Below are 144179 nucleotides of genomic sequence, written 5' to 3' on the forward strand. Positions count from 1 at the left end.
ACAGATGGGAATTTTGAACTCATAAGAGGGAACCAACTTAATACTGACTCCATCAATCAGTCTAGTCTATTTTTACATTGCAATACCATAAGAATTGCTATCCCAGAGAGGTTATCTATATAGCTTCTCTATCCCACATGCACCCGGGTAAGAAGTTTCTAAGCTAGTGACACAGAACAAAGAAAGTAGACATGTTATCATGGGATGAATAGAAAAGCTTGGGGCACTTTACTAAGAAAGTGAAAGTAGATTCAATTTATAACCTGCCAACAGTTATTTAAAAATACACACTCAGCTCACACAGATCAATATTCTTAAAATACAACCTGGTTAGTGTTTTCTAAAAAAAGAGGATAGATTGATGGAAAACCCATTGCTTCCGAATTTAATCACCTCAAGGCAATTAAAGCAATTTTGTGTTTTCTACTTTAGTGCTCCCCTGGAACGACAACATCTGGACAACTTTAATTACCATTTCAATTCAGTAAAATGTTCAAAAATGATAAGTAGCCATGGCTCTTTCCCCTAATGTTTTTCTGATTTATTGACTGTGGGTTTTGCCTTTTTTTTTTTTGGTTAATGCTAGGGGAAATTACTACACATCTGAGGCTGCTTGTGCTCCCAGGGAGCGTGGAGACAAGAACTGTAAAGGGAGGTCACTGTGAGGAAGCTGACATGATGGACATTTGTTTTTAATATACACAATGTTGTCTGTAGATTCTGCCTCTGATATATTCTTCACTATGTAACTTCAGCTGAGTCTCTCAATGGCCTGCTCATATTCTCTAAGAACTCCCTGTATGAAAAATGGTTCCTGCTATGCAACCTCAGTAGAGATTAAGTGCCTGACATCGGACATAAGTGCACATAACTTGTCTACAGGATGAACATGTCTTTTTAATTGCACACCTTCCTGTTGGCCTAGTGAAGTTCAGGCATGCCTCTATAATCATGATCAGGTAAGGCTGTTGCTATTTAATGTGGGTGGATAGGAATGTGAAGGAAGCCAGGCAATTCAGTGGAGGCACTTCTTGGTGCTTCTATTCCCAGTAAAAGCCACGAATGAACAGTTGCTTCATCTCAGTCTGTAGAATTGAGTTCCTATATTTCTCCAGCTCTGACCATTGCCCTGGTGAATTCCAGCCTTCTCTAGGACATGGTAAGATGCAAAAGTATGAAATATAAATTATCATTTAGTGAGTAATTGTAGTAGTAGGAACTAGAACTCACCACAATAACTCTTGTGTTGTAAATCATGCAAAACTGTTTTGTTGTTTGAAACTGTACCTACCATACTGAAGGGTCAAGAACATGGGCCACAACAGTGAACTTGAACAGTACAAGAGGTACACTGTAGTGAATGGTACTGGTACCTTGCCAATACCCTTTGCCAATGTCCTTTCAGCATTTTTATTCCCATTAAATTTTTCTTCCTAAAGCACAACATTTCCTTACTAAAATACTCTTCAGTGAAGATTATTTGACCTTTATATAAGGCAAGCCAGAATTATAGGGAGTTAATGGTCCCTGGCATATTGCTCAAGCAATGACAAAATGGAGCAAGTATATAAATGCTCTGGTGTCTTAGCTTTTGAGAAGGCCCTCTCTTGGCATATTGTACACTGTATCCCAGAAGTTTTCCTTGGGCCTTAGCTCCAGATGCTGCTAGTGGCAACCTGCTCAATAATAATTCTTGTGTTTTCTTCCTGTTTTCTTTCATATTGCCCTATTATTGTTTTGGGGGATTATCTCTCAAAAACTAACTTGCATTCAACCCTTGTCTCAAGGTGTGTTCCTAAGGAAACTCATCTTGATACAATAACCATTTACCTCTATCTGACCCAGCTTTTGATTGGCATGTACAATACTCCATATATTATATATTGGTAGGAAATGGTGATGATCCAGTCACAACTGATGAATTTGACTTATTTTTGAGTTTCTGTCTTGCCAAGCTCTCACATCTTTGATTTAAGTTTCATATGCTCCTACCTCACTAAGCTCATCTCAGGCTTTAGAACTGGGTTCCTGTCTCTTTTCAGCTCTCACCAATTGCCCATATGAAGATTCCAGCCTTTTCTAAGACTGGAGTCATTCCATCTTAGTTTGTGTTGTAGTAACAAAGTAACATAGACTGAGTGGCTTACAAACAACAGAAAGTTATTTATCATGGTTCTAGAGCCCAGAAGTCCAAGATCAGTGTGCCAGAATGGCAGAGTACTGGTGAGAACCCCCTTCTGGGTTACAGATAGCTGATTTGTATTCTCATACAGAATAAAGAGAACAAGCTAACTTTCTAGCTTCTTCTTATAAAGGCACTGAATCCACTTGTGAGGGCTCTACTCTCATGATTTAATTAACTTCCAAAGCCTCACCTCTAACTATCATCACATTGGCAAGTAGATTTCGACATATGAATTTTGGAGGAACACAAACATTCACTTCATAACACCTCTGAAGCACTGTTCACTGCAGGCTCTGATGCTCTGGGTTACTCCTGCTGATTGTCTTCCTTTTTTATCATATTCCAGTCTCATGACTCTGACACCTATGGGCATATTTTCCAGATGATATTGTTCCACGTGACTATATGTGCAAATCTCTGACCAAATACCTAGCTTTTGCCTTCTGTCCTCCTGAAGGAAGCCCATTGCTCACTTTCTCTGAGATTTTTGTGAGGGTCATTGGGTTCTCCACAGAAGGAAACTGTATTTCTCCTACCTGGGTAACCTGCACTAGGCCAAATCTCCCATCTCAGTCTCATCCTAGTACTTAGTATTCAATCCAGATACTCTCTACTATGTATTTATGTTTTCCAAAGAGAAACTGTAACTCTCCCACCACTTTAAAGTCCAATATATGAGTAAACTGAAAGATTCCTTCGTCATGAAGTCTTACCGTTTCTTTTCATGGAAGTAATATTACCTTCTTTGTATCATTTACCAAACCTTGTATTATATTCGTGAGATTTTTTCTTTATGCCTTGATTGCAGTTATTCTTATATGAATCATATTTCTTTTATTTTTTATATAGAACACATATCAATTTATTTATTTCATCAGTCAGGGAACCAGCAAGACAATAAAGCTAGTTAAGGCAAATAGGAGATATCAAGGCAGAGATCAGCAGATAGAGAAAGATGGCCTGAATAAGATAGCAAATTAGGTACAAAACTGTTTAATGTCTTAAAGGCTATGAAACCACTGGGTTTTCTTTTCTACCAGATATAAATAATTTGCAACTTATAAATCTTTTATAAGTTAAATCCAAATTTATAGAGATAAAGTTAGCTTAATAAATGTAACTAACCTAATAAATCTGACTAATTTAATAAATCTAACCAATAGTAAATAGAATATGTAAAGCCAAAGGGGGGTAGGGTGGGAGATGGGGCTGGCTGGGGTGGGTGGGAGTGGTGAGGGGGAAAGGGAGACAACTGTAATTGAACAACAACAAAAAAAGACCCCCCCCCAATAAATAAATATATAAGCCTTGAAAAAAACCCCTTGAAACCTCATCAGCACTTACAGCCAAGTGTAAATTATTAACCTTTCTTTACTTCTGAGGCTGAACTTGGGGTGTCCTGCAGGCCAACAGAGCAGGGGAGAGAAGCTCTAAGAGAGGGGTGGGAAAATGCCCAACACTTAGATGTAGGGCAAAAACAGGTTTCTAAGTAGTCATTTCAATTTATATTATATGGTAGTAACTAACAAGCCTGCCTACTTTTTATATAACTCTAGAGGATTTGTGGTGGAGGTGGTGATTTTACATATTTTTTATGCTTTATAAAAGTTTACATTTAGTCCTATGAACCATGTTGTGTTAATTTTTATATTTACTATGAGTTAAGGGTTAACATTCCTTTTCATTCTCAAAGATACCCAATAATTCCCTATAAAAATTGCTGAAAAATTTTTTCACAGTGCATTTCTCTGGAATCTTTATAGGAAATTATTTAAACCTAATAATTCATCAGTTACTTGAAGACAGAAGTTGTATCTAAATTATATTTGGGGAGAACACATAAAATTTACTTCATTTGCCCTCTCTCAGATAGTGAGCTGTGTAATGAGACTACTAAAGTCATCTAATAAGTAGTACTGAATTACACATATTAAATTTCCAGGCACAGGTATTTATAAACTTGACAAGGGTGGCAAACTAGACTTAATTAGCTTAGCAGTGGAACCCTCAATGATATTTTGCACTTTCCAAAGCAGATATTTTTAAATCTCTCATTAGGTGTTTTTCTAGATACTATTAAAATGGAATTTTCAAATTCTATCTTTTTATTGTTTGCTGTTAATATAATATATCATGATTAGTTTCTGTTTATTAACCTTGTATTCCACATCCTGCTAAATTTATTATTAGTTTCCTTAGGTGTTTCATTGATTTCTAAAGATTTTCAATACAAACATGCCATTTATAAATAAATACAGTATTATATCTTATTTTCTAATGTTTGTATTTTTTATCTTATTGTACTGCCTTGAAGTTCAGTATGATGATAAATAAAAGTGGCCATTCCTAACATGTTTCCAATCGTAGGGAGCAAATGCTTGATATTCCACATTACATATGACAGGACTAAGGATTATTGTGGATGGCCTATAGAAGATTGTCCATTTTTTAGTCCTAGTGTCCTGGGGGAAGGAAAATCCACATTTGTATGTGAATGATGATGAAATTTAGTCAGCACTTTGTATGTATGTAGATTAGCATGTTTTCTCCTTTATCCAGATTGAATACCTTATATTGATCTATGTCCAAGTTGTTCCTGGCATCTCCTTTCTCTTATTAAACACATTTAATGAACTTTTTTTTCAGCTATTGTACTGTTATGTTCTGAAACTTCCTTTGGCACTTTAAAATTTTCTTTTTATTTTTCTATATACATAATATATGTACATATATGTATATATGCATATACATATACACATGATATATATGTGCTATATAAAATTTATGTGCTATAGTGTATTTTTGTGCATAGAGCTGTGTATACTTTTTACTTCTTTGATCATAGTAATAATAGCTGCTTTACAATTTTTGTCTGCTAATTACAACATGAGTGATCTAGGGTTGGTATTAATTGGCTTTGCTTATAAAGTTGTTTTATAGTTTTTCATTATAAATTTATACTTGTATATCAAATATACAAGTTACAGATTGTATTTTTAATGTTGTAGAAATTCTGGATTTCCTCATTGCTCTAAAATTATTGATCTTTTGTTTTAGACAAAAATTAACTTAGATTCCACTGCATTCTTTCACAGCTGTGATGGGCTGCAGCTCAGTTCTCAATTTAACACTTCATGCTTTAACTGCAAGTGATTTTTAGTTTTCCCTACATATGCATGGTTTAAGAATTTTGGAGATTTGGACTGAGTTTAAAACACATTTGAGATTTATTTTTCCTCTGGTGCCCTCTGTTCAGAAGTTGCCACATAACTTTCTGGTGGACCAGGCTTCCCCTGATACCTTGACCTAATTCCTCTAGCCAGAAAGACAATGGGTTTGTATTGGGCTTTTAGGTACTATTCTACCACCATGATGACCATGGCCAAAGGGCAAAATTGCAAAAATTTGGGAATTCATGCCATGCCAATTGCTTTCACCAAATTTAAACTCCCTCCCAAAACCTACTATTATAAATCAAAGTCTACATTTCTCAGGTAGGTGCTTTTCTGTATTTTGTTTAGAAGTAAGCTGCTATTTGTTGAAAAATCAGCAAGACAGGCATATGCTCTTCCATCAGGTTAGGTTTCTGACAGCACTCATTGCTCTTTCTCAGTATTCTTTCACCAGGAGCTTGTAGTGTGGGTTTTTGGATTTGCTCTTGCCTGGAGTCTCTATCTGTCCACTGCTGCCTGCCAACCAAACACCTTGCTGCAGGGATTCAGAATGACTTGACTTTTTAAGGAAGGGCACACTAAGTCTAAAACATTGAGACATATGAAATTAAAATTTTTTGAAATTTTTATAGTTATATTTGGAGTAGTATAAATATCATAGATTGCTTAATAGACTTAACTCCTCCTTTGGCATGTTTTCCCTTCCAGCTCCCCACTTTGACACTGCCATCAGGCCCTGTTTCTCTGACTTTTACCATTCAGTTCTTTCTCTGAGCACTCTTTTCTCTAGCCTCTGAATGTTACTCCTGCCTCTTAATACTGGCTGTTTCTTTTAAATTTTTAATGGAAAATGTCCAATTTGTACAAATATAGAGAGAATACTGTAGTGTAGCAATTCCCAACCTTTTTGGCACCAGGAACTAATTTCATGGAAGACAATTTCTCCATGGACCAGGGTGAGAGGGATGGTTTCAGGATGATTCAAGCATAAGACATTCAAGCTCACCTCCTCCTGTTAGGACAGGCCCTGACCAGTTCTGCAGCCAGGAGTTTGGGGACCCCTGCTGTACTGAACCCCACAGATGCATTTCCCAATGTCATCAAATTATTATTCATGACCAGTGTTGTTTAATTTATAACCCCATTTACTTTCTGCTCACACCAGCTTATTGTGAGCTAACCAAAGACATCATGTTATCTTATTCATTAAAATTTCAGTATATTTTTAAAGAGCTCTAAAAAATATAATAACTATTATCACACTACAAAACACAGACAGCAATTTCTCACTATCACCAAATACTCATTACTTAGCATTAAAAGTCCCTTGAATGTTTCATAAATATTCCAAGTTTATTTTAATCAAGATCTAAAACAAGGTCTATAGGTTATAATTATTTAATTTGTTGCAATGTTTCTTTTCTACTTGAGAAAGTTTGAATTTTTCATTCTAATGTTTACTTTCATATTCACATTTTTATTGAAGTTATTGTTCTTTTGCACTTGTAACTTATGGGTTCCATAGTAAAACCAATGTTAGTATTAACTAGTAACCTCATTTTCTTCTTTTCTCCATCCCTTCTCTAACTTCCTTCCCTAAATTCTTTTAAACACCTTTTGGGCACTCTCTGCCTTTCCTGACAATGCCTTATTCTTAGGACCTTACTCATTGTCTAATTCCAGTCCTATTGAAATTTACAACTTCTGTATACTGCTCTTTTCTGGTCTGCATTTTAATTTCCAAACTAATGCCCAGGTAGTTTATGAAAAGACAAAGATATGATTGTAAAAACAGAGTTTAAAGACAGTGTATTAGGACAGTACTTCTCAAACTGGAGTATGGCCACTTAATGCAGATTTTTGAAGTCACAGGATAAATATATTCTACATTCATGATATAAGGCTACTTTGTAATGAGTGATTTTTTAAATGACAGATACATATTTTATAGATTTATTGTACATTTATGGTTATGTTATAGAGTTTCACATTCAATTCATATTAAATTTTAAAATGAATAATGAAACTAAAAAGGAATTTATGTTGATGTGAACATATTACATTATTTTCTGCCATTAGTTGGGCTTTTATTGAGAAGTTTATCTTATTTTATTTAATTTTATTTCAACTTTATTGAGCTATAGTTAACATATAACATTGTGCAAATTTAAGGTGTAAAATGTGACAATTTATTACATGTATATATTGCTAAATGATTACCATGATAAGGTTACTTAACACATCCATCACCTCACATAATTACTTTTTTGTGTGTGTGGTGAGAACATTTGAGATCTACTTTCTTAGCAACTTTTCATTGTTTAATACGGTATTGCTAACTATAATCACCATGCTGTACCTTAGATCCCCGGAACTTATTCATCTTATAAGTGGAAGTTTGTACCCTTTGACTAACACCTTCCTGTTTCCCTCCCTTCTTAGCCCTGGCAACCATAGTTTTACTTTCTGTTCTTTGAATTGGCTCTGAAAAAAAAGATTCCACATATAGATGAGATCATAATATACTTTTCTTTCTCTGGCTTATTTCATTAAAAAAGTTTGTCTTAAACTCAAGGATGACTCTGAACAAGAGAATTTCTTCCCTCATTTGATAGGCTAGTACAAAAACTTCAGTACACATGACTTTGTGATGACTTTCAAATACAGGGACATATTTTCTGCCTCTTTTCCGTGTTATTAAACTCAAAAGACTTGTTGGTCAACCACATCCAACACAACTGAAACATGCATTTCATGTGACAGCAAATTCAAACCTTTCAATTTCTAATAATATTTAACTGAGGAAATGTAAACAATCTGATGATATATCTCCTTATAGTCATTTTGTGACTTTATGTACAGATTCAAAACTTTTTTTATTCATTAAAAATTAATGAGATTCTGGCTAAATAGAAGCCATGTTATTATTAGCTCTTTGACATTAAGAACCTCAATTTTAAATTCAGGAAGTACTTTTACTTCCTTTGAAGGCTCATCATCTGTCAATGGCCTTCTACATTCTGTTTTTCTAGCAACATAATTACATATCATTTATTTTGTATTTCTATATGCTTCTTCTAATTTTTCTTTCTTGAACTTCCTACATGTTTTTTAAGTATATGAAAATATCAAATCTGGATAAAAAGTCACTTTCTATGTGGTATTCCTTAGTCTCCTCCGGAAAGAAATAAAACTCTAGCCCCTCTGTATTTTCTTTACAACCTGTTTATTCTGTTACAGAAGGTTTCTAAGTCTTTGCTTGCTCACCTGTGAATGGAAATATAATGGTCCCCTATTTATAGAATACTTATAAGACAGGATAATGCATACAAACTGTTTATTATAGCTTCCGGTAGTTATTATTACATTAGTAATAATGATAGTTATTATTACTACTTTTGTAATAATGGTATTTGTTGTTATTATTATTATTACAATGGGCTATTGTTTATGATATGTTCCTTCAGTACCTCCTCAGATTACAAATTCCTTTGGAGCAAAGACCATTTTTTTAAAAGATTTTATTTATTATTTTTAGAGAGGGAATTGGAGGAGAAAGAGAGAGGGAGGGAGAGAGAGAGAGGAGAGAGAGAGAGAGAGAGAGAGAGAAACATCAATGTGCGGCTGCTGGGGGTCATGGCCTGCAACCCAGGCATATACCCTGACTGGGAATCGAACCTGCGACACTTTGGTTTGTAGCCCACGCTCAATCCACTGAGCTACGCCAGACAGGGCTCAAAGACCATTTCTTATTCAACTGATCATAACCATCCAATGCATAGTCTTGCACATATTGGATAGTAAGTATTCGGCAGATTTTTTCTTTTTTTATTTTATTGTTGTTCAAGTACAGTTGTCTCCAATTTTCCACCACCACTTTCCCAGCCCCACTCCACAACCTCCCATCCTCAATCCTGCCCCCCTTTGCTATGTCCATGTGTCCTTTATACATGTTCCTTAAACTGACAGTAACCAGAGGGTAGTGGGGAGGGGGATAATGGGAGAAAGAAGAAGAAGTATTCAGTAGAGTTTTGCTAAATAAATGATTTAACAAACAACTCAATTACCACTTATCACTTTTCTATTCAACTTAGTCCACCATGTTATTAAAATAATTTTCTTAGCCGCCATTGGTAATATCACAAAATATTATTTGGTTTTAATATAAATATTTTATTCATGAATACCATTCTAATATTTTAGAATTGCTATCAGCCTAGAAAATTATTATATGAATTTTATTTTAAACACTGTCGAAGACTTAATAAGAAAAAGAAACACTCACAGGTGATTATAATTTCAACTAGGAAAAGAACAGTAAGATCCAGTTCACTTGATGGGTAGCAGAGAGAATTATAGATTTATACAATTGTTAAAATGGAGTAAGTGTCTTTTTTAAAAGGGTTATGGGAAAAGAATCAACCTTTATCCCCTCTTCTGTAGCACCAAGGTGCTTACTAGAGGCTTACTTAAGCCTCTAAAGAAGCAGTGGAGGCCAAGGGAAACTACTGCTGTCTTCCCTGTGGAAAGTAATGGCTTCTCCTCCTCTGCTTTCCAAATGTTATATATCTACCTTTTAGCGTCTAATTCTAAAGGCCAAGGAAATCTGGGAAAAGAAGCTTCAGTTTTCTCTCCTGAAATGCAGAAGCTAATGCATTACTAACTTGCGCCAGATAGTCCACATTGAACATATTTTAAAGAGTAAAAATTATGAAGTAGAAAGCTCAAATATTTGAGAATACAGTTAATCCTTGAAGAATACAAGTTTGTGCTGGTCCACTTATATGAGAAGTTTTTTCAATAAATAGTCTGCTCTTGGTATCTGCAGGATTTACAACAGCAAATTCAACAAACTGATATCCAGAAAATTACTGTTTCTGATCCCACATTGGTTGAATCCATGAATGAGAAGGGCTGGTTATAGAGTCAAAAGTTACATATGCTTGTTCAGTGTCCTGGAGATGGGTGTCCATAATCTGTGCAGTCATTTAAGTCCAACAGTAATAAATTATCCTATAGAAGATTATAATTCATTGTCAAGCAGGTCCAATTTGCTTTCCATGAACCAGCCTTTGTTTTTCATTTCTATTTTAGGTGTTCTTATTGCTTCTAGGGTCCAAGGGCATGTTCAATGCTCAGAGAACACCTGGATGATACTATCACCACATTGAATGATACCCAACTTGAATATTTTATTATTAGTATGTCAAAAGAGTTACTATGCTTATCTCAAATGTGTAGTAGTTTGATATCAGAAGGTAACTTAACATCATCAATTTTGTCAAATTTTTCTACTGTTTCTGTAAGTCATTTCCTTCTCATTGTTGCTGACGGCATATCCCCAGTCCAAACATGCAGTCATCAGCCTGGACTGCTGTTGAAATATTTAACTCATGTACATGCACCTATTCAGCATATACACATCTGTTGAGTCAATTTTTCAATGTGCAAAATCTCATCACCTTTTATGCTTAGAATAATCTTTTAATGTATTTCCATTAGAAATGAAATTAAGTTTTGGGACTATAAAATTATCACATTATTAAAAAGGGTGGGCTGGTATGAGAGTAAAAGGCAGAAAACTGTACTTGAACAACAATTAAAATAAAAATAAAATAATAATAAATAAAAAATAAAATAAATTCACTTTATTTTTGTAACCAAATATATATACAAAACTATAAAGAATAAAATAAAAGTTCTATGACAAAAATGTCCATTTATAAAATTATAGGGTGTACTTTTCACTATTTTTTATGTAAACACCAACATATGTACTTATTTCCAAATTACGTAATAGTTAACACGTGCCTTGGAGAAGTCAATGTATTTTTTTAAACTTAGCAATGTATTATGAATGAATATCTTCTATGTCACAAGCTTATAGAAATAATATCAATTTTGATGGCTATATACTGCATTTTGTGAAGTCATAGAGTCATAGCATATTTTGTCACTAAACAACACTTTGAGTAGTGTCTACAAATTTACACAGCAATCATTGAACTTAATATTGAGAAATTGTAGGTAATGTGTACGCAATTTTATTGTTTTATGAAAGGTAAGATTAGGATATTGGTAAAACTAGATAAAATAAGTTGCAACTGAATAATGAAAAGTATAGTTGCTGTGAGAGATCCAAGAAGGCATAGGAGCAAGTGAAAGCTGTACTAACGTCTCCCCAGGACCAATATGGAATTATAACTAAATTGGAGAGAAATCGTCCTGAATAACTAACTGAACAGTAGTGGGAGAGAAGCCTTATACCAAGGACAGACAGAAGAAACTACTTAGTCACAACAAGACTGGTAGGAAATTTGGAGGAGGCACAAAAGGGCTGGCTGGGCTCCCACAGGCAGCAGCTGAAGTTCCAGAGGGATATATCAGTGGCTGGGGGTTGCCAATTGAGAAGTGTGGGGTCTGAACCCCAAGCTGGGCTCCACAACCTATAGCACTAGAACTGAGAAAGGAAATCAAATAAGATATGGCTATGAAAAGCAATAAGGGTTTCTGTCCACCAGGGAGAGATGGCTGGAGACTCAGGGAGCCTCTTAAAAGGCTAACACACAAAAGTTTCTTTGCAGCTACTTACTCTGGACTCTGGCAGAGGGAGGGCAGAGTGGACTAGAGATACTTGAGGAGAGTCTGGGGTTGGTGGCATTGAGGGAACACCTGCCAGGATCCCTGTGCTCTCATTCCTCATACTGCAGAAGCCATCTTCCCCAAGCAGAGCATTCCCTTACAAGCGTTGTCAGCCTGAGGGAAAGCAAGAGCCTTTCCCAAAAGAATTACTATGCCCCATCCTGTGGTGCTTAAGCTAGGTGGCTGATTATAGCTTGAAGCTATATCATTGATCAGTTTAACAACTAAGGTAGAAAAATTACAAAGAAGCAGCAAAAATGGGAAGTCTAAGAAAGAGAACCTAGACGAAAGAACAAGATAATTCTCCAGAAGAAGAACTAGATGGAATGGATACAAGAAATTTATTGGAGAGTTTAGAGTAATGATTATAAGGATACTCAAGAGCATGCAAAAAAGACATAGAATCCATAAAAAAAAAGGATGAGCCAGTAATAAAGAATGCAATATCTGAAATAAATAATACACTGGAAGGAATAAACAGAATATTAGATGAAACAGAAGATCAAAACAGTGATTTGGAAGACAAGGTAGAAAAAAATGCCCAGGAAGAGCAGCAAAAAGAAAAACTAATTTAAAGAAATGAGGACACCTTAAGAAACATTTTGGACAACATGAAGCATAACAACATCCATGTCATGGGAATATCAAAAGGAGAAGAAGCTGAGCAAGGGATCAAGAACTCATCTGAAGAAATAATGACAGAAAATTCCCTAATCTGCTGAAGGAAAAAGACATACAAGTCCAGGAAGCTCAGAGAGTCCCAAACAAGTTGGGCCCAAGAAGCATACACTGAGATACATCATAATTAAAATGACAATTTTAAAGATAAGGAGAGATCCTAAAACTTGCAAAAGAAAGGCAGGTACTTACACACAAGAGCATCAGTTAGACTGTCATCTGATTTCACAACAGAAACATTTTGGCCAGAAGGGAGTGGTGTGAAATATTCAAGGTGATGAACAGCAAGGACCTACCACCAAGGCTATTTTACACAACAAGGCTGTCATTTAAAATTGCAGGGGAAGTAAGGAACCTCCCAGACAAGTAAAAACTAAAGGAGTTTGTTAACACGAAACCAGGACTGCAATAAATGTTAAAGGCCTTGATTTAGGAAGAAAGAGAAAGAGAAAGGAAAAAAAAAACAGAGAAAAATAGTCTAACAATAAAATGGCACTAAATATGTATCTGTCAATAATCATTCTAAATGTAAATGGCTTAAATGCTCAAACCAAAAGTTATAGGGTAGCTGAATGGATAAGAAAACAAGACCCATATATATGCTGCTTCTAAAAGACCCATCTCAGATCAAAAGATACACACAGACTAAAAGTGAAGGGTTAGAAAAACTAATTTCATGCAAATGGAAAGGGAAAAAAAGCTGGGGTAGCAGTACTTACATATGACAAAATAGACTTTAAAGCCCAGGCTATAGTAACAGACAAAAAAAGGACACTGCATAATGATAAAGGGAAAAATCCAACAGAAGGATATAACCCTCGTAAACATGTATGTGCCCAACATAGGAGCACCTTAATGTGTGAAGCAAATCTTGATGGACAAAAAGTGAGTACAGGGATAATCAGGGTTTTAATACCATATTGACTTCAATGGATAGATTTTCTAGGCAGAAAATTATTAACACAATGTGTGGAGGATACTGGCCAGCAGTATCCATCACTGCAGGTACTCATTGAAACACAAGAAAAACATACACACAGACAACTGAGCCCTGTGGAGAAATAGATACGTAATGGCCACCCTCTCTAGTGGAGAACACCATGTTCTCCCACCCGAGCAGGCTTTTATTAAGAATACCAATACAGTTTGTGAATTACAGTCTGGCCAGGAAGATAAAACAAGTAGTTAGCTTTGAAAGGGAGTGGCAGATCTCCTGCTGGGATTCTGAGATTTTGGGGTTTTATCATTTAAAAAGACTACAGGACCTAAAAGGCTAGTTTTGTTTCCTGCCCATGCCTTCATATTCTAATTAAAGAGTGTCCTCCAGCAAGCAGATCTTACAGGATCTTTCATGTTCTATGTCCCAGGTCTCATTACCCTGGGGGTCCCCTGACTCTGGTCTGGATGTACCACCCCTGTTATATCTGCAGGCCTCAGTTGGGCAGAGGAGACAAAGGCAGCCAAGAGACTGGGATTTCTCAAGGACTCAGACTTTGGCAAAGCTGAGGGGGCAGGGGTTAATGTCGATCACCCCTTCATTTCCACAGACCCCCAAGTCCTTCCCTGAGGCCTCCATGTGATCATGCCTGTCTTAGGTGATTCCCCCCATAGGAAATCTTACCCGTCATTGGCTAACTGATCAAGCATTTGGGCTGGCACAGAACAGGCAGTGTTCATGCCAGGGAAATAAGTTTTGTCTCCTTAGTGTCTCCTGGTTCAGAGGCCTCTTACTCAGCCTTAGCCATGGGCAGTTACAACTTCCTGAGACCAGGCAGGACAGACCTCAACAACAATGGTCTTAAAGGATACACTAGATCAAATGGATTCAACTGATATCTTCAGAACATTGCACCCCAAAGCTGCAGAATGTTCACATTTTTCAACACACATAGGAAGTTTTCTAGGATAGAACACATGTTAGGACAGTAAACAACTCTCAATAAATTTAATATGCTTGAAATCATATCAAGCATCTTCCATGACAACAAGGCTGTGAAACTAGAATGAACCACTGGAAGAACACTGAAAAACATGCAAAAAAAAAAGAAGGTAAATAACATTAAACAACGAATGGGTCAACAATTAGATTAAAGAAGAAATCAAAAGTTACCTTGAAACAAATGAAAATGAGGATACAACAATCCAAAATCTGTGGGACACTAGGCAAGCAGTCCTAAGAGAGAAATTTATAACATTACACATCTATCTCAGGAAAGAAAAAAAGCTGAAATAAACAATCTAACTTCACACTTACAGGAACTTGTTAACAACAGTTAACAACAAGAAGAAGAAATAAGAGAACAACAAAGAAAGCCCAAAGTTAGTAGAAGGAAGGAAATAACAAAGACCAGAATAGAAATAAATGTAATAGAGTCTAAAAAGATGATACAAAAGGTAAATGAATGCAAGAGCTGGTTCTTTGAAAAGATTAACAAGATTGACAAACCTTTAACCAGAGCTGTCAAGAAAAAAAGAGAAAGGACCGAAAAATATACAATCAGAAATGAAAGAGGAGAGCCCTGGCTGGCGTAGCTCAGTGGATTGAGCGCGGGCTGCGAACCAAAGTGTCGCAGGTCCGATTCCCAGCCAGGGTACAAGCCTGGGTTGCAGGCCACGGCCCCCAGCAACCACATATTGATGTTTCTTTCTCTCTCTCTCATCTCCCTCCCTTCCCTCTCTAAAAATAAATAAATAAAATCTGGGAAAAAAAAAACTTTGTTAAAAAAAAAAAAGAAGAAATGAAAGAGGAGAAATAACAACTAACCCCCCACCAAATATAAAGGATTGTAAGAAAATATTCTGAACAACAGAAACTATATGCCAACAAACTGAACAAACTGGATCAAATGGAGAAATTCCTAGAAACGTACAATCTTCCAAAACTAAATCAGGAAGAATCAGTGAATCTGAATACACAGATTACACCTTGTGAAATTGAAGCAGTAATCAATTTCACTAGGTGCAATAAAAAAGCTCCTAACAAACCAAAGCCCTGGACTTGATAGCATCACAGGTGAATTTTACCAAACATTCTGAGAAGAAATAACAGCTCTTCTCAAACTATTTCATAAATTTCAAGAGAAGGGGATGATCTCAAATCAGTTTATGAGGCAGGATTATCCTAATCCCAAAACTAGATAAAGACACTACAAAGAAAGAAAATTATAGGCCAATATCTCTGGTGAACATAGACACTGAAATCCTCAACAAAATGTTAGCAAATCAAATATAGCAATGCATCAAAAGACCATACACAATGATAAAGTGGGATTTATTCTGGGAATACAAGGTTGTTACAACAGTCACAAATCAATCAATGTGATTCACCACATTAAAACAATGAAGGATACAACATGATCATATCAATAGATGCAGGAAAGCATTTGATAAAATCCAGCACCCATTTATGATAAAAACTCTCAGCAAAATGGAATTAGAGGGAGCATATCGAACATAATGAAGGCCATGTATGACAATCCACTGCCAGAATCATACTCAATGTACAAAAACTACAAGCATTTCTGCTAAGATCAGGAAAAACACAGGGATGTCTGCTTTCACCTCTCTTATTCAACATAGGACTGAAAGTCCTAGCCACAGCAAATAGACAAAAAGAAGAATAAATGTCATCCCAATTAGAAAGGAAGAAAGAAGTAAAAACTCATTATTTGCAGGTGACATGATACTGTACATAGAAAACCCCAAGATTCTGCCAAAAAAAACTACTAGAACTGATACATAATTTAGCAAAGTAGCAGGATACAAAATTAGTACACAAATCAGTTACATTTTTATATGCCAATAATGAACTAACAGAAAGGGAAATTAAGAAAACAATCCCATTCACAATTGTTATAAAAAGAATAAAATAGCTAGGAATAACCCTAATCAAGGACATAAATATCTGTACTTGGAAAATTATAAGCTACCAAGGGAATAAATAGAAGAAGATACAAATAAGTGGGAGCGCATACCATGTCATGGATAGGAAGAATTAACATCATTAAAATGTTCCTACTATCCGAAACAATCTACCAATTCAATGCTATTCCTATCAAGATTCCAATGATGTATTTCACAGAAGTAGAACAAATATTTCAAAATTCTTATGAAACCACAAAGGCCCCACATAGCAATCAGTGATCCTGAAAAAGAAGAACAAAGTGGGAGAAATCGTGCTACCTAATATCAACTATACTACAAGGCCATAGTAATCAAAGTAGCATGGTATTGGCATAAAAATGATACATAGATCAATAGAACAGAATAGAGAGCCCAGAAATAAACTGGTACCATTTATAGTCAATTAATATTCAACAGAGAGTAAGCAAGCTCATAAATGGCTATGATGATCTATTCCATATACAGTGTTGGGAAAATTGGACAGATACATGAGGAAAAATGAAACTAGACCACCATACATCACACAGAAGAATAAATTCAAAATGGATCAAAGACTTAAGTGTTAGACCCAAAAAAACCGTAAAATGTGGAATGAAAAAATAGCAGCAAAGTCTTGGACATTGCTGTGTACATATTTGATTGGATATATTGTCCCAGTGCAATGGAAACGAAAGAAATACAATAACAATGGGGGACTGACAATCACACTAAAATTGTTTTGTACAGCAAAGGAAATCATCGACAAAGTAAAAGCCAACCCATGAAATGGAAGAATATATTTTCCAATACGCCTGATAAGGAGTTTATATCCAAAATTTATAAATAACTTATAAAATTCAACACTAAAGAAAAAGAGAAACCAATTTTAAAATGGGCAAAGGATATGAATAGACACTTCCCCAAAGAAGACACACAGATGACCAAAAGACATATGAAAAGAAGCGCAACATTACTAATCATCAGAGAAATGCAAATTAAAACTACAATGAGATATCACCTGACACCTGTCAGAATGGCTATCATCAATAAATCAAAAGATAACAAGTGCTGGAGAGGATGTGGACAAAGAGGAACACTTTTTCACTGTTGGTGGGAATGTAGACTGGTGCAGCCACTAGGGAAAGCAGTATGAAGATACCTCAAAAGGTTAAAAATAGATCTGCCTTTTGTCCCAGTGATTCCCCTTCTGGGAATATATCTGAAGGAGCCCAATACACTAATTCAAAAGAACATAAGCACCCCCATGTTCATTGCAGTGTTATTACAATTGCCATGGTATGGAAGCAGCTCAAGTGCCCATCAGTAGATGAGTGGATAAAATAACTGTGGGACATTTACTCAATGGATTACTACTTGACCATAAAAAAGAAGAAAATTTTACTCTTTGAGACAGTATGGTTGGACCTGGAGAAAATTATGCTAAGTGAAATAAGTCAGTCAGAAAAAAACAAATACCATATGATTTCACTCATAGGTGGAATCTAGTGAAAAAACTGAACTAACAAGGAAAATGAGGGTAGATTCATAGATGGAGAGCAGGATGGCAGCAAGTTGGGGGCGGGGATGTTAGGGTGTGGAGGGGTTGAACCAAAAAGCTAAAGCAGGGATGTCCAACCTTTTGGTATCTCTGGGCCACACTAGAAGAGTTGTCTTGGGCCACATGTTAAATACACAGACTCTAACAAAATATGATGAGCAAAAAAAAAAGGCCCATGCATAATTTTTGTCATATATTCCACAACAATAAGCAAAAAAGTCCTCACATAATAACCCTAATTATGCAGTGGCTCTTTCCAATAGTCTTTTAAAATCATTGAGTAGGTCCCAAGTTTTTGATCACTAATATAGAAAATGCACATATCTAATTAATAAAATGCCATTGATTTTTAAAACTTTATTACAAAAGTAAAACAAAAGAGAATAACATAAAGCAAGTGGGTTCTTTGACATTGTATTTGAGAAACTAGTGCATCAGTATCTGGTTTGATAGAAGCACTTGTAGTTCTCTGTGAGTTCTCAAGATATATCAGATATTTTGTTCTAATTTTACTCTTAATTTGTTTTATTGAAACAAATTAATTTGTTTCTTGAAAATCGTTGCTTGCAAATGTAGGTACTGCCAAATAGGATGACAAGAATAAGGCATGATTGTGAAGCAAGGGATATTTGTCTCTGAGAAAATAAGATCTATAAAAGTCCAGTAAAGAGATATGATCAAATTTTTAAGTTGAATGTCAGATTGCAGCTCTATGCATTCCATTTGAATATTGGCAGGTAACAGTTATGTTTACTAAAAATGGAGTCACAAATATAGTAAAGTATTGATTATTTTCCCAGAAATCTTGAAATCTGTTTTCAAGCTCTTGCATAAAATCAAAAACACTTCATATTTTTCAGTTTGCAGGACTGTGTTTAGCCAACGTGTCTAAATGCATAAATGTGTTTGCCTTAATTTGAGCTTGCCATAATTTCAGTTTCATTTGGAATGCTGTTATGGTTTAAAACATGGCATTGATAAGTTGGTTTTCTCCTTGAAGATGGATGTTTAACTCATTTAAATGAGCAGTTAAGTCCACTAAAATGCTAAATCTATAAGACAGTTTTCATTGTCAAATTCTGGAACAAATTTGTTTTTTGATACCATAAATGACTTGATAACATGTCACAAATCACAAAGTCTTTTCAACCTTTGGCCTTGTCTTAGCCATCTTACTTCCAAAAAGTAAATGATGTTGTCGTAGTCAGCATCAACACTTTTAAGGCATTCCTGAAATTGGCAATGATTCAATTCCATGGCTTTTATGACATTCAGATTTGATGATGATTTGCATGATGATGATTGTGCATAAATTTTTTGATGTACTGTGCAATGATACTTCATCAAACATGAATTTTGGGAAGCAATTGCCTCATCTTCTGTTAATTTTACAAGTCCCTCTCTTTTACCCACCATCCCTGGGGCACCCACAGTAACTACACCAGATATGTTGACAATAGACAAAGAAAATCACTTTGACATATTTTTACTGCTTCATATAAGTATATTGATTTTGTTGTGTCTTATAATGGCACTAAAATGCCATTTCTTGAGTGAAATTATATTTATCATCAATACCTCCAATAAAAATGGCAATTTGAGCCATATCTGTAGCATCAGTGCTATTATCCATCACTAAAGCATAAAATTTGAAAGTAGCAGTTTTACTCTCCAAACTTCTTTCAATGGATTTTCCAGTTTCTTCAGTTTGCTTAGCTATAGCCTGGTGAGACAAACTGATTTTAGAAATACTCTTCTTTTTTTCAGGGAAAATTATACCTGCCATGCTCTCTATACATTATTTAATAAACTCACTATCAGTAAATGGTTTTGATTTTTTTGCTATTAAATATGCTACATAACTAGCTTTTGCATAACCAGCTTTTACAGTGGATACCCCTTTGAATTGATACTTTTTGAAAAACTTTTTGTTGAGAAGACAGACTTTTTTCAGTTCAACTATTTTGTACTTATGACACAATCCTTCATATGCATTAAATTTGGCAGCATTTTTTTTTTGCCTATAATGCCTTTTGAAATTATAGTCTTTGAAAACTTGCACAAATTTCCTGCAAATTAAGCAGAGTGTCTTACAACTTGCCTTGACAAAAATATAGTCATCTGTCCCTTCTCATTGAACAATCTTCCTTCATGTATAATTTTCTTTTGGGGGGTTCTTTTTTCTTTTGAGATGTTATAGAATCCATGCTGGAATTAATAATAATAATAATAATAATAATAATAATAGATAAAGGACTTTATTTACTTTTATTATGAAAATTAATTGACAGGAAATTAGAAAGCAGGGTTGGATCCTTCCACAGTCCTCTAGTCTTTCCAGGCAAGGTGAGGTGGAGCACCAATTATAGAGTGTGGTGGGTGATGTGTGAGGCACTATAGAGGTGTGAAAGTACCTTTAATAATCAAATAAGAATGCTTATCTGACTTATAAATAATATTAAACACCTAATGGAGCAGTGGTAGGTTGAAATGTTATTGATATTTGCTGCCTTGCTAAGTCACCATGAGCATATATAATGTCTGATGGTGTCAATTTTACTGTCTGTGTTCCAAAGATAACACACTGGAAGCCGCACACTACCGTGAAACTGAAGCCACACATCTGTACAAATAGCAAGAGAGTATGTACATTTATTTTATGAGGCATTGTGACATATAATCACAAAAAAATCTTATAATGTTTTAAGTAAATTTACAGTTCTGTGTTGGGCCACATTCATAGCCATTCTGGGTTGCATGCAGCCCCCCGGGGCCTCAGGTTGGACACCCCTGGGCTAAAGGACTTATGGATATAGACAACAATGTGGTGATTGCTCAAGGGGGAGGGAAGTGCAAGGGGACTAAATGGAAAAAATACAATAAATATTAAATTTAAAAAGCAATTTGCTGTAAAATGGAAGAATATTGAAAACTTGGAGTCTGATTTATGTTAATCTTGGGTATAATTTGCCCCAAATAATGTAAGTATACAATTTCCTTATAAAAATTTAATCTCGTTTTAAGCTTGTGATTTTACTCATTTAAACTTATTATGGAGGTGAAATTCACATAAAATAAAATTAACCATTTTAAAGCATACAATTTTTTGGCTTTTAGCACAATGACCGTCTAAGTAACCACCACTTATATAAACCCCCTTGTAAGATTCCTCTTACAAGTGAGGTCATATGGTATTTGTCTTTTACTGAGTGGCTTATTTCACTTAGCATAATAGTCTCCAGTTCCAACCACTCTGTCACAAAGGGTAGGAGCTTCTTCTTTCTTTCTGCTGTATAGTATTCCATTGTGTAAATGTATCACAGTTTTTTAATCCACTCATCTACTAATGGGCTGTTTCTGGCATTTGGCTATTGTAAATAGCACTGTTATAAACATAGACCTGCATGACTTCCTCTGAATTAGTGTTTGGGAATTCTTAGGGTATATTCCCAGCAGTGGAATTGCTGGGTCAAAAGGCAGTTCCATTTTTAGTTTTTTGAGGAAATACCATACTGTTTTCCACAGTGGCTGCACCAATCTGGATGCCCACCGACAGTGTACTAAGGTTCCCTTTCCTCCACATCCTTGCCAGCACTTGTTGTTGATTCTAATATGGTTTTGTGCTGAATTTGCTTTGCTAGTATTTTGTTGAAGATTTTTATATGTGACTTCATAAGGGATATTGGTATGTCATTTTCTTGTGATGTCTTTGTCTGACTTAGGTAGTAAGATAATATTGTCTGAATACAATGACTTTCAGTCAGGTTCTTTCTTGCTATATGTTTTGGAGGAGTTAGAGAAGAATCATTCACTAAATGATTGATAGAATTCATAAGGGAAGATATCTGTTTTTGTGCTTCTTCACTGGCAGCTTTTCAATTACTGAATAAATCTTATATTTTCTATTCTTTATTTCATCTATCTCTGATGTAATTTTGATCATTTATTTCTTTTTTGTTGGTTTTGGTTTAAGTTTATTCTTTTTTCAGTTCCTAAAAGTGTAAAGTTAAGTTATTAATTTGGGAACACCCTGCATTTTTAATTTGGTGTTTATAGCTGTAAATTTCCCTGTGAACTCTGTTTTGCTGTGTCTCATAAGTTTTATGTGTTCATTTACATTCATCTGAAAGTATTATCTACTTTTTTGTGATTTCTTTTTTGACTCACTAGGTATTCAAGAACATTGTTAACTTTCTATATTTTTTGTAATTTTTCAAGGTTTTTTTTTGGACTTGATTTCTATTTTTACTTTATTGTGGCTGGAAATGATATTTTGGATGATTTTATTCTTTCTATGTTTGTTGACTCTTGCTTAACATATGGCCTAACCCAGAGAATGTTTCATGTGGCCATTATTTTTAGGAAAAACAAAACATCTTAAACATAGTCTAAAACAAAACAAAAAATAACTTGATCCCTAACCATTTTTCTAGCCTTATTTTGTACCCAGTTTCTCTTATCCCATTGTTTTTGTCATACTACCATTCTTTTAGAGACTTAGATTTGCACAAATTGTCTCACAATAAGGCTTTGTAGTGGCTGTTTTTATTTGATGTTTTTTTATCCTTATCTAGGGAGCACATTCTTCTCTTTGATAGATATCACAGTTGAAAACACCTTTATTTCTATGATTATTGTTTTAATACCTCTAATACCTGCCACTAGACCCTAAAAATATATATATACAAACAAACAAAAACCTCTAGGATGGCAGGAACCAAACTGATTTTGCTCGTTTTTTTTTTTTTTTTGTCTCCAGACACTAATATAAAAATGTTCTCAATAGGTATTTTTGGAGTAAATGAGTAAATGAAGGTAAAGGTTGATTCTTCAGTCCTCAAATTATACCAACTACTTTAATTTTATTTAACTGTGGTCACTAAAACCAGAACAGTCTGAAATAAAAGAAAATGTATAAATGAATAAATTGACAGCTATTATTCAACTCATTCTTAGAATTAATGTAAAACATATGATCTGCTCCACTTGGGAGGAATGATTTCCTGATGGTATTATTCACAAAGTTATCTGATATGTTCCATTTATTCATATGGAAAATTTAAATTCCTATAGTGTGCTAAGCATTAGACACAGCATATAAAAATAATTTGAGAGTATTTTAAACACTTAGCTTTTTTCTGCTCATATCCTTATCAGAATATTTATAAGCTATTAGCAGAGCTAATATAAATGGGATGCATTTTTGGACTACTTTGAAACTGAAAAATTTATGAGTTTTATCTTTGTGCCACAGAATAAAAAGATATTAAAGTTAAAAAACACTAAAGATAGCCTAATACTCCCTCCTTAATTTACAAATGAGAAAGTTTAGGCTTTGATAGACTAAGTGATTGCTTTGAGGTCACAATGCTGGCAACTTAATTCTAAACTTCTAAAACCCATAAAAGACCTAATTCAATTAAAGCAGGTTGCTACCATAGGATCTCTTAATTAATTCAATGCATACTTATAAGAAGCTTACTATCATTATGTTAAAAATAATGCCTGTGCCTTGGTCGGGTGGCCCAGTTACTTAGAGTATCATCCCAGACACCAAAGGCTTGCAGGTTTGATTGCCCTGGTCAGGGCACATAACTAGGTTTCAGGTTTGTTCTCCAGCTGGGGTCCATACAAGAGGCAACTGATTGATGTTTCCTTTTCATATCGATGTTTGTCCCTCTTTCTTTCTCTCTCTCCTTCTCTCTCTCTCTCTCTTCTCCTCCCTCCCTCTCTCTCAAAATATTCAATGAATATATCCTCAGATGAGGATTAAAAAATAATAACAATGAAAATAAAAATAATTCCTGTGCTTGTTTTGAACCATGATGCAATGACAGATCATGATTCAGGAAGATGCTTAACTTCCTATTACAAACAACTATGAAACAATTGTGTTTAGGCATTGGATAAAATGAATCATAAGGCTGGGGCTCTTGGGGTCGTTGGGAGAAGGGAATTGCATGAGATAGGTTCCACACATCCCCTTCCATTTGTCTGGGGTACTTTCCAAGCCATGCCACAGGAAGATAGAGACCAGAGTCCAGTCCAGTGGTGATGATGAGTGGAGAAAACTCAAAATAAGGTTCAGGGCCACTGAGGTAGTTGGAATATGAAAAACAATGCATAAAAGAAGAAGGTGTGCAGAGGAATTCTGTATATAAGAGTTTTTCGAGTCTTTGACCAAATCCTAAGCCTTACATATACTCATATAGGATGAGGCTTCATGAAGGCTGGCAAAAAACAGCTACTCTTGTAGGAGTTGCACTATGTTGAAACGCTGGAGATGTGATGGGCATTAGTGAAAGCCACAAGCATCTAGGTGAGACCCCCAGATAACCCAGAGCACAGGGAGGCTCTAAACCTATCTCACAAGGCCTAAAAATAAGAAGTAATAGGATGAAGCTCATTGTCCAGTAAGTGAACAAAACAAAGTTCAATATTCTTCTAAGAAAGTTTACATAAATCAAACTCTCTGCAACATAAAACACAATTTTCAGAAAGCTTTAAAAAGTAAATATTCCCAGTGATGTTGGCTTATCTGTTATAAATATATTTTAATATGGCTATTATAATATATTCAGCAATTGTAATGTCACTATTTTAATACAGCTATTATAAATATATTCATAGATTTAAGGGAAAGGGGGACAAAAGGAATGGCAAGGTGGGGACTTCACATAGAAATTAAAGAACCAAGTAAAAATTTTGTATCTGCAAAGCACAGTATATGAAATTAAAATTTTATCTGGTAGGGTTAAGAGTAAATTAACAGAAGAAATATTAGTGGGTTTTGAGATAAAACAGGTAAAATAACTTGAGGCAGAAAAATATTTCATGAAATAATGGCTGAAAAAGTTCAGGTGTAATGAAAAATACCAACCTACAGTTTTGAAAAGCAGAATAAACACAAAGCAAACTACATCATTTCAGAGTGATGCGGACCAAAGATAAAGAGAAAATCTTAGAAATAGCCAGAGAAACAAGGACACTGATAAAGGGAAACAATGATAAAAATAACTGCCAAACTGTCATCAGAAAAAAGCAATCTGGAAAAGAATATAATAATACCTTTAAAACTCTGCAAGAAGAAAGAAGTTATTAACTTAGAATTCTGTATCTAGCAAAAATAACTTCATTTTTTAAATCATATTTTTCAATTACAGCTTACATTCAATATTATTTTGTATTAATTTCAGCAGTATAGCATAGTGGTTGACAAGTATATACTTTACAAAGTGTTCCTCCTAATATTTCAAGTACCAGCTGGCACCATACTTTGTTATTACATCTTTGACTATATTTCCTATGTTGTACTTTACATCCCCATGACTATTTTGTAACTACCAATCTGTACTCAATCTTTTCACGTTTTCTGTCCATACCCAAACCCTCAACTATCAGTTTGTTCCCTGTATCTGTGAGACTATTTATGTTTCATTTTTCATTTATATTGTTTTTTAGATTCTACCTATAAGTGAAATCCTATGGCATTTGTTTATCTCTGACTGTCTTATTTCAGTTAGCATAATACCCTCTAGGACCATCCATGTTGTTGCAAATTATAAGATTTTGTGCTTTTATATGACCAAGTAATATTTAATTGTATATATAACACAGCTTTTTTATCCACTCATCCATTAATGGGCACTTGGGTTTCCTACATAGCTTGGCTCTTGTAAATAATGCTTCAGTGAACACAGAGTTGCATATAGTTTTTCAAACTAGTGTTTTGGGCTTCCTTTGATAAATTCTCAGAAGTAGAACAGCTGAGTTATAAGGTAGGTTTCATTTTTATTTTTTGAAGTAACTCCACAGTGCTTTCCACAATACCATCACCAATCTGCATTTTGACCAACGTGTACCAGGGTCCCTTGTTCTCTACATCCTTGCCAACGCTTGTTGTTTATTGGTGTATTGTATGATAGCCATCTGACATGTGTGAGGTGATAGCTCACTGTGGTTTTAATTGCATTTTTCTGATGATTAAGCAAAAATAACTTCAAAAATAAAGGCAAAATAAGACCTATTTAGATAACATGGCTGAGAGTCATAGTCTTTGAGAGACTTATACTACAAGAAATCTTAAAAGAGATTTAGAGTGAAGAAGGGACCCTAGGGCTAAAAGGGCACACAATCCTAGCTCCCAGTCCTGTGGTCTCATTATTACACTCACTGGTTTTGAGACATCAGTACCTAGTCCCTGCTGTGAATGGTCAATGGTAGAGATTCATTAGCCAGTATCCTTCTTCGACCCAGCAGTGAGGTATCATAATTTACATATAACAATGTGAATGTTTAAATGTTTAACTCAATAAAGTTCAAGTAGGCCCCATTTAAAGGGCCTCTAAGGAGAGACATTACGGTGAGAAACTTCTGGCAGCAAGGTCACTGAAAAAAGAACTTGTGTGCTGGGGTCCAAGGTAAAGTTTTCATATATTCATAAAGCAGTCCTGATTCTTACTAGTCTAACATGGGAGGTCTTGCATTTGAAGCTAAAACACTTGTATTCCTATTCTTCTGTGCAGGCTCAGGGGAGCTTTAGAGGTGGGAGTGCATCATGAAGACCTCAGAGCTCTTATGTCCACCTGTGATTGGCACCAAATATGTGTGCTTTCATCATAAGGACCCAAGAGATTAGGCCCTTAAGATATTTTGTGGGATGAAAAGGAGGGGCCCTTTGGGTAGCCCTGATCCCGTGACTCTTCATGAAAATTTAATCCTGGAAGATGCACCATGTTTGCCTGAAAAATTATCAATTAAAATGAACTTTAAACTGTAAGCTATCTTACAGAGAAATAATGGTGACAGCATATCAATGGAAACGAAAAATAATGCTACCTGAAATGAAATATCAAGAATTACTCTACTGGAATGATACAGGAGAACACATTAGACCAGGAGTCAAGGATCTGAGCTTCAAGCATTTTGGGGCTGACTTTAACGAGTTCTTTCATCTCTTTTGATCCTCACCTTCCTTCAATGGCAAAAGAACACAATGGCTTAGGACTTCTTCAGGTCTGTGGGTTAATGATTCAATGAAATAGATTATTTGACTTGTAAAGTAATAATTAAAACAGCTTTATTTGACCACATACAAAACATTCCCATTAAGTGACTATGGGATGCCTGGTATATTAGGTAAGCTTTAGTTTGTTTACTAATAACTTAGATTTAACATCTTTTAAGTGACAAAATAAATTTTCAATTATGTTCATATCCAGGCAATGTTTAGATTCTTTTTTTTCCAACATAGCATAAAACCGTAATAAATGTAGTAATTTTTCCCCAAATTTTTTTCAGGAGAGAGAGTAAAGAGGGAATTTCATAAACCTTAAAACTGTCTTATGTTTTGGCACCGTGAGCATTTCTCCAGCCTGCTATGAGTGTAGCAGTGTGCAGCCAAGAGGGGGTCCCAAATAGGGATTCGTAATGGGGTCCAGAAGAGCTTGGAGATGATTGGCTCCATTCCACAGGGCCACACCTGCCCAGAATGCTGGCAGCTGTGGCCAATTGTGGAAGGAGCCAGAAATAAGGCTATAGAGGAAGATTGGCACTGGGATTTTAACCCAGATGCAGCAGCCATTAGGGGTCTTTTCGTGGACCACGGGGCTTGGGTGACAGTCAGGATCACATAGCTGTGGAAGTGCTCCCTTTTGCCATGTGGATGGTGCCGGGAGCCTGAATCATGGACTTCTACTTCTTTCCTGAAATATAGTACCCCAGACTGGGCAGAGGGAGAAGGAAGGGCTGTGTGCATTTGTGGGTATTCTAAATAACTTTAGTCTGTATAACTTTTAAATAAATAATAATTATTTTCCTTTTCACCAGTCTTTGGCATTGAGAGATGTCTTTTCTCTGGCAGTGAGCAAAGTGAACCTAGTACAGGGGAGGAACCCCCAGAGAAAAAGGGGGTCTTTTATATTGTTCAGCCCCCACTTTCATCTGTTCTGTAACATGAGGAATAATTTAATGTAAGGGAAACCATTTCCAGCCAAGATGGAGGCATAGGTAGACACACTGTGCCTCCTTGCACAACCAAAAGAAGGACAAGAAATTTAAAAATAAAAAACAACCAGAACTGACAGAAAATTAAACTGTATGGAAGTCTGACAACCCAGGAGTTAAAGAAGAAACTTTCATCCAGATCAGTAGAAGGGGAGGAGACAGGCAGCTGGGTGGAGAGGACTCAAGGCAAGGCAGCAGTTGGGGACCCAGGTAGGCAAGGGGGCGGGCAGCTGGTGGACCAGGTGAGGTGGTGGCTTGCAGACTGGACAGTTCCACATTCACGTGCAGATGAACTGGGAGGAACAACTGGGGGGCATGATAGACCTCACAACCCAGGGTTCCAGTACATGGAAATAATGCCTCAAAGCCTCTGACTGAAAACACCTATGGGGGTTGCAGCAGTGGGATAAACTCCTAGCCTCACAGGTGAGTCTACTGGAGAGACCCTCAGGGTCATAGAATGTACACAAACCCATCCACTCAGAAATCAGCGCCAGAGGGTCCCTATTTGATTGTCAATAGTAGGGGAAGTGACTGAAAACCAGCCAAGAGCTGAGCAAGGGGCATTGTTCCCTCTTAGACTCCTCCACCACATACATTGGGTTGCCCTTCCCTGGTGAACACCTAAGAATCCACCCCTTACTGCAAAACAGGTGCACTAAGACAAAAAAATGGCCCAAAATGAAAGGACAGATCAACACTCCAGAAAAAAATACAACTAAGTGATGAAAAGATAGGCAACCTATCAGATGCACAGTTTAAAACACTGGTAATCAGGATGCTCACAGAATTGGTTGAATATGGTTGCAAATTAGAAGGAAAAATGAAGGCTATGAAAAGTAAAATAAAGGAAAATGTACAGGGAACCAACAGTGAAGGGATGGAAACTGGGACTCTCATCAATGGTTTGGAGCAGAAGGAAGAAAGAAACATTCAACCAGAACAGAATGAAAAACAAGAATTCAAAAACATGAGGAGAGCCTTAGGAACCTCCAGGATATCTTTAAGTGTTCCCACATCCAAATCATAGGGGTACCAGAAGGAGAAGAGGAGGAGCAAGAAATCAAAAAAATTATTTGAACAAATAATGAAGGAAAAGTTCCCTAATCTGGCAAAGGAAATAGACTTCCAGGAAGTCCAAGAAGCTCAGAGAGTCCTAAAGAAGATGGACCCAATGAGGAACACACCAAGACACATCACCATTAAGTTAACCAAGATTAAAGATAAGGAGAGAATCTTTTTTTAAAGATTTTATTTATTTATTTTTAGAGAGGGAAGGGAGGGAGAAAGAGAGAGAGAGAGACATCAATATGCAGTTGCTGGGGGCCGTGGCCTGCGACCCTGGCATGTGCCCTGGCTGGGAATCAAACCTGCGACATTTTGATTTGCAGCCCACACTCATTCCACTGAGCTACGCCAGCCAGGGCTCAGGAGAGAATCTTAAAAGTGGCAAGAGAAAAGGAGACAGTCACTTACAAAGGAGTTCCCATTAGACTATCAGCTGATTTCTCAAAAAGAAATCTTGAAGGCAAGAAGGGGCTGGAAAGAAGTATTCCAAGTCATAAAAGGCAAGGATCTACATCCAAGATTACTCTATCCAGCAAAGCTATCATTTAGAATGGAAGGGCAGATAAAGTGCTTCCCACATAAGTTAAAAGTTAAAGGAGTTCATCATCACCCAGACCTTATTATATGAAATGTTAAAGGGACTTATCTAAGAAAAAGAAGATAAAAAATATGAACAGTAAAATGATGACAAACTCACAGGTATTAACAACCAAGCCTAAAACAAAAACACGAACAAGCTAAGCAAACAACTAGAACAGGAATAGAATCACAGAAATGGAGATCCCATGGAGGGTTATTAGTGGAGGAGTGGGAGGGGGAGAGAGGGGGGAAAAGTACAGAGAATAAGTATCATAAATGATAGGTAGAAAACAGATAGGGGGAGATTAAGAATAGTATGGGAAATGTAGAAGCCAAAGAACTTGTAAGCACAACTCCTGGACATGAACTAAAGGTGGAGAATGCGAGTGGGAGGGTGTGTGCAGGGCAGAAGGAAATAAGGGGGTTGGGGGAATGGGACAACTATAATAGCCTAATCAATAAAATATATTTTAAAAAATATAAGGGAAACCTTGGGAGACATTCCAGTATATGTGACCATGTCTCAGGAACCAATTTGTACCCAAGCTCAGGAGCTGTGTTTGAAGAAACATAATGCTTGTCCCAATCCATGAGGAAGAACCACAATCAGACTCTTGAGGCTGGGGAGGCTTCCCCAGCTTTACAAAGACATATGCACCTTCAAGCCTGTTGCTTCCTTGCCTGGAGCTTCTTGGACATTTTGGCCATGGGTGCCCCTATGCTTTTATGCATGTGCTTCTATGGGGTAACCACTTACTCACTGGTGAATGGAGCAGGCCCCAATGGGCAACGTTTTCCATTTCTTACCCTGGAGCATGCAACATGAAACTGATTTCATACATTCCTGTATTAGTTTTACCCCTTTCCATATTTCAGTCCTCCTGTGCTTTATGTCTGCTCCCTGTGACCACTTTTCCAAATAACTTCCATTTGCAAAAGTCCTCCTCTTGGGATCTGTGTTTGTGGGAAACCTGAGCTAAGACAATTCTCAATGTTATTAAAAATCTAAAAAAAATTGCCCTGACTGGTGTGGCTTAAAAGAGCACTGGCCTGTGAACCTAAAGGTCACTGTTTCAATTTCCAGTCAGGGCAAGTGCCTGGGCTGTGGGCCAGTTCAGGTCCCCATTAGGTGGCACATGAGAGGCAACCACACATTGATGTTTCTCCCCTCTTTCTCCCTCCCTTCTCCTCTTTCTAAAATAAATAAATAATTTTTAAAAAGATCTAAAATATGGCAGTGATGCAGGTATATTTATTGAATTATTCTAGCTATCCATTTAAAATTTTCAGTTTTACTTTGGCCTAATAATGACAGAAAAGTGAAACCCATATCAACTGAGACAATGGCATTTCAGTGTGATCCTGCCAGGAGTGGGGATGAGGGGGAATCCTGCCAACTGCTGGTGGAAATGGCCTTCGAGAGGTCCAGAAGAGAGTTAGAGGCTCACCTCAAGGTGGAAAATAAAAATGGTTCATGAGAAGCAGAGTCAAGGATTGGGGTAGGGCTCAGAGTTAATCCACATTTATTTTTACAATTTTTTCCTCTGGGGCAAATCACATAATTGCTGACTGGAAGGACTATAAATGTTTCCAGAAACAATATTTTCACATTGCAGAAGACAACTCCCTCTGACCTTCCAGTTCTTTTGCATCATCTTTATCCCCACATTCATGTAACTACTAATTTATTAGTTTAATTTATTTCTTTTATTATCTTTAACAGATTATGCTATTTTTTTCATACAAATTGCTTTGCCTGGTTTTTCCATCATTTGTTTAATATAGTTAAGTGATTGTCACTCCCTTAGTCACAAATGTAAAGTGGAAGTTGGCATTAGTTCTTTCTGAGGTCTTTGTATGCTGTTTTTGTTTTGTTTTGTTTGATTTTTTAAACATGAAGCTTGAGTGGCACTATAAATAAGGAGCAAACAAATTTCACTATGGAATGTAAAGGCTAGATGCTGTTCATACTAAAATCAGAATCAAGAAATATTTCTATTTTGTCATTTTTCCTAGTAAAATATATAAAATATTATAATTACAGAGTAAAAATAATAGAATAATACAAGTGTTATATAATTATATAAAGTTTGAAAATAGAAGACAAATTATGTAAGTATGAATGTATGCATTTATAATAAAAGCAATGGTCTCCTAAAATAAGATAAAACAACCAAAAACCTTTATATTATATGAGTATTCCCATATAAATTTACTCCAGATTAAATTGCAAGTTTCTAAAGTTGTTTCAACTGTATTTCATCTATCACAGGATATTGAAATTCCTTTTCAGTAAATTGAGTCATTTTTTTTAAAAAATCTTCATTTTGGTGGAGATTTTGGAGTTCAGGATAAAATTTATTGTTACCTTAGCAAAAAATGTATACAAATATACATAATTGTACATATGTGTGTGTGTGTGTAATACAGGAATTGGCAAATATGGCTCATGGGCCAAATCCAGCCTACTGACTGTTTTTGTACAACCCACAAACTAAGAATGGATTTTAGAGAAGTATATTTGCAATCAATATGATAATTGGAAACATTAATTTTCTGTCTCTTCTCCCCTTCCCTCCCCCAAAATTATCCTTTCCATTAATAGACTTTAAAAAACCTACTCAATAATATTTATTACATGAGGGGGAACAAAAAAATGGAATTATCTTCTGGAGGGGCAGGCCTTGTAGTACAGGCTTGCCCTGCTAGGTGAGTGTTCTAGGAACCCATCTGTATCAGTGTAACAGATGGCATTGTTGTGAGAGGCTGCATTTGGTGTCAGTGAATGTTTTTTGAAGACTCTTTCAATGCATTTGCCTATTTCATGATGGATGATTTACTAACACACCTGCCCATGCCATGCTGAGTGTTCAGCAGTTTTTGACCAAAAATGGCATGATCCCCATGCCCCACACTCCATATTCACCTGATCTCTGCCCAAGCAACTTATTTTTTTGTTGCCTCTGATAAAAAAAAGTCCTTAAAGGAAACATTTTGCCGATGTGGAAAATGTGAAATAAAAAATGTCAGAGGTGCAAAAAGGCATCAAAATCAACGAGTTCACAAACTGTTTTTAGAAGTGGAAAAAAATGTCTTGATGGGTGTATTGTGTCAAATGGAGAGTACTATGAAGGTAATTGATGTTTAAACATGTAAGAATGAATACACAATTTTTTATAAATAATTCCATTTAGAGGGTTCCCTTGTTTATATGCATACGTATTTGTGGACATTTGTTTCCTCTGTTGTTGTATAATTCCTACATACTCTCTTGATTTTGTCTTCTAGTATTCAAAGTCTAAAATATTTGCTTTCAGCCCTTTACTGAAAGTTTTTCAATCCCTAGTGTAATATACCTTTTAAGATGAAATATTTCCTTCATGTTTGAGAAAAAGAAAAAGTCACTACTATTCTTTGAAGTGTTTACAGTTGTGCTTTACACAATCAAGATATGTTGAGTAGAAAGTTTATTTTCTCACCTTTGGGTGTTAGCTCCAACCAAGATCTGGCTTGTATGACACCAACATGCCTAAACGCCTCATTGAATCTCAGGAAACAAGCAGTTTGGTACAATTCACATAAAACTTTTCATCCCTTTATAGATGCAACCTACTATTTTTGAGGATCCAAATGGTTCATATATACCACGATAACATTATTATGAAAGTATATTTAATAATTTTATCTATGAGGGTAAAAGTAGTTTGAATAAAGACCTATACATTGCAAAGTACATGGTGGCTGTTTTGAGGACCCCTTAACAGTTAACATTAGTCTCTTTATGTTTCCTGAAACCTGTTTGTTCTTTGGATTCCATGACAACTAGTTTTCCTGTTTTTCTCCTACCTTTCTGGCATTTATTCTTAGTCTTATCTATTCTTAGTCTATTTCTAGTATTATCTACTTTTACCAAATCTTCTAATGTTGGACTTACTCAGTCTTAGTCATTACCATCTTTTCTTACTTCACATTTGCCTTAGTTTCAGTCACTCCCAGAGACTTCAACTAGTATTTGATAACTCCCAAACAAAACTCCTCTTTAGGTTTTCCCCTTTCAGATCCAGACTATTTAAAAGCTTTCCTAAAGCTCCAACTACTTAGTAAATGCCACCATCAGGAAGACATGCAGGCCTTTCAACCTACCATGTCCATACCTAACCGGATTTTTCACTTTTGAAACCTGCTTTTTCTTCCTGGTTTGTGTCTCAGTGAAAGGTCCCATTAGTCACCCAATTGTGCAAGCTACAGACTTGGGAATTACCCCCTTGGCCAATGATGACTCATAGCCTACACTTCTCTTCCTATCAAATTTTATCAGCTTCACTTTATTTTCATCCAAGTCTACACAATTATCTCATGTCCCAGGCTCAAAGCTTAAGGTTATTCAATCTTTCCCTTTACCAGCAACTAAGCAATATTCAAAATAATGTAAAGTAAATCTGATCATGTCATTTTCATTGATGGCATCCCATTACCCTGTGGTATGGTGACCAACTATCCTGGCATGCCCAAGATTGAGGGGTTTCTCAACATGTGGGCCATTCAGTTTTTAAATCAGGACAATATTTGGGAAAATTGTCCCCATTTTCTTGAGATGGGTTTTCTGTGATGCGGTATTATCACTGCTGAAACTGAAAAAAATCTAAGCAAACTGGAGCAAGTTTTTAACCCTAGTTCTAGGACAATCGGATAAAGTCCCTGAATATCCTGTTCCTCTTTCTTCATTTTTAGAGTGCTAGCCACATTGGTATTCTTTCTGCTCTATAGACTTTTTTTTTTGCTTTCTACCCCAAGACCTTTATATGTGCTCTTTCTGTTGTTCTTTCTCCTTTAACTTCATTCTCTTCTCATCCACCAGATTTTAGCTAAATATCATTTCATCAGAGTAATATACCTGGTTCCCCAAACTAGGGCAGGTCTACCTGTGGTATTCTTTCTCATTATTTTACACTTATTTTTAGCACTTATCAGAATAGTAATTGTGTTATTTGATGTTTATCTTTCCTGCTAGGATGTAAAATCCATGAAGGAGGGGGCCATGTATGATTCTTCAACATGCTCACCAGCACTCAGCACAGTGCCTGCCACATAGTGTGTGTGCACAGAGTGTTTGTTGAACAAGTGAACCTTTACATCTTCATCTATCACCCAATAATTATAATGTCGATTTCCAGAGTAAACGTGGCTCTATTTTCTGTAACTATAAATTTAATCAAATCATGTTGCAAGTTCCTGTAATAATTGTTTTCTTTCCTTTTTATTATAATTGTCTTCCAATAAACCAAATTGACTAGATGATGCAGTCCTCTCTCCCACAGGTTGCAATCTAGGAAAAACTATGGATACAAAATGTCATCCATATGAGCTAGTGCCCTTTATCCAGACTTTTTTTTAATCCTGTGTGTTTTGAAGCAAGACTGTGCATTTCAGGAAGTCTGATAAATAGATCCAAGTTTGTCACATATGAGCAAATGAATATTTTACTAAATATCTCATGAAGACATGAGTAAAATGAGTCACACTGCAAACCATATAACCAGAACACAGAAAATTATTACAAAAGATGGCTTGTTCTCCATTTCATGTATCCCTGTCTTTGTGCCATTTCTGCATGCCCCTCCTCCCCCCAATCTTCATGGTGGTCTCCATAATGCTTTTTATTTTCCAGGACAATTCAATTCTTCCCCATAGTGAGCATAAATCCCACAACAAAGCAAAAACCCAATGGGGCTAACAAGTTGGTGTCTTGTTCCTCAAGCACACCCTCTAAATGTTTCATTTTATTTCTTTCTCACATCACTCCTTTTCAGTACCTAACCTTTTCGGTCAATAATACGTAATCCCACCAGGAGAATAAAGATAATAGCTATAGAATTAGTAAGGACAACAGCGGTTTATGAAGGAAACATAGGAAGAGGATCTGGGTTAATATTTTCATCAGAATTTAAAAAAAAAAACAAGGGAAATTGTGATAGAGTTTTTTTGTCACTAAGATGCTAGTAGCAACTTCACTGGTACACATCATTTTCCTCTCTTGAGCACAAAGTGCTTTGCCTCATGCTGTTCAACTGAACCTCGAACCCCTGTGCAATGCAGCAGATGCCAAGAGGTGATTCCAAAGGGTGAATATAGAATTTATGACATCTTCTCTATTTGCAGTTGTGCTTCAGAAGCCTCAGCTGGAGAGAACTGGCTGTAGGAACTGGTCTTAGGACCTAGCTGAGCTAAATGGGGCAAAGAGAAGTAAAGGAGCTACTGCAGATGTGAAGCACTGCAGAAATAAGGGCAGAGCATAACTCAGTTACAGCACCTTCCAGAAAAGCCCTGTGCACAGGGAAACACACTGCAAGTTGTCAACTGACATCACAACACCACAGATCCTTTTCCCATAGTTATCTTTTCTGCTTTATGTGACCATCTAAAATTAACCGATCTTGGAAGAATCCTAAAACCTGACAATGTCAGAGCTGAAAGGAAATAGAAAATATCAGGTCCCTCTTCTTCACTCTTCAAATGATGAAATTCAGGTGTGGAGGGGTTTATGTGACTTGCTGAAGGTCCCTTGGTTATTTTCAAATAATAAAAATAAACAGTTCCCCTAGTTTCCAATGAACTGGTATACAATCTTAAATGCTACTCAATTAAGAATTTTGCCTAAAATATATAGATTTGTAATCAGGAAAAGCAATACATCAATGGTGTCCAATTTTTAAAAGGAAAATCAGAGCTAAATGAATTTTTAAGCAACGAGTTGATTAAAAATATACTCAGTGGACATATTGTATCCATCATTCCACTGTTAATGACTTGGAACCTTAAAGTGAATTTTAATGGTTTATTTCTTTCCTAAAGATTTTTATGCTCATCTTAATAAACAGCAGATTTTAATCAGTGGAGTTAGATGAGCAATTTCTCTCTTGAGAACTATCACAGTAGTAAAATTCATTCATTGTGTTTCATAGTTATACAAGGCAACTGTTTCAATGGTCCCCACATTACTGATTTCTGTAGTTGCTGATATCCTTACTTGTGATCATAATCCAGCCTTTTAAAGTCAAATTTGAAATGTTTTGACATCCCTTTGAAAGTGTAAGGGAGTGTATTTATCCCATGAGATCTTACATCACAAACCTTTGATTTTTTTTACACAGCTGCTCTGTTGCAATCATGTGATACTGGAGCAGTGATATAGGAGCACACTAGGACCAAAGCAATAAATGAAAGTAACTTGACATGGAAGTGTACATGTTTATAAAGCAACCCCTTTTCTTCAAAGGGCCATTAACAGCTTTCTTACTGTTGTTTACTTTAACATTCTTTTGGGCCCAAGGCAGGTCCACAATATATATGAACTATTTATTGGACTGGAGACCTAAAACTTAGTGTGTTTTGGAGTTTATACAGGTTCTCTTAGTTTTTATAACCCTGAGGTGAAACAAAACAGGTGTCATTACCATATTATAAATGAAGACATGAATGCAGAGAGATTAGGGGATTATGCTTGTATACACTGATATTGATCTCTCTGAAAGATCATCATGACACCAATCAAAAAGGGAAGTAGTAAGGGTCTTACTTTTTATTAACTAGGTGGGAGATTAGCAGATAAATTGTTTGGGTATTGGCAAAAACTGAGACAAAACAGTCTGTACTGATTCATGCTCTCTTTTTTCCTTAGAGACAAAGGACTCTGTGCAGATGGCAGTCTCACTGGTGACCACATGCCAAGTATCTCTCAATTGTTTTAGTCTATGGAAATTGAGTGTGTGTCCTAGATCAGCTTAAAGGCCTGTGGTCCATGTTCTAGGTTCTTCAGTATAATGTCAGGAAACTAAGACTGATTTCCCAAATAAGCAATTGGACTTCATATCTCCACTTTTTAAGAATTCTTCATCTTAAAAATCTTATAACCTCTGATGTTTTTGTCCTTTGGCTCATGGCCTTAAACATCAATGGGTCACCTTCTAGTCTCCAAGAACAAGAACAGGTCTTTTGGTTTGACAGACTGTGCCATTTCCAAATCCTACAATTAGTGTTCCAGAGTATAGTTTAATAATTGAAATTGAATCTAGGTTTGAAGCAAGCTCTGCCATGTACTAGTTGTGTGAATAGAGGAAGTTACTTACCTTCTCTAAGTTTCAATTTTTTCATACTTAAAATGCCAATTAAGATCATTGAGAGAATTAAATGAGAAATGTGAAAAATGGTGTGCACATTTAGAGAAATTATAAATGTTAACTATGGTAGCTATTACTGCAATTGCTAATATTGCTATTCTTGGTTAATGTTCCACAGAAGAGGGAACTCATGGCTAAAATTCCTGAGAACTTGCTGGACATTAAAACATAAAGGTGATAGAAAGTACAAAGTGCATGCTCCTCAGCAGAGATGAATAGAAACCACTTCTGTCTCCCTCAGCCCCAGTAAGTGCTGCCCCATAAAGTGAAATCAATTACACATGGAGTAAATGTCAGCTCAGCTGCACACTCTTTAGCTGTGGTCCATCAACTGCTGATCACCTTGACAACCAGGTCATAGTGGAAGGAACACTGAGTCTTAGCACACTCATTTCCTGCGTGTGTAACTTAACCTTTCAAATGTGTAGTAAGATGGGTATAGGACAGGATTATACAGCTTAAATAGAGGAAGAGAGAAAGAAACTGAGATTGGCACAGTCTGTCCCTCAAGGTCAGATCAGCACACTTTCCACCTTCTTAAGTGTGGAGGCCCACCTCTTTGAATTGCATAAACCTGGCTTCCTTGCTCAGTGCAAACAGAAGTGAATGACCAGACAACACATATATCACGCACTCTCAGGAAAACTCAGGGAGATGGGATCCATAAGACCAGTGTGAGTCCCTCATTCCCCATTGATTCTAGAACAATATACAGAAGTCTGGTAGGAGTAGATGTTATTATGAGAGCCTCGAGCTGTGACATTTTAAACTGTGAATTAGGGAAGTGCAAATATCCCTGCTGTGATTAAGGGCTACTGAATTGCAGTACAATGTGGCAAACCCTTTAGCTTTGGTCTTTTTCTTTCAGCTGAGTGTGTAGGAGGAGTGACAGCTTTGGGGGTTCAAGCATTGTGGTCATCTAGGATTTATGATCTTAAGAACTAAGTTATTGTCAATTTTCATAGAGATTTAAAGGAGGCCAGCACTTTTTCCTTAAGATTAACCTCCATGGGTCAATTTCGAACAAGATAACCCTTATCTGTTACTTATCAACAATGACAGGCACCAGCAAGACACCAAGGAGTGAACAGGCAGAAAGGACAGGGCAAATGTTCCCGGACCTGACTCTGGCCAAGCCAAGGCCCACATTTCTTCACATAGCTCTATTTTACAGCAACAGCCTGTTACCATAACAGCCCCTTTCCCTCACCCTTTGTGGTAAGTTTCATCACCTTCTTCTTAGACTTAACTGAACTCACACTTCTGTGAGTAGCTCTGTCATTGACCTTTCTTTAGTTGCTCATTTGAGTAGACTTCTGTTCCCTGCTGAAACCCTGCCTGGTACAAAAGAGAAAAATGTCTAATTTATTTAAGACATGAATGCTCCTCATTTTAGTCACTTTAATCATATGTGCCTCTATAAAACATCATGTTTTCTCAACATTTTAAAATATCTTTTTTATGTAAAGGAGAGCACAAGAAGGAATTTGAATTTACATTGGAAAGGTAAATGATTAAAATGCTCTCCTTTATCCACTTCTGTGTTTCTGTCTTAAGCGTGATTTAAAAAGTGTTATTGAAATTCTATAGCTTACTGTGTAATCAAGGCTAATGTGAAAATAGGAAAGTTCAATTATTAGAGCAAAATCTTTCAAATGGTTTTATTCTCAAAATGACTCATTTAAATGTGTCACAATTCTTTGTTTTGAACAATGCTCTAAGCAAACAGAGATAAAATATCCAAGGAGGAAGCTTATGTATAAGCTCTGGTACCAGGGTTTTTCCATGGGAAATTGATTTATTTTTCACAAGTCTGTAAATTCAATTTATCTCCATGACTTCCTGTATTGATACAAATGCTATGGGTTCAGGGAAGGCTTAAGCAGACATGTCTGGTAAACATTTCCCATTTTTCTTTCTCAATTAGATGAGCTGAAATTGCATTACAGACTGCTCTGTTCCCAAGACCCATAAATATATCTATTTCCCAGTGTCTGGAGAAATACAAAACTACACAGGCAGCTGCCCTCCTGACCCCAGCTGGTAATTCTCTCACATCTTCTAGTGAAGCCACATTTTTCCCTGTAGCATTTTTAGCTGAGATCTGAAGGGACTGCCCTAGGTGTCTATTCATTTTACATGAAATAAGAAGTGGTTGATTTTCTTAAGCCCACTCATAGTGTAGTAGTTTGGAGTGTGAATCTTAATAATAAAATTTAAACTTGGTTCAACAAGCTTATGGTAACTGGGTTTCAAAATTGATTTTGGAGAAATCATTAATTTATTATTTATTCATTCCTTGTCAGGCATATTCTATGAATGTACTAGCTCTCCTTAATGTGACTGCAAGACAAAATAAATAAGACCAAGGAAAAGTGTATAATTCATTCCTAAACATTTGAGAATGTGCCAAATACTGTGCTTTGTGCTATGCTGGTGATACAAAAAGAAACAAGAACCATGTCTCTATTTGGAGTGGTTGGATAGCCTGTGGGAAAGTAGAAAGTTAGGTAAATAATAAAATGCCACTAATCAAAATTTTGGCTCTATTCCAGTAAACATACAAAGTAAGTCTTAGTTAATTTGTGATTTAAAATTCATTTATTTTTCCTCCACCAATTATACTCATATCTATAATTCCTGGTCTTGCTAGTGAGCGCCCTGGGCAGAGGGCTTGCTTTACCCAATATTTTTATGTTGTGGCATCTTCAGACTGTCATAAGACTCTACCTGACAGAACAAAAACTTGTCCATAGTAGAACTGCTAAGTACATCAGGTACTCATTGTAGTTCATTGAAGGTTTTAAGAGGGTTTTTAAAACAAGACAGAAGAACAAAATACTAAAGCACAGATTCTAGAATCATACATCCTGAGATTGAAAGCTGCTTCTATCATATGATAATCATGTGGCCTTTGATAAGTTACTTAACTTCTCTGTGATTCAGTTTCTTTGGATAGAAAATATAAATAACAGGACCTATGTCATAGCATATAAAGTACTTAATATTGCCATGGGAAATGGTCACAGAATATTAGCTATTATTATTATTATTATTATCAACACCTTGTGTGGCTGCAGGACCCTAAAATTTGATCTATGTCTAATCAGGCAACCAGTAAACCTACACAGTAGCTAAAAATCAGAGAGTGTTGCTAAATATTTTTTATATATGCTGAGATATCTCTAGAAAGCATTTTGAACATTTAGTCTTATTTAAGATAAGAATATGTTTATTTTTACATAACAAAAAACACAGTATTGTGAAACTATAATATTTTTTCTCAGTCAATCAATGGACAGGAAAAGTTGAGCAGCACAGTGGTGCAGAATGGGAATCTGTAAAAAAGGTTCATGACATGTCACATGAAGTGGTTCAGACAGGAACTTGAAGAGTGTTCCAGTCATCTCCTAGAATATTCTGGGATCTAACAATGAATAAAACAATGAATAAAAATTCACAAAAAATCAGTACCAGTCCCTAGCAGTTACTCCTGAAATAGATTATCTTCAACAATCTCGTTTGATTAAAAATTGCATAATTTGAACTATATATACTCAATAAATTAAAATGTCAATGCTTCCCATTAACTCATTCTAAAAAATATACTAAGTACATGATGTGTGTCAAGTTCTGTACTCTATGAGGGGGGAACCCCCCAAATGGGATTTATTTATAAAAATGTGTATTTATTCTTATATGTTTAAACATTAGTCACCTTCAAAGTACTATCCATTTGATACAATACACCTATCAAGACGTTTTTCCACTGCTCAGAACAAGTTTTAAACTTGTTGATTTTCATGCCTTTTAGTGCTTTTGCTGTTTTGGTTTCACCTCTTCCACATTAGCAAAATATCGCCCTTTGAGGACTTTTTTCATTGGGGGAAAAAAAGAATGTCATTCAGGGTAGGATGAGGTTAATAGAGTGGGTGGAGCATGGAGGTCATGTCATTTTTGGTCAAAAACTGCTGAACACTCAGCATGGCATAGGCAAGTGTGCTTTTAAATCACCCATCATGAAAGGCGTAAATGCATTGAAAGAGTCCAAAAAAAAATATTCACTGAAGCAGAGTGCAGCCTCTCACAACAATGCCAGCTGGAACATTGACACAGGTGGGTTCCTAGAACACTCACCTAGTGGGGGAAGCTTGTACTACAAGGCACCCACCCTCCAAAAGATAATTCCAGTTTGGGGGTACCCCATCATTCATAGTGGATGCAAAAATTAATAACATTGTGTTCTTAACAGCTTAGAAATGTAAAAAGACATTACATAAATATGTAGGTGAAAGTAGTGGTTTCCAAAATGAGTTGTTTTAGAGAAGTCTGCAATATATTAATTTATATCTAGAAAATAAAAGTAATTGAAATAAATTATGTAAAATGGTAAAAATATGTTCTGACACTGGCATTTTCATTGGTTACATATGTATAACAACTGCATGTTACACATTATATCTGAAAAGTGGAAGTTCTGTAATACAGAAAGTTATCAATGATACCATCACATATTCTATGTGCTATTTTCAACAAAAGTTTGCTGCCACCAATCTAATATCAAAAGGTGTCCACAATCTGAGTTGTTGAAAGAAGAGAAACTTAATTAAAGTGAACAGTTGACAAACTAGGGAAACATAGCCTACTCTGGAAACCAAAAGTGCACTTTGCAGAAACAAAGGGGAGGCTGATTTTGATGGAGAAAGTTCCCTCCCTAATTCCCAATTGGTCCATTTTTTATTTAAATGAAGAATCCAAATTTGTATAGTCGGATTCATTCTGATTAGCCATTATGCTGCCATCCTGATTGGTCATTACAGATACAAATGACGACATAACTGTGCAGTTCTGACTGGAAGAGATAGGTCTGAGCCCATTGGTTGAAATACAGTACCAGGATCTCCACTGTAAGGGTTGACTCAGTCAGCAGGAGCATGGTGCAGTCTTAGCTTTTGCCTAAAATACAGTGTATGTGTGTGCATGTGTTTGGGTTGTGGGGAGGCATCTGTCAGCAATGACTGCTAAACTCTGGTTATGTATTTGTGCCTGGTTAACCCCAAGGAGTCCTTCTTGGCAGGTATATTCCTACCTGAGGTACACGTTATATATTAATGCATTGTAATATGTATGCATTTTAATATATATGTGCCTATTAAAGCACTTTTGTGAATTATGTTTCCTATATGTGTTAAGTGAATTCTCATGAGTGGCACTTCATAGACATGAAACAGTTTGATCCTGATGTTTCTGGAAGGTTGTTGAAAGACAGGTGCAGACTGGGAATAGTGCTAAAATTCCCTGCAAGGCAGCACAAGCAAACAGCACAAACATGACAGTACTGTTCCTTCTTCTACTCCTCCTAGAATATTCACCAGACTCATTACAAAGAACTGCAACAATCTAGTAAAATCTGGTAAGAAACAGATTATTTATAAATAATCAGAAGGATTGCTGGGTATGTGCATTTATATCCAATATTGCTTTGATGAATGAACTTCATGTAAAGTGTATAATATGTCTTGAAATTTTGTTAATGGTAGTAGTATAGATGTACAATTTATAAACATAATTTATAACTTTATAAACCTAAGTTTCAGTGTGTACTCTAAACTTCTTATTAGTGATACAGGTGTGTCAACAATTTGGAGACCACTTGATTTACATGTTAGAATTACAGAGGGGCAGTAAAAGAGAATAGATTTTATCTTCAATATTGTTTTAAACTGCCTTAATTTTGATGTAATTTAAAACAACATTACTGCCTCAGTACACCTGACCCTATTTGCACATCTGTATTTCAGTAAGTTTTTTTGTCATAAGCACAATACATTTTACTTCTTAGAGATGACACATTACTCCTAATCATGTTGTTTTTCTCACTGAACTGTTGACACTATTATTGTCAGAAGACTAAGAAGGGACTGTCCTTGTAAAATAGAAGTATGATTTTGTACTTTATTTTTTGTATTTAGATCTTAATGTTAATATAAAAAGTCTAGAGGGACTTGGAAAATGTATCTTAAAATTTCTGAATAAAATTATCTCTTTAAGAAATAATGGTTTGATAAAATTTTAGTACACTTGTTATTGAGAGGTTGTGCATCTTATTTGGATCTGGGATTGCACAGGGGCCTTTAACTTTGATAGCTTTTATAATTCTTAAAACACCATGTGCACATTATCTCACTGGATCCCACAGCAAGGTAGAGGAAGTCACAGGGCTGTGCAGAGGATGGATGTGCTTCTTGCCTGCAGGAGTCCTGGTCTGTGGACAGGTCTTCCCAGCCTCACATTCCTCATCTGTCAACAAGGATAACCACTCTACTTCACAGGATGGTTACAAGAACTAAAACTTCTCATGTTTATGAAGTGACAATCATTAGAATTCACTTAAATATTTCCTCTTCTCCATGTGGCCTAGGGGTGCTGGTATGTATGAAGAAATCTTGTCTACCTACTGGACAGAGTGTGAACAAGACCACAAGGAGAATAAAAGTGACTTAGGAATAGGAGCCCAGGATGGGAAATATTTGTAAAATGTATTCATTTCAATCTTTTCTCCCTCCCCTTTATGAATAGAATGGATGTTCATTGTATGAAATATGGCAATTACAGAAAGTAAAATTAAAAAGGCAAAAATTACCTGCCACTCAGAAGCTTTATATTATTAACATTTTGTTGTTTGACCACATTGTACATAAAAATTGTGTTCTGTCAATTTGTTGGACATTATAATGCATAAATGTAGTTCATTTTATTTTTTACTTTTTAAAAATTATTTTTTTATTTTATTCTATTATAGTTGTCCCAATTTTCCTCCTTCACCCAACTTACCCCTGCTCCCACAGTCAATTCCCACACCACTGTCCTTGTCCATGCGTCATTCATACATGTTCTTTAACTAATCACTTCCCCTTTTCCCACTGTTATCACCCTCCCACCTCTCCTCTGGTCATTGTCAGTCTGTTCTAAGTTTCCATGCCTCTGGTTTAGTTTACTAATCCATTTTTTAAAAGTCTTTATAAATCTTAATGTTTCAACTGCATAATATTTATCATGCAGACATAACATATCATATCAAACTTACACAGTTTGAGTTGCTATTTTTCACAATCTTAAATACCAGTAGAATGTTCATTTTGTGCCCAGGGTTTTCCCCTCTTTCTCCAAGTGTTTTAAAAATTATTTCCCAGAAATGGAATTATTGATTTAAGGACATGGACTTTAGCAACAAACTTTCAAATTTATGGGATATGGAAATGGCCTTTTTAGTTTCAAATACAAGTGTTTCAAGAAAGATATGAGTCCATAATTTAGCACTTTAACTGGATTTATCATATTCATAGATGATTTTAATGTTAGTCATCTTTAAGGCAACCTTTTTTTTCTATTCATTAAAGAAACTCTCTTCTAAAATACAGGTAGTCATGATCAGGCAACAAAATCATTTTACTCTGATTTTCAGTAACTGAATAAGTATTCTGTATGTGCAGAGAGAGACTATGTTAGCTGAAATTTAATAGAAATTACAATTATCCTTATGTAGTTATATCATAATATTAAATATTTCTCTACTGTGTAAGTTTTAGTAAATTAGTTATGATTTGAATACAGAATAAGGCAGGTATTTTAGTAGACTTTACATTAGAAATTGTAACGGTAAAAAGCAAAAGGAATAGTTTTACTTTAGCAAGAGTGTTGCTGAAATGGGCATTTAGGCCAATTCAAAATAGGAAACAGGATTATACACCTAGTTAATGGCAGAACAGTGTCTGAAAACAAAGACTTCAAAACTGTGTACTATCATCTCTGAGAGAATATGTATTTTCATTTTTAAATCCAGTTTTCCGCCTTACTAGATAATAATATGTTAACTGCTAAGAACTTGGACATAGCAAGCACTGTTTTAAGACTTATTTGCATATTCAATCTTCTAAACAAACTTAACAGGTAGAAACTATTTTCACCTCTTCCCACTTTGCAGCACAGAAAACTGAAGCACAGAAAGAACTCTCAAAGGTTATCACACTATTGGTAGGCAGTAAAGAGAGGACTAAATCCAAGTAGTCTGTCTCCAGGCCTTGGCTCCTGACCATTATGCTGGTTTCTTGCATACTCTTTATTATATTGGAGCTTTCATTTGCTCACTTGTAAAATGGAGATAATAATAATAATATATGCTGTGTCTGTGTAGGGTATTTGTTTTGAATATCACCAATGAAAATATAATTAAAAATCCTCTCTGCACTGTTTAGCTATAAAATGTTAGTTATTACTGTTTAACTTTTTTAGCATAATCAATAAAATCTTTGTTTTTCTTTTTTTATTGTTGTTCAGCTACTATTGTTCCTAAGTTCCCCCCATTACTCTCCCTTGCCCTACCCATTGCCACTTCCCACATTCAATCCTCCCCCACACCCCACCCCCTGCTGTTGTCTTTGTCCATGGGTCCTTTATCCGTGTTCCTTGAAAACCCTTCTTCTTTCCCAGGTTATCCTCTCTCCCTCCTCTCTGGGTACTGTCAGTTTGTTCTTTATTTCCATGTCTCTGGTTCTATTTTGCTCACTTGTTTTTTGTGTTGATTAGGCTCCACTTGTAGGTAAGATCATATGGTATTTGTCTTTTACCACCTGGTTTATTTCACTTAGCATAATGCTCTCCAGTTTCATCCATGATGTGGTGAAGGGTAGGAGTTCCTCCTTTATTTCTGCTGTGTAGTATTCCATTGTGTAAATGTACCACAGTGTTTTGATCCACTCTTTTACTGATGGGCACTTAGAGATACCACTTCACACTGGTCAGAGTGGCCTTCATGAACAAATCAACAAACAATAAGCATTGATGAGGTTGTGGAGAAAAGGGAACCCTCATACACCATTGGTGGGAATGCAGACTGGTGTGGCTACTGTGGAAAACAGTATGGAATTTCCTCAAAAAGCTAAAAATGGACCTGCCTTTTGACACGACAATTCCACAGCTGGGATTATACTCTTAAAAATCCTGAAACACCAATGCAAAAGAACCTATACACCCCAACATTCATAGAAGCTGTTTAACTTTTTGATTACTAAAATTAGCAAAGAATCTATCTCAAATCACCAATTTCTTTTTTTCAGAAACGAATAAGGTGTGCTTGGATTGGAAGAGTTGGTTTTTTGCTTCTGTTGATTCTCTTTGCTTTCTCTGACCATGTTTATCAGCTGATGATAGCCAGATATCAGCCTTAGAGGTGTAGAAAGCTTGGGAGATACCTAGGTCATGTAAACCATTCATTTTACCAAGGAGGAGTCAAAACCCACAGTAGTTAACATGAGTCAGATATCATGAATGACTGGAAAAATTCAAACACTTAAGTCTTACTGTCTGTAGATAACAGCCTCCTACCAGGCTGCTCCAGCTTTTCTCTGGGAAATAAGTTGCTGCCTAAGCCTACCCCACTGTTAACATTTGAGCCTGTTCCCAGGACTCTAAATATTTTGGTACTATAAGTTTTAGGTCCTCAGAAACCTTTCAGAAACATGCCAACTGGGATTACAGATCATTGTGTGAGACACAGCATTGTGGCTTTCAGTCTCCTCTTTGGAAGCTTTTCTGGTTGGGATAGGTTATGATGGTGCAAACTGGAGGTAGCTTCAAAGCAGGTATAAGAAAGCCCACCCAAGTTAGCTCTCATTTCAGTTCCTGGTTTAAGCTGCACTCACAAACCTACTCTCTGTTCTAATGGAAACAAGAATTTACTTGATTATCATTTTTAAGTCATACATTATTATATATATTTTTACATAATCAAAACAAACTGTACATTCTAATTATAAAAGTACATGGAAGAAAACAAAAGTAAAACAGAAATAAGCTGTGGACATAGTATAAAGTAGATGACAGTCTAGTGTCCAACAATTTAACAGTATTAGTTTTTTGTGGGATTTTACTAAAACTCTGTTATCAGGTGTGATATGAAACAAACTATCAATGAATAAAGACAGACTAATGGTAATTTCTATTAATATTATTCAGCCAAATCCCCAAATTATCTGCTAGCTGCATTGACAAAGCATATTGTTGTGAAGAAAGATCACACCAACACATACGGTATCCTGAGGTACCTCAGATCTCCAGTGTGTTAGGATGGCTTTTCATCTCTAAGCCACATTATTCCTGAATTGGGTCCCTGACTTCCAAAGCTGCAGTCACAAATCCCAAGAACCCCTTCAAATGGACTCAGGCAGCCTTTCTTAAAAATTCTGGAAAAATCCAGGTAAACAACAGGAGGTTGATTTGTTTCAATAGTAATTTTACCTCCTTATGGGCTCTGAAACTTTCCATGCTTTCATAAACCAGTTTATGAACTATCCTTCTAATCTAATTTTCCTTGAAAAGTGTTAAAATAAAAGTGTCAATAAAAAAATTCCAAATATATTATGCTGAGAATACTGTTGGAAAACAGACCAGTCCTGCAAACACCACCTCTGTGTTTTGGGGATTATTACACTACAGAGAGGGCAATTGGGCAGCTGTGGGCAGGAGATGGTCCTTTCCACTTTCAGAACTACGATAGTGAAGTTTCAGTCCAACTTCACTGTAGAGGGAAAGACTGTCAAATTTCTGGACAAAAAATTTATCCAATTCTGAAACTGTTTTCCCCTTTAGAATCATGTACTCTAAATTCCTAGGTCAACTTAATTGGCATGGCAAATGTGATGGGTGGTGCCTGCGACCATCAAGCCTTTAATTAGGGGATGTAACCTTAGAAATGCCTCCGACTCCTGTAGGTGGCGCTCTGGAGATGATTGCCAGACCCTGCAGGGCCCAGCAAGCACTCAGGGACTCCAGGGCACTCCAGGCTCCACTGTAGTCCTTATTTTCCCTTGTATCCACAAGGGGTGGCTTGGGACCTGCTATTCCTGAAGCTTTGGAGTTAGCCATCAAAAACAGAGTGAGCAGGAGGAACAGAGACCATAAGGCTGAGAGGACCAGAGCATACAGATTTATTTACAAGGACATGGAGCTTAAAAGAAAGAAAATAGCAACAACCTGTTTCAGCCTTTTCCTCTTAAGTCAGCCATCCTCAGAGTAAGGATGAAATAATGCATTCACAAATGGACCCAGGAGAAGACGTGGCAAGGCACTGGCATTGCTAAGTCAGTTTGGAGTAGAGGGTGCAGCTTAGTGTAACTGTGCAGAGACCTTACCTTTCAGTGAGCAGCCTCCTAGGATTGTATCACCTCCTGTACAAACCCGCTAAACTTTCTATTCTTGTCAAGCTTGGATGGCATTGCTTTCCTTCATATAGGTGTTCCTAAGTCGCCTTCAATCTTGTCATGTATGTGCTGTGATTGATAGTGGTTTTTTCTTGGTAATTGTCATTTGAAAGCATGTCAAAAATAATCTTTCTTTCCCCCTTCCTGGCTCTCTCACTTGGCCTATTTTTCTAATAGTTCCTCCTCTTCCCATTTTTCTTTCTTTGTCTCCCACTTTTGTTTGTATTTATGTGGTTGAGAAGTCTCAGTGAGAGTTTGGACAGAGTAGCTCTGTCTCCATAGTGAAAAATCAGGACAACAAAAAAGTCCCTGGATCTTGTGCCTTCCTTACCCTCATGCCCACCTTGGTGAGCCCCTCCCAGAACATTCTACCCACGCCACACTATGTCCTAAGCACAAAGTTTCCTGCAGAGATGGTGGGTGAGGAGGGGGGTACTTCAGAGTGTCTGTACTCTTTCTCAGGCCTAAAGGATTCCTCCTTTTTTGCTGGCATTTTGTAGACCTTTTTGAAGGCCATGTGAGTTGCCGTGAGGATTTAAGAAAAGGTTTAAACCTATAAATTTGGCTCAGGATCAGCAAATACAGGTGCTTACAGGTATCAAGAGTCTCAGAAATTTAGGGGCATTCCGCAAAGTTATGGGATCAGACTAGCTATAGATGAAGTGTACCATAGGTTCTCTCAGGCACCCTTAAAATATGGTTGGTAAATCCTTACTAGGTCATTCCTGATCTGGTGTCCCAGAAAAGGGTGTCTTGATGGCTTAAAATGCCATAGGAAATTACAGAAAGTATGAATCCAGTTTCCCCTTCCCTCAAATGTTTACTCTTGGTATTCCTTCCAAAGGAGGGGCCCAGGTGATCCCTAGTTCACCTTCCACTCTCTGAGACTTCTTTCTAGAGCATCCCAGGACCACGAGGCAACCCCTTCCTGAAGTACCTGCCATCTGCTTTGTCCCAAGGGCAAAGAAAGACATCAAGAGAGAGATAGTCACCCTCTCTTGACTGATCCACACTCTCAGGAGCCTCCTGGGAAGTCCCTTCTCAACAGTTTCAAGGCAAAAGTGGAGAAGAGATTGAGAGTAGGACCCAGTCACACTAGGATTTAATACCAGCCTCCTATAGGTTTGCCTATACAATGAATATTTTAAGAGAAACTTTCAATAATGGGTAGAGCAACTAGAAAAAGATCAGGAAAAAAAATAGAAACTTGTAAAAACATTATAAAAAAACTAAACCTAACAGACATCTATAAAACACTCCTCCAAATAGCAGCATAATATAAATTCTTCTCTAGTACACATAAAATAATTTTCAGAATAGAGGACATTAAACAAGTCTCAATTAATTTTTTTAACTGAAATTACACAAAGTGCGTACTGCAAACAGTGGATACAATCATAAATCAACAACACAAGGAAATTTTGAAAATTAGCACAAATGTGGAAATTAAATATAATCAGCTAAAGAAGAAATCATAAGGAAAATTTTTAAAAAATACTTCAATAGTATGAAAACAAAAACACAACATATCAAACTTATGGGATACAACAAGTGTAGTACTAATAGGGTAATTTTTAGTGGTAAGTGTCTATAATAAAAAAGAAAAAATTCTCAGATCAAGAACCTTTCTAACTTCAGAAACTAGAAAAAAAGTAGCAACTTGATAAAGGACACCTACAATAAGAAACTACAGCTGCTGACATCATAGTTACTACTGAGAAACTACATGCATTCTGTTAAAAAAGAAACAATATATTTTTCAGCATATCACTAAAAACTCTAGCCATTACAGTAAAGCAAAAAAAAAAAAAAAACCAAAAAACAAAATAAAAACATATACAATGGAAAGCATAAAACTGTTTCTTTTTGCAGATAACAAGATTTTCTAAGTGGAAAGCATCAAGGACTCTATCCCAAAGCTCTTAAAACTAATAAGTAATTTCAGCAAGGTCACAGGATACAAGATTAACACAAAAAATTAATCATATTTTTACATATACACAATAAACATGGGGAAAACAGAAAAAAATTTAAAGTATAATTTACAGTCATTTCAAACAAACAAATGAAATACCTAGACATAACAAAACAGGCACAAAATTTGCTAAAAATTACAAAATATGGATGAGAAAATCAAAAAAGACTGAATTGGTGAGACATTTCATGCTTAAGGACTGGAAAACTCAACAGAGTAAAGCTGTCAGTTCTTCCAAAAGTCATTAATGCAATTCTTTTCAAAATCACTAAAAATCTTTTTTTTTTTTTTTTTTACATATACAGGTTTATTTTAAAATTTATGTAGAAAAGACACAGGCCTTAAAATATTTAAAACAATCTTGACAAAGTATAAAGTGAGATAAATTATCTTATATATAATAGCTAGTGTGTAAGACTCAACTATATAGCTATTGTTATTGGCACAGTGGATTGAGCACAGGCCTGCAAACCAAAGGGTCGCTTGTTTGAGTCCCAGTCAAGGCACATGTCTGGGTTGTGGGCCAGGTCCCAGGTGTGGGGTGTGTGAGAGGCAACCACACATTATTGTTTCTCTACCTCTTTTTCTCCTTCCCTTCCCCCTTTTCTAAAAATAAATAAATAAAATCTTTTAAAAAAAGAGTTTTTATTAAAAAAAATCTTTGTGATATCTACTTTTTATTGAGAGCAATAATGTGCTTCTCTTTTTCTCATTTTAGTCAGTTTCTCCAAATGTTTATTAATTTTATTGGTCTTTTTGAAGACTTCAAATGACAAACTTTTGATTATTTATTTTCTCTATTTGTCCACATAGTATTTTATTGATTTTTCACTCATATTGTAGCATTTTCTGTCTTTTGCTTGTTTGGGGCTTAATAACTCTTCTTTTCTTAAGTTATTAAGGTAGCATCATAGATAATTGATTTTAAATTTTCTTCTTTTCTGTTATATCCATTTAAAGCCATAAACTTATATTTAATCACTGCTTTTTGTCGCATCCCACAAATGTTAATATATTATGTTGTCATTACCATTCAGTTCAAAATATTTTCAATGTACTTACAATTTGTTCTTTGACCCATAAATTACTTAAAAGCATATCACCTAATGTTTACATATTTTCAGACTATAAGACGCACCCCCTAAATTTGGGAGGAAAATGGGGGTGCATCTTATAGTCTGAATGTAGCTTACCTGGCTCTCTGTGGCAGTGCATGGGGGTGGCAGTGTAGTGGGGTCACAGGTTATTAAATATTTTACCACAGTTTTTGCTTCAAAATTTTTTTTCCCATTTTCCTCCCCTAAAACTTAGGTGCATCTTGTAGTCCTAAAAATATGGTAAATGTTTGAACTTTTTCTGATATATTCTCAAAATGTATTTAGCTATGGCCATGATACAGACTCTGTGCCATTTTAATCCTTTGAGATTTATTGGCATTTGTTTCATAGACATTAATATTCTTAAAAGACTCCAGGGAGAAAAAAATTATATTATTTATGGTAAGGGTTTATCCTCTTTGAGGTCCTTCCTAGTCTAATTATATATGATTCTGTGCTTTCTTTTCTTAGAATGATTTTTTTTATAAAAGTGTTTTAGACTGATAAATGGTTTAAAAACCTGACTTACTCATGCGCAGGCTCTGACCCAACAGAAACACCCATGTCACCCCTATTGTCAGAAGCCCTCCAGTGCAGAATATCAGCTATCCCTTAGACAAAGCTTGGAGTGATTTGCTCCAGTCATAGATGACAGGCTCCAGTTAATGTAATTCATGTCTTTTTCTGTGGTGATTCATTTATAAGACATATTCAAACAAGAGACCATAACCAACTTTACTAATAGAGTTCCTACATTGATAAAATGCAGCTTATGCTATTAATTTAAAAAGAGCACTTACTGAGTTTGATTAACTTAGCAGCCTCACAGAATGACAGATCATCCACAGAATATATTAATTGGGTGTATCAAGTAGTCTAGGAAAAAATGCCCATGCTATTCAAGACTTGGTGTCAAAATGACTTCCACTATCAAGTCATAAACTGAGGCACTGGAGGAAGATGTTATGTATATATACCAAATCTACCTCAGACACATGTAATGTGCACTTCTTCCTTGCTTGCATTATTTTGAAGTTAACTCTGCTAAAGTATCTATCTCAGCAAGGAAGTGTTTGACAGTCCCCATGCTGTCCTCCTTTACACTGCTAGTCAAAGTCAGAATGTAGGGAGGAAAATTTCATCTGAGTGCTAGATTTGTGCCAGATGACTCCTCAGGTCCTGTTCAATGGGAAGCTCTGTGATTCCTAAAATGATCTATGAGTTATTTCACAGTGATGATTTGCATGGCTGCAGACAATGAAAAAATGGTAGGCAGAAGAGGTGTTGGTCAAAAAAAGATAGTGTCTGCATCTTTTTGTTTGCTTTTCATAGTTCTAGGTACAGTTCAACATTTTGTTATATTTTCTTTTCTTTAATTTGGACATAAATCCTGCAAAGTAAATAATAAGGTATGCATATTTACAGATAATGAAATCAAAGCTCAAAAAACTTAACCTGTCTCTAAGATCTATATTTTTTTCCACATTGCTCTAAAAATAAAACCTATGATTCTTGGGAACTTTTGATCTTTTAGTGGCCATGGTGTCCTCTGAGCTGAAGATTTCTCCCTAACCCCCTTTTATACTTTGTACCACCCCACATTTTTAAATATTAGTTCTGGGATTGCTTCCAGGCTGAGCAATTATTTATAGAGAAAACATTATAAAGTTTCATTCTCTCTAGATAATACCTGCCCTGTTACCCAATAATTTCATTTCAGTTAAGATTTTAGTGGCTGCCTTGCACATACACAGATGACACACAACGATAGAGAACTTGCTCAGTGAATTCATAAAGAGTGAGGTAGGAAGTTATATTGCATACAGAAAAAAACAGGTAATATACATAGTGATGAGAGGAAGATTTATATAATTTAATAATTTTATCCTTAGAGAAAAATACAGTGTAAAAATTTTCAATTTCTTAATAGTTTGTTTTTATTTTATCTAGAGAAAAATATAAGTGGTGTGATTTAGAAATGTTTGTTAATTCAGTATTGACTGGGGATGGTTTTTCAAATGAAGAATGGTGCCTATAGTTAATCTCAAAATAAAACAAAACAAAACCAAAATAAGCCAAAAAGTTTTAATGGCCAAAAATAGCTTAATGAATTATATTCCTTGATAACATTTCAGTTTAATAGAGAGTTTTAGTAACTCCAAACAAAATAATTAGTAATGTGGAAATTTCAGATTGCCAAGCATAGCTTGCAAGGGAGATATAGTTGGACAAATATAGGCTTGGGCAAAGACCTTGAAAAGCCAACATTAGGGGCAGACCAAGGAGAAGAACAAACTAAGTCCAAATAGGACAGGGCTTGGAAAGATGAACTGAGCCACATGTGCATTTTGTAAAATGCATGTTTTGCTCAGGTCAAGTTTAGATCATGAATGATATGGTGGTGATGGGGAAAGGGTATAGTGTAGGGTAGGAAAGACCATACCATGTCACATGATGGAGATAACTAGGACTTCTTTCAGCAGAAAATAGTTCAAAAGCATCAGGTAGGACAATAGAACCTGTTTCCAATTTCTAATACATTAAGGCTGAGGCTGAACCTGATGATAATACTTCTGGTGATGTTACATAATGGACATCTCTCCCTGGTGGGGAGACAAAATACTATTACTGAATGGACCTCCCTTTTCCCAGGGTCCTCCTGTACTAGGTCCACCTTGCCCACCACCAGAGAATTATAGCTCTCAATGTCAGAGATTGGTGAAAATGAAAGGAATTATTTATTCAGAAGTTATATAGACTTACAAGTAATGATTTAATGTCTTCATTAAAATCCTAAAGTCCCTTAGAATACCCACAAATGCACAGTCCTTCCTTCTCCCCTCTGCCCAGTCTGGGATACTGTATCTCAGGAAAAGAAATAGATGTCCATGGCTCAGGTAGCCCCTGGTTCTTTCCAGTAATCCATGCTTGGCTGGCAGACCTCCCTTGGTTCCCAGCACCATCAGCTGTATTGCTACTGCAATCTCCAGTTCTTAATCCAAATCCATCTCCTGGCCCACCAGCAAGAGTCCTTTCATCCCTTTTCGTTCCTGCAAGGTTCCTCCTACTTCCTAAGCCACATGGCAAAAGGGAGATCCAAAGCCATGTGGTTCTGACTCTCATCAAAGCCGCATGGTCCTCCTTTCTTTTCATGGCTGCCACACCTGGGTTTAAATCCCAGCACAAGTCTTCCTCTGCAACCCCATTTCCAACTCCTCCCACAATCAGCTACATGTATTCTGAATTTTTCCAGCTTTTCTGGGCTGCCATAGTAATTCTGGGCAGGCATGGCCCTGTGGCATGGAGCGAATCATCTCCAAGTTCTCACATAGGTGCTGTAACCAGGGGGAGGTGCTTCCCAGTTATATCTTGGGTGGAAATCACTTCCATCTCTCTGGCTCAGAGCATGGCCACAGCTATTTAACATATCCGTGAAACCAGTTAAAAGTTATAGATATGTCAAAAGACTTGAGGTTAGTTGCAAAACTGTTGCTATGCAGAACAACTCTCAATAGTCCTGCTCCATGTGTCCCATCTCCCAGTTAAGACTTGTGGGGACGAGGATGTCCTATATTTTTTAATATTTCATGGACACCTTGAGTTATACCTTTAGTGATACAGAAGCTGATCACTAAATTGGGCTGCTCTTCAGCAACCAAATGTGTATTCCATGTGCCTACATGAGTACAAGATGAAGATGAATCTCTATAGCTTGTTTAACTCCTTAAATTTTGTGTGCAACTACAACAAGTGAATATTTAAGTTTCTTGTAAAGTGTTATATTTGTTTATAAACTGTTTGTTTATTTTGGCTTATTTTGGCAGTGATTGACATGATGTTTTATTTTTATTTAAAATTGTATCTCATGTAATCTTCCCAAGTGCAAATACTTGTCAGGATTAATTACCCTTATTTATTTTATATATAACAATTAACAGTTGCTTAAAAATTGTCCTTGCTGAGTGGGACATCAGATAATATTGAAAGGAGTAGACCACACCTAATGCTGTCTATAAATATGGCTTTCTGTGATTGCTCTAGGGTGTCTGGTATAGTTAACACATGCTTTTAAGCATCATCTTGTTCTAGGGTAGTGGCCCTCACATTTAGTGTACATGCGATTACTTAGAGAAATTAAAAATAAAATTTCTGGCCCTGCCTCCAGACTTTCTGGTTCATTTTCTGGGGTGTGGCATATCTAATATGTTCCCAAGTGATGCCACAAGCCCTGTCTGGGAGAAGTCCATCCATTGTTAATATAATGAGAATGGTTTGTGTGACATCTATACAACCTGGCAGCCCCGGAGAGTTTACTGGAATGTGCATGCACACACAATGACAACTTCACTATACTAGTCACTGGAGGTGGTAGACACCATTGAGTGAGCATGTGTATTATGTGGCCATTGCATTCAAAATGACTGAGTGAGTAGAGCAACGAATCTGCATCAAATTTTGTGTTAAGTTTGAACATTCCTCTATGGACACTATTCAGATCATTCAGAAGGCCACAGCTATGGGCAACTGGTGATTGACAGCTTCAAGACAACACACCCATTCATGCATCATGTCTCATTCAGACTTTTTTGGTGAAACATCAAATCACCCAGGTGAGTCAGCTGCCCTACAGCCCATATTTGGCACCCTATGACTTCTGACTTTTCCCAAAATTAAAATCACCCTTGAGAGGGAAGAGATTTCAGACCATAGCTGAGATTCAGGAAAATATGATGAGGCAGCTGATGGTGACTGGGAGAACTGTGTGACATTCCAAAGTTCCTACTTTGAAGGGGACTGAGGTGTCATTGTTCTATGTACAATGTTTCTTGTATCTTCTATTTTCTCCAATAAATGTCTCTATTTTTCATAATACATAGCTAGATACCTTCTGGGCAGACCTCATAATACTGATGGTCAGGGGATCACATGTAGAGAACCACTACTTTAGGAAAAGTCTCAGCATATGAGAAAATGGAAAAGACTTGAGATTGGAAAGACAGTGGCTCAGAATCTGATGTGGAAGCTCCTTGGGCTTCCTCTCTTAAGTTATATACTTTATTATTATCATTATTATTGATGCAAGTAATTGTTATCCTGCTGAAGTAGATGGCTTACCCTTTACTGGACTATAGAGATAGGTGATTAATTGTTAACTCAATTTGAAACATTCAGTGCTATTAGCAAATGCCATCCCCATTCCTCACTAACCCGCATTTATGACAATCTTTTCTAGATAGAAGTAATCATGAGTAATATATGACCAACATTAATTAAAGTTATGGCTGTAACTTAGAATGGGTGGTATTGTGTCCAGCCAGAAGTAACTACCTCTACTAATTCTACTGAGTAGCATGAGTACAGGGAGAGGATTAACCATAAATAACTCCTCTGATTTTCCTGCAGCCCCTTTGCCTCCCTGTGTCACTATTTTCCTCCCAACATCACTATAAACCCACCTATATCAGTGTGCTCTGCCTAGACTGTAATAAAATACAATAGACTGGGTGGCTTAAACAATAGAAATTTATTTCTTACTGTTTTGGTGGCTGGAAGTCCAAGATCAAGGTGCCGACATGGTTGGTTTCATTTTGAGCCTCTTTTCTTCACTTGCAGGCAGCTGCCATCTCTTTGTGTTCCTCTGGCAGAGGGAGTAAGTGAGCAAACTCTCTGGTATCTTTTCTTATAAAAACATGAAACCATTATGAGGATCTCACCATCCTGACCTAATCACTTTCTAAAAGCCCAGGTTCCAAATACCATCACATTAGGGGCTAGGGCTTCAGCATATAGATCTTGGGATGAACACAAACAGTCAGGACACCGCACCATTTCAATTACCACCAGGGCCAAAAAAACACACATTTGGATTAAGTGAAGCAAAGTGTCAGCATGTGGTAGTGTAACATCTGAAGTTACATAAACTTTAAAGTATGCAATATGACCAGTGCTACATCAATCCCATAAGCACATCAATTGGGTTGAAGCACAGCATGGGCATACCATGGCCTTGAAATCATCTATTAAATAGGTGAACCCTCTTCACTTACCTCAGTTACATTATTTATCTCTTTACTGTCTCTACTCTTTCTTGGATACAATTATCACCTATTCCCAGATCATGAAGTCAGAATAAGTATATTTTATTACTTTCTTTGCTGTATTTCTAATTGCTGAGTTTATTCTATCTTCTGAGACTTTTAACTTGCCCTCATGATATATATTATATATATATATATATATCTCAACTAACAAAATAAAAATGAGATAGGGAATGGCAAAGTACTTAGCTGTCTGTCAAATTAAACACTCAAGTTCTTTTATGAATTGGTTGGGGCATAATTGAAAATTTGACTCTGTTCCAGAAGGTCCAATTGACTTCAGTCTGGTTATGAGGCCTTACAAGCTTTGTGGCATGTTCTCATAGAATAGGAATTTAGTGTATATTTCTGGAACTTTTCCAAAATAGTACTTAACCTTGAGTTTCAATATGTTATTGATAAATGCTGACTTGGACCCAGGCTCGTGGGGTCCGCACATTGTGGATGGGAGACATTCACACAGACTACCGAGTCCTGTGGAGGAAAAGGGCGAGCAGCTTCCCTCTCAAGAGGAGCCAAAAGCTGCAGCTTCTGCCAGGACAGGCCTTTTTTTCTTTTTCTGGTCAAGTTACATGATGGTCCTTATTTACTATGCACAGGTTCACTTTAGGTAGTTACCTTTTACAGAAAATAAAGGAGCTGATGCTGCTAATCACATCACAGATGAGGGATATTTACAAATGAAAAGGGAAAAGTAGTTGAACTGGTTACACTCATCCTTGGAAGGTTTAGCATGGATTTTAGAAAGTTACTTTGCAGTAAATGTTTGCTCAAATCAGGGTGAGGGAGTTTTTAGCAAAAGCAAGACTCAAAGCAACCTAGGCACATTACAGGCCTGATTCCACATGGAAGAGCCTATCTGTGGGCATGGCTCCTGTGCATCTCTGAGTGGGAGCCGGGCCCACACCACGTAGAACAGTCTCCTGCAAATGCAGCTTCAAAGGTTCTTAAATATTAGTGCTTAAGAAGTAGATAAGCTGTCCATTGGGCAAATTATAATGTAAATTAGTTATTTGGGGGAGTTTTCTAGTAGCCTCTGTGAATGTAATAAATGAAAAGGTCCCCACCTTCTGTTTTAGAAAACCCTTCAACTTGGTATCTAGAAAACATACAAAGATATTTCTCCCTTTGATTATTTGATGTAAGAAATCATGTTTCTAATATTGTGATTCTTAGTGAAATGTGGTTTGCAAATGTCGGATAATACAGGTAAGGGAATCTAATATATACTGAAAACTTGTCTGCCCATTACTGTGCTGGGTTCCTTTACATATACTATTTCATGCAACTCTTTTATTAACTCAATGAGACAAGAACCATTGTTCCAATTTTTATAGATTAAAAACTGAGGGTCAGCAAAATTAGTAAACCAGGACAAATTATAGCCCAGGTAACTAGCAGACAAAGATAGCAAATGCAAGTGTTTTTTTTAATTTGAAGCTAAAGCAATTTCCATTGCACAGTGGTTCTCAAAACTGAACTCACATTAGAAATACCTAAATAGGTTTTAATTTTTATTTATGTTTATGTATTGCTTTGAGAGAGAGAGAGAGAAATTGATTTGTTGTTCCACTTATTTATACATTTCTTGGTTGATTCTAGTATGTGCCATAATGGGGATTGAACCCAAAACCTTGGCATATTGGGACAATGCTCTAATCAATTGAGCTACCTGGCCAGGGACCCTAAGTAGCTTTTTAAAAGAAATGACCATTTCCCAGGCACTGGTGTTGAGAAAACAGAACAACCGCATGCAGGAGAATAAAAATTGACATCATACAAAAATACTAACTCAAAATGGATTAAAGAATTAGACATAAGGTCTGAAGCCATAAAACACCTAGAAGAAAACATAGGTGGTTATCTCTTTGACATAGGTTTGACAATGATTTTTTTTGGATCTCACATCAAAAACAAAAGTAACAAAATCAAAAATAAGCAAGTGAGACTGTTACAGGGTGCAGCCAAGAGGGGGGACCCCAAATAGGCATTTGAAATGGGGTCCAGAACTCAAGGCGTCCAGGTGATTTTAAGACGTCTCTACCCCTTTCCCCACAGGTGTGAGTCGGGGGAAGGGACACACAGAGCAAGAACATGCAGGGCAGCTTTGCAGCTAATCCATGGCATGGTCATTTAACATACCTATAGCCTTTGTCTGGTTGCTTAGATATGCTAAATAACTATGGCCATGCTCAAGGCCAGGGGGATGGAAAGGGACCTCCCCCCCAAGGTGGGACTGGGGGGCAGGTCCCCTGAGTTACAGCGCCTGCATGGGAGCTCAGAGAAGATTGGCTGCATGACATGGGGTCACACCTGCCCAGACTCACGATGGTGACCAGAAAGGCTGGAGAAGATAGCAGATCGAGGGCAAGTGTGGCCGAGTGTAGGAGGAGTCAGAAATGGGGCTGCAGAGGAAGATTGGTGCAGGGATTTAAACCCAGACATGGGAGCCATTGGAGAGAGAACCACGCGGCCTTGATAGAGTGGAGACTCCTGCAGCCCTGAGAGAGAGAATCACCATGCGGCTTTAGCAAAGAACTGCCACTTGGCTTTGGCAGAGTGGCGACCACCCCCCTTTGCAGCCATTGTGCAGGGGAAGAAGAACGCAGTTTTGGCTGAGTGGGGACTCCCATGGCCCTGGGAGAGAAGACCACATGCCTTTGCCAGAGTGGGGACCCCCACAGCTTTAGAAGGGGGAACCACCACCTGGTTTTAGCAGAGATACCGGCGACTCAGCGGAGGGTGCCGGTGACCCAGGGAGGTCTCCTGGTCAAGATGGAGTACTAACTGGGAATAACCAGAGGACTGCCTGAGCCATGGACTTCTATTTCCTTTCCTGAGATACGGTACTCTGGACTGGGCAAAGGGGGAAGGAAGGAAGGACTGTGTCTGTTTGTGGGTGTTTTAAGGGACTTTAGAATTTTTTGATAAAGACATTAGGTCACTACTTTAAGTTTGCATAGCATTAAATAAACATTTCCTTTCCTTTTCATGAATCTCTGGCATTGAGAGACGTCTTTCCTCTGGCAGCGGACATGACGGACCTGGGGGCTTCTTTCAATAATAGTATATCGTCCCAGGACCCCCTTGTTTGTTCTGTAACAAGACTACATCAAAATGTAAAGCTTCTATACAGAAAAAGACACCATAAACAAAATAAAAAGGCAATGTACTGAATGGAAGAAGATATTTGCAAATTATATATCTGATAAGGAGTTAATATTCAAAATATATTTTGAAAAAACCCAAGAAATGCAACAGCAAAAGACAACAACAATTCAATGAAATTGTGGGCAGCAGCTGTAAACAAACATTATTCCAAAGATGACACACAGTTGGCCAAAAGGTACATGACAAAATGTTATGTATCATTAATTATTAGGGAAAAAAACAATGAAATATCCCCTCACACCTGTTGGAATGACTAATTTCAAAAAGACAACAATCAACAAATATTGGTAAGGATGTGGAGATATTACTTGATACAGTTGTCACAGGTGGGCACAGGTAACTAGGTTCTTAGTGATCGGGACAAAGAATTGAACCAAACACCCAGAGCTCATAGAAGAGAACATGGGAGCAGGCCAACTCCAAGCAAAGATTGACCTCATGGGCTGGAGGGACTCTGTTCTTATAGGGCGGATCTTTCCTGGCTAGTTTTGGTGGGCTTTTACTGAGTATGTACAAGTAATTGTATTACTTTAAAGCTACTGCACATGTGGTCTCCCATGATCCTCCCTGATTGGCCACCAGGGAAGAGGGTCCCACAATGCTACCAAATTGACCCCCATTTCTCCTGGGGTCCCCCTGTACTAGGTTCACCTTTCCCTAAGCCAGAGAATTAGAGCTCTCCATGTTAGAGATTGGTGAAAAAGAAAGGAGTTATCTATTCAAGTTATACAGACTAAAAGTAATGACTTAATGTCTTTGTCAAAATCCCAAAGTCCCTTAAAACACCCACAAACACACACAGTCCTTCCTTCCCCCTTTTGCCCAGTCTGGGGTACTGTATCTCAGGAAAAGAAAAAGAAGTCCATGGCTCAGGCAGCTCCTGGTTCTTCCCAGTAATCCATGCTTGGCTGGTAGGCCTTCCTTGGTTCCCAGCACCATAGGCTGTGTTGCCGGAATCTCCAGCTAAAGCGGCATGGTGGTTCTCTGCTGAAGCTGCTTGGTGATTCTTTGCTAAAGCTGTGTGGTGGTTCTCTGCTAAAGCCGTGTGGTGATTCTTCTCATGGCTGCCGGTGGGGGGTCCCCCCACTCTGGCCAAAGCATGTGGTTCTCCTCACTGCCACAGCCGCATGATCCTTCTCCTTACATGGCTGCAGCTGCATGCTTCTTTTCAATGGCTGCCAATGGACTCCATCATGAGTCTGCGCAGGGGTGGCCCCATGTTGTGGAGCCAATCATCTCCAAGCTCTCACGCAGGTGCTATAACTAGGGGGAGTTGCCTCCCAGTTACATCTTGGGGAGAAGTTCCTTCTATCCCCTTGGCTCAGAGCATGGCCCCAGCTATTTAACATATCTGTGCAACCAGTTAAAGGCTATAGATATGTTAAATGACCATGCCAGAGGTTAGCTGCAAAGGTTAGTTGCTATGCAAAACAGCTCTGAATGGCCCTGCTCCATATGTGCCTTCCCCCAACTCACACCTGTGGTGGAGGGTGAGGACATCCTATATATCTTCCTAATTTTTCCTGGACACCTTGAGTTCTGAACCCCATTACAAATCCTTCTTTTGGGGACCCTCTGGCTACACCCTCCTACACAGTCACTATGAAATAAAAATACGGTGGTTCCTTAAAAAAAGAAAAATAGAACTAGCATATGACCCAGCAATCCCTCAAATGGGTATTGACCTGAAAAAAAAATTCAAATATTTGTTTATAAGGATAAGTTCACCCCTATGTTCATTGCAACATTATTTATAATAGCCAAGATAAGAAAACAACCTGAGTGTCCATCAATGTATGAATGGATACAGAATGGTACATATGATGGAGGTTAAAAAATAGTAGTACTTTTCCTCCCACCTTCTAAATTCTTCTAGCTGGGTTAATACTCAAATTAACAAAGACAGATTAACAAAAGAAGATAGTTTTACCACATTCTTTATTTTATCATATTAAATTTGTTTTCCAATTGCAGTTTACATTGAGTATTATTTTTAGATTTAGGTGTACAGCATAATAGTTAGAAAAGCATATATTTTACAAGGTGTTCCCCATGATATTTCTGGTACCCATCTGCACCCTGCAGTTATTACAGTATTATTGACAATATTCCCTATGCTGTATTGTACGTTACTGTGACTATTTTGTAAATACTAATTTGGACTTCTTAATCCTTTGAGTTGTTTCATCCAGTTGCCTAACTCCCTTACCCTCTGGCAACCAACAGTTTGTTGTCTGTTGAGTCTGTTTCTCTTGTGTTTGTTCATTATATTGTTCTTTAGATTCCAGCTATACATGAGAATATATGGTATTTTGTCTTTCTCTGACTGGCTTATTTTACTCAGAATAATATCATCTAGTTTCATCTATACTGTTGCAAAAGGCTAAGATTGAATTTATTTTTTATAGCTAAGTAATTTTCCATTATATATATTATATGAATGACAATTTATTTTACCTACTGTCTATTGTTGGACACTTTGGGAATTCATAGACATGGAAAATTCACATAAGCATGAAAACTCCAGAGACACTGAGGCACCACTGAGTATATATGACGTTTTGGACAAAGGAAACAAGGGAGGAAAGGGTGTTAGAGAAGGGGCAATTTACAGGTAGTTGAGGGACAGCAAAACATGGCAAGCAAATTCTTGTCAGGCAAATCAAAAACAATAGGACAGAAGGGTTATCTAGCTATCAGGCAGGTCCCTGACTGAAACTCTTCTATGTACTACACTTAATTCAAATTGAGCTAAGGCAAACATTCTAAGATTTCCTTCCTAAAGGAGATTTTTCTGTCTGCCATTTCTTAGGCAGGAAATGGGAGAGGATCAAAGGTTCTTTCCAAGTCTTTTGTTTCTTAATAACCAGCTTAAAATCAATATCCCAAAAGGTAGCTTAGGGGTGGCAAAACTTTGGTCCCCTTCTGTGTGTAAAATGAAATATTATTTAGTTATAAAAATAATGGAATCGTGCTATTTGTGATAACATCAGTGGACCTTGCACTCATTGTGCAAAATGAAATAAGATGGAGAACAGAGAAACACAGATACCCTACTATCTCTCTTTTGTGGGTAATATATAACAAACAAACAAAAACACTGAAAATAAGGAAACAAAAGAAGATCATAGATATAGATAATAGATTAGTAGTTGCCAGAGGTGGGGTGGGGGTGGGAAAGATGGGGGAAGGCAGTTAACTAATTTAAAAAAAACATACTAAGTTTCAAAGTACTATATCAATGTTATTGTAAAGTCAATGCCTTTCTGTTGAATAAGACATATACTTAAAAATACTAAAACATATACCTAGGATTCATCTTGCTTATTTCTGGTTTTATTCCTGATTTTATATTGCTCATACCCAAAAAGAAACTGCAAAGTGTAGTAACTTATAACTCACTAGGACTTGTACGCACAATAATCTCACTCCTTTAAATGACTGAGGAAAATTGGTAGAATAGGTTTATTATCTTCATGTTCTAGGTAAGTTATCTGGGTTTCAGGAAAGAAATATGGCTCAAGGGAGAAAAAACCCACAATAATGCCTCTCCTTCTGGTCTCTTGGCTGCTGTGAAGCACATACCATATGGACATGGACTTGCTTTTTAAAATTAAAAGCCTTGTAGACATGCAAAGGAAGATCAGAAATATTGTCTCTATTTGAGCTGGATCTTGCAGAATAAGCAGGAATTGGAAACAAATAAAATAAAAAATAAAAAATGACCAATGTCTTGGCTCCAGCCTCAGCAGTTTTGAGTTATTGGCTTGGAGTGGCGCCTAGACACACTGGCATTTGTTCAGCAGGTTGTAATGTGCATCTGCGTGCAATCCAGTGTCCCCCAGGCTGCTTCTGTAGGAAGAAGAACATCATTTAACACTGGAAGCTGGTGAGAATTTCAAAAGCAAATTAGTTTTTAGAAATTTAGAAATGGGCTTGAGGCAAGGAAAGACATTCTATCATTGGTTGCTTGTCACCAGATTCATAACTGGAGCTCCAGGTAATCCAAAACTACCCTGTAATGTGCTACAAAGCAGGTGATAGAGGACAAAGGGAGAACTTTTCCATTTTTAAACAAGTGGGAAAGCAGGTCCTATGGGAGATGCATGTTCTTAGAATCTGAATTAGGAAGTGAAAATACGAATTTTGTGTTTTGAGCAAAACTAACCAGAACATACATATGGATTATAAAACAGTTTCATGAAATTATTTTGAAATAATGTAAAGTACATTAATGGGTATTAAATTACAAGATACACTGAAGGTGAATATAAGATAATAATTAATTTTATGAATCATGAAACATTAATGAAAATAACTTTCACTTTTCCACATTTTCTGAGTTGTCTTAATTATCCTATTACTAACTATTGTTTTTTAAGAAAGCAGTCAAGTACTCAAGAAGGAAGCATATTTGAATCTGTGAAGGGTAAAACTAGAAAGTACAAAGTTGTGGTTCTTGATGAAGTCTTCCCAAGTTAATACCTATAATAAACTGTCTAAATGTAACAGGTATGGAACAAGGTTTACAGCAGAGTATAAACTGAGAGGTCCCAGGGCCCCCACACAAGCCTAACTTGGGGCCTGGGAAAGGCAGTAGCACAGGGATTGAGAGTTATTTGACATATGAATAACAGCAGGCTAGCTTCATAGTCTGCCTGAGCCAGGGAGATGGCATGATTTTGACCTGTGTGTAGCTGGGAGGCGGCTCCCCTCCATCTCCGAGTTACAGTACCTGTGCAAGAACTTGGAGATGGTTCACTCCATGCCACAGGGCTATGCCTGCCCAGACAAACTGTGGCAGCCAAGAAAGGGGGAAAAATACTGGAGTGCTAGCAGGTGTAGCTGATTGTGGGAGGAGTCAGAAATGGGGTTAGGAGGAAGATCCAGGCTGGGGTTTAAACAAAAAGTCAGGCTGCTATGTGGGACTGGGACAATGCAGAACCCTTGCAGAACCATAAGGGTCAGGGGTGGGGGGCGTGAAAGGACTCTTGCCAATAGGCCATGAGGAGGTGCCACATGGTTTTGGACTAAGAATTGGAGATCACAGTGACACAGCTGTTGGTGCTGGGAACCACGGGAGACCTGTTCAGCCGAGCACAGATTAATGGGAGGAACTGGGAGAAGTGAGCCGTGGACTTGTGTTTTTTTCTTCTCGAGGGCAGTACTTCTGATTGGCATGCTCTGAGACTCACCTGACTGGGGAAAGTGGGGAGGGCAGAACTTTGTGCTTGTGGATGTACCTTTGTTTCTAAAGGGAGTGAGGTTTACTGACAGCATTCCACCATTATTTTAAACCTGTATAACTTTTAATTAAATAATTGCTTTCCTTTTTACCAGACTCTGGCATCAAGAGCCACAGTTCTTAATATGGTGGCAGGCATAAAGAACCTAGAGTAACAAAAGGCCTGGGGGTTGGTGGTGGTGGGGTTTCTGTAACATAAATGTTCCAGATACAACTTAAAATAAGGGCATTTCATGACTATATCTTAATAAGACATCTTTTTAACATTAACAACTTTTGTTATATTTCAGACATGGAAAGATAATTATTCCTACCAACTAATTACTAAATCATCTAAACAACCCAAAGCAAAACCTTAGAAAATAAGACAATATAACAGTAATTTATTTGAATTAATCAATGTTTTATTTTAATTATGTGGCAGTAAATCCTAGATTTATATATCTTTGTAGTGAGATATTTAAAGAGAAGCAAAGAGATCCCATAAACTGACTAAACAGTATGAGCTATGGCATCAAAGGATGAAATGAAGAAAGGTAAAGGTAAAATAGAATTGGAAGAAACCATTTTATTCAATGGAGTTTCCCTTTGATTCAGCAGTAGGTCAAAATGTTTTTTCTCCTAGTACTAATTATTCTCCTCTCATCCTCCTCTCCACACTGGTAATTTAATCCAGAGAAAAAAGAATCGAGGCTGAAACTATGGATTCCAGCCTGATTATGCTGATATCCTAGCATGAGTAACAGAAGAAAAAAATTATTTTAAAATTAGATTTATAAAATAACTCAGTTATCTCAGATAATCCCTGATACCTTTACCTGCTAAAACATTCCTTGAAATTCTCTGAAATATAATTCTATTCTTTGTCATCAGAGAAGCTGTCCATATGGTCTTCACGTCATGCAGTAGATTCAAACCCCTTTATCACCACAGGCAGACTCATGGAGATTTCACTTCTCTGAAGACTGGAATACATTTGATAAAACAAAATAAACAAACAAAAAAGCTTCCTGTCCTGGCACTTTACAAGAGATGTTTGTATTTTAGGAAGTCGTGCAATCAGTATATGGCTGTTTTGTCTGTCGGCTGCAACCCTGAGCACAATTGTGGGAGATGGTATAAAAGACAAAGAAACCAGCTGTGCGATGAACTTTAGCACACTGCTGCCAGAGAAAGCACATTTCAGGGAGCATCAGAGGAGATTATTGCCATCATCATCACCCCTAATTTAGCTTGAAATGGGCATAAAGGAAAAGAAAAAGAATTGTCATGAAAGTTTTCAAAAAATCTGGTGACTGAGGATTATGCTAGCAAGTATTTTTGTGAGGGGTGGGGTGCAAATGGATAAGAAATCAAAATGGCATGTGTGTTTTTTGATAACAGAAGCTTGATCATCTATCACCACAGATCTTAGAGGTAAACAAGTTGAATGTGGAACTTCACAGAAACTACATTTCTTTAAAATGATCCTATCAATTTTATTCCTTTCAATTCAAATTGGTCTCACCCAGTACTCTGACTCACCCACTTCCCTCACCTTTGCTCCTCTACTCCCTTAATCATTAAGTCCCCAGTACAGTGGGGTTCTGGTCAGCAACAAATCATTTTAGGAATAAAGCCTTGGGTCTATTTACTAGAGACAGATATTCAGTCAAATTAGAAATGACATCTAGGCCTCAAATGTGTTTCAGCTCTAGGCCCACAAAAGCAGAAAGACCCAGGTTACCACACCTTTGTAAAATCAGACAGAGCAATGCCATCACTGTCATCAGGACCAGAGACAATAATCAATTACCCCTGCCCTAGCACTGGCTCATCAATAAAGACCGGCACCCTAACTTCCACAGTTCCCTACATAACTCTTCCTCTAGAAGCCATTGGGAAGCCAGGTCAGAACAGCAACTTACATGTGACAAGTTTGGCACCATTTTCTTAAAAACCTTTTACTTTCTTGGCTGCAAACTCCTGTTTCAGTTTGATTGGGCTTTGATGTGTGGAGGCAAATAAACCCCTTCAGTTTTGTAACAAAAGTTTTGCTCATGGACAAGGAAGGAAACAACACGGGTTGTAGGTATTTTTTCTTTTTGAATTAGTGTTGAGCAAATAAAATTGTTTCAGGGAGCGACAATTTGGTGGATAGCTATGTGGGTGAAAAAAAGTTGGAAGCTCTTTAGCAGCTTCTTAAGGACAAAAGGGGATATCCTAAATGTAAAGATTCTAAAAGGGCTGGAGCATAATTACTTCTAGTCTAAGTGTGAAGAATAAATGGAGTCAGAGATTTCTGGTTTGGAGTTCTGGATCTGATCCCAGCCAAGTTGCTTAACCTTGACATGTATAATTTCTCTCATTTACAAAACAAGTATAATAATAATATCTTACTTATCAGACCACTGTAAAGAATACCATAGGAAAAGTTTTAGCATAGTACCAGGTGCATAGAAAGCATGCACAATGTTAAAAATTATCATTATTGTAGAAAGGATTGACTGTGGGCTATATGGAGAAGGAGAGAATGCACTTTTGGTGGTAGATTGGTTGGTGATTCAGAAGGACCTACAATTCCCAGAACATCCTATCTCTCCCTCCTCAGAGCCAAGCCTTAGAATTTGCTGTCTTGTACCCTCTATCCAAATCACCCTCACTTACACATTATTGACTAGATCACTGCTTCTCCCATCATTGTTAGGGAAGGACCAAATTTCTAATTTATTGCCAATTGTTACTTTTTTTATAAACCACACTACAAAAATTATTAGAAAATAACAAATCAAAAGACATAAAAATATACCCCTACTTATCACACGCTTGGTTGTCATGGTAATGCAAATTGCTCTAAAAGCTTCTTAATGCTTACTCTCTATTGTGCTATCTTGCCATAAAATCAGTCAGCGATGGGTACCAGTGTTTGGTCCTTGTTTGAGGAGCACTGGTGTAACTTCTCCATAACTTCTACTCATCTTTTGGGTCTTAACTGAGATATCCCTTGCCCTGAGAAGCCTTCCTCAATCTTTCCAAGATGGCACTAGTTACCTACCCTGTTTGCTTCTATTGCATACTGTGCTGCCCCCAGACTTACAAGGATTATGTCTTATTCATCTTGTTCTTTTCATTGCTAACAAAACCTGTTGCACAGTGGATGCACAATAAATATAAACAGGATTCTTTCAAGTAAGGAGAGAATTTAGGTGCACATTGTTCAACTCCATCATTACCAGATCTTCGGATAGGATTATTCCTGGCATTATTTGACGCTGAAAAAATTGCTCCTTTGAAAAAAAGTGCTTCCTTGGTAAGAAAATAAAATTTGTAAAGTACAGTATATTTAGACCCTGGGCAAGTCATATTCATAGAACTTACTTATCAAGTGGACTCTATTTATGAGCTGCTGAAAGGAAATTGAAGGTTTAATTTGTACCTCTTTTTTAGAGGTGGATGTATAAGTCTTTGGAATCTTCTCCTATCTTTAAATTGTCTTGCTTTAAAAGATATGTCTTTGATGAGTCATGATACTGATGACTCAGACTTACTTAGAGTATAAATTGATGTATGCAACTGTTTCTCTTAAACCAGTGAGGAATAAGGAAATACCAGTAACTGCCTCATCAAAGGAATAGATAATATTTTAAACAGTACTTCTTTTCCTTTAAAGCTAAAGGAAAAATGTGAAAATATGGTTTTTATTTTAAAGAGGTTTTATACTTTATCATAGAGAGAAGTGCCAATCCCCACTTAATAAAATAGATCATTGTTTGCATGGTCAAAAGAAAACACTGTTTATTTGAAAGATGACCAAATTGCTTTACTCCTTGTGGGTAGGGATCAGTTCCCTAGCAATTCAGACCAAATCAATGTTTAAGAAGTGCCCACACGCAGGACGCAGAGCACACTGTTATTTGTGTTTGCTCTGAGGAGGGAGGTGGCTTTCCTCCTCTTCTCTTAAAATTGCCCTCAGTCCTCACCCCACTGTTCTCATCAGGGGCATGGATCCTCACCTGGCAGTCATGCACCTCTGGCTACTCCTCCAACTTTTTGTTGGCAACAGGGGAATAAGAACTGAGGCCAACTTTATGTTGTAAAACACCTTGGGATAATCTAGGAAGTCTCCAAATAGCAGTAGGAAAGTAGTCCACAGTCTAATTTCACAGACCCAGTGAGGTGGAAACTTGGGCAGAAACCCTCAGGGCTGTGGAATTTAACCCAGGCATCTGGACCTCAGATGTGCACAATGCATGATCTGTTGCTTGAACACGTGACTTTTCTTGAGCTATTTCTAAATGTGTATATGTTGTAATGCTTAATAAAGTAATCATTTTTAAAATAATTATGTAAGACATTTTTGCCATTATACTTTTTCCTCTATCAACTGATAATTAAAGTTCCACTGCTACTCTTATACGTGGATCTGTGAAAAACATTGAGATTCAGGAGGACTGCTGAGTCTATGTAGGAGTAGAAACTGAGATGAGCACTGTCCTGGCTTCTCTGCATCTACACAGGTTTGTGCAGGGCAGGCAGTTTCCAGAGACTCCAAGGAGGATCTGGCTGCCTCTGCACAATAGAGAAGGCAGATTGCAGACAGAAAACTGATGAGAGACTTCAGGGAAAAGAAACCTCGGTGTATAGTCACTGTAACCCTGTTTCTGTATTACTGGATTGTGAGTTAAGAGGTGAATGAAGGCCCATATGCCCTCAAACATCTTCCACATTCAATTTTCAATACTCTAGATTCCAATAATATGGAAAGGTTGCTCTTCACTATGAAGAATCCTGGTTTAAAATAAAATCAGATTGGCTTAATGCCATTTTGAAGTAATGTATCTCCTGTTTTTTTCTTATTAAAGAAACATCTTGGTTAGGAGAGAAGTTAACAAGGCATGAAGGATGGGCAATCTGGAAGGTGGGAAGAGTTTATGAAGGGGAGGAAACCTGTAAGTTTTCAGTATCACAGCACTGAATTTGGATGTGAGACATGACTGCTTCATGTCCTCACAGAGTGCAGGTGTTAAGGCAGGAACTTGTCTGTAGGATGACACTACATGACAGACCAGGTTAGGGATGGGTGATGGGCTGAGATAAAGGTAGGTATTCAACCAGGCAGGAGAGGCCCAAATACCAAAACAGTGCAAAATTATTGCCATATTTGAGGCAATAATTGGACTATGAACCCTAAAGAAGCCCTCAGAGTTACCACAAAAGCAGAGACATGAAGATATGTGAAACTAAGGAGTCATGTGGGCTTCAACTCATCATCCAAGAAGTTGCCTTTGAAGATCAAAGGCTCTTATCACCAAGCAGCCTTTTAAGGACTGGTGACCAAACACCAGGAGGGGAATAAATGCAAGACTTCAAAATCACAGAAATGAGATCCAAGGAATGTCATGGATCCAAGTGGTTGCAGGTGGGACATGAAGAACAGATCCCTCAAGGACTAACATGGGAACCCAGAATTCAGCACTTCAGCATCAGTGTCTGGGAGGAAGATCAGAACTAAACTGCGGAGGGGTACTGATGAAAGTAGGAAGGTATAGACAGAGACAGAGAATCTGCTAAGCCTGCATTTGAGTATGTTTATAAGGACAGCAGTGCCACTCCACCTTAGGAGGATTTTGAGTAGGGAGGTTGATGGTGATGCCTTCAAGGGAATGCAGTCCTCTGATCTCTACCCAGCCCCATGGGAAAATGACCAGACTTGGTGTACGTACTTTTGCCTTCTTAACTTAGGAGAATAGAACCATCCTCATGTCCCATTATAAGTTACAGGCATTGTGAAATGAATTTATGGGCCAAAATCAAACTGCACATATAATTTTTCTTTGCTATGGTTGTTTACTTGGTGCACAATGGCCCTCAGAGACCTCATGGGAAAGTGGGAGCCATTAGATCACAGTGGAATCAGGAGATCTGATCTCCTCATCAAAACATTGCCAGACTTACTCTGATTACAATTTCAAGTTTAAAATTTATGATGGATGAGAAGAGCAGGATAGTCTGCAGGACACTTTGGCATCAGAGAAAAAGACCTGAGAGAGTCAGATATCTGAATAGACCTTGATTCCCATCAGTGCTTAAAGTAGCCCCACAAGATCTTCAACCTTCCTACTCATCCTTATGCAATAAAACATAAGAAAGAGCAAGAAAAGAGACCTCACCAATTGCATGTTTTTTAATGTTAGACCTCAGAATACTGGAATTGAGTGTTGGCCCTTACTGGTCACTTTTCTTCCTCCCTATGGGTGAATTCTTGATAAGAGTTAGGGGAGTGTGACAAATAGGCAGTATTGGAGCTACATGAGTGCAGAAAACTTGCCAGTCTTGTTCAGTGTTCTATTCCAAGTACCAAACTTAGTTTCTAACATATGAGAATCCCATAATGAATATTTATTGCATTTTTTAATGAATGACCTATTTCTCTTAAAGGTTGACAGGAAACTCAGAAGACAGACTTATATGAATTTGGTCTAAATAGCTTTCACTCAACATTTCTTGACTCCTTCCATTACAAGCATGAGTCAGGTTATTCACTTGTGTTAGATCTAATAAAACAATATAGCTTAAGATCATTATCTTTGAAGAGATTCTAAAAGAAGTTGATGGGGAAAATCCTCTCCATATGTAAACATAGCTGTTGCTACTCTTCCTCAGGAAGCTAGCAGGCATCAAAACCCATGTCACTCTTATACTTTCCATACAAGATATGTTTGTACAATAATGCCTGAAGTGACATATAAAAAGCATTTTCATTGAATAATATGAAATATGCATTTCACATTTATCATTTTTGAGAAATAAATGAGATCCATGTCATCTCCCTAACAGAGGTCTAAGGTGAATAGAGTAATGTCCAGTACCAATTATGAGTACTCTGTTATTATTTGATTTACAGGAGATTGCTTTCTCTTTTCTTTTCACTTCTTTTTCTATCTTTCTTACCCCTTTTCATGTTCTCCCTTTTATTTTCATTTCAATTTTTCTTTATTCTTTATTTCTAGTGTAGTTTTTCTTTCTTTTTATGTTTAAGTAGGTAGTAGAATTTTCCAACATTTGTTCTTCATTTCCATAAACATCCATGCAGAACTCAATCATACAAGGGGGACTCTCACCTTTATGAGCCTATTTAAGAGAGCCTCTTCACATGAAGGGATGGGAATTTTCTCCCTGAAGTAATGCCTAGAATTATTTGTTTATCATTTTTATGATAAACAAATACTTATGACTAGAATGAAAAGCTATGTGAGAGCAGTTTCTTAACTATGTATGTTTACTGAATGAATATTTTGTCAAGTAAATGACTAGATGCCAAATATCAGTGTAGGTAGACATGGACCATTTTATAACTTAATATAAACAGATGTGGTCTATCTGCATTCCTGTCATCTGAAAGTGGTGGTGCCCCACAACTTTGCAGAGACTCCATTGAGTTTCCTGAAAGCAAAAATCTCACATTCCTTTCCTCTCTATACCGAGGAACTGCTCAGATTACTTCAAACCCACAATTGATGTTGTGCCAGGCCATGACTATTTATCACTGTGATGAATACTTAATGCAAATGACAAGCCATTTGAGGGAGGCTGGCATCCATACCCACTGGGAATGCCAGTGAGCAGTGTGTGAAGCACTGATGTCATTAACACAAATGAAAATTAACATTTTTCATCAAGGTCTAACAGTATCCCCCCAGGTAGGCCAACCGCTGTGCCACCTGTTTATAGAAACACAATGCTAATCAGTCAAAAAATCTTGTAAATATCTGTGTTTCTCCACATTTACTTTTAAGCCTTCTGAGAGCATTAGATTAGACTCAATTAGTAAGTCTAATGGGTGCAAAAATATTGAATATTTTAATTAAACGGAAAATACCCTGCTGGGTGAGAAAGAGCATTTCTATCTGGAGCCCATTTCTTTAGCACAAACTGTTGGCTCTGTCTTAAAAGGTTAACCACAACTTTATTGTAATCCAAAACATTAAGGTTGACTTTTTGTTTTTTGCATTTTAAAAATTGTTAAAATGCTTGATATTCATTCTTCAGTGATGAAGCTCTATTAGAAAGGTAATGATCTAATTTGTGAATTTGAATTTCATCTTTTCTCCTATTGGAGCAATAAAAGGGAAATAGCTACATTAGAAATGTTTTCTATCATGTGAATAGTTTTCATACAAATAAAACAGTAAAATATAACCATGCCTCAATGATAAAGCAGGCATCCTTTTCTTCATGATTGCCTTATATATTCTTGGCTATCTGATTCATTGCTACAGTTTGCTCTATTATTTTGCTTGCAGCCTGATTTCCAATGGGAGGACCCATAGAATGGAATATTAGTCAAATTCTAGCTCCCCATGATTTATGCCCACTTTATCCTTAACAATAAAGCAGGAAAAACTCACACAGGTAATGAGAAATACATTTTATTTACTGACTGATATTTACATGTTGAATGCTAAAAGGGTTTAGGTTTTAAGCCATAACTAAGCTTCACAAAGTTGGTAACTGATAATTCCAAATATTCCCATGGGTCATAACACTGGGGGGAAGAAAGATAAGATTTGATAGGTAGGAATACATGTAAAAAATATAATCATGAAAAGATAATATCTCAGTAACCAAATATGAGACAAAATTAAATGTTGTAAAACAAAAGTAATGATTTATTTTTATCCATCATATTATGAGAGTTATGACTCTTTGCTCTGTCTATCAAGAGAAGATATGAAAACTTAAAAAAAAAAGGTTTGTTCCTGATCTTAGTGGAATAGATTTTAGTTTTTGTCCATTGAGTATGATATTGACTGTAGGTCTCTTATATATGGCCTTTATTATGTTAAGGAATGCTCCCTCTATCCCCACTTTGCTGAGTGGGGATATCATAAATGGGTGCTGTACCTTGTCAAATGCTTTTTCTGCATCTATTGATATGATCATGTGATTTTTGTCTTTGATTTTGTTTATGTGATGTATTACATTTACTGATTTGTGAATATTGTACCATACTTGCATCCTTGGGATGAATCCCACTTGTTCATGGTGTATGATCTCTAGAGCAATGGACATAAAGGAAAGAAGCAAATGGGATCTCATCAAAATAAAAAGCTTCTGCACAGCTAAAGAAAACAGTATTAAAATAAAAAGACATCTAAATGTATTTTACTTACATGACTCCACTCTAAGAAAACAAGGAACCCAATTAAAAAATGGGCAAAGGACTTGAACAGACACTTCTCCAAGGAGGACACAGAGGATCCAGAGACACATGAAATGATGCTCAATATCCCTAGCTATCAGAGAGATGCAAATTAAAACCACACTGAGATACCACTTCACACTGTTGAGAATGACCATCACAAGAAAAGCAACAAACAAGTGCTGGAGAAGTTGTGGAGAAAAGGGAACCCTAATGCACTGTTGGTGGGATTGCAGACTGGTACAACCACTATGGAAAACAATATGGAATTTTCTCAGAAAACTAAAAATGGATCTGTCTTTTGACCCAGCAATTCCACTACTGGGATTATATCCTAAGAACCCTGAAACACCAATGCAAAAGAACCTATGCATCCCAATGTTCATAGCAGCACAATTTCCAATAGTCAAGTGCTAGAAGCAACCTAGGTGATCATCAGTAAATGAATGGATCAAAAAACTATGGTACATTTACACAATGGGATTCTATGCAGCAGAAAAAAAGAAGGAGCTCCTATTCTTTGCAACAGCATGGATGGAGCTGGAAAGCATTATGCTAAGGGAAATAAGCCAGGCAGTGAAAGACAAATACCATATGATCTCCCCTTTAACAGGAACCTAAACAACAAAACAAATAAACAAGCAAAATATAACCAAAGACACTGAAATAGAGGACAGGCTGACAGTGACCAGAGGGGAGAAGGGAGGGAATTTCAGGGGAAATTCAGGGGAGAATGGGAAGGGTTTACAGGAAGAAATATAAAGGACACATGGACAAAAACTAGGAAGGCTGGAAATGGGAGGGAGGTGGGGAGGAATGGGTGGGTGGGCTGGGTTAGGAGTAAAGGACAGAAAACTGTACTTAAACAACTATTAGAATAAAATTAATATATATATCTGATGCTGAAGCTCAAGGAGGAGTGAAAGACAAAGAGTAAAGGAGCTGGAGTATGCCCCACTCAAGTTTCAGGGTATTTCCTTTGAATTGAAGGAAGTCTGAAAGTCTTGACACCAATTTGTGGTTGGGTTTAGACAATGAGGAACAGCAACAGATTAGGAGGGAGAAGTTTTGGTGACTTATGTGCCAACAGCAGACACAACACTGAAATCTCTCCAACACCAATCCTCAGAGGAACGAAGCACACATGGCAACTGTTGGACAGATTATACTCCCATTCACTGCCCTTCATGAATGGACAGACACTTCACTCATGGATTTGACTTCCTATTCTGTTGCTTTTCTGTTAGAACCACTATTCCTGGATTTAGAGTAAACTGTATTCATTGACTAACTCATCTTTTACCAGCGGTTGCACTTGTAGCAAAGGAAATATAACTGGTTCACAACCATGAGATTCACTGGTTCTTACCAAAATCCTTGCCAGGGTCTGAATGTGAGCCCCTGTTCTCCCCCATTAATATGTTAAAATCTTAATCTCCAATGTGGTAATATTGACAGATGTAGCTTTTGTGAACTGGTTAGGTCATGAGGGTGGAGCCCTAATGATGGAAGTAGTGTCTTTATAAGAAGAGACAGGAGAGACCATAGTTTCTGTCTCTCTGGTCTCTGTCATATGTGGGCACAGTGAGAAGAAGAGTGTGTGCAAACCAGGAAAAGAGCCCTCATCAGGAGCCGAATTGGCCTGCACCTTGTTCTTAGACTTCTAGCCTTTGGGTCTGTGAGAAATCAGTTTCTGTTGTTTAAGCCACTGAGTCATGATATTTGTTATAGCAGTCCTAGCTGACTATCAAGCCCTATGTCCCAGAAGCATCTGACTTGATAGAATACTGAGTGGTCTACTGGTGTTTCAATTACGGCACTAGCAGGAACACATCTTAACAGGTGACTTTACACTTTTACGTATGTGGTGAGTCCTTCATAACAGTGGACAATCCATGGTGTCATTTTCATCATTTAAAAAATGCTCAGATCTGGGAGCTAACAAGAGGTGGGAATTTTCTCCCTTACTGTTCTACCCATTAACCCATTGGAAGAATTTTTGCTTCCCATTCCCACAATCTTGGGCTTGTGTGTGTAGAGGATCTAATACCTAAGGAAACACTTCCACCCAAGAACATTATCATTCTTTCATTGACTTGGAAGCTGAGACTTTTATTTGGCCATTTTGCTTTCCTCAACTATTGAACAAAAGACAGGTATCATTGTGGTAGCTAGGGGTTTGATCCCAATTACCTATGGAAATTTAGGTTGCTATTATTGATATATACTAGAGAAAATAAAAACTATGCTTAGGTCATATATTTGTTGTGGCACCTCTTATTACTCTTTTATCTAAGACTGCTGGCCTATAAAAACTTGCAGCAACCAAAAACTCAGATCAGTAAGGATTCAATTTTCAAAGGAATAGAGGTTTGATTCATGTCACTGAGTAAATAATCCCATACAGCTACAACAAAGAAAAAAGGTAGGGGGAATGAAGATTAGGTGGTGAAGTATGGAGCTATAATGATCAATTTAGGCTAAATAAACAGCTACAGAATCGGGGATCAATGAGCTATGTTTCATGTTAATTATTTAATTTCCCCCTCTGTCCTTCTTGCTACTATTAATGACTTTTAGATTTAAAGTCCACATCTGAAAAGAATTTATATTACCTTGCCACACTACCTCAGTTGTTGTTTGGTTATCCCCAGGGAACTTTTCTATTTCTTTTACTTTCCCTACATCATGCCCACATCTTTGTGTGTACTTGTGTAGACTCTCCTAAAATTACTCAGTTTGAGTGTACAGGATCTTTCCTGCTCGGGCTTTAATTAATATACCCCTTAAATAAGTAATTAAAGATTATTTTAAAAATTATTTTGTGATAATTACATTAAATATTTATACTATAATGATGTTTTACTATGTACAATATACCATGCACATTATTTCAAGTATAATACTTACACAAAGATTTTGAGAAAGATATTAATGTCACTACTTTAATGGTAAACAAAATGAAGGTAGAACTCTCAGAATTCCCAGACTCACAAACTTCAAGAGGCAGAGCTGGGGTTGATGATATTTTTCTGGACCCTTTCCATTATGCAATGATTGTTTAATAGAAAATAATACAAATGCTTTAAAAATTACATACAATAAAATTCACTTTCTCTTGGTGTATAGTTATATGAGTTTTAATACTTACATAAAACCAAGTAATTTCCACAATGAGGATAAAGAAAATTTTTGCCATTTCTCCCCATTCCCTCATTCTTCTTCTTTGTAGTCAATCTGTCTCAGATTGTTCCATCCAATTCTTGAAAAGATTGTCTCATTCCATTGAATTACCTTTACAAATTTGTCAGAATGCAATCAACTTCCATTCAAAATGGAGGCATACATAGACACACTTCATCTCCTTGTGCAAACACAAAAAGGAATTACAACTAAATTCCAAAGCAAATAACACTCAGAACTATAGAAAATTGAACTGTGTGGAAGTCCTGCATGTAAGGATTTAAAGAAGCTACATTCATTCCAATGGGTAAGAGGGACAGAGATGCAGAGATGGGGCAGAAAGGCAAGGAGACATGGTGCAGAGAGGCAGCAGTGGGAGAATGGGCATGGACAATCACACATTCACATGTGGTGAATAAAAATCAGAAGGGTTACCTTGGGAGTGAGCAATCTCAGCCCCAGACCAGACCACACAGCCCTGGGTGCCAGCGCTGGGAAGATAAATCCCCTAACTTCTGGATCTAAAAACTAATGGGGATTGAGGAGGTAAAAGAAGCCACCAGATTCACAGGAAACTTTGCTTAAAACAATCTTAAAATGTGCACAAACCCACCCACTCTGGGATTCAATGCCAGGGCAACACTGGAAGGGTGCCACTCCTATATGGGGAATTGGTGAAGTGACCGGAAATAGGCCAAGTGCCAGGAAACCCCCAGAAACTCAGCAGTGGCACAGTCCATTCTCCAATCTCTCTCCCTGACACAAAGCCACAAAGCAGTGAAGTGGGTTGCCCCACCCTGGTGATTATCTAAGGCTCTGCTCCACACAATTTACAGGTGCCTTCTACGGGCAGTCAAAGAAGCTCTACCTAATACACAGAAACAAACACAAGGAGGCTGACAAATTGAGGAGACAAAGAAGTATTGCCCAAACAAAAGAACAGAAAAAAAAAACAAACAAACTGAGAAAGAACTAAACAAAAGGGAGATAGCCAACCTAGCAGATGCAGAGTTCAAAACACTGGTGATCAGGATGCTCAAAGAACTCACTGAATATGGCAACAACATTAAGGAAGAAATGAAGGCCACATTTAATAAAATAAAGAAAAATCTACAGGGAACCAACAGTAAAAGAAAGGAAGCCAGGATTGAAATCAACAATTTGGAACATAAGTAAGAAATAAACAACCAGAACAGAAAAAAGAAACGAGAACCCCCCCCCAAAAAAAAAAAAAAAAACAAAAGACAAAAAACAAATAAACAATAAAACTGAGGATAGTATAAAAAGACTCTGGGACAGCTCCAAATATGCTAGCGTCTGAATCATAGGGATGCCCAACAAAGAGGAAGAGCAAGACACTGAAAATTTATTTGAAAAAAATAATGAAATAAACTTCCCAAATTTAGTGAAGGATATAGATATACAAGTCCAAGAAGCACAGAGAGTCCCCAACAAGTTAGACCCAAAGAGGAACACATCAAGATACATCATAATTAAAATGCCAAAGGTAAAAGATAAAGAGAGAATCTTAAAAGCAACAAGAAAGAAGCAGAGAGTTACCTGCAGGAGTACCCATAAGACTTTCAGTTGATTTCTCAAAAGAAATTTTGCAGGCAAGATTTTTTGCAGGCAAGAAATATTCAAAGTGATTAAAAGCAAGGACATACAACCTAGACCACTCTATCGAGCAAAGCTATCATTTAGCATGGAAGGACAAAGTGCTTCCCAGACAAGGTAAAGCTAAAGGAGTTCAACGTCACCAAGCCATTATTACATGAAATGTTAAAGGGACTTACTTAGGAAAAAGACAATCAAGGTCAAAAAACTATAAACATTAAAAAGGCAACAAATTCTCAACTATCAACAACCGAATCTAAAAAAAAAAAAAAAAAAAAGGCTAAGGAAACAACCAGAACAGGAATGGAGTCATAGGTATGGAGATCATTTGGAGGGTTTTCAGCTGGGAGCAGGAAGGGGTAAAGTGGTGTAAAAGGTGCAGGGATTAAAAAGCATAATTTATATGTACAAAATAGACAGAAGAATATTAAAATAATATAGGAAATGGAGAAGCCAAAGAGCTTATATGCACAACCCATGGACATGAGCTAAGGAGGGTGATTCCTAAAGGCAAGGGGAGTACTGGGCAGAGGGGGACAAAGGTAAAAAATTGTGACTTTAATAACATAATCAATAAAATACACTTAAAACAAATAAAATTTGAATTTCACATAAAGAAAGAATGCAATTTATCATGTTACTGTGGACCTATTTCTGGACTTTATTCTGTGTCTATACTTTTGCTAATACCACACTGTCTTGATTGCTGGAGCTATGTATCTGATGATGTGAGTCCTCTAATTTTGTTATTTAAAATGTTTTTGACTATGGGGACATGGGATTGGTGGTGGTGGGATTGAGCAAAAGGGAGAAAGGATTCATGGACATGGACAAAAGTGTGGTGATTGAATTGGGGGAGGGTGGCATAAGGACAATAAAGGTAATGAAAAAATACAATAAATTTAAAAAAAATAATTTTTTGAGAATTCTATGTCCTTTGCTTTTCCATATCATTTTAGAATCAGCATATCTATATCTAAAAAGTAGACACAGATTTTGATCGCACTTTAGATAACCTCTCTTTAAATTTTGGTAGAACTGCTCATATAAAATCTATATTAATTTTTCTAATCCATAAACACAGTATGTCTATTTATTTAGGTCTTATTTGACATATTTTATTAGTATTTGATAGTTTCCAGCATACAAATTTTGTACATATGATGTTCTATGTTCTATTTACACCTAAGTACCTCCTTGGGGGGCTATTATAAATGGACTATTTCATTAATTTTAGTTTACAATTGGTCAATTTGTAATTGTCAAATTATGTAGACCATGATTAAGCATTTTGTTGATTTTGTGTTCTGTAGCCATGTTAAATTCACTTACTACTTGTAGGAACTAATTGAACTGTCTGGAAGAAATCTAGGAGATTTTTTTGTAGATTCCTTGAGAATTTCTATGTAGACAATCATGTTGTCTGTGGATTAAGGTACTTATATTTCTTCTTTTCCATTCTGTCCTTTATATATTTTCCTACCTTATTTCTTGGCCAGAAATGATGCTGTTGAATAAAAGTGGCAAAAGTGAACAGCCTTGCCTCATTTATTTCTGAACCTAGGGGGAAAGTATTAAATATCTTCTTGTAAACTATAGGATTTTTGTAGAGTCTCTTTGTCAGTTTAAAGCAGTTTTCTTTTTTTCTTAGTGTCTTGGGGAGTTTTTATTATGAAAGTATACAAATTGTTTTAAAAATATTTTTTCTACATCTATTGAGATGATCATGTGTTTTTTTTCTTTTCAGTCTTTTCATATGGGGGCTAGATTTATCTTCTTAATGATTTGACCCCTTTAGCATTGTGGCATGTCTCTTGTTTTTCCTCGTAATTTTTCTAGTTCTGAAGTCTACTTTTTCGCATATTAATATTGCCATTTCAGCTTTTTATTTTCAATTAGTGTACTGATTCCATTTTTTCCTTTTATTTTCAACATATTTATATCATATTTAAGAAGGGTTTCTAGTGAGGTTTGTAGGATATGATTACATTTTTTGTTGGTTAAATTAAATCTGAATAATATGCTTAGAGTGTTTGCATTTAGAGCAATTTTAGTATAATTAGATTTCATCCTATAATTTTATTTATTTTGTTTGATACCTTTTTACTTTATTTTCTCTTTCATGCTACACTTTATATTATTTGAATATTACTTTATTTTCTATTTGATTTTATTTATTGGATACATATATATATAATTAAGTATTTTTTATTGATTATGCTATCAGTTTTCCCAATTTTCCCCTTGGTCCCCCTGCACCCTCCCCCTCCCAACCCTCCAGCATCCCTGCCCTGAGTTCATGTCCATGGATTGTACATATAAGTTCTTTGAGTCCTCTGTTCCCTACACCATTTTTTATCTCTTGCCATCTATTTCATGCCTACTAATTATGCTTCTTCTTCTCGGTACCTTCCTCCCTATTCTTCCCTTCCCCCTCCCCACTGAATTCCCTCTGTGTGAAGTACATTTCTCTGGTTCTGTTTCTGTTCTGGTTGTTTGCTTAGTTTTTGTTTTCTTTGTTTTTCTTTTCTTTTAGGTTCATTTGTTGGTGGTTATGAGATTATTGTCATTTTATTGTTCATATTTTTTATCTTCTTTTTCTTAGATGAGTCCCTTTAATGTTTCATATAATAAGGGCTTGGTGATGATGAACTCCTTTAACTTGACCTCATCTGGGAAGCACTTTATCTGCCTTTCCATTCTAAATGAAAGCTTTGCTGGCTGGAGTAATCTTGGATGTAGGTCCTTGCCTTTCATGACTTCAAATACTTCTTTCCAGACCCTTCTTGCCTGTAAGATTTCTTTTGAGAAATCAGCTGATAGCCTTACGGGAACTACTTTGTAGGTAACTGTCTCCTTATCTCATGCTGCTTTTAGAATTTTCTCTTTGTCTTTAATCTTGGGTAGCTTAATGATGATGTGCCTTGGTGTGTTCCTGTTTGGGTCCAACTTCTTTGGGACTCTCTGGGCTTCCTGGACTTCCTGGAAGTCTATTTCCTTCACTAGATTGGGGAATTTTTCCTTCATTATTTGTTCAAATAAGCTTTCAGTTTCTTGCTGCTGTTCTTCTCCTGCTGGCACCCCTATAATTAGGATACTGGAACATTTCAAGTTGTCCCAGAGAATCCTCAGCCTCTCTTCATTTTTTTGGGTTATCGTTTCTTTGTTCTGATCCAGTTGGATTTTATTTTGTCCTTTTGTTTCAAATCATTGCTTTGAATCCTGGTTTCCTTCTTGTTATTGTTGGTTCCCTGAATATTTTGCTTTATTTCATTTCGGGTATCTTTCATTTGTTCTTTCATTTTTCAACCAAGCTCAATCAGATCTATGAGCATTTTGATTACCAGGACTTTAAATTCTCCATCAGATAGGTTGGCAATCTCCTCATTGCTTAGTTCTCTTTCAAAGGTTTTGCTGTGTTCTTTCATTTGGGCCATATTTCTTTGTCTTGGCACAGCTGATAGGTTGTAAGGGGTGGGGCCTTAGGTATTCCCCCTGGTAGCATAACCCTCTTTGCTGTGCTGCCTGTGTGGGAGGGGCCAGAGAGGGAACAATGCAGCTCACCTGTTTGTCTCTAGCACATCCAACAGACACTTGTGTCAGACCAGAAGTATCTCCTACCGGGGCAACCCCAGCCTTAGCCCACAGTCAGCTCTGAGTCTCAGTTTTCCCCTTAAGTCAGTCCCTCCAGCGCAGCTCTGCCCAGTTCAGCAGTCAGCTCCACCCCCCCAGCTGCCTCACCATGATTTTTCTGAGTCAGCACGTGTGGTCCATCTTACAGGTCTGGCTGTTCTGGTTGAGTTTTTCTTTAATTCCCTGGTTGCCAGAGTTCCATGCAGTTTGATTTTCTGGTGATTTTGGTTGTTCATTGATTTTTGTTGGTTGTTATCCTCCTTTTGGTTGTGCGAGGAAGGGTTTCTACCTAGCCTCCATCTTGTTTAGAACTCCTCTTTTTATATATATCTTTTTGTAGAATATTTTTCAGTGATTGAGCTAAGGATTACAATATACTATTTAACTTTTCACAGTCTACTTAGAATTAGTATTTATTGTTTTAAGTGCAATGAAGAAAACTTGCAACCATATGGCCATATGGCTCCCTTTATGTTATAATTACTACATAAATTATATCCATAATCATTGAAAATCCTATCAGATGAGGCTATAATTTTTGCTTTTAACTGTCAAACTTAGTAGAAAAATAATCTTACTTTATTATATTAATTCATATATTTGTTACAGAACAGGTCCAAGGAGGGTATGATATACTATTACTGAAAGTACCCCCACTAGGTTTGCATTGTCTGCAACCAGAGGAAAAATGTTTCTCAATGCCAGTGATTTGTGAAAAGGAAAGGAAATGTTTATTTAAAGATATATAGACAAAGTAGTGACCCAATGTATTCATTAAAATCCCAAAGTCCCTTAAAACACCAATGAACACACATAGTCCTTCCTTCTCCCTCTGCCCTAATCTGGGATACCATATCTCAGGAAAAGAAGTCCATGATTCAGGCTACCGATACCATCAGTGTCACCGTCAGGATCTCCAGTTAATCCAAAACCATATGTGGCACCTCCTCATGGCCCACCAGCCAGAGTCCTTTCACCCCTTTTCTTTCAGGCAAAGTCTCTTCTGCTTCCTAAGCCATGTGGCAAAAAGGAGCACCCCAAAGCTGCAGGGGTCCCCACTCTGGCCAAAGCCTTGTGGTTCTCCTCTACTGAAGCCACATGGTTCTCTCCTGGCAAAGCCGAGGGAGAGGGGGGTCACCACTCTGCCAAAGCCGAGTGGCGGTTCTCTGCTAAAGCCTCATGGTGATTCTCCTTCACATGGCTGTAGGGGTCCCCACCCTGGCAAAACCATGTGGTTCTCTCTCTAATGGCTGCTGTGTCTGAGTTTAAATCCCCTCACCAATTTTCCTCTGTAGCCCCATTTCTGACTCCTCCTACAATCAGTTACACCTGCCATCATTCCTCTATTATTCCAGGTTTACTGGGCTGCCATCCTCAGTCTGAGTAGGTATGGCCTAATGGTGTGGAGCCAATCATCTCCAAGCTCTCACTCAGGCATCGTAACCGGGGGGAGTTGCCTTCTAGTTATGTCTTCAGTGGAAGTCACTCCCTTTTCCCTGGCTCAAAGCAGGGCCACAGCTATTTAACATATCTATGAGACCAGTTAAATGTTATAGATATGTTAAATGACCACACCAGAGGTTAGATACAAAGCTGTTGTTATGCAAAATAGCTCTCAATGTCCTGCTTCATGTGTCCCTTCCTCCAACTTACACCTGTGGTGGGGGTGGGGGTGAGGACATCCTATATATTTTCGTAATATTTCCTGAACACCTTGAGTTCTGGACCCCATTCCAAATCCCTATTTGGAGCCCCTCTCTTGGCTGTACCTTGTTACATATTTATCATTTTTTTCTTCTTTTATCCCTAAAGTATTAGTTTCCTTTGGTATCATTATCTTTTTTCCTAAAGAACTTCCTTTATTATTTCTTTCAGCACATATTACTGAAAACAATTTCTCTTAACTTTATTTAAGACTCTCTTTATTTTGTATACATTTTTAAAGAATATTTTCACAGGGTATAGAATTCTTGGTTGATAGTTTGTTGTGTTTGTCTCAGCCTACTGATAATTATGCTATTGGCTAGGAATGCCAAGGCAGTAACCTGGGCCCACATTAATTGTGGGGCTCCTTACAGACAAATTCCTCACTGGGGCCTTGTTCTTATTATGAGTACAGGATTCAACTCAGCAAAAAAGAAAAATCTGACAACTTTGAGGAACAAAATTTATTACTCAGAGGTTCTGCAGTGTAGGCAGTATGCTCAAGAGTCCAACAGTGAGGTCACGGTTCACTGGAGGTAGGGAGAGGGTGGAGAGAGAGAGAAAAGGAGAGAGAGTGAGGAGAGAGAGACCTGGTGTTGTTTTTATTAAGGTCGGAAGATAGGATGTCTAGGGTTTTGCAAGTTCATTTTTTATTGGCTCATTTAAGGCAATAGGGTGGGAATCAGGGTGTGGGGAGGGAGAAGTGGAATCAATGAAATGGTAGGTTTTCTAAGTTACCTAGGCTTTCTAAAAGAGAGAACTTCATGGGTAGGAGTAGTTAGTTCCTTATCTGGTTGTTTTGCTGGTAGTTGTATCATACAGCTGGCAATATGTTTTTTCAAGATGAATGTCTTCTAAAACGGATGCCTCAGCAATCAAAAGCTTAATGCACACTACAGTTCTTTTTTTTAGTTAACTAAAATTTTGTTTCACTATTTTCTGACCTCCATTGTTTCTTGTGAAAAATCTATGTCCATTTATTTCAATTTCCCCTTATGTGCAATGTTACTTTTTTCTGGCTGTTTTCAAGTGTTTTATTCATCCTTTGTTTCTCTGTAGTTTTATTACATGTTTTGGGGGTATAAATTTTTTTAGGTTGATTAGGTTTTAGATTTACTAAACTTCTTGTATCTGTATTTTATGTCTTTTGACAAATTTAGAAAATTTCTGATTTTTTTTGTATATATATTTTCAGGACCAATCTCCTTTTCTTCGTTATCAGGTACTCCAACAACAGGTAGGTTAGAACTTTTGGTAATGCTCCATAGGGTCCTGTTCATGATCTTCAGACTTTTTACTGTTGTTCAGACTAGACAATTTTTATGGATGCTTTTCTAAATCTGCTCTTTTCTCTGTTATTTTCATGCTACCAAACTCATCCAGTGAAATTTTATTTCAGATATTGTAGTTTCAATTCTAAAATGCTGAGTAATTTTTTTATAGCTTCTATTTCTTTGCTGAAAATGTCTCTTTCTATTCATTTCAAGACTGTTCACACTTCATGGAACATGACTTAAAAAGGTACTTTAGATATTTGTCTGATAATTTCAAAATCTGTGTCAACTTAAGAGTAGTCTTTTGCTGATTGTAGTTTCCCTTTCTACTTGCCAAGTTTCTCCTGGTTATTTTTGTTATGTAATTTTGTACTGAGTATTTTAATATTATTTTATATGATTTTGGGTATTATGTAAAAACTCTGAAAACATTGATTTTTTATTTAGTTGCAAACTGTAATTTTTTACTGATATTCCCAAGGTATACCCCATTCCAATGTCAAGTTGGTTTTCAAAGCCTTTGCAGTGGTATCTGCATTTCCCCTATGCAATGTTCCCCATGGGCCACTTGGGACATGGATAGTGAACTACCCCACAGTTCTATTCTCATAGCTTTGGTATTTTATGTTGAATCGGTTTCATATATGCACCTCTTGCAGGTAAATCTAAGTCTTGAAACATAATTTTATGGGGTTGCTTTCTTGAGCTTTTTTCTAGGGCTTCTCATTCTGGTCATCTAGTCACAAAGTTGGTGTTTCAATCTTCCTGCATTGTCACTTACCTCCTGTGACTAGTTCTGCCTCTGGCCTAAGTTATGGCCTCAATGCTAATGCCAGTACCTCCACTGTGGGAGTACAACTTTGGGACTAAGCTTGCTTCCAGGGATGATTGGAAAAGAAAAAATCAGGGAGTCAACTCCATTCTTTCTGTTCATCTGGGTTGACCTCAACAAGTGCTCTGATCAGAGATAAGAGTTTCTCTTGGTCACACCTGCTGGAAAATTCTGGAATTCAGGTTACTTGAGTCTAAGACTAGAGATATGGGAGAGACAAAAGAAAATAATTTCCATATTGGTCTTATTTTATATTTTTATTTCTTTATACTTTCTCAGAATTCTTAAATAGTTGCTTTATCCATAGTCAGTTACTTAGAAAGGGTGTTGTGTCTTTATTCCTTTTACCTTAAACAGAACCAGAAATTATTCAAATGGCCTAGTTTTGTTTCCTTGCAGTAGCATTTTATATTTTCTGAGTATAGCTATACAATATAATCCAGCTCTGTATCCCTAAAAGCCTAACACTTTGTTTTGCATATGGTGGCTATGTGATTATTATTTGGTAACTTCAATTACTCCAATCCTCGACAAATGCCTCTTCCTATAAACTGTCTTTTGAACTATAAGCCCTGTCTGCAAACACTTTCAAAGATGCATATGTTAATGTTTTATGATTTTTGTAGAGTGCACCTTCTTATATTTCAGAGAACTAGATTTCTGGGACTACAGAAGAATGAAGCCCCATCTCTGTGGTTGGGTCTGGCATAAGTGCTATAGAGTGTTAGCAGATGTTGGCATTTATGACATAATTTCTACTGAAGAGATATTTAGGGTTCCTATAAATTATTTGAAGAAAAGTATGATATAAATAAGAAAATCCTACTTTTTCTCATCCCCATGGTCTTGTGCAGTCCCTAGGAATGTAGGGACCAACTACCTGCCACTGGCACAAACACATATGGGGTAGATCTCCATGGAACTTAAGGAAATCATAAGATGAAGACTGGGTATTATACTTTTAAAAAATTATGTTGAGATTTGGGAAAAAGAGAAAACAATGACACTTTAATGAAGGTATGCATACTTATAAATTCACTTACTGCAATGTTTTAAAATTCCCCTAAATATATTTTTCTCAGCAGAGAGAGAAAAAATTTATAAAGATAATCACTTTACTAAATAAGCTAGAAAATTTATCAGTGCTAGACATTATCTACAACATTGAGAAACTCAGCATATGATTTTCTGTATGTATAACTAGCATTGATTTTGTTCATGAGAAACTTACAGATTAGTATAAGATATAAGCAGTAAACACAAACAAAAACAAAATTCACACACAAAAATTGCATTAAAATTAATCATACATATGTTGACAAATTAGTTATATCTGGGATATTCAGGTAATGTTTTAGCACAGCTTAAAGTATGCATAAGTTTGCTGGCAAGAAAAAAAGGGAAGGCATCCCTGGAAAAAAAAATAGTTTATCAAAGGCCCAGAAGTCCAGAAGAACAGGCTGTGTTTGGGAAACTATCAGCCCTTTAAGGTTTCTGCTTGGTGAAATTTTGTACCCGTACAGCATGGGGCTCAGCTGCTTGTCACCCTAAAATATAACCCAAAGAGTTGTGTTGAAGAAAACAGGCTTTTATTAACTGGGTTCAAATTTTGGGGGTGGGGCTGAGAGTGCTCCTGCTCTGAGTCCCTTTCTCCCAGCAGACCCAGAACTTCCCTCGCTTCCCACAAGCCAAAACCATACCCAGAAGTTCCCCATTTTGTTATCTGTCCTTGGAGTTTAGGCCAGTCACGCAGACAGATTTCCATTCTCTCTGGGATGTGCACTTGTGGGTTTCAGAGTCACCATCTTCTTGCAGCAGCTCTGTCTTTCAGGATCTGGGGTGTGTTGCTCCCAGTCTCCATGTAGCAGTCCAGGACCCATGTGCCATGCTTCACTGGATCATAGTGTCCCAGAGGCTGAAGCCCAGAATGGGACCCTTCCTCCAGGAATGAATTCCAACCATGTATGGCCTAAGCCCCTGGTGGGCCCAGCAACTTTCTGGTTCCATGAGTGCTCCCGTCCATGCAGTGATTAAAGGACAGGGACCCAGAGTGTCCAAGTGCTGGAGCCAGAGCCAAGAGCCTGCACCCAGCACCAAAAGCCAAGAGGCAGAACAAGCCTGCACCAGGTTCGAAAACAAGAGAGCCCTCGAACCAACAGAGTGGCTTCTCCATACCTCCTGTTTTAAAAAGACCTCTCTACCCAAATTACATGTGCTATGGAAGCCAGTATTCTGGTCCAATTCTTTCCAACCTATGGCTAAGTTTGTCTTTGCCCCTTTTTCCAGGCATGGAGAAAAGTCTCCTGTCACACTGGGCAGAGCATCTAGCCCCCATAACTAGCTATCTTGTGTCAGGTACTTGTAGCCTCAAGGCTGTAGGTTATTAAGATCCACCTCTTGTTTCAATCCTGAGAGCTCTCTACCCCTCCTCCTGTTAACTGCCTTGTGTTTATACCAGCCTCTTGCCTCAGTAAATTCTTTTTCATAGAGCCCCTCCCTTCACAGAAAGCAGGCTGCTTTAGTCTGCCACCTCAGCACCCTTCTTGCCCCCTGCCTTTCCTGACAAGAGGGGGAGCAGTCTCTGTGCTGGATTTAGGGGTGAGGTTCCCCTGTAACTGGGGTCCCTTGCTTTCCAGAAATTTCTGCTTTGATCTTCTCCATTACAGTTTGGGGAGGTAAATGATGAGGAAGTATATTTTCTGATGGTAGAAAATGGTGGAATTTCTGTAATATGTAAAATACTTGAGTGTTTATTCTTCAAACTTTGAACTGTAGAACAATTTAATCAGATGAGTGACATAATCAGATCTGCATTTTTGAAAGCTGTCTCTGGTAAGAGCCTAGTGTATTGATCTGAGAACATTGAGACTAGAGAAAGTGATCCAGGTGTGTGATGATGAGAAGTGGAGTTAAGTTGATGGCAGGGTAGCTGGAGAAGCAGGGCTGATGACAAACAGGACAGAAACACCGGAAGGGCTCAGTGACACTTGTGTGAGATGATGACCCCAAGGCTCTAGTTTGGGTGCTTGGGTTGATGTAAATTCCACAAAGTAGGATAAGGGTTGATTGCGACAATGAATTCTGCTGCTTTGAACAGGAAGTATTTGAGATGCCTGTGGAAGTTCACAATGGACATAAAACTACCAATGAGAAACCAGGATTTAAAATGAGAATTTTGGGAATATTGTAGTGTAGGTGGTTGTTAAAACCACAAAGATGAATGCAATGTCCTTATGAAGGAGGCTATTTATAAGAAAAAAGGCCAGTGACAGATCCTGTCTAAGAGGTTGTGACAGAAAGGGATGCTAGCAAAAGATGTCCTGCAGCACATAATGTAGGGTGGACAGAAAACCAGAAAGAAAGCCAGGACATGGTGATGTCATAAGGTGCAAAGAGAGGGAGATGTTAGTGAGAACTGGGGGGTGAGGGATGGAGGGCAACAAAATGAAAACCCTGTTAAAGGTCAGGGGCAGAGGGGGGCAAACACTGAAAAGTGTGATCATATTTGGTTGAGAGGATGTTTGTGACCTTACTGAGAGACATTTGCACAGCCTGTTACTGCAAAATGAGATTTTACAGATTCAGGCCTAACAGTTAAAGAAGCAGAGACAGGAAGACATTAGTCCTTTTGAAGCCTTCAGTGAGGAGTCCAGGGCAGAACAGGGCTCCCATTCTCATTAACGCCCCTGGCTCAGCACCAGTTACCTCAACATAGGCTGTGGCACTAACTGTCCTTCCACTCCCCCCAACTCTAATTCAGCCTGTGTGACAGCATCATATTATTCTTTCTAAAACACCATTCTTAGGTGATTGTCTGCTTCAAAGCTTTACCAAAAACAATCATTATTTGGAGAAGGCAAGCCATTGGTTAGCTTCTCACTGACCTTAGCTGCATTCCACTGCTTTAGACTTAGATAACTTCTCCTTTTGGAAGGAACAAGGTCATCAAGGTCATCGAAGAGTCCCCCTTCCCACTCTTTGATGAACCAACACCCCAATCCCTCTGTACTCCATTGTACCATTCCCTCCACTGGGCATTTCAAAGACCTTCCTGACAACCTAACCCATGCCACTTTCTTTTTTCTTTCTCTAGAGCTGAAAATGACTCCATTCCATACTGTCCTTAACAGGAATTTCAAGAGCATTAATTTAGAAGTTAAATGAGTCTACATCAAGTCCACTTAATTTTATAGTCAATCCTGCCATAATGAAATATGTGTATTTCAGAAAATAACTGTGTTATGCAAAATTGCACAGTAAATATCACAGGGCTTATAGGAAAAGTGAGATCAGGTGATGGAGACACCAGCCTGCAGTGTCCATGTCTAGCTAATCCTCTCCTGGGAGTCTTTATCACGATGAGCACCCTTTTGGCTCTTAACTGCTCAACCCATGCCTGTGAGATTGCAGCAAATACTTGGGAGAGAGAGCAAGGCTCCTGCTTACTAAAGAAGGTACAGTTGTAAAGTGGTTACAAGAGAGAGAAACCTAGGGAGAAAACATTTTTCCTCTAAAATCCAACATACCCTAGTGTAGCCTAACCAAAAAGCACTTGGTGTCATCAGCCCTTAGGTGGGCTGATGTGCGCACTCCACCCAAGTTGGTGTGTTGTCTACAATGATGGCTCATAGCCTTGGGTTCCTGTTTGGGTACTAGTTGATGTGGTCACCAGCCAGCAGTGTCCAAGGCATTGTGGATAAGACATGCCAAATTCACACGAACTACAGAGCCCTGTAGAGGAAAAGGGATGGCAGACACTCTCTCAAGAGGAGAGCACCCGACCCTTGCCTTGACAGGTTTTTATTGCTTTTCTGGGCACATTACATTGAGGATGGTCCTCATGAACAGGTTTGCTTTAGGTGGTTACCTTTTTCAGAAAACAAAGGAGAGGATGTTGCTAATTACATAAAAAAGAAGGGCATTTGCAAATATAAAGGGAAAAGTGGATGAACTGGTTACACTTGTCCTTGGAAGGTTTAGCATGGATTTTAGGAAGTTACTTTAAAGATATGCAGTAAACGTTTGCTGCCTCAATTCAGGGTGAGGGAGTTTTAGCAAAAGCAAGTCTCAAAGTGGCCTAGGTGTGCTGGCCTGTACATGGCCTGTACCAGCCTATACATGGCCTGTACACTGTAATGCAGGCCTGATTCCCCACAAGAGAACCTATCTGTGGGTGTGGGTCCTGTGTACCAGACCTTGCTTTCCACTGGCCTTTCCAAGTGGGAGCTGAGCCCAAACCACACAGAATGATCTCCTATAACGAGAGACTCAACACTGAAAACTGTTTTCTATAGCAAACAAAGATCAAATAGAAATGGTAGTGAGGCAGGAGGCAGCACAGGAAGAACTCTGAGACTGCACTGCTGTTACTGGCTGGAGTCTAGCATCCTGGTTGCCAGGAAACACCTTTTAGCACTTAGGTAGGATAAATGGTGAACCAAGGCATGGAGGAGGAAGGAGACATGTCTCACATGCAAACTCAGTAGTCCTGAGCTTGGTCTGATAATATTGCCAGGTGTTCCAATATCACAAGAGACACTATGTTAGCAAGAAGGAAGAAAAGTTCTTGAAATTCTGTGTAGCATTTCTACTATCTGGGAAAGAAGGCCTTGAAACTTTGCTTTCATCCCAAGGGCTAGAATCCATGGTGCCCAAAGAAGAAGCCCATAAAACAACTTTGCTTAATCATCTACCTCTGGCCACTATTGGTTTTACAAGAGAGTTCCTAATGCTTACAGAAAGAGCCTGTAAATAACTTTGGAAAGTGCCCCAATTTTAATTAACTGCCTCCTGCCATGCATATTTGTTTTATAACAAGAGGAACAAGTGGAGTCTGGAGCAAGATAAGGATTCGGGCTAACAGATTCCCACACATAACTAAGTTTTGGTAGTTATATCCACCTGAGAAAGTTGGCACTGCATTTACACATTAAACAATAAGTAACTTTTCTCTCCTATCCCACCCACTATATAAGTGCTCAGAACAAAAGTCTCTCTCTCTCAGTGCTCTTGGCTCTTGGGCTACCAGGCCTCTGACCACCTGGCCTTGAGCCACCCCAGGGTTTGCCACCTTGATTTTCAGACGTTCTTACTTGTGCCATCCTGCTTTGCCCTGAAACTTTTCCTTTCACCCCCTGTTATACCCAGTCCCATTCTCTTCCATGGGAACAGGTCACTAATAAACTGATTACATTTTAATAGATTTGCTGATCTGTAATTCTTTACATGCATCAGCAAGAAGAACCAGGTCTCTCCCATCAACAGTAGCACCTTTTTGTCTTTGTTCAATAGTCGAGAAATACATGAGTACCACAGCAAATATGGCACTGTGCCTTGAAAAAGCCTCAGGTTATGCTGGATGTGGATGCCTGAGGGTATAGCTTGTGAGTTATGGAGTTGGAGTTAAGGGGTAAAAAGAGGGTGACAGAAAATCAGATAAAAAGTTGTAATGCAGTGTGGAACCATGGGAGGTGAACTGAGGTAGCTGGTGCACATCTGAGGTTGTACATGTGTGCATTGTAAGTGTTTTGATGTGGCTTCTTTCAGCCAGGGACAGTTTCCAGTGTTCAGGGTTGTTTCCAGAGAACAAAATAGAGTATAAGCAGGAATGAAATTTACATTATGCTCAGTTCCCTAATATATAAGCCACATTGAAACTTTATGTTTCCAAAGCTTAAGTCAGAGAAGAACTGACTACATTTTTTCTGACCTGTTCCACCACCCTAGTTACTGAAGTACTACCTTTTCCCTTGACTGCCCCTCCATCCTATGTAAAAATCTACCTTCCTTGTCACTATCTTGATCATCTGCCTATCACAAAAACCTGCTGTGTATCTCTAAGCCTCTTTTCTGTGCCTGGGACCCTAACATTTACTTCTAGGATCTGTGATTCTCATCACCAGCCTGTTTGTTCACTTCAGTCTGAAAATATTATCTCTATCCTGATGGTCTGTTCTTTCTCACTGGCTCATTGGCTCTCTTTGTAGAGAAAATCATCTGTCTCGAGCATTCCTCTCAGTATTGGTTGCACTTTATAATCAACTAGGGGCTTTGAAAAATTTTAGAGCTCACTTGGTGTCCCAGAGCCATTACTCAGAATCTCTGGGGATGAGCTTCAAGATGATCATATTTTAAAGCTCTTCTGGTGATTCTAATGTGCAGTCAAGTTGGAGAACCACTGGACTAGAATGGTGCTTCTCAGACTTTTATGAACATTAGAATCACCTAGGGATTGGAAGAAAATACACATTGCCTTTTATTACATCTTGGATGGGGCCTGACGTTATCCATTTCTGATAAGCTCCCAGGTTTTGTGGTTGTCTCTGACCCAAAAGCCATAATTTGAATAACTGGTTTATTAGACAATCATGCAGTATCTTTCACCTTATTTATCCTTAGGGTACCATGTTTGATCTGCCTTAAAGAATCTCTTCCCAGGTACTACAACAGGGGAATGTGATTGGTAACAAGGACCTGGCTTCCCCTAATGTGGTCCTCAAGCTAATGCTGTGTCTTCTCTTAGAAGTCTTGTTTTCCTTTCGTCTTCAGCTCCAGTGTCAGGACTCTGGAGCTCAGATACACTTACCAAGAAGGTAAGGTTATTCTTGAAAAGCCAATGAGATCACAGAAGTTGGAATGTCCTCTTATTATCACTATGGAAAATCAGTTAAAAATCAGTTAGTCTTTTCTTTCTTTTCTTTTCTTTCTTTCTTTCTTTCTTTTCTTTCTTTCTTTCTTTCTTTCTTTCTTTCTTTCTTTCTTTCTTTCTTTCTTTCTTTCTTTTTCCTTCCTTCCTTCCTTCCTTCCTTCCTTCCTTCCTTCCTTCCTTCCTTCCTTCCTTCCTTCCTTCCTTTCATTATATTTTCTTGCCTGTGGCTGGTATGGCTCAGTGGATTGAGTGCTGGCTTGTGAACCAGAAGGTCACTGGTTCTATTCCAGTCAGGGCACATGCCTGGGTTGCAGCTAGGTCCCATCTGGGGGTGTGAGATAGGCAACCAATCAATGATAGGTAGTGTTCTCATAGCCTTGAGACTGGGTCCAATAAACTGTTCCCATAACATGAAGTGAGCTCGCATGCACAGAATTATGTTATGTTATATAATGTTCTGGCATCTTGCCAGGTTTGTCCCCCTCTAGTACTTAAACAGGTATGGACTCCCTGCTGGGGGCAATGATGATGAGAGGCATGCAAGGGGAGAGGTGCCATGATGGGTACCATTGCTAGGGATCAAGGGTCATGACATGAGATATGCAGATAGACATGCATCTTGAAGCATGCGTGACTCACCCACCCATGAATAAAGGCATGCCAGACATCCCAATGACTCCATGAATATTTTTTCATATGCACGAATACCATGAACCTGCCTGACCTTAAAGGGTGGTGACACACTCTCCCTCCACCCATCTGGTATCCTTCTGGTAACTAACATCTTTCCTCTTGCTTTTAAGAGTCTCTCTTTATCTTTAACCTTTGGCCTTTTAATAATAATGTGTCTTGGAAAGAGCATCTTTGCATCCGTCATAATTGGGATTGTCTGTGCTTCCCTGAATTGCATGTCTATTTCCTTCACCAAATTAAGAAAGTTTTTGTTCACTATTCTTTCAGATAAATTTAAAATTTCTTTCTCTTTCTCTTCTCCTCTGGCACCCCTACGAGGTGACTTATGGACCTTTTAAAGAAGTCCCAGAGGCTGTTTATACTATCCTCATTTTGGGGGATTTTCTCCTCTTGTTCTGCATGGTTGTTCTGCATGGCTTAGTCTGCATGGATGCAATTAGTTCCAAATCATTGATTTGATTCTGGGATTCATCCACTCTACTGTTGTTTCACTATAAATTGTTCTTTATTTCAATTAGTGTATCCTTTGCTTCTGACTGGATCTTTTTATGCTGCTGAGGTCCTTACTAAGTTCCTTGAGCATCCTTATAATCAGTGTTTTGAACTCTGCCTCTGAGATTGTTTATAACCATTTTGTTTAGATCTTTTTCTTCAGCTGTGATCTGTTCTTTCATTTGGGCCAAGTTTCTTCATCTCCTCATTTGGGCAGCCTCCCTGTATTTGTTTCTGTGTATTAGGTAAAGCTGCTTTGACTCTGTGTATTAGTAGAGTGGCCTAATGTAGTAGGTGTCCTATAGGGTCTAGTGGCACAGCCTCCCCTATCATCCAAGCTGGGTACTCAAAGTGTGTCCTTTGTGTGGACTGAGTACACCCTCCTCTTATAGTTGAGCCTTGGTTGCTGTTGGCAGATCAATGGGAGGGATTTACCCAGGCCAATCAATAGCAAGGACTGGCTGTTACCACTGACCACCAACCTCCTTCCCCTGTGGAGGATCAGCTGTGCAGGGGCAGGGTGGTGGTGCTCCAATGTGGTCTGTAGCTGCCCACTGGGTGCATTGGCCTTGCGGTCTCCTGGGTGGTGCAAGGCAATGTCAGCTTCCACTTGTATATTGCCCAGGATACCCTGACTGAGCTGTAAAGCAATTTGATATGGCTGCTACTTGTTCTGGGCTTAGAGATTTTTAGGCAAAGCCAAGCTATGGCTCTAGTCTAGCTGCTGCTAGGACTCACTGAAGCCAGCTGTTGCTTGTTTGATAGGATTTCGGAGCCAAGACCAGTCATTCTTATGGGAATGCAGCTTTGGTGGGCCCACAATTTGGGTGGGGTAAAGCCTCTGTGGATATCCAGGGTGGGGGGTCACAAAGTGTTATCCAGGTTGATGGAGTCTCAGATATGGCACCGTATTACTGGCTTTGTGGGGGGAGAGCTCAACAGAGGGACAATGTCCTTTGCTTTCCCTAGTGCCAGACAGTTCAGTCTCTCCCTGTGTACCACTGATGCCCTTCAGGATGCCACCCCATTGCTGGAGCTTAGAAGGAGCAAGTCTAAGCATGTCAGTCCATATGTGGGTTCCCCAAAGACGAACTGCTTATAGCTCCAGCAGCTCCTCTACTAACACAATTGCTGCTGGGTTTTGCAGCCAGAAGTTCTGGGGACTTATCTTCCTGGCACTGGAATCCTGGGCTGGGGACCTGGTATGGGTCTAGGACTCCTCACTCTGAAGATATCCCTCCTGAATTTTTATCCATGTGGATGTGGGGTCAGCACGTTCCATGTCCATGCCCCCTCCTACCAGTCTGGATGGATGTGGTTTCTTCAGTTCCAAAGTTGTCAGACTTTCATTCAACTTGACTTCTGGTGTTCCTGAATGATGGTTGTTCTATATTTCAGTTGTAGTTTTGATGTGGTTGTGTAAAGAGGTGAGCTATGTCTGACTACACTGCCATTTTGACCAGAAGTTCCCCCAAATCAGTTACCTTTTTTCTCACATACCATAGTTATGAAGATGGTTATGGAATTTTCTTGTTCAGGTAAAGCTACTTTTGTCTCTTTTCTGGTTCTAAACAATAATCAACAGTGAGCTCTTTCTCTCTGTTTTGGACAAAAGGCAGAATTGCACTCTGCTGTTCAGGAAATCTAACTGGATCCCAGCCTTCTCACACACTCACTGCCCCCACCTCTGCCTATGAAATTATCTTTAAAATAATCCTTTAACTCTAATGGCTCATACCTAAAGTTGGGGTACAGACCCAAAATGACCAGGTCCTTCCTCAAGTAAATTTCAGAGAAGCAGCTCCTTCATGCTTTCCATGTTGTTGTGGGGCATCTACCTTCAAACTTCAAAGTGTGTTGTGCTAAATCTGGGGCAACTGCAGCCAAGGTCTCATTGAGGGTTCTCTCATCCTCTTATGCTTCTGAATTCTAGGGCTAAAGACTCTGGAGTCACACAATTTTCATCCTGCTGTATGTACATCCTAGAAATAATGTAACTTCAGTCCCAAGAGGACCCCTTGGTCATTCTTGATGTACACACAATGAATGATACATATCACCTTCAGAATCCTGAGGACTGGCTTCACATCTGCATCTATGGCTGCTGCTTAGTAACTCTAGGTAGGAGGTAAAAATCAACTGTAACCTGACTCATTTTCTCCCAGGGTTTCAGTTCATGCTATCAAGAATTAACAGAGAGTAAGGGAGAAAAACATATTTTTATTGATTACCTGTGCACTATTTGAGATAAGTTTTTGCCATGTTGAAATTTATTAAGGTAATGAGGCTTAGACTTATGCAGGAACTCCCGTAGGTGGTGTCCATCTGTGCCAATAAAGAAACAAGTAGGCACCTAAAATTATGGAGAGGACTCTTAAGTACTGCCATTAGGAACTCAGCACCCCTCCTGTTGATGTTCTCAGAGTCAGAGAAATAGTTAGAGGTGGTCTTGGTCTATGTGCCAAAGAGAAGAAGAGACCAGAGTCTGAGACTCGGTCAAGTGCAGTTCTGAACATCAGCTGTTAGACATCAGCTATGCAAAGGGTGCTTATCCAATTGCCAGGATAGATCACAGGCAAGTATGACGAGTCATATCCATAATCTTAGCCCCTGGTACACTGCCCAGCTGTCTGTGCAAATAGTCAGGGGTGAGGTGGTGCTTCACTGGTAGCCATGAACCACACAGCTCACAGTTCTGCCCACTGGCTTCTCTGACCTACTTTAGTATTAAGCCAGGTTGTGTCTGTTTAACAGTCATCACCCTTCCTGGGGATGGCAGTTGAATGGGGGGATGCTCAGCATATCCCTGCAAAGAACCTCAATAGGTCCCTAAAAGGGACCCAGGATACACTCAGGAATGGAGGACACCTATATAGTATATTCACGATGAGTGGGGGGCAAACACCCAATACTTATGGAGCTGCATGGCCTTCACTTTTTCTAATCTCCGCTGGTCCACTAAGACAGGTTCTTTGGCCCTTCCCCTATTCAAATTTCCAAAGCATATTTCCTCCCTCTTTTCTGGAGGTTGGCACAGCCAAATGGTCCTCCAGTCACTGGGGACAAGCCCCTTGGGGCTCACCTCCAGGTTTCCTGTCACCTTTTTCTTCTTTTGGGTCCACAGGAAGTGTTCAGCTTGCAACTACATGGGGTCATTCTTAACTGTGATATAGAGTGAGCTTAAGACACTGTCACTTCCAATTGCTGCGACATTTCTTCCAGCTTCCCAGCTGCTGCCTCTGTGGCTCTGGCCATTGCTGCCTGCTCTGCCTTCACCTTCTGCCTCCATCAGCATACCCAGAGCAAAGCTTCCCAGGTGCCCCCGCCATGACAGCCAGAACACCTGGCTGGGCAGCCCTCTGGCCCCGTGGCTTTTGTCAAGTTTGTTCCAGGTCTGTGCAGGGTGGGAGAGGGAAAAGGGGAACCAAAGCCCTGTTTTCCCTCCTCTTCCTCTGAATCTTTCACTACAATGGGGAGGGAGGCTCTTTCGAAGGTCCTCCTTGTGGGCGCAGGTCTGAGCCTCCAGGGCTTCCTGTCTTCCTTGGAGCTCTCATAACTGCCACATCTAGAAGCACATTCTCCTCTCCCTTAGCCTCCAAGATTTCTGCTCCCTCACGGAGCTTTTGTGCGTTCACTGCATTATGAAGCTCAGTCTCCATTCCAGCTCACAAAGCTGAAAGAAACACTTAGCCTACAGCCCTCCCGGCCCCCGCGGATGCCCACCTGGGCACTCAGCTTCACTAGGGTCTCCCCTACCACCCACAGGGCCTTTTCTACCATTTGGGTGTGTCACTAACATTGTGCCCGTCCTGAGAGGTTGTAAACCAAGCCACCCGGAGCCTGGCCACCACATACTACATGCTGGTGGCCAGCTGCCCTTCCCAGCCCCCTTTTCGGGGTCCCAATGGCTCCTCCATATTCATACCATATTGCCCAACAAATCCATACTGTCTATGCCAATAGTCTTGCAGCCCTTTAAGGCTGGGCAGATTCACGAGATTTAGGCAGACAGAAGAAAATTCACAGAGCTTTCTGGATGTCTGACATGCCTTTATGCTGAGGTGGGGAGATCCATGCATGCCACTAGCTGTGTGTCACACTGCATGTCCCCCTGTGGAGAAGTCCTGACTGCCTTATATACTAAGTACACACAGAGCCATCATGGTGACAATACTGACCTAGTTATGTAACAGAGCTTCATCCTATGTATGCAGGCCCTTACTCAAGGCTACAAGAACACTGCTAAGTCACAGTCACCTGGACATCCAGGTAAGGGAGCCTGACTGACTTTATTTTTCCTACACTCCTTTATTTAAATTCTGATCCCTGGTTCTCCTTTAAAGACTCTACATTCTTTTTAGTTTTCCAGATGGAAGTTCCCTTTTAACCCACACACCACATGCTACAAAATCTAGAGAACCTATTAGCATTATCTTACCATCCACTGCTACTTTGAAATACTATTGAAACTTTTTTCTTTCACAGTCAAAGCCTTACTCTTATCCTCTTTCTTGTTTCTATAATTGACAAAACTTTCTGTAACTCCCCTCATTCACTGAGGACTTTTGCAATGGGACTGTCTGCCTCTAATACTCTAATTTTTGCCTTCACCTTAACTTTCACTTAACTCAATTTTAGCCTTGTAATCCCATACCTACATTTTGTATTTTAATGGCCCAGATTGCTGGCACAGCTTCTTAGCCTAGGCCTTTACACTGAAACAGTACATGGCCAACTTGTTTTTCCAAAAGTCAATCTTTCCTGGCATCCGTCTTGGAACTATTACTCTACTTAGAGGTTGAAAACTCTGTGCAAGCTTAAATGAACCCAAGTGGCATGTCTAAAATAATTAACTTCTATGTTATATCTGAAGATGTATATAATATTTTTATAAACAAAATAAGCTTATTTTTATAAGTAGCTCTCAGAGAAAATAATTCTTTAAGGCCTAACTGCAAAAATTTATATATCATAATTTTGCTTGCTATTTTATATACTAGTTTTATAGTGTATAAAGAATATACTTTATAGTATATACAGTATGTAAAGAGTAGAAACAATAAAACCAACTGTGTATGTTATCATTCTACCTATCACATTTGTGATAAGCAGATATTGAAAAATAATTACTACTTGTTTGCTGAAAGGTGATACTCTGCACATGCAAACTTTGAAAGCAATGTGAAGCATTCTCTCATAGTTTGATCCCTATCCAAGATAGTCTAGTTCCATTTTTTGTACACATATTTTATTTTTAATAGAATTTATTTGTGACATTGGTTAATAAGCTAGTTTCAGGTATAAAATTCTACAATACATCATCTGTATGTTGTATTACATGTTTACTAACCCAAGCCAAGTCTCTTTCCATCACCATTTAGCCCTTTTATCCTCTCCTACCCCCATTCTACAACACTTCCCTCTGGCAATCACTATACTGTTGCCTGTGTCCATAAGTCTTTCTTTCTCTTTCTCTCTCTCTCTCTCTTTTTTTTTTTTGCTCAATCCCTTCATACTTCTCACACAACTCTCAACCATCTCTGTCTGTCAGCAGTCTGTTCTCTGAATCCGTGAGTCTATCTCCACTTTGTTAATTTATTTTGTTCATTAGATTCTACATATAAGTGAAATTATATGATATTGTCTTTCTCTGACCAGCTTATTTCACTTTGCATGATATTCTCCAGATCCATCCATACTGTCACACAAAGTAAGATTTCCCTCTTTTCTTCAGCTAAGTAGTATTCAATTGTGTAAATGTACCAAGTCATCTTCTTTTATATGTATCTACATGTCTACTAATTGCCACTAGGACTGCTTCCCAACCTTGGCTATTATAAATAAAGCTGCGATGAACATAGTGGTGTATATATTCTTTCAAATTAGTGTTTTGGGTTTCTTTAGATATTCTCAGAAGTGAAATTGCTGGGTCTTAAGGCAATTTCATTTTTAATTTTTTTAGGTAACTCTATACTGCTTTCCACAGTGGCTACCTTCCCACCAACAGTGCCCTAGGGTACCTTTTGTCCATATTCCTGCCAAAACTTGTTTTTGTTGATTTACTGATGATAGCCATTTTCACAGGTTTGAAGTGATATCTCATTGTGGTTTTAATTCACATTTCTCTAATGATTAGTGATAATAAGCATTCTTTCATACGTCTATTGGTCATCTGCATGTCCTCTTTGGAGAAGTATCTATTCAGGTCCTGTGCATATTTCTCAATTGAGTTGTTTGTTTGTTTGGTATTGAGTTTTATAAATACCTTATAAATTTTTGATATTAAGCCCTTATCAGATGTACTGGCAAATATATTCTCTCATTCAGTGGGTTTTCTTTTCATTTGGTTAATGATTTACTTTGCTGTCCAAAAACTTTTTAGTTTTTTGTTGTTTTATTTGTCTCATAAATTTGTCTCATTTGTCTATTTTTTCATCTGTTTCCCTTGCTTCAGGTGACTCATCAGAAAAAATATTGCTATGAGAAATGTTTGAGATTTTACTACCTATTTTTCTTCTAGCATTTTTATGGTTTTGAGTCTAACAATGAAGTTTTTAACCCATTTTGAGTTTATTCTTGTTTATCCTCATCAGAGAACATTTTTTTTAATTGCTGCTAAAGAGAGAGAAAGGGAGAGAGAGAAACATCAATATGAGAGAGGAATATCAATTGATTACCTCCTTTATTCTCCTGGACTGGGGTTCATATGCACTTAGACTGGGGACTGAACCTGCCACCTTTTAGTTACAGAACAATGCTCAACCCAAGTGATCAGGGCTTGAGTTTATTCTCATTAATAGTGTCAGAGGTAGTCTAGTTTCATTTTTTTGCACATATCTGTCCAATTTTCCCTATACCATTTATTGAATAGATTACCTTATTGTATGTTTTTGCCACCTTTGTCAAATGTTAATTGACTACAAAGACATGAGTTTATTTCTGGGATCTCTATTCTGTTCCATTGACCTATATATCTGTTTTTATGCAACTACCAGGTTGTTTGGATTATTATCACCTTGTAGTATAGATTGATATCAGGTAGTGTGATCCTCCCACCTTTAGCATATACTTGTTTGTAATATTTTCTTACAATCCTTTGTATTTCTTTGGTGTCAGTTTTTATTTCTCCTTTTTCATTTCTGATTTTATTCATGTGGGACCTCTCCCCCACCCCCTTTTTTTCTTGGAGACTCTGGTTAAAGGTTTGTAAATCTCATTCATCTTCTCAAAGATCCAGTTCTAGGTTTTGTTGATCTCTGTAATATTTTTTCAAATCTATTTTATTTATTTTTGCTTTGACCTTTATTCTTTCTTTTATTCTACTCACTTTGGGCCTTATTTGTTGTTCTTTTTCCAGTACTTTTAAGCATAACATTAGATTGCTTGAAATTTTTCTTGTTTCTCAAGGTAGGTCATAATGCTATGAATTTCTCTCAGGGCTGCTTTTGCTGTGTCCCATAGATTTTTAGTTGTTGTGTTCTGATTTTCATTTGTTTCAATGTATCTTATGATTTTTCCTAGACCTCATTGTTAACCCATTTATTGTTTAGTAACATGTTATTTAGCCTCTACATCTTTGCATGTTTTTTATTTTTATTCCCGTGATTCATTTCTAGTTTCATTCCATTATGGTCAGAGAAGAGGCTTGGTGTAATTTCAAATGTCTTAAGTTTATTGAGGCTTGTTTTATGTCTAACATATATTCTATCCTAAAAAAACATTCCATGTGCTCTTAAAAAGAATGTGTATCCTGCTGCTTTGGGGTGAAATGCCATGAAAGTATCAATGAAATTAATCTGATGTTATATCATTTAAGGCCACTGTTTTCTTGTTAATTTTCTGTCTGGATGATCTATCTATTGATGTCAATAGGGTATTAAAATCCCGTACTTTGGTTGTATTACTGTCAGTCTTTACATTTATGCCCACCAAAATTCACTTTACATATTTAAGTGCTATTATGTTGGGAGCATATAAATATTTACAAGGGTTATATTCTCTTGTTGGATTACTTCCTTTACCATTATGTCATTCCTCCCTTCCCTTCTTTTTCTTTTACTATGGCTTTTGTTTTAAAGTCTGTTTTGTCAGATATAAGTAGTACTACCCCAGCTTTTTTTGTCATTCCATTTACATAAATTATCTTTTTCAATCACTTTACTTTTAGTCTGAATGTGTCTTTTGTTCTGAGATGAGTCTCTTGTAGACAGAATATGTATGGGTCATGCTTTCTTATCCATTCAGCTACCCTATGTCTTTTGATTAGAGCTTTTAAGGCATTTATATTCAAAGAGATTATTGATAGGTGCATATTTATTGCCAGTTTATTCTTTTAACTATGTTCCTCTGTTTTTCATTCCCCTTTTCCTTCCTACTCCTCTTCCCTTCTTTTCCTTCTCCTTTCTACTTCTTCTTCTCCTTCCCCTCCTCTTCCCCTATCTCCTCCTTCTCTCCTTCCTTCTTTCCTTCCTTCCTTTCTCTCCTTTCTTCTTCCTTCTTTCTTCTTCTCCCAGCAAGCCCTTTAATATTTATTTTAATAGTGGTTGAATAGTAACAAACCTTTTTTTTAGGGGAGGGGTGGAAAGCTTTTAATTTCTCCTTCAATTTTTTTAAAGATTTTATTTATTTATTTTTAGAGTGGGAAGGGAGGGAGATAGAGAGAGAGAGAGAAACATCAATGTGCAGTTGCTGGGGGTTATAGCCTGCAACCCAGGCATATACCCTGGCTGGGAATCGAACCTGCGACACTTTGGTTCGCAGCCCGCGCTCAATCCACTGAGCTACACCAGCCAGGGCTTTCTCCTTCAATTTTAAATAATAGCTTTGTTGAGTGAAGTAGTCTTGGTTGTAGGTTCTTGCTTTTCATCACTTGGATATTTCATGCTACCCCTTCTGTTTCTGTTGAAAAATACAGTCTTATGGGAGCTCCCTTGTACGTAACTAACTGTCTTTCTCATTTAGCTAAAATTCTTTATTTGTTTTTAACCTTTGACATTTTAATTATGTGTATTGATGTGGGCCTGTTTGAGTTCATCTTGTTTGGTACTCTGTAGTTTCTAGACTTGTGTGTTTTTTCTTCACCAGATTAGGGAAGTTTTTGGTTTTAGGGAATTATTTTCTCAAATAGGTTCCTGATTCCTTGTTCTCTCCCTTCTCCTCTGGTACCCCTATGATGTAGGTATTGTCTTCATGTTGTCCCAAAGATCCCTTAAACTATTCTTGTTTTTTAAAATTTGTATTAATTTTTGTTACTCTGATTAGGTGCTTTTTCTATCTTGCCTTGCATATTGCTGGTTTGATCCTCTGTTTCATATAACCTACTGTTTATTCCTTCCAGTGGATTCTTGATGTCAGATATTATATTTTTAATTTCTGATTTGCCCTTTTTTCTGGTTTCTATGTCCTTCTTCATGCTCTCGTAGTTCTTACTAAGTTTTCTGAGAAGGCTTATAACCATTACTTTGAACTCTATGTCTGATAAATTGCTTGCCTCCATTTTATATAGTTCTTTTTTTTGTTGTTTTTGTTGTTGTCATTGCATAGTTCTTTTGTTTTATTTGGGAACTTTTGGGTTCTTTTTCAGGGACTGTCTTTGCCTGGCCCTTGACAACCTGTCTAGAGCTACAAGTGATCCACAGTTTGTGACTGCCACTTCTTGGCTTGTGTGCACATGGGGAAGAACCAAGCTGTGCACCAAAGCCAACTTTTCCCAGCACTAGACCAGGAGGCAGATCAGCAAAAGTCCCAATGTATCCTGATATCCACCTTCTCCTGCCCCTACCTGCTGACTGCCTAATATGCTCATTCACTGAAACAGCCATGGATTGGAGTTCAAAAAACAGGGTTAGTGTTTCTCCCCTGAGGGTGAGGTGTTGGTCTGGCTTCAGGGAAGGTTGTGGGTGTGGTCCTTGGCCCACAACAATAAGACCAGATCTGTCTTGGATTTTGCCTCAACCTCAGCAGGCTAGAACCACTAAAAGTCAGGTGGATGGGTCCTCCAGAGCCTGGAAATTGAGCCTGCAGGAAGCTGGGAGGGTGGTTCTATTGGATTTCCTGTGAGGGGGAAGCACCTGTCAGTTTCATGGGAAAGTGTAGGGAATGGTCCTTACCCCTAAACTAGACAATTCAGTCACTGACACCCCCTGAGACTGTTCCCACCTCTACACACTGCCCAAGACAGCTGACTCCGCAGCAGGGCCTAAATTCCACAGGTGTTGTGAGAGGGATTTCAGAGGACAAGCAATTGCTTTCCCCAAGGCTGATGTGACATGGAGGGGACTGCTCCACTCACAAAAGATAGTGTCTATGGTATGGAAGAATGACTCAGCACAGGAATCCTAGAGGCTGTTTCTTTAGCTGTCTATCCAGAGCCATAACTTCCAGACTCTGCTCAGGTGACTCTAGCCTGTTCCACCCTCCATCCTCTGAAGCTTAGTGTGGGTGGATGCAAATGGAATTTTTGTGCATTGGCTCTTTAATAGGGTTCCTGTGTCTCTAGTAGGCTCCCATCTCTCCCTTGTAGACAGCAACCTGCTGCTATTCACAGGCTGATATTATGTGGGCACCTCTTCCTGGCTGTAGTGCTCTGGACTGGAGATCTTAGCTTGGGGCTTAGAACCGATGTTCCTCAGGGAGATCCCCTGAAGCTGAGATATCCTTTTGGAACCCCAGCTGCTGTCTGTGGATGCAGGGCCAGCCTTTTGCACATCTCTGCCCTTCCTATCAGTCTCAATATAGCTTCTTCTGAAAATTCTTGGTTATGAGACTTCTCTTTAGCCAGTCTTCAGTTGGTTATTTGGGATGATTTCTCTACAAATTGGTTGTAATTACAGTTCGACTCTGGAAGAACGTTAGTGTAGCTTCTACCAACTTTGCCACCCTCTTGAAATCCCTGGAGAGATTCTCTTTTGCATGACCCAGAAGAGCAACAAAGAAAGCTAACCTTATTCTGAGCAAACTGCCTACTCTTTCCTAGGCTCCTTTACATCCATCAATGTAAGATGTTACTTTGAGCTAATGCAGCCTTAGTTTCACTTAGGCCTGCTCTGCTGCCCACCTCTTCATGGACAGCACTCACAGAGGGATTTTGGCTATAGCCTTAGGAAGTTACACAGGGGAATGGGTTCATTTGATTGCTGTGTCATTTATTTGTCTGTCTCTAGTCAGGTATTTAAGACCTGTAAGTGATGAACTTATTAGGGTTTGCTCTTGCAAAGTTCCCCCAAGAAACTTTTTTTGTCTTTTTTCCAGTCTGCATTTAACGTGTAACAGTCAAGCAGTCCCTATTTAACCAAACTTATGTTCAGCTGTTTTCTTCATTTAAGCCTACATATCAGGTATTATTTGTAAAGGTGCTTTTCAATAATTGAAGTCTTAGAAATGGAGGCTGTTGGTCTAGCATGTAATTTACAGAGGTTTTTCTTAATCTGGTTGACTTCAAGGTGAGCAGAAAAAAAAACAAAAACAAAACATGACAAATTTGAGAAACTGCAAAACAATGCAGTTCAGTAAATACTTGAAAGTATAAGACTTTGCTCCTACCAAATCAAGGTTGGAGTTTGTGGTTCTTTGTGTATTTTAATTTGGTGTTTATATCCCTGTCTCCTCAAAATGTCACTGCTTAATACTGTGGTAGATTTCCAGAAGTTATATATAGTACTTACATTGTTATGAGGACCTCAAAAAGCCATGACTTTCAGCAGAAGTATTGTTTCAAATTTTTCAAAATGTATCATGTCAAAAAATACATCTAGCCCTAGCTGGTGTAGCTCAGTGGATTAAGCGCAAGCCTGCAAACCAAAAGGTTCACAGTTTGATTCCTAGTCAGGGCACATGCCTGGGTTGCCGGCCTGGTTCCCACATAAGGGGCAACCACACACTGCTGTTTGTCTCTCTCCTTTTCTCCTTTCCTTCCCCTCTCCCTAAAACTAAATCAATAAAATCTTTAAAAAAAATACATCCAGTATTAACATAATGGCAAAATTAACCTGCAGAAGAAGCTGCTTGATCCTTAATATTTTCTCCTTTAAACCAGTGATTTTCAAACTTTTGCAACCCTTTCTAGGGTTGTGACTAGCCTTTGTGACACACATAAACTAATTACTAAAATTCTGCACCACATCAACAAATATATTTTTTGTCAAAAAATAGGTATAATTTTGATTCATTCACACCTGATGGCAATTGTTGTGTTGCCTGTTGTCATTTTTTTTTCTATTTGAAAATCTAAGAGGGAAAAGATGTTAGTTTTCCTGACTAAATAGCCAGGTATTGTGTGTTTTAAAAATTTTTGCATCCTGGCTGGCATAGCTCAGTGGATTGAGCATAGGCTGCAAACCAAAATGTCGCAGGCTCGATTCCCAGTCAGGGCACATGCCTGGGTTGCAGGCCATGACCCGCAGCAACCGCACATTGATGTTTCTCTCTCTCTCTCTCTCTCTCTCTCTCTCGCTATCTCCCTCCCTTCCCTCTCTAAAAATAAATAAATAAAATCTTTAAAAAAAAATTTTGCAGTGGCTGAAAATTGGTGATCTATGTGTTTGTTTCCAGACCAATATCATATTGTTTTAATTATGATAGCTTTGTATACTAGTTTTAAATCAGAATTGTGGTTAAGCTTTGTTCTTTCTCAAGACTGCTTTGGCTGTTTGGGTATGTTTGTGGTTCTGTACAAATATTAGAAGTATTTTGTCTGTTTTGGTAAACAGTGTCACTATTTAGGAACATATGAATTTTTGACCATATTAATTTTTATAATCCAGGAGTACAGATAGCTTTTCATTTATTTGTGTCTTCTTTAATTTCTTTCACCAGTGTCTTACAATTTTTAGTGCACAGATCTTTCACCTTTTTGGTTAAATTTATTTATAGATATTTTATTTTTAAATGTAATTATCTTTTTATTTTTAATCCTCACCTAAGGACATGTTTATTGATTTTAGAGAGAGAGGGAGGTAAAAAGAAAGAAAAGAAGAGAAACACTGATGTGAGAGAGAATTTTTGTTCTGTTGCTTTTCACATGCACACTGTCTTGGACCGAACCCATTATCCAGGCATGTGCCCTGAACAGGGATAAACCTATGACCTTTCAGTTTATGCAATGATGCTTCAACCAACTGAGCCACAACAGCCAGGGATTAAATGTAATTGTTTTATTAATTTCTTTTTCTGATAGTTTGTTATTAGTGTATAAATGTCTAGAAGATATTCTGGATTGATTTTGTATGTTACAACTTTATTCGTTTATTAATTCTTTTGGTGGAGTTTTTGTGGAGTCCTTTAGGTTTTGTGCATATAATATTATATCATTTGAAAATAGTGACAGTTTTAATTGTTCCTTTCTGATTTATGCCATATATACATTTTTTCTTAACTTAATGTTCATGCTATAACTTCAAATATTTTGTTGAATAAAAGTGTTCAGATGGGGCATCCTTGTCTTTTTACTAATCTTAGAGAAAAATCTTTCAGCTTTCCACTGTTGAATATGATGTTACTTGAGGGCTGGTCATATATGGTCTTAGTTACATTGAGGTACATTTCCTCTATACTCAATTTGCTGAGAGTTTTTTTTATCATAACAAATATAGAGTTTTGTCAAACACTTTTTCTACATCAATTGAGTGGTCATATGACTTATCCTTCATTTTGTTAATGTGTGTTATTATGTTTGTTTAGTGGAATTTGAACCATTTTTGCATCATTAGAATAAATTTTACTTAATCATGATATGTAATCCTTTTAATGTACTGTCAAATTCAGTTTGCTAATATTTTGTTCAGGGCTTTTGCATTAGTGTTCATCAAAGCTATAGCCTTATAATTTTTTTTGCTTGTGGCATCCTTGTCTGCTTTTGAAATTGAGGTAACTTTGAACTTGTAAAATGAGTTTGGAACTGTTTCGTCTTCTTGTATTTTTTTTGGAACAGTTTGAGAAGGATTGTTACTAACTTCTTTAAGTGTTTGATAGAATTCACTGATGAAGCCATCAGGTCCTGAACTTTTTGTTGAGTTTTTTGATTACTGCTTCAATCTCCTTACTAGCAATCAGTCTATAAAGGTTTTCTATTTTTTTCATGATTGATCTTGGTAAATGTATGTTTTTAGGATTTTACCTGTTTTTCCTCGATTGTCCAATTTTTTGGCATACAATTGGTCATATCATTTTCTTATGATCTTTTGTAATTTTCTGGTATTGTTACAGAACACAACAAGGGGGGGCCTGGGACGATATACTATTATTGAAAGAAGGCCCCTGGTCCGTTATGTCCGCCGCCAGAGGAAAGACATCTCTCAATGCCAGAGATTTGTGAAAAGGAAAGGAAATGTTTATTTAATGCTATACAAACTTAAAGTAGTGACCTAATGTCTTTACCAAAATCCCAAAGTCCCTGAAAACACTCACAAACAGACACAGTCCTTCCTTCCTTCCCCCTTTGCCCAGTCCAGAGTACCATATCTCAGGAAAGGAAATAGAAGTTCATGGCTCAGGTAGTCCTCTGGTTCTTCCCAGTTAGAACTCCATCTCGACTGGGAGACCTCCCTGGGTTCCCGGCACCCTCAGCTGAGTCGCCGGGATCTCTGCTAAAACCAGGTGGTGGTTCCCCCTTCTAAAGCTGTGGGGGTCCCCACTCTGCCAGGCTGCATGATTCTCTTCTCCAGGGCTGCCGCGTGGTTCCCTCTTTCTGGGATGCGGGAGTCTCCACTCTGCTAAAGACGCGTGGTTCTCTTCTCAGGGCTGCGCATGGTTCTCCTTCTTAAAGCAGCATGGTTCTCCTCTCAGGGCTGTGCATGGCTCTCCTCCTAAAGCTCCATGGTTCCCTCCTAAAGCAACATGGTTCTCCTCCCTCTCAGGGCTGCAGGAGTCTCCACTCCGTCAAGTCCACATGGTTTTCCCCCTCAATGGCTGCCAAATCTGGGTTTTAAATCCCCGAGGCCAATCTTCCTCTGCAGCCCCATTTCCGACTCCTCCCACACTCGGCTTCACATGCTGGAACGTATCCTTCCAGCTTTACTGGGCTTCCATCATGAGTCTGGGCAGGCGTGGCCCCATGTCCTGGAGCCAGTCCTCTCTGAGCTCCCACGCAGGTGCTGTAACTCAGGGGACCCGCCCCCCCCCAGTTACATCTGGGTGGGGAAGTTACTTCCATTCCCTTGGCTTAGAGCTGATCACAGCTACTTAACATATCTATGTGACCAGTCAAAGGTTATAGATATGCCAAACGACCATACCAGAGTTTAGCTGCAAGGCTGTTGCTATGCTAAACAGCTCTCAATGGCCCTGCTCCATTTGTCCCTTCCCCCAACCCACACCCTGGGCGGGGGAGGATGGAGACATCCCAAAATCTCCTGGACACCTTAAGTTCTGGACCCCATTTCAAATGCCTATTTGGGGCCCACCTCTTGGCTGCACCCTGTAACAGTATGAGTTGTAACATCTCCTCCTCCATTTCTGATTTTGAGTCCTTTTTTTTTTCTTCCTGTGAGGCTATCTAAAGGTTTGTAAAATTTGTTTAGCTTTTATAAAAAAAAGCTATTACTCTCATTGATCATTTTTCTTTTAGTCTCTGTTTCATTTATTTATTTTAATCTTTATTATTTCCTTTTGTCTACTATCTTTGACACTTTTTGTTCTTTTTCTAGTTCCTTGAGGCATAAAATTAGGGTGTTTATTTGGGATTTGTTTCTTGTTTCTTGAGGTAGATATTGAAACCAGAAAAGATCAGCATTCACACTGCCTGTCACATTCCAAACCCAAGAAGCAGACAAGGATTGAATCTTTATGGGCACTTTATTCAGATGGCCAGTGGTATGAGAAGAGGTGGGTTCATACTCTAACTGACTTACATTTTCTTTCAAGCCAGCCTTTTTATAATAGGGAATATGCAAGGTACAGTGAGGGGTTTTGAAATTCAGGGAAAATTAGATACAAGAAAACTGCAGCATTCTTGCCCTAGGCAGTTAGCTGTTCCAGGGGCCAGTGGGTGGTCCTCTGTCTTTCCCTGCAACACAATGCCCAGAATGCCTCCACTTGTTTCCTCAGGCAGTAGCCTTTAGTGGTGCCCCAGGAGGTTGGCTGTCCTGGTAGTGGTGGGCCTTATCTGCAGTTTCTGAAACAATAGCTTTAACATATGCATTGCTTATGAGGCTTATTAACTTTTTACCTTAAACTAAAATTTTCTAATTCTTGAGTCCCCTATCAATATTTATTTCTATGCACTTCCCTCTTAAAACTGCTTTTGCTGCATTTCATAAATTATGGTATGTTATACATGCATTTTCATTTGTCTCAAGGTGTTTTTTATTTTCTTTTGATTTTTTTTGACCCACTGGCTGGTTAGCAGCGTATTGTTAAGTCTCCATGTATTTGTGAGTTGATTTGTAGTTTCTTGTAACTGTGGTTGATAAAGGTAGCTGATATAATTTTAATCTTCTTAAATTTATTAAGACTTCTTTTGTGGCCTAGCATATGACCTTTCCTGGAGATAGGTCCATGTTAGGACCCATGGGCCTATCCATGTGTTCTTGAGACCATGTATTCTTCTCCTCGTGAACAGACTATTCTGTATATATATCTGTTAAATCCATTTGGTCTAATGTGTCATTTAAGGCCAATATCCTTCCAATTTGTCTATCTAAAGATCAATTCAATTGTGAATGTGGGGCGTTAAAGTCCCCTACTATTATTGAATTGCTATTTATTTCTCCCATTGTGTTTATTAATATTTGCTTTATATATTTAGGTGCTCTTAGGTTTGGCAGCAGCTGCAAAAGCTGGGCGCTAAACATTGTACAAGCTCCCTTAAAGGAGATGCTGATTACCTGGAGCAAAGCAGAAGAACATGCAAAGATGACATCCATTGGTCTTTATTCCTTGACATCCGAGAAGGCTCCATAATATGTGCCAAATCAGAAGCATTTCCTTCAGGTCAGAATTTCAATGAGGACAAAAAAATAGGCCTCAATCACAGGATATCAGTGGCGGGGCGGGGGGGGGGGGCGAGGTAGGTAAACCTTGAGAGTTTTTCTTTCTTTTTTATAATGCAAGTACCTGGCAAGCTTTGCTTCCAAGTGGCATCCACTTCAAAGAGGGCTCTGTCAAGTAAATGCATTACCAGTCTCAAGACCTGATAATAAGCCAGGCCAAGCCCCACCTCACTCTTGCAGCTGATTTATTTTTAGAGGTTTTTTTTTGGTTGTTTTTGATAACTGATCATTTGGAGATACACACACACATGCGTATTTTTTTTTTTTTACCATGCTTTAACTTCTTGGTCCTATGTTTTAAATTCATCAATAAAGATTATGCCCATGAAAGCATAGTCCCCCACTGTGAACTCCAATAAAAGCAGAATTTTAGGCTTATGCTCCCTGTCTCTACCTGTGATCTCACTGTGTGGCCCCAGGTATGCTATAATTTCTAGAACTTGTAAATAATAACCTTGTCTCTCTCAAAGTTTCCTGACAGTAATTGCTGAGGGTGTCTTGCAACCATAATAAGAACTAGAAGTACCAGTCACAACAGAGGTCATCACTGGGCTGAGATCATAATAAAACAGGTGTGTTTCAGATGACCATCTGTGCTTTGCCCTGAGGATAGTAGCTGGCAGGAAACTGTATCTAATTGTTACAGTCCCATGGATCCCAGGAAATAAGACCCGCAGGTAATCAAGGGGTATTCCATGGACCTTAGCCACGAAAGCTAAGACAACACATAAAAACTGGGGTACCAGACACATGTACAAGCTCCCCTCTATGCAATACTGGCACCCTGGAGCCTGGCAGAAGGACAGCATGTTGATAGCATTCACTTCCAAGGTTTCTAGAGAGGATGGCAGTCAGCCCTTAAATGTGTGTTTAATTAGGACCCTGTCTCTCAGACTGCAGCCAAGATTATAAGCTAATAGGCTTCTGCTACAGAAAGACTGGACACCTCACTATGATAGTGGTAGCTGAATAAAAACTCATTCTCCATTGGTCTCAGTCCTATGAGTATAAGCCCTACTGGGCACCGAGAAACATAGAGGTGTTCCTTAGGTGGCAGCCACAAAAATTAAGATGCTAGATGAGGGTACAAGCTCCTTTCTGGGAGATACTGGTGAGCTTATGCAAGGCAGAGTAAGAGTGAAAGGATAATGTCCACCAGCCTCTGGAGAGAGAGCACAGATTATTTTTTCTATTTCTATTCTGTGAAAAATTCCTTTAGAATTTTCATACAATCACACTTAATCTACAGATCACTTTTAGTGGTATATAAATTTTAGCAATATTAATCCTTCAGTTCCATGAACTTGAGACATCTTTCATTTATTTGTGTATTTTTCAATTTCTATCATCAATGTCTTATAGTTTTCAGTGTTCAGATCTTTCACTTCCTTGGTTAAAATTATTCAGTATTTTATTGTTTTTAATGCTTTTGTAAATGAAATTGTTTTCCTTTTTCCAGATAGCTCAATGTTAGTACAGAAAAATTCCAGTAATGTTGTATTTTAATTTTGTATCCCGAAACTACTGCATCTGTTGATTAGTTCTAACATTTTTTGGTGTGGTCTTTAGAATTTTCTATGTAAAGCATTATGTCATCAGCAAAGACAATTTTCTTTCCAATTTGAATGCCTATTCTTTTTTCTTTTTTATTTCTGTTTAATTTCTAGCTAGGACTTGTAGGATAATGTTCAGTAGGAGTAGTGAGAGGAGGAACACTTGTTTTTTCTAGACGGAGAGCTTTCAACCTTTCACAACTGAATATAATGTTAGCTGTGGGTTTGTCTTAGAAGGCTTTATTATGTTGACGTATAATGTTGATGCAATTTGTTAAGAGCTTTTCTCATAAAAGATGTTGGATTTTGTTAAATGCTTTTTCTGCATCTATTGAGATTATAATGTGATTATTGTCTGTCATTCTACTTATGTGGAGTGTTGCCAGAGTCCAGCTCCAGCAGGTCCAGGGATTCCCAATGGATGGATGGCGTCGGTGAAGGAATGGAACAAGAGGTGCAGCTTCAAGCTCAACAGCCAGGCATCTCAGCTTGGGCTCTTGAGTTTTTTATTTTTATACAGTTGGGTGTGTACATGTGGCACATGTGAAAGCAACAAAAAAACGAGGTTTTTAAGGCATATTTGCTTTATCCTTATCCTGCAGAAAATAGGAAGCAGCTCTCTATTGCATATTATTGTGCAAGCTTTTAGCTCCTAATCTTTGCAATTAATCAGTAACACATTTTACCACATTATATAACACCTTAATTTCTTAAAGCTTAACTTAAGTTTAATCTATATATTCTAAAGTTGCAAGCAGGGCATGTAGCTGGGCACAGGACTGTTTTAGCTCACTGGCAAAGGCCATGCAGAAGGCTTTCGTGGTCAATGTGGTTAGTATCTGTCTCTCACTTCTCACATCAGTGCCAGTACCCTGTCATCTTGTGCAACTAATAATCTTTGTTTTGCTCAGTCCATTCGGCTGCCTGCCATCTACCTTGCTGTTGATGTATTTTTATTATTTGTTTCTATCTTTGATGTCTGACTTTTTAGGCAATAAACACCATGGGGGTCCTGATCGCTTAAGCATTTCATAGAAGGGGAGTGTATAATAATCTTTCCAATATCTATTTATATTTACCCATCATGTCTCTTTATGATAGATTCTGGTATAGGGTAAAGGGGGATCAGTGGGCCTAAGAGTTAGAGGGGAAACAGACCGTGGATACTGGTACTATGCTAACCAAATGTGTTTTCTGAATCTATGTCTACCTCTCAGAGCCCTGGTTTTAAGGAATTGTGCAATAAAGGCGGGTGTAGGGGCTTTTGCAGGGAGTAATCCTAGGAATCTTTTCCATTTCCATTCTTTGAACTCTCTAACCCACTTAGGAGGATATTCTGGTGGGGAGCCAATCTCCAAAGAGCTATCATTTTTTTTTGCTTACTTCCAAAGAACTGTATTTTTTCTGTGGAATTGCCATTTGTCCCAGCCCCACGGTAAATCACATAGACCCTAAGCACAGGTAGTAATACAATGATTAAGCAGAGGAGTGCCAGGCACTTTCCCCCACCATGTCTGCTGTGCGGACCTACGGCTCCCACTGTGACTGTGTCAGACAGCAGGGCTGGGTTGGGTCTCAGCAGAGTATGACATTTTTTGTTTGGCATATGTGGAGACACACTTGCATCCCAGGAATAAATTCCACTTGATCATGGTATATTATTCTTTTAATTGCTATTGAATTCTGTTTTCTGGTATTTTGTTCATCTATATTCATCAATAATATTGTCTGCTGGTGTTTCTTTTTTTCTGTGTGTGCATGTGTGTGTTCTTTTCTGCCTTTGGTATCAGGATAAGTTTCTGATACCAAAGTACCAAACAGTGTTCCCTCTTTTTAGACTTTCTGGATGAAATTGAGAAGAATTAGCATTAATTCTTTTTTAAATGTCTAGTAGAATTTATCCAGAAAGCTATCTAGTTCTGAGTTTATTTCTGTTCTTTTACTTTTTATTTTTTTATTACTGATTCAATCTCTTTACATGTTATTGGGCTGTTCAGAATTTCTATTTATCCCTGATTGAACTTGTCAATTGTATGTTTCCAGGACTTCAACCATTTCTTTCAGCATGTCCAATTTTTTGGTATATAATTATTTATAATAGTCTTTTATGAACCTTTTGTATTTCTGTGGAGTAATTTTAATGTCTCCTCTTTCTTTTTTTAAATTATATTTTATTGATTTTGCTATTACAATTGTCCCATTTTTTCTTCCCCTTTATCCTCCTCCATCCTACACCACCCCTTCCTCCAACATCCCCCTGCCTTAATTCATGCTCATGGGATATACATATAAGTTCTTTGGCTTCTCCACTTCCTATAGTATTCTTAATCTCCTCTTGTGTACTTTGTACCTACCATTTGTGCTTCTTACTCCCTGTACCTTTTCCCCCATTTTCCCCCTCCCCACTGATAACCCTCCACATGATCTCCATTACTGTGATTCTGTTCCTATTCTAGTTGTTTGCTTAGTTTGTTTTTGTTATTTAGGTACAGTTGTTGAGAGTTGTGAGTTTGTTGTCATCTTTATGTTCATAGTTTTGATCTTCTTTTTCTTAGATAAGTCCCTTTAACATTTCATATAATAAGGGTTTGGTGGTAAGATGAACTCCTTTAATTTTATCTTATCTGGGGAGCACTTTATCTTCCCTTCCATTCTGAATGACAGCTTTTCTAGATACAGTAATCTTGGATGTAGGTCTTTGCCTCTCATGACTTTGTTTCTTTCTAGCCCCTTCCTGCCTGCCAGGTTTTTTTTTTTTTTTTTTTTTGAGAAATCAGCTGATAGTCTTATGGGAACTCCTTTGTAGGTAACTGTCTCCTTATCTCTTGCTGCTTTTAAGATTCTCTCCTTATCTTTAATCTTGGGTAATTTAATTATGATGTATATTAGTGTGTTTCTTCCTGGATCCAATTTCTTTGGGACTCTCTGAGCTTCTTGGACTTCCTGGAAGTCTATTTCCTTTTCCAGATTAGTGAATTTCTCCTTCATTATGTTTTCAAATAAGTTTTCAATTTCTTTCTCTTTCTTTTCTCCTTTTGAAACCCCTATAATTCAGGTGTTGGAATGTTTAAAGTAGTCCCAGATGTTCCTAAGACTCTCCTCATTTTTTTGAATGCTTGTTTCTTCATTCTATTCTGGTTGAATGTTTATTTCTCCCTTCTGGTCCAAATGGTTAATTTAAGTCCCAGTTTCCTTCCCTTCACTGTTGATTCCCTGTGTATTTTTCTTTATTTCACTTTGTAGAGCCTTCCCTTTTTTCTCTATTTTGCATCCTTACTCAATCATTTCTGTGTGCACCCTGATTACTAGTGCTTTGAACTTTGCATCTGATAGGTTGTCTATTTACTTATCATTTAGTTCTTTTTTATGTATGGATAAACTGGGAGGAACAACTGGGGAGCAAGACAGATTGTGCAACCGAGGGTTTGAGTGCTGGGAAATAAAGCCTCAAAACCTCTGGCTTTAAAAACCTGTGGGCATTGTGGCAGCGGGAGAAACTCCCAGTCTCCCAGGTGAGTCCATAAGAGGAACCCATGGGGTCATGGAAAGTATACAAACCCATGGGGTCATGGAAATTATAGAAACCCACTCACCCAGGAATCAGCACCAAAAAGACTGCAATTTGCTTGTGGGTAGCAGGGAAAGTGAGTGAAGTGGGGCGAGAGTGGAGCAAATGGAATTGTTTCTTCTCTGATCCCTCCCTCACATACAGCCCCACAAGGCAGCTAAGGGGGTTGCTCCACCCTGGTGAATATCTTAGGCTCCACTTAGAATGTAACACCCAGACAAAAATATATAGCCCAAGTGAAAGAACAGATCTCCTCTTTCATTTATAGTTTTATTTAGTCATGTGTCACTTAATGACAGGATGCATTCTGAGAAATATGTCACTATATGAGGTCTGTCAGGAAAATGTTCAGCCATTGTTAATATCATGAGAATGGTTTGAGAGACATTGGTGTAACCTGGCAGCCAAGGAGAGAGGAATGGAATGTATCTGCATGAACAATGATGACTTCACTGTACTAGTCAGTGGGGGCGGTAGCATGTGTACTGTGTGGCTGCCACATTAAAAATGACTCAGCAAGTAGTTCAATGAATCTGCATTAAATTTTGTGTTAGGCTTGAGCATTCCTCTATGGACACTATTCAGATAATTCAGAAGGCTGCAACTATGGACAGTTGTGATTGGCAGCTTTATCACAACAATATGCCCACTCATGCATCATGTCTTGTGCAGTGTTTTTTGGTGAAACATCAACTCACACAGGTGACTGGACTGATGACTCACCCCCGTACCCACCAGATTTGGTAACCTATGACTTCTGGTTTTTCCCAAAACTAAAATTACCTTTGAAAGGGAAGAGATTTCAGACTTTTGATGAAATTAAGTAAAATACAATAGAACAGCTTATGGTGAGGGGGAGAATTGTGTGAGGTCCCAAGATGCTTACTTTGAAGGGGACTGAATATCACCATCCTAGGTACAATATTTCTTTTATCTTTGTATCTTCTTCAGTAAATGTCTCTATTTTTCTTATTGCATGGCTTGATATCTTCTGGACAAACCTTGTATTATTTGGTCATTTTGATAATGTCATCCAAGGGGGGACCTTCAAGAAAAAGTAATTATTTATAAAAAAATGTTTTTTTTAATTCTTACATCTTCAGATGTCAGTTACCTTCAAAATACTCTCCATTTGATGCAGTACACCTATGGAGATGTTTTTTTCCCACTGCTGAAAACAGTTTTTGAACTTGTCAAATTCGATGACTTTTAGTGCTTCTGCATTTTTGTTATTGTTGATTGACCTCTTCCACACTGGCAAAACATTTTCTTTTGAGAACTTTTTTCATATGGGGAAACAAAAATAAAAGTTGCTCAAGGAAAGTTTGGGTGGATAGGGAGGGTGGGGAATGAGGCTTTGTGACTTTTTTGGTAAAAAACTGCTAAACACTTAGTGCTATGTGGGTAGGTGTGCTCATAAATCACCCATCATGAAACAGGAAAATTTTTTGAGTCTTCAAATAAAAATTCACTGAAGCTGAATGCAGCCTCTCACAACAATGCCAGCTGGTACACTGAAACAGATGGGTTCCTGAGACAGCTGGTACACTGAGACAGATGGGTTCCTAGAGCACTCACCTAATGAGGTAAGCTTGTACTACAAGGGCTTCACCCTCCAGAAGGTAATTCTAGTCTCTGGAAGGCCCTCTCCTTATGGAGTGTAATTACATATACCTAGGTGGTATAGCCTAATACACATCTAGGCTATATGGTATTGCTCCTAAGCTACAAACCTGTGCAGTATGTTACTGTACTTAATATTGTAGACAACTGTAACACCAAATATTTGTGACATTAAATAACAATAGTATTTGTGTATTTAATCTCATCATATCTAAATATAGAAAATGTACAGTGAAACATGGTATAAAAGATGGTATGTGCATATGCTTATGTGTTGGGGGTATGGAGAGGTCTTTAGAGTAGATACCATCTGAGAAAGTGTAGACATTATCAAGAGAGAGAAAGGAAGGTAAAGAGGGAAGGAAGGGAAGGGAACAGAAAAGAAGACCAGAGATTGAAATAGACCCAGAGAGAAAATGTTTGAGATAGAAAAAATAAAAGAGAGGTGGGAGATGAGGGAGAGAGAAATAAAGTGAGAGAGCAAGGGAGTGAGAAAGAAAGAGCAAGACAGGTGGGGAATAAGAAAGATTGAGAATAGAAATAAACAGAAACAAAAGGAAAGAAAGTGGCTCTGAGCTCACAAGTGTGTGTGTGAGAGTGGAGTGAGTGTGGGCTGTCAGAGGGCAGATTCCTGCCCTTCCTAATTCACTCCTCTCATTCCCTCGCCAATTCTGTGTCCTAGCTATAGACAAGCACACATGGGTAATCAGCTAGGTGGGACTTCACATCTATTTAAACCATTTAGGACTAGCAGTAATTAAACATCATCATTGTATCCAGTCTTTTCCTTCACAAAATTTTGCTTACATCCATTATAATCTTTTAAAACCATTGTTGATTATGCTGCCCATCATTGACTAAAATGCTGTTATGCAGTGCATGACTATATTTGAGTCCTCTGTTTTTCTTGGTAAGTTTAATGATAATTTTATCAATTTTGTTTCTACTTTCAAAAATTCAGCCCTCAGCTTTGTGGATTTTTCTTTTTTGTTTTACTATTTTTATTTTATTTATTCTCTGATCTCTGTTATCTCTTTCCTTCTTTTAATTTTGGGCTTAGTTTGTCCTTGCTTTTCTAGTTTCTTGAGTTACAAGATTGTGTTGCTTACTTGAGATCTTTATTTTTTATAATAGTAGCACTGCTTTTACTGCATTCCATAAATTTTAGCATGCTGTGTTTCCACTTGGTTTGTTTCAAGATTTTTTTTTAATTTCCTTTTTGATTTTATCATTATTCTTTGCTTATTCAGGAGTGTTTTGTTAATTTCACCTACTTGAGAATTTTCCAACTTTCCTTCTATAATTTGATTTCTAGTTTCATGGTGTTGTGATAGGAAAAAAAACTTGGTATAATCTCAACCTTTAAAATTTGTTAAGACTAGCTTTTTAAACTAACATGGTCTATTCTGGAGAATATTCCCTCTGCACTTGAGAAGAATATATATGTTGTTGCTACTGGATGGAATGTTCTGCACATGCCTATTATGTGCATTTCTTGTAAATTACCTGCCAAATCCAATGTTTCCTTTTTGATTTTGTGGTACTAAAGTCACCTATTACTTTTGTTATATCATCTATTACTGTCTTCAGATCTGTAAATATTTGCTTAATATATTTGGTTCTCAGATATTGGGTCATATATATTTTCAATTATGATATTTTCTTGATGAATTGATCACTTTATAATTATATAATGACTTTATCTCTTATAGGCTTTTAAAAATCTTCTATAAGTTTCAGTTATAAAGAATTATAACCTGTATACATTACAAGATGAACATCATCACTGGTCTAGTTACCATCCATCACCATACAGTTGACTCCCTTCACCCATTATGCCCACTCCCTATGTGCTTCCCCTTTAGTAACTCCAAATCTGTTCTCAGTATCCATGAGCTTATTGTTTTGGTTGTTTTTGCTTCTTTTAAATTCTACAGATGAGTAAAATCATAAAGTATTTGTCTTTTTCTGTTTAATTTATTTCACTTAGCATAATATTCTAATAGTCAACTCATGTTGCAACAATAACAATATTTTATTGTTTTTTTATTGCTAAATAGTATCTAATTGCATATATACACACCACACCACTTCTTCTTTATCTGTTCTTCTATAAGTGGACATTAAGGTTATTTCCATAACCTGGCTATTGTGAAAGATGCTGCAATAAGCATAAGGGTGTAAATGCATTTTTGAATGAATGTTTTCTCATTCTTTCAGTAGATACCCAGAAGAGGAGGAGATGGTTCATATGGTAATTCTATTCTTAATATTTTGAAAAACCTCCACACTGTTTCCCCTAGTGGCTACATTAATTTTTATTCCCACCAACAATGCAAGAGGGTCCCCTTTTCTCTATATCCACTCCAACATGTTATTTTTTGTTTTCTTTGTAATAGCCACCTTCACATTTGGGAGGTGAAATCTCCTGTGATTTTGATTTGTATTTTCCTAATAATTACTGATGTTGAACATCTTTTTATGTGTATTGGGCCATCTGCATATCTTCTTTGGAGAAATGACTGTTTATATACTTTGCCCATTTTCTAAATTGGGTTGTTTATTATTTTTTTGTAGATGAGTTATATGCATAGTTTTTATATTTTGGGTATTAACCCCTTATTTTACATTGTTTGCAAATATTTTGTCACATTCAATAGACTGTTTTTCATTTTGATAATGGTTTCTTTTAATGTGCAGAACCTTTCCGTTTGTTGTAGTCCCATTTGTTTGTTTTGTGTCCCTTGCCTTTGGAATTAGATCAACAAAATCATTACTAAGACTGATGCCAAGGAGCTTACTGCCTATGTTTTCTATGAATTTTATGGTTTCAAGTCTTACATTTACATTTAAGTCTGTAATCCATTTTCAGTTAATCTTTCTGTATAGTGTTAGTCACTGATCTAGTTTCATTCTATTACATTTGGCTGTCAGTTTTCCCAACACTATTTATGCAAGAGACTGTCCTTTTTCCGTTGTATGTTCTTTCCTCCTTTATTGTAGATTACTTTTTTATATCTCTGTGAGTTTATTTGTGGGATCTCAATTTTGTTTCATTGATCTGTGTAAATATATTTTGCTAATACCATGCTGTTTTGATTATGATGGCTTTGTAGTATGGTTTTTTCTATATCAAAGATTTTTTATCTTCAACTTTATCCCTCTTTTCAAGATTGCTTTTGTTTTACAGAATTTGTTTTAGTTATGAGAAGTATGCCACTAAAATTTGTATAAGGATTACATTGAATCTATGTGTAGCTTTGGGTAGCACGAACATTTGAAAAATAGTAATTTTTTTAGTTCATGAGCACACAATATTTCTCCATTTATTTGGGTCTTCCTCAGTTTCTTACCTCAGTGCATTAGAGTTTTCTATGTACAGGTCTTTTACCCCCTTAGTTAAATTTACTCTTCAGTATTTTATTATTTTGATGTAATTTAAATGGGATTATTTTAATTCCTCTTTCTGATCATTTATTAGTGAATAGAAATACCACATATTTCTGCATATTAATTTTATATCCTGCCACTTTACTCAATATACTTATTAGTTTTAATAGTTTTGTTTTGTTTTGTTTTGGTTGAGTCTTTAGGCTTTTCTGTATAAAGAATCATGTTACCTACAACTAGTGAAAATTATACTTCTTTTCCAGTTTGGATGCATTTTATTTATTTTTCTTTCTTATTGCTGTGTCTAGGACCTTCAATTCTATTTTAAAGTGGTGAGACTACATTCTTGGCTGGTTCCAGATCTTTAATGAAAAGCTTTCAGCTTTACACCATTATGTTAGCTGTTGGTTTATTATATATGACCTGTATTAAATTGAAGTATATTCGCTTTTTACCTACATTGTTGAGAATTTTTGTCCAAATAGATTGTAAATCTTGTCAAATGCTTTTTGCTGGATTTATTGAAATAATCATATAAGTTTATTCCTGCAATTTATTAATATGGTTTATCAAATTAATTGATTTGTGCATGTTCAAACCTCCTTACATACCTGGAATAAATTCTACTTGCTTATAGTGTATGATCTTTTTAATGTACTGTTGGATTTGGTTCACTAATAATTTGTTCTGTATTTTTGTCTTTATGTCCACTGGCACGTAATTTTGGAGGGGTGTTCTTGTCTCCTTTTGGTATCAGGAAAATGCTGGCTTTGTAAAATGTGTTTGGATGCTTGGGCTCCCATTTAATATTTATTGAAGAATTTGAGAAAAATAGATATTAAATCTTCTGTGAAAATTTGCAAGATTTTACCCATAAAGCTGTCTGGCACTAGATTTTTTGTTTGTTTGGGTGTTGGGAGGTTTTTGACTACTGTTTCAATATCCTTACCAGTATTTGGTCTCTTTAAACTTTCTACATAATCATGATTAAGTTTTGAGAGATTGCATGTTTCTAGGAGTTTTTTCATTTATTATTTTTTTAAAGATTTTATCTATTTACCTTCAAAGAGGGTGAAGGGATGGAGAAAGAAAGGGAGAAAAATATCAATTGGTTGCCTCTCGTGCAGTCATGACTGGGGACCCGGCCAGCAACCAGGCATGAGTTCTGACTAGGAATTGAACTAGCCACCTTTGAGTTCACAAGCTGATGCTCAAGCCACTGAAGCACAGCAGCCAGGGCTCATGTATTCTAAGTTACCCAATTTGTTGGAATAAGATTGTTTGTGGTAGTCTCATGATTCTTTGTACTTCTATAGAATCAATTGTTACTTCTCTTTTATTTTTGATATTTATTCAAGCCATCTCTTTTTTTCTTGCTGAAAATAGATAAAAGTTTAATTTTGTCTTTTCAAAGAAACAGCTCTTATTTTCATTGATCTTTTCTGTAGTCATTTTAGTTTCTAATTTATTTATTTCTGCTGTGATCATTAATATTTCCTTCCTTTTAATTTTTGCCTTTTTTTCTCCTTTTCTGGTTTTTCAAGGCATAATGTTAGATCATTTATTTGAATGTATGTTTTTGTTTCTTGAAATAGGTCTGAATTGCTATGAACTTCTCCCTTAGACCCACTTGTCTTATATTCTATGCATTTTGGTTTGTTGTATTTCTGTTTTCATTCATCTCTAGACTTTTTGATATCTTCTTTGATTTATTTGATAACTTATTGGTTGTTCAGTGTCATATATGTACTCATGATGTGTAGGTGGACTCATCATGGACACATTGATGTGGTTTTTCTCATTTACTTCTTATAATTGTCTTCTAGTTTTATGCCATGTGGTTGGACAAAATCCTTGATATGATTTCAGTCTTCTTGTATTGAGACTAGTTTTACAGTCTGTCATGTTATCTGTCCTGGAGAATGTTCATGTGCACTTGCAAAAATATGTGTTGTGCTGTTTGGGGCTAAAATATTTTGGATATATCTATTAATTCATCTGATCTAATATGTTATTTAAGGTATATATTTTCTTATTAAATTTCTCTCTGGGTGATCTATTAATTAATGTAAGTGGGATGATATAGTCCCCTACTATTACTTTACTGATTTATTTTTCTCTCTTTACATGTGTTGATATTTGCTTCTTGCATTTTGACGTTCTTCTGTTGGGTGTATATATATATATATATTTGTAAGTGTTCATCTTATTTTGTTTTTCGTATAAGACAGATATTTATTTGCCAGGAACACAGAAAAATGATAGAAATAGAAATGCTTGCATACTTTTGATTTTTTTATCATTATGGAATTCTTTTCTTTGGTTTTAATATAACTTTTAAGTCTATTTTGTCTGATATAAATATAGCTACTCCAGCTTTCTTTACATTTCTATTTGCATAGGATATATTTTTTCATACCTTCATTTACAGTCAGTGTATGTCCTTAGTTATGAAGTGAATCTCCTATAGAGAGCACATTGACAGGGACTTAAAAATGTATTTAAAAATGTGAATGGAATTAAGATGTACAAATTGCCAGCAACAGAATATCACAGGGATATAAAGCACAGCATAGGGAATATAGTCAGTGATATTGTAATAACTAAGTATTGTGTCAGATGGTTACTAGACTTATAAGGGTCATCATTTTGTGTCTAATCACTGTTTATGCACCTGAAACTAATACAGTATTGTATGTCAACTGTAATAGAAAAATAAATATAAAATGTATCCAGATGCTCTAAATCTTTTGATTGCTAAATTTAGTCTATTTGAATTGAAAATAATTAATGGTAATTATGTACTTATTACCATTTGTTCATTGTTTTGGCTGTTTTTGTAGTTCATCCATTCCTTTCTTTCCTTTCTCTCTTCCCTTTTGGATGGCTTTCTTTAGTTTTGTTGTTTTTTTTTTTTTTCATTGTTGTTTAAGTACAGTTGTCTACATTTTTACCCTACTGAACCCCCCTGCCTCACCCATCCCCATTTCCCACTCCTGAACCCACCTCCTTTGGCTTTGTCCATGTGTCCTTCATATGTGTTCCTTGATGGCCCTTCCCCTATTATCTCCTATTAGCCCTCTCCCCGCTCCTTTCTGGTTACTGTCAGTTTGTTCTTTATTTCAATGTCTCTGGTTGTATTTTGCTTGCTTATTTATTTTGTTGATTGGGTTCCACTTATAGGTATATTTAGATTCCTTTCTCATGTACTTTTATGTATTTACTATAAGTTTATTTCCTCGTGATTACCAAGGAAACAGCAGTATGTTGTAAATTGATAGCAACCTAAAAGTGGAAACATCTCAAAGCTTTACCTGTTTTGATCCCTCTCCCATATTATATATTTGATGACAAATTAATCTTTACACTTGTTTTATAAGTGATTGATTCTTTATTATATCTTTACCTTTCCAGTGACATTTTTATGTAGTATTTATTTCTTTTTGTTGAAGTTCTCACTACCTGTTCTTCTCTTGAATTTGGTGAGCATCATTATGATCCTTACTTTGAACTCATTATCAAGTAGATTGCTTATGTTTTAATTAGGGTTTTTTGTAAACGAGGTTTTATTTTTTGTTTTCATTTGAAAAGTACTCCTTTGGTCATTTTGCTTAACTCTCTGCATTTATTTCTATGTATTAGGTTAATGAGGTACTTCTCCCAGACTTAAAGAAATGCCCCTATATAGGCGATGTCCTGTGGGCCACCAGTGTATGGTGCTCAGTGGGTGTGCCCTATGTAGGCTGCATGCATCTTCCTATTGTGTCTGGGCCACAGCTGTGCCATAGGAATGATCAGGGATCTTGCTCATCCAGGTGATGACACTGGACTGGGACTGCTGTGGTGCATTAGTAGTCAGGGCCAGCTCCTATCCCTGCTGTTGGATGTGTCCGTGACTACTGTGGTGCATTAGTGGGTAAAAGCCAATGTCCAACCTGGATATGAGTTATATCCATGGTACAAAGTTGGGTGGGGCTCTTGGTGGGCCATACCCACTGGTACTAGCAGGTTAGAGGTAGAATTCCAAAATTACACCTGCTAGTGCTGGTATTAGCAAGATAGAATGAGATATCAAAAATGACTTCCTCCAATGTCTTCATTCCCAGAGAGGCCCAACTGAATCCTGCCTCATCAGCAGGTACTCCAACTGTGTCCCCTTAACCTACGATTTATGCAGTTTTTGCACTTGTGTGTTTGTGCCAGTTTCTAGGTTAACTGGATATGCCTGTAAGTTCTTCCTAACAGTCTTACCATTTTTCTAAAGGTAGTATTCATTGGTTTACAAAACAGGGTGTTCTAGGGGCTGCATTTTGGGCATAAAATCTTGGGGTGGGTGTTTGATGTGGAGCTCAACTCCCTCGATCCTCAGAAACAAGTATTTTGAGATTCCTCATGACTGTGTATTGCTACCACCGAGGTATATGTGTGTTTTCCCATGGCGAGAATACATCTCTGACTCTCCTTCCTGTTGTAATGCTGTCCTTTTATCTTTTGTTGTGGAATGTCTCTTCCTCCAGTTTTCAGGTCTCTTTCAAAGGGAGTTACAGATTTTGTGTCTATCAGAGAAGGTGAGTTCAAGAACTTAAACCCCTTCAGTGTATCTTTTTACAGTTTTTGACTTAAACTTGATTTTGTTTGATATAACTACCCATGTTCTCTTTTAGTTTCCATTTACATTGAATCTTTTTTGCATCCCTTTTCTTTAAGACTATGTGTGTCCTTGCAGTTGAAGTGGGTCTTGTGTAGGCATCATATAGTTGGATCTTATTTATATCCATTCAGCCACACTATGTCTTCTTATTAGATAATTAATCCATTTACAGTTGATGAAATTATGGATAAAGACTGTTACCACTATGTTAATTGTTTTTGGCTGTTTTGTAGGGTTTTTGTTTGTTTGTTTGTTTCTCTCCTACTATCTTCCATTGTAAAATGATTTTCTTTAGTAATATACTTTGATCACCTTCTCTGTATCTTCTGTATATTTACTGTAGGTTTTGTTTTGTGATTAGCATTATTAGGCTTACATGACACATTTTATTAAAAAATAGTCTATTTAAAGCTGATAACAATAACTTTGCATAAAAACTCTTCTCTTTTACTTTTCTTATTTTGTTTTTTGATATCACAATTTTTATTTTTTATATTGTGTATTATTTAACCAATTATTATATAGCTATTTTTAATACTTTTGTCCTTTAACCTTTATACTAGTGTTAAGTGGTTAACACATCATCATATTACAGTATTAAGGTATTCTATATATGTGACTATATGCTTATCTTTACAAGAGAGTTGTATATTTTCATATATTTTTATATCACTTCTTAGCATCCTAGTTTTCAAAGGAGCTTGAAGAACTCCTTTCATCATTTCTTGCAACGCAGTTGTAGTGGTTAGGAATTGCCTCAGCATTTGTGTGTTTGGACAAAATCTATCTTGCCTTTATTTCTTCAGCACAACTTCATTGGATAAAATGTTCTTTGTTGGTTGTTCATTCTTTCAGCACGTTATATTTATTATTCCACTCTCTTCTTGCCTGAAAGGATTCTGTAAAGAAACTGGCATAAAATATTATGAGGTTTTCATTGTATGAAATAATTATTTTTTCTTCCTGCTTTAAAATTCTCGTTATTTTTTATTTTATTTTTTATTATTAATTATTTTCTTTTTTTATTGTTGTTGAAGTACAGTTGTCTCCATTTTCCAGCCACCACCTCCTCCTGCTCTATCCTCAATCCAATCCTCTTTGGCTTTGTCCATGTGTACTTTATACATGTTCCTTGAGGACCCTTCCCCTATTTTCTTCCATTAATCTCCCCCACCCCTCTGGTTACAATCAGTTTGTTCTTTATTTCCATGTCCCTGGTTATGTTTTGCTTGCTTGTTTGTATTGTTGATTAGGTTCCACTTATAGATGAGATCATATGGTATTTGTCTTTTACTACCTGGCTTATTTCACTTAGCATAATGCTCTCCAGTTCCGCCCATGCTGTTGGAAAGGATGGGAGCTCCTTTTTCCTTTCTACTGCATAGTATTCCATTGTGTAAATGAATCATAGTTTTTTGATCCATTCATTTACCGATGGGCACTTAGGTTCCTTCCAGCAGTTAGCTATTGTGAATAGTGCTGCTATGAAAATTGGGGTGCAAAGGTTCTTTTGGATTGGTGTTTCAGGATTCTTGGGGTATAATCCCAACAGTGGTATTGCCAGGTGAAAAAGCAGTTCCACTTTTAGTTTTCTTAGGAAATTTCATACTATTTTCCACAGTGGATGTACCAGTCTGCGTTCCCACCAATAATGTACTTACTTGGGTTGCCTTTTCTCCACAACCTCTTGAGTATTTATTGTTTGTTAATTTGTTTATGGTGATCATTCTGACTCCTGTGAAATGCTATCTATTTGTGGTTTTAATTTGCATCTCTCTGATGACTAGTGATGCTGAGTATACTTTCATATGCCTCTGGGCCTCTATATGTTTTTCTTGGAGAAGTGTCAGTTCAGGTCCTTTGCCCATTTTTTAATTGGTCTGTTTGTCTTCTTGGTGTGGAGTTGTGTGAGTTCTTTATATATTTTGGAGATCAAACACTTTTCTGATGTATCATTGGCAAATATATTTTCCTGTAAATATTTGGTTGGTTCCCTTTCCATTTTGTTGATGTTTTCTTTAGTTGTGTAGAAGCTTTTTAATTTGATGAAGACCCGTTCGTTATTCTTTCCTTCATGTTCCTTGCTCTAGGGGACATATCATTGAAAATATTGCTGAATGGAATATATGAGATTTTTTTGCTTATGTTTTCCTCTAGGACTTTTATAGTGTCATGACTTAAATGTAAGTTCATATATCTATCTTGAATTTATTTTTGTGTATGGTGTAAATTGATGATCAAATTTCATTTTTTTGCAAGTAGCTGTCCAGATCTCCCAACACCATTTGCTGAAGAGGCTATTTTTACTCCCTTTTATGCTTCTGCCCTTTTTTGAATATTAATTGACCATAGAGACTTGGGTTTATTGTTGGGCTATCTTTTCTGTTCCATTATTCTATGTGTCTGTTCTTATGCCAGTACCAGGCTGTTTTGATTACTGTTGCCTTGTAATATAGTCTGATACCAGGTATTATGATCCTTCTTACTTTATTCTCTCTCAAAATTGGTGAGGCTATTCAGCATTGTTTATGGTTCATAAAATTTTTTGAAATGTTTGTTCTATATCTGTGAGGTTTATCATTGGTATTTTAATGATTGTGTTGAATGTATAAATTGCTTTGAGTAGTACAGATATTTTGATAATGTTAATTCTTCCAAACCATGAACATTGTATATGCTTCCATTTGTTTTTTCCTTAATTTCTTTCTTCAGTGTTGTGTAGTTTTCTGAGTACAGGTCTTTTACCTCTTTGGTTAGGTTTATTCCTAGGAATTTTATTTTTCTTGTTGCTATATAGAAAATGTGACTTTTTTCCCAATTACTGTTTCTGATATTTTGTTGTTGATACACAAAAATGCCTTCAGTTTCTGCATATTGACTTTGTATCCTACTATATTGCCAAATTCACTAATTAGGTTAAATAGTACTTTCATGTAGTTTATATGATTTTCTATGTACACTATTGTCATCTGTAAACAGGCACAGTTTTACTTCCTCCTTTCCAATTTGGATGCCTTTTATTTCTTTTTCTTATTTGATTGCTCTGCCTAGGACTTCTAATACTATGTTGAATACAATTAGTGAAAGCAAGCATCTTTTTCTTGTTCCTGATCTTTTAGTTTTTGCCTGCTAAGTATGATGTTGACATAAGGTTTTGCATATATGACCTTTATTATGTTTAGGTATGCTCCCTCTACTCTCACTTTGCTGCTTTTATCATAAATAACTGCTATACCTTAGCAAATGCTTTTTCTGCTACTGTTGATATGATTATGTGATTTTTGTCTTTCCTTTTGTTTTATGTGATGTATTACATTTATTGATTTGCCAATATTGTACCATCCCTGCAACCCTGGGACAAATCCCACTTGATTATATTGTATGATTTTTCTAATGCATTGCTGGATGTGGTTTGCCAATATTTTGTTGAGAATTTTAGCATCTATGTAGATCAGTTATATTGGCCTCAGTGTTCTTTCTTTGTTGTGTGTATATCTGGTTTTGGGATTAGGAAGATGCTGGTGTCATAAGGAGAGTTTGGTAGTCTTTCCTCTTCTTGGATTTTTTTTTGAATATTTGAGAAGAATGGGGGTTAGCTCTTCCTTAATTGTTTCATAAAATTCTCCTGTGAAAAAGTCCAGTCCAGGGCTTTCATATGCTGGGGGTTTTTTGATTACTGCTTCAATTTCACTAGCTGTTATCTGGCTGTTCAGGTTTTCTCATTCCTCTTCATTCAGGATGGGATGATTATATGTTTCTAGAAATTTTTCCATTTCACCTAGGTTTTCAAATTTCTTGCCGTATAGTTGTTCATAGTAATTTCTTACAATCCTTTGTATTTCTGTTGTATCAGTTGTAATCTCTCCTCCTTCATTTCTTATTTTATTTTATTTATTTATTTCTTATTTATTTATATGGGTCCTCTCTCTTTTTTTCTTGATGAGTCTGCTTAAAGGCTTGTTGATTTTGTTTATCTTTTCAAAGAACCAGCTTCTGGATTTACTGATCCTTAGAATTGATCTTTTAGTCTCTATGTTGTTTAATTCTGCTATGATCTTGGTTATTTCCTTCCTTCTTTTGCTCTGGGTTTTGTTTGTGTTGTTCCTCCAGTTCTTGTACATATAGCACAGGTTGTTTATTTGAAATTTCTCTATCTTTTTTAGGTAGTCCAGTATCACTATCAACTTCTCTTGCAGGACCAACTCTGCTGTGTCCCATAGGTTTTCAGCTGTTGAGTGTTCATTTTCATTTGCTTCCAGAAAATTTTTGATTTCTTCCTTGATCTCATTAATAACCCATTTATTGTTTAATAGCATGCTATTCAATCTCTACAAATTTGAGTGTTTTTGAGTTTTTCCCTTGAGGTTGCTTTCTAGTTTCAGGCCCTCATGGTCCGAGAACATGCTTGGTATGATTACAGTTTTCTTGAATTTGTTGATGCTTGTTTTGTGTCCTATCATGTGGTCTATCTTTGAAAATGTTCCGTGTACATTTGAAAAGGTTGTATATTTTGCTTCTTTGGGCTGTAAGTTTTTATATAAATATCAGTTAAATCCATTTGATCTAGGGAATTCTTTAGTGTTTCAATATCCTTGTTGATACTTTGTTTGGGAGATCTATCCATTGTTGATAGTGCAATGTTAAAATCCCCTAGGATAGATGTGTTCCTGTCAATATCTTTCTTGAAGTCCTCCAAGATTTTCCTTATATAGTTGGATGCTCCTATGTTGCCCTTATATATGTTTGTGTTTTGTGTTCTTGTTAAATTCTTCCCTTGAGTATTATGAAGTGTCTTTCCATGTCCCTTTTATGGCCCTGTTTTGAAGTATATTTTGTCTGATATAAGTATTGCTACACCAGATTTTTTCCCCTGGTTATTTGTTTGGAATATTTTTCCCCCTTCGGTTTCAGACCATGTAGGTCTTTGTTCTAAGGTGGATCTCTTGTAGGCAGTATATGTTCGAGTCATGTTTTCTTATCCATTCAGCTACCTTATGTCTTTTGAATGGAGTATCTAATCCATTAATATTTAAGGTCATTATTGATAAGTACTTATTCATTTTTTCCCTTTGTACCTGTGTTTCTCTTTCTCTTGTTCTTTCTCTTCTTAAAGCAGTTCTTTAACATATCTTGCAGTGCTGATTTGGTGGAGGTGTATTCTTTCAGTCTGCTTTTGTCTGGGAAACTCCTTATTTTGCCTCCCCTTTTAATTGAGAGTCTTCTTAGGTAGAGTACTCTTCATTGCAGGCATTTGCTTTCATTACTTGGAATACTTTTTGCCATTCCCTCCTGGCCTGTAGTGTGTCTGTTGAGAAATTTTCTGCTTGTCTTACTGGAGTTCCCTTGTATGTTAATTCTTGTTTCTCCATTGCTGCTTTTAAGATTCTCTCTTTGTCTTTAAAACTTGGCATTTTAATTATGATGTGTCTTGGAGTAGGCCTCTTTGGGTTCATATTGATTGGGACCTTCTGTGCTTCCTGAACATGTGTGGCTTTTTCCCTCTCCAGGTTCAGGGAGTTTTCTGTCATTATTTTTTTCAAACAGGGTTTCTATACCTTGCTCCTTTTTTTCTCCTTCTAGTATCCCTATATATTAATGTTGTTGTGTTTCATGTTGTTATGCAGCTCCCTTAAGCTATCTTCATATTTTTGGGTCTTTTTCTTGCAGCTGCTCTACCTGGATATTTATTTTTGACCTCTCTTCCAGCTCACTAATTCAGTCCTCTGCCTCATCCAACCTGCTTGTAATTCCCTCTAGTGTATTTTTTTTTAAATTTCAGAAATTGTATTCTTCATTTCTTCCTGATTCTTGTTTATAGTTTCTATTTACTTTTTTATACTGTTGTAGTTCTCACTCAGTTTCTCATAGTTGTCAAAACCATTCTTTTGAATTCTATATCTGATAATTTGCTTGCTTCCATTTCATTTAGCTCTTTTCCTGGGAGTCTTCCATTCTTTTCAATTCTGAGTGCTTTCTTTGTCTCCCCATTTTAAGTGACTGTTTTTGTTTGTTTCTGTGATTCCCAATGCTCTGATTTGCTAGCTGTGTTCATAGGGTGAACTTCTATGGTAGGAGTTCTATGGGACTCACTGGTGTTCTTTGATCTCTTTGTCTGGATGTTCTATAGTTGCCCTTTCTTCTGCTTGTGTGGGCTCTCTTGTTGTACTTGGGCTTTACATTGATGGCTTCTTTGTTGCCAGGTTTTTCTCCCCAGTGGGTTTACTGGTATTGACAACTCCCACCTTGTCTTGTATGTGATCAGTGGCAGGGTGAAGGAAAAATGGAGTAAGACAGCAGGAGAGTATTCTATGGGATTTAAAGTCTAACAAGTAGAGAACAGATAGGAGATCCTTTTAGAAGTATAGCAATAACTATATTTCACCCAACTAGCCACTTTTTATAAAAGTTGAAAAAGAGATAAGACTATTACTAGAAGGAAAAAAGAATATGAGCTGACATTAGAATGCAGAGTGCTTATGCTAGGTTAGACAGTGAGATATAGTGAGAGTAAGGGATAGAAACTTGGCATAGTGTGTGAGAGCATAAAATTAACCACAATAGTAATAAAGCTTAGGAAGATGGAGGAATAGATTGATACCAGGGAAGGGTGCCATGTGGGATTCAGAATATCAACAATGTGATAAGGAATATATAATCTGAATAAAAAGAATAAAAAATAAAAACCAAGAGTAGTATGTTATTGGAATATGAGTGAAGTGAAGGAAGAAAAATGAAAACAGTATGAAAGGGAATATAAAGAAAACTGATCAATGATTTCTGGCCAAGATGGAGGCATAAGTAGACACACTATGGCTCCTTGAACAACCAAAATTGGCAGATTGTGGAGGGTCACAGCATGTAAGGTGACTTGCAGAACTGGGTGGTCCCACATCCATGAGCAGATAAACCAGGCGAAACTGGGGAGCGAGATAGACTGTGAAACCCAGGATTCCAGCACGGGAAAATAAAGCCTCAAAACACCAATTGAAAACACCTGTAGAGGTTGAGGTGCTGGGAGAGACTCTCAGCCTCACACGAGAGTTCGTTGGCGAGACCCACAGGACCTAGAATATACACAAACACACCTGAACGTGAATCAGCACCAGAAGGGCCCAGTTTGCTTGGGGGAAGCAGCAGAAGTGACTGAAACCTGGCAGAGAGTGGAGCAAGCACCATTGTTCCCTCTTGGATCCTTCCCCCACATACATACAGCTTCACAACCCAGTGATGGGGTTGCTCCACCCAGGTGGACACCTAAGGCTATACCTGTCACTATGTAACAGGTGCTCTGAGACACAAGACAAAAATGGCCTGAATGAAAGAACAGATCAAAACTACAGAACAAATACAACTAAGTGATGAAAAGATAGCCAGACTATCAGATTCATAGTTCAAAACACTGGTGATCAGGATGCTTACAGAATTGGTTGAATTTGGTCACAAATTAGATGAAAAAAAATGAAGGCTATGCTAAGAGAAATGAAGGAAGATGCACAGGGAACAAGTAGTGATAGGAAGGAAACTGGGACTCAAATCAATGGATTGGACCAGAAGGAAGAAAGAAATGACCAAACAGAGAAGAATGAAGAAATAATAATTCAAAAAATGAGGAGAGGCTTAGGAACCTCCAGGACATCTTTATAAACATTTCAACATCCGAATTATAGGGGTACCAGAAGGGGAAGAGGAAGAGCAACAAATGGAAAACTTATTTGAACAAATAATAAAGGAGAGCTTCCCCAACTTGGCAAAGGAAATAGACTTTCTGGAAGTCCAGGAAGCTCAGAGAGTCCTAAAGAAGTTGGACCCAAGGAGGAAAACACCAAGGCACATCATAGTTACATTAGCCAAGATTAAAATGGAGAGAATCCTAGAAGCAGCAAGAGATAATGAGACAGTTACCTACAAAGGAATTCCCATCAGACCATCAGCTGATTTCTCAAAAGAGACCTTACAGGCAAGAAAGGGCTGGAAAGAAGCCTTTGAAGTCATGAAAGGCAAAGATGTACATCCAAGATTGCTCTATCCAGCAAAGCTTTCATTTAGAATGGAAGGGCATATAAAGTGCTTCTATGATAAGGTCAAGGTAAAGGAGTTCATCGTCACCAAGCCCTTATTATATGAAATGTTAAAGGGACTTATCTAAGAAAAAAAAAGATAAAAACCATGTATGGTAAAATGACAGCAAACTCACAATTATTAACAACCACACTTAAAATGAAAACAAAAACAAAGCAAACAACTAGAACAGGAACAAAGCCATAGAAATGGAGTGTTGGGAGCCACCTTCCCTAGTTTCAGGAGCTGTAACCTGCCCCCCATGGCTAAGGCTGAGTGAGTGGCCTTCAGACCATAAGTCACTAAGGAGACAAAGTTAATCTCCCTGGCAGGAGCGCTGCTTCTGCTCCTTTTTCCATAACTGGCCCCCAGTGCTTGATCAGTTAGCCAATGACAGGTAAGATTCCCTAATGGGGGAATGATCTAAGACAGGCATGATCACATAGAGGCTCCAGGGAAGGGCTTGGGGGCCATGGAAAAAGGGGGTGATGGACCCTTGCCCCTCAGCTTTGACAAATCCTGAGTCCTCATTATGCCTGCAAGAAGTCTCCTAATTTCTTGGCTATCTTGCCTCCTCTGCCTGACTTAATCCTGAAACAATGATAGAGGGTGGTGCAGCCCTGTGCTGGAAAGAGCAGGTTCACGAGGTGATCAGGCCTGAGAAAGAACGCATAAACTCCCATGAAACTTGCTTTGCTAAGAATGCTCTAATTATATGATAAAGGCCTGTGCAGGAAATGAGTTTGTTTCCCAAAGTTTTGTAGCCCTTTAGCTAACAGACTCTGACTCAAAATAGTCCCTCACAGTTCTTTGTTATCTATTGTTTTATCCATACTGCCTGACAATAATTAACGAGCTTTACCTGTATTCCTGTGCAAATTAAGCCCAATAAAAACTTGTCAAGGCAAGGATCAGGGCACTCTCCTCTTGAGAGAGTTGCCAGGCTGCTCCAAGGCACCCTCCCCTTGAGAAAGTAGCTGTGCCATTCCTTTTCCTACACAGGACTTGGTAGTCTGTGTGAATTTGTCCTGCATCCCATCCATAATGCCGTGGACACTGTGAGGCAGTGTCTGCATCAATGGAGATCACATAGAGGTTTAGCAACAGGGAGCTTGCCCCTTCAACAAAGTATGTGCACCTCACCTACTCGAGATGCCAATACTATCTGCTGTGCATGGTTTCTAGCCACTGGACTGAAGGTGTCATTGAGAATCCCCATAGACATTGCAGCCATGCAGACCCCACAGCAATAGTCAAGGGATATACAGTTGTTGATACAGGAGACTCCAAAGACCTGAGCCAGCAAAACATTAGACTCTATAGCTACCAAATGTCCCTGAACTTCATGCCCTGTGTGGGCTAAGCCCATTGTTACAGCATAATCCAACATTCTTCCTCTATAGCTAAAGGCATTTCTTTATGGAAGTCAGTACATAAACACTGGAAAAGGTTATGGCTACTTCAAATGTGCAAACACCTACACAAGGTTATAGGGATTATGAACAATCATCACAACATAAACACAATAAACATCCAGTAATTGACCCCCCCAAAAATGGAGATAGATAAAGGTGTTCTGAAAGCTGAAAAAGAATACAGATGATCAACTTAATAAAATCAGAAAAATAATGCAAAAATGATTAAGAAGTTCAACAAACATATAAAAATATGAAAAAGATTCAAACAGAATTTTAAACCTGAAGAATGTAATGACTACACTAAGAAATTCAATAGAGAGTTCCAACTTCCAACTGGACCAAGTGGAAGAAAGAATCAATGAGCAGGTTAGATGGATCATTTGAAATTATCCAGTCAGAGGAGCAAAAGGAAAGAAGAATGAAAAGAAATAAAGAAAGCTGATGGGTTTTATGGGAATAACAACAATTAAGACAAATAAGAAAAATAATGTATATGCCATGAGAGTTCCCCCCAAAAGAAGAAAGGAACAGAAAGCTTATTTAAAGAAATAGTGACTGACAACTTCTTAAATCTGTAGAAAAGAATGGACATTCAAGTTTATTAACCTAATATATCACCAATAATTTCAATCCAAAATGATCTTCTCCAACATACATTATAATAAAACTATTTAAGATAAAAACCATAACAGACACACAGCCAGTGGCAAACCCTGGCTAGGACTCTGGTTGCCCACTAGGACAGTACCAGAGAAACTGGGGAGTCGGGTAATATGTGGAGATGGGATAAGGGAAGGGCCTCGACTGGCCATAACCCAGATAGACTGCGGACTGGTCAGAGAGTTGGCCTGTGTGGAAAGATGTACACTTAAGAACAGCTGTCTGCGACTAAGGAGAATTCACTGATAAAAGGCTCTGAGCAGCTGTGCAAGGATCTCTCCCAGGCAGTGGCTGGACCAACAAAGAGGGAGGAGGGGGGTTGAGATTTGCTCCCACTCAGGGCACCTCATGGATTGATCAAAGGAGGGTAGCAGGGGCTCAGAGAGGTAGCAACACCCAGAGAGACTTAATTCAATAGCTGACTAAACTGCCCTGAAGGAACTTTGATTATGCAGTGCCCAGGTCAACAAAGAGGGAGGAGGAGGGGTATGATTTGCTCTCACTCAGTGTACCTCATGGAATAACAAAGGGTGGCACAACGAAGTAGGTTATAGACATCAGATTGTCACATATGCTCAGAGAGGACAGTGTGGGCCGAATGGTGCTCTGAGAGTGTGGGTTGGAAACTGGGCACCTGTGAATATTGTGGCCCAATCAAGCCCCCATCCTCTCAGAACCACAGGAAAGATAAAAAACAGAGCTCTGTCCCTCTTTGCGGCAGCACCCAGGAAGGCCAGAAAAACCTGCTAGGCAGGCTTAAATTTAGCAAGAGGCTTTTTTTGTTTTTGTTCCAAGTTTAAGACGTAAGACCTGGAGCTGTGAGAAAAAAGTCAGAAGGCTAACACCGACAGCTGAGATAAATTTCACTTTACTATCCTTCAGAACTTGCATTTTATTTTTTTGTTATTTTTATATTTTATTTCTTATTTTTTATTTATCTTCTTTCTGTTTAGTTTTTTTGTTTTGTTTGATTTCATTATTTGAATAGTTTTCTTTTTTTCATTTTTTTAAAATATAGTTTATTGATTAAGCTATTACAGTTGACCCAATATTCCCCCTTGGCCCCTTCTACCCAGTACCCCCATTCTGTCCAGCATTCCCCTTCCTTAGTTCATGCCCATGGGTCATGCATATAAGTTCTTTGGCTTCTCCATTTCCTATACTGTTCTTAACATCCCACCTATTTTGTACCTATCGACTTGTACTTCTTAATCTCTGCACCTTTCCCCCATTTCCCCCTCCCCCCCCCGCTGATAATTCTCCAAATGATCTCCATATCTATGAAGATAGATATGTTCTTCTTGTTTGCTTAGGTTTTTTTTAGTTTCAGTTGTTGATAGTTATGAGTCTGTTGCCATTTTAACATTCATAGTTTTGATCTTTTTCTTATGTAATTCCCTTTAACATTTCATATAATAAGGGCTTGTTGATGATGAACTCCTTTAGCTTTGCCTTATCTGAGAAGCACTTTATCTGCTCTTCAATTCCAAATGATAGCTTTGCTGGATAGAGTAATCTAGGTTGTAGGTCCTTGCTTTTCATCACTTTTAATACTTCTTCTTTTTTAAAAAACATATTTTATTGACAATGCTATTACAGTTGTCCCATTTTCCCCCTTCACTCCCCTCCAGCCTGCACACCCTCTCCCACCCACATTCCTCCTCTTTAGTTCATGGCCATGTGTCATACTTTTAAGTTCTTTAGCTTCTACATTTCCCATACTATTCTTACCCTCCCCTGTCTATTTTCTACCTATCATCTATGCCACTTATTCTCTGTACCTTTCCCCCTCTCTCCCCATCCCACTTCCCATCCCATTCCTTACATATAAATATGTAAGTATTTATATAGTAGTAGGAGCTAGTTGCAAACACTCACTTAGTGATGGGGACCAGAGCCCTCATCAAGAATATGGGCCAACTGTGGGTGCACTGGCAGCCGTAGGGTCCTGCTGTCAGGATGTACTTTTCTGGCAGTAGTGTCTCCTCATGAGTGCATGCATAGCAGTGGGGGACAGTGAAGGGAGTTGAACCAGGGCCATGAAGGTATACAGGTGGAGGAACTTACTACAGGACAGCCCACTGGTGCAGGCCAGTGACAGAAGCCAGGGTTTGAGCCAGGCCCACCAGCAACTGTGAGAACAAGCTAGAGATGAGCCCAGTGGTCCAGGTTGGTGATTGGAGATAGGCCCAAAAGCATCTGTGGAGGCCTTGGCTTCTGGGGTATACTTTCATATCTGTAGGATATATGTCTTGCTAGAGGCACATACATGACCATAGAGGCCAATGATGAAAATCAGGCTGGCTGTATGCACATGCACAGCTGGTGAGGCTAATCCTAAGCATGTGCACAGATATAAAGTCAGCCATGAAGGTCTAGGTTGGTGTTTTGTATTTATGCAGCAGTAGGCAGAAGCCTGGCCTGGTTGTTGGTGCAGTTCCTGGGTTCTGCACGGGAGAAGTGGAAGGGAGTGGAGAGGGACTCAAGTGGCTAGCATCTGTGAATGCATAAACTTATGAAGTGAAAATCCAGTAAAATATGCAAGGGGTCTATGGTGGCTGTGGTGGTTTCTCCAGAGGTGAAAGCTGCTGTGATTCTTTGCAAAATAGAATATTGGAATCCTTATTCACTCTTGCTATGTGGTTGATGCCAGCAAATCCTGCTTTTCTTCCTTGTTTCTATCTGTCTCTATTTATTTCCACTTTACCAGTCTCTGAGTGGGGGAATTCCAAGAGGGTCATTCATGTTGTGCCCTGGTAGGCTGAGAAGGCTGGTTCCTCCTCCTGCTCTTCCTTTTCCATTGAGGGGAACTTTTTCCAGCTGTGGAGTTTTTACATGGTGCTCAGCAGTGTGGCCTAGGAGATTGGATGATGTAGGCAAAAATAAAGTTGTTTTTTCCATCCCTTTTTGTGCAGTTATTCTCAGGTGTGTCCATCATGTTCCTCAGGTTTCTTAAGGGAACCCCTGAGCTCTCACAAGGATGTTTTTGGAAAGAGAGATCTTCCTACCTATTGATATTTATTGAGGGGGCTGGGGGCTGGGATCTTCTACTTTGTCTTGTTGGTGATACCCTGGAAGTTTTTTCTAATATGGCTTATTAATCAGAAAATGTTTCCTAAAAATATGAATGCTCTGTTTCACAATAAATACAGCTAGAAGTGTTACTATTGCTTGATCTTTGATTTCTACTAGAAACAATAAAAGTATTGCCTAGGGTCATAGAACTGAATAACAGTTCTATTTCCAATCCAGAAAAGGGCATACTCTTATGCCCTCAAAACCTTTTTCTGTGACTCAATAATCATGGTACATGTGTGCTTAGTAATATCTGAAATATAATTCTGATCCATGAACTAATATCCCACTAAGGAAAGTCTGAGGCCCATGAGTCTGTAAGTATCTCTAAATTTTCTTTGCACAATCACTGTATTGATATGGACAAAACAGTGTTTTAGGGAATAAGAATTGACTTCTCTTCACATCTGTCTCCTTATGAGCAAGATCCAGAATGGAAGATGTATTGTTACAGAAGAAATTGTGTTTCTTCTACATCCTTAATTAGTTGAAATACCTCTAGTAAGGGAACTACGATAGGCAAAGGCAAGACATTCTATGCTTTACTTCTATTTCTCTACTCAATTCAATTTTTGGCATATTTATAAGGTTCATAAATCAGGACATTCTTCCTGAATTATTTGAAGCCCTTTATAAGATGTGTCTGAAAACAACATTTTTCTATTGGCAAAAGGCCAGACAAGGTAAGTAGACTCCATATAAATGATGGATGAGTTCATGCTCTCCTAGAGGCTTTTCTTTCAGTGGAGATGGAGAGACTAATACACTGAATACAAAATCTTATAACCACTTGCATAATGACAATAGTCTTTGATAAGCAGTGTGTTTGGCTTGTAAAATTAAGTGTTCTTATTTTTACTGTTGTTTTAACTTATTTTAGTCCTACATTTTGTTGATTTGCTTAAATATAGTTTTAGAAACCATGAAAAAATATGCTCTTAGAATATTAGCAGAGTTGATATGCTCAAATATCAGGAGTATGCATTCTTATAAAAATAGAAGTGTGTATAGCTTTTTCCTTCCTCATACTTTTACAGAAGGGCTTTTGAAGGTTTGCCACCTTTGTTCTATTCATCCAGGTACAGAATGAAGATTTGGGACTGAGAAACACAGAAATGGCTGACTTATTTCTACATAAGAAAGAAGGTCAAGAGAGGTTCATGGAGAGACACTGGCCAGAAACTTCTGAAGATAGAGACAGAAAGGAGATAAGATACAGCCAGGTACTGTGGAATTTTGCAGACTTATTTGGATAAAGTTTGACTATATATAAAGTGGTGGATTTTTTCCTCTGTCACCTCTTAGACTTGAATTTATATTTCTTCTGAATTGAATAATATTCAGTTATGGGAATACTCAAACTAAATACAGTATGACAAAGACTTTTCATTCTTAATTGCTATCTTCTCAGTTAGCCAACTCCCTACCACCTTAGCTACATTTTTTTTAAAAAAATGAATACAAAAGATGACAAGAGTGCACTATTGTAATCAGATTATTTGTTACTCCACATAGGGGTAGTATCGGCACCTGTTTGAGAGGCAAGGAATGGTGATCTTCTGTCACATTTTTCAATCAAATTTGTGGAAAACAGAGACTAATTTTGCACTTTGTTATACAGGGTTTTTTTTGTTTCAAGTTTAAAAAAATACAGATTACACTCAATAAAATAAATGTGTTAAATAGTAGGAACCTTCCAATATTTGAGTAGGCTGACTCAAAAATTAGACACTAGCAAGAAAAAAGAGAAGTCATCATCCCAGTGGGCACCTTGACTGTCAGAAGGGGCTAGATCTGCTATTAAGATATGTGCTGCATCCTGGAGGACGGCCCACTATTAGTGTTAAGTGTTTGTTCTGAAGCAGTGTCTCAGCTATACTTTAAATAAACTGTTTTCACATTTTGACAACAGGCAGCTTCTGGGTCATATGTTATCAAATGTGGCCTAAGGATCACATTGTCATAAGCTTACTCCCACACATTCTTTGCTCTAAAGCTGTTCTCATGGTTTGATGTGAGGTTAAGAGGAATTCAGTGTTGGTGAAGCAACACAGAATAAACCCTTATATAGTGGTGCTGTCAAGAAATGTATAGTCTATTTTGTCAGAATTAATTGCTTCCTCTTCCACAGTGAAAGAAGCCTTATGAAA

The sequence above is a fragment of the Phyllostomus discolor genome, chromosome 5 (genome assembly GCF_004126475.2).
Source record: "Phyllostomus discolor isolate MPI-MPIP mPhyDis1 chromosome 5, mPhyDis1.pri.v3, whole genome shotgun sequence".
NCBI lineage: Eukaryota > Metazoa > Chordata > Mammalia > Chiroptera > Phyllostomidae > Phyllostomus > Phyllostomus discolor.